General features: G+C 37.3%; 1 protein-coding gene across 1 annotated transcript; it reads right to left on the bottom strand.

The window, feature by feature from the left end:
- Positions 1-64504: 64504 nt before the first annotated feature.
- Positions 64505-117620, bottom strand: CAPZA2 (capping actin protein of muscle Z-line subunit alpha 2). Its single transcript, XM_039222059.1, has 10 exons — positions 117469-117620; positions 91590-91653; positions 87176-87227; positions 82289-82352; positions 77975-78181; positions 76097-76176; positions 72954-73032; positions 70838-70909; positions 66596-66658; positions 64505-65523 (listed from the first exon to the last, which is right to left on the bottom strand). Exons 1-10 carry the CDS (start codon positions 117505-117507, stop codon positions 65383-65385), a joined length of 861 nt encoding a protein of 286 aa, XP_039077990.1. The 5' UTR covers positions 117508-117620; the 3' UTR covers positions 64505-65382.
- Between the last annotated feature and the right edge of the window lie 26559 nt (positions 117621-144179).

Below are 144179 nucleotides of genomic sequence, written 5' to 3'. Positions count from 1 at the left end.
ACGGGTATGGAAATGGATTTACAATTTTCAAGGTCAAAGACGGCTGATCTGAGAACGTGACATTTGACTAGAAACCTGAAAAGTGAGGGTGTGAGCCATGAACTTTCTAGGAGACTGTGTATAGAACAGACAGTTCAACCTGTGCTTCTACACTGCAATTTATAAAACACAGAAAGAACTGTCCACCTATTTTCTACCTTCCTTTCTTTAGTGCAACTGTAAGACTCTAGATCATTATAATTTTTTAAAAAGGTTGTTCCCAGGGTGCCTGGGTGGCTCATGGTTCCAGCTCAGGTCATGATCTCACCATTTCGTGAGTTCAAGCCCTATGTCGGGCTCTGTGCTGACGGTGTAGAGCCTGCTTGGGATTCTCTCTCTCCTCTCTCTGACCCTCCTCTACCCCTCCCTCTCAAAAATAAACAAATAAACATAAAATATTTTTTAAAACATTTGTTTCCCCATGTATATACACAACAGAATAATACAAAACAAAACAAGAGGAAGGGGATGCTTAGGCACAGATAAAGCTGAACAAAAGTCAGAGATGAGTTTTCTCAGACTAGAAAGAAACTGATCCAAAATGGAGAAAGAACACTGAAAGAAATTATTCATTTTTGCTTCTTCACTCACAGTAAAAACAAAGGATAAACAATCACCAGACTCCCCATGCCTGAAGACCCCCCCCAACACACACACACACTTTCAGTTTTCTATCAGTCAAGAACCACCAGACACATGAGGAAAATTTCTAATAGAACAGTGGCAAAAACAACAAAGACTTTAACACAAAAGGCACTTGGAAGAAACAGAGACAATAAAAATAAAAAGGTATTTTAAAATCTAGATTCTCAGAGTGATGAGATGATTTTAGGTGCTTGGGCACAAACAGATGCTATTTTTTAAAAGGGGGTGACAGAACTGTACACTTACAATGGGTGAATTTCTCAGTCTATAAATGACACCTCAATATAGACAGTGCAGTCATGACCTAAATCCTCAGGATGCTGTCTGATAAGCATATTGAGGAGAGTCACAGAAAGCTAGCCACTAGCTACATGTGTTTACTGAGCACTTTAAATGCGGCCATTCCAAGTTGAGATATGCAAAGAGTATAAAATACACACTGAATTTCTTAGTACAAACAAATATACTGTGATTATCTCAGTAATAATTTTTTATATTCAGTACATGTTGAAATGACAGTATTTTAGATATTTGGGTTACATAAACATATTAACAAAATTTCAACTGTTTCTTTTTTACTTTTTTAATGTGGCTTCTAGAAAATTTTAAATTTCATATGTGGCTCAAGTGTGGTTGTGTACTATATTTCTATTGGATAGTATTACACTAGATTACACATTAATTGAAGACAAAGATTGTATCTAAATAATTTTTGTGTCCCAAGGGAGCCTAAAGCTAGTAGACCCTCAATAAGTATTTGATAAATAAATAAATAATGAATATTTTTACAGCACTAGTTTCCAACTTCATCATTTTGAGAGTGCATTTTGGAAGTGCATCTATCTTGAGGCAAGGTAGACAGTCCATTCAAGTAGCTTGAATTGCCTGTTCTTATTACCTTCTGTTGATTATTTAAAAGTATTTTTACTATACTTTATAGATCACTACTTATCCCTTTCATACATTATTTTAATACAATCATTTCAATCACTAGCTTCAATTATTTCAATAGCTGTAATTACAGAGATTTCTAAAACTATGAAACCTACTGCCTTATCTTTTAAAGCCTGCCCTCTAGTGCTCATATTATTAGAATACAGTTGTCCACGAAAATCAATTTGCTTTACGATAAAATTTAAGATAAATTTAATATTGAAATCTGCATTTAACAATGCAGATACAATGCAAAACAATGTAACACAAGACTTAGAAAACCATAGTAAAAACCAAATGTTGCAGGGATACCTGGGTGACTCAGCTGAGTCAATGTCCAGCTTCAGCTCAGGTCATGATCTCACAGTTCGGGGATTCAAGTTCTGCGTCAGGCTCTGTGCTGACAGCCCAGAGACTGGAGCCTGCTTCAGATTCTAGGTCTCCCTCTCTCTCTGCCCCTCCCCCTCTGTCTCTCTCTATCTCTCTGTCTCTGTCTCTCTTTCAAAAATAAATAAACATTAAAAATATATACATTCAAATAAAAACACCAAATGTTACAGATAGCTAAAATACTGGCCTCAAGTGAATCAGTTTGATGAAAGGAAGTTGAAGAGAAAATATCCTTCAATGTCATTTTTTAATATCAATAAATATTCCTTTTTATTAAAATAGACATAGACAAACTTGCAACCTGATTTCCCACCAATATCATTCCAAATATACCCAAATAAACACTCTACCAGATTGATCAAAGCAGCTCATAAAGCTGGAATAGGGACTGATTCAAGAAAGTAGTTATTGACTCCTTCTATAGAATTATAAAAGTATTTCAAGCACTTTGGATTTTTATAGGTCAGAACAGGGGTTAAATAGCCAGTACCAATGAACGAGCAAAGAAGGAAAATAACATATAGTATTCGGACTGGCTAGGAAATTTTTGGAAAAGAAGAAAAGAAGAATGTGGCCATGGTAGGTGATTCCTGGCACCAGACAGAGACGGACTCCTGAAGTGGGGAGAAGAGAAGACCCTGGTGACAGGCTTCCTGTGAATTCTGTTTGAGCAAGTAGTAATGAAACTGCAGAACTGCGTGCCAAGAGCAATCTTATAGGAAATAATATGTATGAAGTTCAAGGGGGTGTGCAGAGTGAAAAGAACCCAAAGCAGGGGCCAGTTTTCAGTGACAAGAACAGAACAGTCAAGGAAAGCAGTTTCTTTTGCTGCGGCCTTGAACAGCCAGGCCAGCGATGCCACAGCAAGCCCAAAGGCCTGAGGAGGCTTCATGACAGGATGCATGCTCCCAGTGAGGCACTCTTGCCAATGACCTCCTACCCCTCAACCAAATCTCAGCTTCATGGAGACTCCCCCAGAACTCAGTTAGATGCCTAGGGATGAAAAATATCCAAAAACACCAAACCCATTTAGATGGCTGTACATAGCATGCTACCACTTATTTACTAAGCTTATAGGCCTATAGCCCTTCATCGAGGTGACTATGAGGATAATGAAGGAGAATTCTTCAGGAGGGCTGAACACCAAATAATCTATTCACTTTTCAAGAAGAGAAGGCCTGGACTCAGAATCTATATAAATTCGTGGGCAGTTGGTAATGTCCTGCTGAATAATCAAGGACCTAAATAGAGTAATACTAAAGCATTGGTGGCTAGGAACTTGAAAGACTGGGAATGTGGATGGGCTGACTATTTGACAAGGCTCAGAGGATGAGAATGCACACACAAATTCTCAGGAAAAGGTCCAACTCCAGAAGAAGCTCTTAATCATCCTCAGTCTGCTCTGCTGGTTTCTCCTCTTCTTCCCAACCTCTTTGACTTTGAAAGCCCCAGAACTCAATCTAGAGTCTCTTCTCTTCTTTTAATCTTATCTAATCTTGTGGCTTTTAATATGACCTATAAACTCTGTCCAAAAGCTCTCTCTCTCTATCTACGGATTCAAATATCCAACTATCTACCTGACATCTCCATTTGAATGTCTGAATATCTTTTACTTAACATATCCAACACTAGTCCTCCCCCAAAACCTGCTCCTCCTTGCCCTCAAACTGGCCTTCCCCATCTCATTGTATGCCAACTGGGATGGATACATGGATTTTCTCATCAAAGAATCTGTTATTTAGCAGTAATTAAAAAAAAAAAAAAAACTGAAGTAGCTAGAATTCATTCATTCTGACAGTGGTATCTGAGAAAACTATCCATTAGTTCCTGCTACCTAGATCCCTGGAGATGCTCTATATGTTATCCTTTCTGTAATCTAATTCACCGTTTTATTAGATTATGAATTTTTCACTTTTCTTTAAATCCTTAACTAGGGTTAGTTTCTGTTGCTTACAAGTAACACCCTTTACTCTGTATAATCACTAGTTCTCAGCTCACTAACTCTATTTTATCACTACCAACTCCCAATTTGCCACCAAGCCCTGTCCTCTATGCTCTTCACTTAGGATGCAGAAGTAGCCCATTATAATAGACTCTAATCATACATGCCCAGAAATGTTCTGTATGTTATCTGAGAAATTCTAAAGATTAAATTATTTTTCACCAAAGAATCTGTTCCCAAATTGGCTATGTCCAGCCATTCACAGATAAAACAATGGATAGGAAATCTGTCCAAGGTTGTTCCCTGCAGCTCATCTAAAACAGTCTTATAAGACAAATTCTGATAATCCCTTCCTTTGATCCCACACAATCCCCATTATAGCAGCTAACCTCAGTCAAACACAATTAATTATTTGTGACTTCATAAAAGGAAGGACGATGTCTTCTCATCTCTGTACCTTACGTGAGGCAGGCTTGATAAATGTTTGTTGAATTTTATTAGAAAGTAGTACAGAAACGCTTCACATTTTTAAAATAATCACCATACTTCCAAAAGATATGCACTCTGAGTTGAACATGATGTTGATTTTCCACTACTAATATATCTGAGCATGAACTATCAGCTAAATCTTCCTAATCATATTAAAAAATAAAAAGGGAATTATACATAGGCTTACAATGTGCTTTATTACATTGATATTTCTAACTAATTCATTAATTATCTTAGGTCAAATTTTGCGTATATCTCAAAAATAAGAACACCATGTTTACTCACATTCCTCCCATCTCATTCTTTTTGTAATAAATGTCTTCTGTCAGGGCACCTGTGTAGCTCTGTCAATTATGCATCCCATACTTAATTTCAACTCAGGTCATGATCTTACAGTTCATGAGAACAAGCCCAACTTGGGATTCTTTCCCTCCCACACTATTTCAAAGTAAAATAAAAATAAACTTTAAAAAATAAATAAATAAATGTCTCATGTTTAAACTTGAGAATTACATAAATAAACAGAATATCTAAAAGAACTTCTCAATAATTTCTGCCCCTACCCTCCAGCTTAATCTTTTATCGAATCAGCAGTCAGGTTGAGCATAATATCAACACCACATATGTAAGTCTCAAAGTTAAGTCTCAAAGATAACAAGATGTGTTTTCCTCCAAAAACAATACCCTTATAAAAGAAAGCCTCACAAATGCGTAGACAAGCACCATCTAGTGGCAAAAAGAAGTACTCCAAATATATAGTTACCAAAATCTAAATCATGGACATTTGTTGTTCAGGATTCATTTTTGTTAAAATGTTTTAATAACCGTGTGGTGATTAAAATTAATGCCAGTTTTAAGATAAAGATTAATACTAAATGTCCTTAGGACAGTGTAGGCTCAGCTGTTTGTTAACATTCTTGAATGAACCTCCTCAACTTGAAGTGGAGAGAAGCGAACCTGTATTGATACCTACTGTGCCATGCATTGGGCACATTTTCATATGTTAATCTCATTTAACTCCCACAATAACTCAGTAAAAAAGTTATTAAAAGTTCCATCGTAGGGGCGCCTGGATGGCTCACTCCATCCAACTCTTGATTTCGGCTCAGATCATGATCTCATGGTTCACTGACAGTACAGAGCCTGTTTAGGATTTTTTCTCTCTACCTCTCTCTCTGTGCCCCTCCCCCACTCATACGTGTGTGTGTGCTCTCTCTCTCTCTCTCTCTCTCAAAATAAACTTTTAAAAAATCCCATTGTACAAATAAGGCAACTAAACCTCATATACTACGTAACTTAAATCATACGAACATCAAGTGATGGAGTCACCTCCCCATCTACTTTTCATCTATTGCTGGGCCCTTGAGGAAGAATAAAGCACTACAACAGGTGAAGTATACAAACTGAGCACTTTAGGACATATACAACTGACTCCAACATGGACAACAGATACGTGCTGTTAGGTTAACAGATGATCCTACTAGCTAAAAGGGGACAAAGCCCATCTTAGCCCTGAACATACTAAAGTGTATTAGAAAGATCACAGGCCTTGGTATCAAGCCTAAGTACAAACCAGTATTAGCAAACTAATATGAACTAAGTGCCTCCTATGCAGCAGCTGGGGCCAGGACTGGGGCTGGGACACAAAGGAGTCCAAGTGAGAAACAACTGGCTATGACAGAGTCTACAGTCCTGCTCCTGAATAACTCTCAGTCTAGTGGAAAAGACAGACAAATAGACCCTTTGGACACACTGGGAGAGACTACCTAATCCATGACCTGATGTGAGGCAAAAAGGAGGAGTTTCTTAGAAATTTTTTAACTGGGTAAAATAAGTCTTCTTGGCAGAGAGGCCTTTAGAAATTACTCCTCCCAACTTCCAAAATTTTCTTCTTTGTCTCTCTCTTTCTCTCTCTCTCTCTCTCTCTCTCACACACACACACACGCACACACGCACACACAAACACAGCTAAGATGAATATGTGCAAACTGGTATGTGTATTCAAACTTCTGCTTTCTAGAAGACATCCTTTTTTTCACAGGGTTCAATTCTTTAAGTCCTTAGATCTTCACGATGTAGAGCAATATCATTTTAAGAAATGAAGGATTTAACAAATAGATGATGGCACAGCTTAATGAAAGAGGATACGACTTTGAAGCCAGGTCTATTGAAATTCCAGGTCTGCAGTAACTGATTAACAGATTATTTGGGTTTGTTTGCTTTTTGTGTGTGTTTTGTTTTGTTTTGTTTTGTTTTGTTTTTAGTAAGAAGGGTAAGGAGGGGACAATCTTAAAGGTAAGCTCACCTTTCTCTTTCTCTTTCTCTTCCTAAATAATTCAGTTTTCAACTCACAGGGAGAGCCAAGCAAGGTAGGTTTCTGTGCTGGACGGTGAGACACACAGTGGGGCAGCAGCACAGAGCCCCAGCAGAAGGTAAAGGAGCATCTGTGCAAAAGAGCAGCCCCACCTGAAGTGTCAGAGCCCAAGCACGGTAAGAAGGGTATAAGAACAGGTAATGGTCCCATGCGCAGTGTCAGAGCTGAGTAGTGTGAGGAAGACATCTCCTTGGCAGAAGTGGAAAGGGATGTAGAGCTACTGGTGTTGGAGCCCAAGCAGGATGAGCAGGGCCTCTGCGGAGGACTGCTCAGAATGTGGTTTCAGAATCCAAGTGTGTCAAAGCCACAATGAGATTAGAAGGGATACTAAGAGACACTGGTTACACAAAGATATGTTGAGCAAAGAGTAAACATATTAAGAATAAACGGAAGCAGGTTTCTCACTGTCAGTGAAGCAAAGAATATGGAAAGGAGGAAAACTGAAATGAATCCTAGATTAGATTGCAATTCGAATTATCAAAGTGAACACATGATTTCAAGAGAGCTATATAAGGAATAAGTAGATATAAATAAATATACATGTATACAACAAATATACATATATATGTATATAAAGACATACATACACATACCCACAAACACACATACATATATTCCCTTGCTCTACCCTCTTGAGCAGACTGGAACAGCAACATTCTAATAAGCAAAAAGCACACCTTATGTCCAGATCTTGGCTTCTAAATATTTTTCTCCACTAAAAGAAAAGGATTCTTAGAGAAATCACTGATTCCAAGGCTGTAGCAGATAAAGCACAAGTTGTAACTGGACACCTTATAAAGTAATCAAGTCCTCAAAGAGTGACAGGGATATGTCCGAAGAATATAGAAGCACCACCTGAGAGGATGCAATAAGAAAAACACAGCATCATTACTGTGTTATTCCAGTCAAAGATGCATACATAGCCTGAACTTTGTCATGAAAAACCATTGGGCAAACCCAAATTGAAGGGCATTCTACAAAATAATTGGCATGTATTCATCAAAACTATCCAGGTTATGAAAATCAAGAAAAGACTGAAGAACTATTCTAAACTGAAGAAGCCTAGAGAGATACAGCAACTAAATCCAATGCATGGTTACAAACTGCATTCTTTTGCTATAAAGCATATTATAGGTACCACTGGCAAGATGTGAATAGGGTCTGATAACTACATAGTTATCGGTTATTGGTTCATTGGTACTGTAACAATTTCTAATTAAATGATTCATAATCAAAATCAATTAATTCTAATGGTTTTACTCTGGTTATGTAGGACACCTTTGTCTGCAGGAAATATTAAAGTAAAGCAAAAGGAATCACATCAGCAATGTACTTTCCAATGACTCTGGAAGAGGAGAGGAAGGAAGTAAGGAAGGGAAGCAGGCAGGCAGATAAGAGAGAAAAGAAAAAAAAAAGAAAAGAAAAAAGACAAGAGAAAGAGAGAAAGAGAGAGAGAGAGAAAGAGAGAAAGAGAAAGACAGACAGACAGACAGACAGACAGACAGACAGAAAGAAAGAAAGAAAGAAAGAAAGAAAGAAAGAAAGAAAGATAAAGAAAGAAAGAAAAAGAAATACTCCCTGGTGCTTGTAGAAGCATTATACTTTCAATTTCTCTGTAAGTTTGAGGATAGTTTTAAGTAAAAATTTAAGTTTAAAAAAAATGAATGAAGACTGGCAGAGGGGGCTCCATGTGGATTGTTCCTTGTGACCAACATCATCAAATAGAAGGGCTTGGCTTGAAGATGAACATGCACTGAACGGGATAAGACCTAGGACCCTGAGAGTCTAGAGGCTGGCAGGCCTGGATGCACCATAATGTAGGAGTAAAGCTCTGGCAGAAAAGGTCCAGCTCCTCAGAAAACATAGGAGCTGGTTATGTGAGGCACTTCAGAATTTGGGGTATTTGGAACCACTTGGATCAGGTAAACTAGAGGTATCCAACTTACAGATGAGTCATCTGGCCTCCACGATCAGAAAGGTGAGGAATTTTTAAGATTATTAAGAATATGAGTAAGGGCGCCTGGGTGGTTCAGTCAGTTGAGTGTCCAGCTCTTGACTTTGGCTCAGGTCATGATCTCATGGTTTGTGGGTTCAAGCCCCATGTCAGGCTCTGCGATGGCAGTTATAAGTTTAGAAACTTAATTAAAAAAAGAATATGAGCATGAAAATGATGCTGTTACTTGAAGTAAAGTACACTTTGAGTACAGCATAGAATATTAAGTATCAAACTAGAAAGGTTCATTGGAACTAATGGAAGGGGACCTAGAATATTAGTCTTAGATGTCTCTATTTTATTTGCTAGGCAACAGAAAAACATTAAAGGATTTAAAAGCAAAATTCCAGTATGCAGAATAGATTAGGAGAGATTAGAGGCAGGAAGATCAACTGGGAGATTACTGTAATAAGATTATAAAGGCTGAAATACAGGTAGAAGTAGAAATTGAAGAGAGATTCATGAGGCATTACAAATCTGACAGGATTTGCCAACTACCACACTTAAAGGAAAAGATAAAGACTATTATGTGTCTTGAAAGTGGTGAGATCCTTAAGAAAAATGGAGCTCTGTTAGCAAGAGAGGAGAGAGAGCCAGTGATCTATATTTCAATGAAAATATCTAACAGGCTGTTAAGAATGCAAACCCGGAAGGTGGGAAGGGTCAGAAAAGAAATACAACTAACTCTCATCTACATAAAATCACTAAAGGGTATAGCCTAAGCAAAGAAGATTGTTGAAAACAGAACCTTGAGATAGACCTTTAAAAAAATTGGTTCAAGGAGTCAGAGAAAAATGCCTTATGTTAAGTATTTTTCCTTTGCTCCCTCCCTGTCTACTTCCCACCTTTCCCACTTTGTCCTCTGGCTTCTGGTTGGATCAGCCAAAAAGAGACCTAACAAGGGATTAAGAGAGTAAAAGGTGAGTAGGGGTAGGCATTTTTCCTAGTTCCCAATGTTCATAGTTATCTTAGAGTCACAGACTAGCCCTGTCTCTCCACTAAAGGCCACAGTCCTTCTACAACTATCTCTCCAGGTTCCAGAAAGTGCTGTTTCCCCTTGTCTCTTCAGACCTACAGATGGTTATGGCTCCCTGCTACTTAGCACCAGTGTACTGCACTATTTTTTATTATTAATAAAATGTCCTTTATTATTATCCTGCCCACATCTTCATAAATAACCCCTTTATTAAATTCTTCTCAACTAACAATTTGAGTATATGATCTGATTCCTGCTAGGACCTTCACCGGCATAGTCCCCTTATCTCTGTCAGAAATAATTATCTCCGTAATTATATATCAAAGCATTTAAATTCCCCTATTCAAAAATCCTTACACAAAGTTTTAGTCAACAGCCTTTTCTAGGATCCACTGGTCCATTCTACCTTTGTTCTCCTCTGTTTCCTTTCAAGATGCTGGATTCTAAGACATCAGAAATAGGATTTATTCTCACTAATCCTGTGGAAGCTGGTGCCTCCAGGGAAAAGGAGATCTGAAGACATCAGAAAAGCTTACACTGCAGACCAGGAAGCAGCCTCTCCCTTCCCTGGCAAGTGACACATTGTTCCACATATACTGGCCCAGCCTTCATGACCTATTGTTTCTCTCTTTGAAGGCTGCCAATGGCCAGTAAGCCTACCTGTTTTACCAAAGGATGTGAGGCTGGCCATTAGGAGCTGAGGAATGACTCAGCTAAGCTCTTGGCACCTTTCCCTGCTTACCTGATGGGATAAAATTTACTGATGCTGAAGAATATAGCAAATTGCCAACCACTAGCCTATCAAGAGATTCCTGGAATTGCCCACCCATCTACTGAAACTGTGGCTTCAAGATTAAAGCCCCATTGCCAGGGGCTCCTGGGTGGCTTAGTCGGTTAAGCGTCCGACTTTCGCTTAGGTCATGATCTCGCTGTTCGTGGGTTCGAGCCCCGCGTCGGGCTCTGTGCGGACTGCCAGCTCAGAGCCTGGAGCCTGCTTCAGAGTCTGTATCTCCCTCTCTCTCTGACCCTCCCCTGCTCACGCTGTCTCTCTCTCTCTCTCTCTCTCCTAGAAATAAATAAAAATATTTAAAAAAATAAAAAAATAAAGCCCCATTACCATTCAGGGTTTGGTGTCCTACTCAGCTGCACTCCAGATTAGAATCACCTCTGTAGACCAAGTCAAGCAGGCATGCTGGGCCTGGCTTAGTAGCAGTGAAGACAATGGTGCAATCACACAGAAAAGACCTGAACTTCTGAGTATTAAGTCATATAAGAATATATTATTCCAGCAGGAAGAGATGTACCAAATCCTGATAAGAAGGTAGCTTTTCTCCCACCGCTAAAAGAAACCTATTCATATACTATTATAGAACAGGCCTGTCCTGGCAATACTATGTCCTATTCATCTCACAGAAACCAGCAATGTCTCAGTAGCTGCTTAACAGACATACACAGTTGGAAATGTAAATTAAAATAACAGTATATCACTTGGTACCCATCAAACTAGCAAAAATGTTGAAGTCTGATAACCTCAAGATTTGATGACAATACTGAAAACACAGAAGCTTGCACACAGGGCTGGTAGAGTGTATAATGGAATAACAATTGCGGTAAATTGAATCATTGATCATAATTCTTTATGTCCTCTTTGTTTTGGACTTATGATCTATGTCTTTGACAGATGACTTGGCAGTATCACCCACTAGAATTAGCAAAGTATATTTACCCTCCCCCAGAGATGTTGGGCTTGGCCATGTGCCTTGCTCTGGCCAACAGAAAATGAACAGAAGTGGCATTGAGCCAGTTCTAGGTATCGTCCACATGAGGTTTTACATACTTCTATTTGTCTTTCTTTTGCTTTTGCCACTTCCCATGAAAAGAATGGGTAGCTGTTTGTATAACAGACTGAGAAAAATGGAACAGACCTGAACTCAACCTTAACCCAACCTGCAGCCAACAGACCATAGCCCAGAGTCTGTAATCAGGAATTCGGTCTCATTCATAGAAGTTGCAACCAACTCACACACCAATGAGGGAAAAAATTACTATTCCAAGCCATTAAGTTTTTAAGTATTTGTTTGTTTCTATTTTGTTTTATGTAGCATTACATCAGCAATCTCTGACTGCTACAACTATCTGTAAGGTAATCTGGCAACATCCGATAAAGTTAAAGATGTTCATATGGCTAAGAAATAGATGCTTCTGAGTATATGCCCTAAAGCAGAGGTCCCCAGCCCAATTAGATTTAACCTCTCCTTTTTATAAACAAATAATTTTAAGCACCCTTTTTCTATCCCATAACAAATTTAGCAGATAATCTATGAATTCTCATGCATAAATTCCAAAAAGATCAGTATAATATCCTAACTATAATATAAAGAAGAAATAAATAGAACATAATGTGTAATTGGGGCCAGGACTAAGCTGACACAAGGGGCCCTGGGTGTGCAATTTAAAGAGACAAAAAAAATTTTTTTAATGAAAATTTAAAAAAATAAAAAGAATAAAGAGGCAAAGTCATGCAAGTGCTGAAGCTGTGCTTGCAGGACTCCGGGAGTGAATATCTCCTTAAATTCTGCACTAGGCACCTCATTTGCCTCATCCCAGGCCCAGCCCTGTTTAAAACAGTTCAGTTGTATTCAGAATGCAATGTTTTCATGACTTCAGTAGAAGACTTAATGAAGTAGACAGACACTTATACTCCTACAAAGCATCACCAAGGATGCAAAACCTATTGATACAGACTGATGCAAGTATGCTGTATTAGTAACTCAGACACTACAAACAGTATTGCTATTGGAGTCATGAGTTTCTGAAATGATGAACAATTCTTGGTGAAGCTCTGAACAAAGTAGTCTTCAGTCAATTTACATGGTAATTTGAATTCTTAAAAACAATAGCATATACTGTAACTATTAAAATCTTTTAGGGGCACCTGGGTGGCTCAGTCAGTTATGCGTCCGACTTCTGCTCAGGTCATGATCTCATGGTTCGTGGGTTCGAGCCCCACCTCAGGCTCTGTGCTGACAGCTCAGAGCCTGGAGCCTGCTTCAGATTCTATGTCTCCCTCTTTCTCTGCCTCCCCCCACTCATGCTCTGTCTCTCTCTGTCTCAAAAATAAATTTTAAAAAATTAAAAAAAAATATTTTAGGATGACATGCAGAATCAACAGATAATTATAAACATATTTTTTGCCTGTATGAATACCTGTGGGAGATATTTAAAAATTATGTGAGATATAGGAAAACACACACATTGTATGTCACCAAGAATCCTTGTCCTCATCCTTTCAATGCTAATCATTGTAATAACTAAAATTGTCCCCCACAAATTTCTAAACTTTCTCTATTGGGTTCTATTACCATTGATAATCCCTTCCCTGGGGAAATCAGACACAAGTGTAAAGATGTCTATGCAGCATTCACTGTCCATCTGTAATGAAAGGTAGATGCCATAGTACATTCACACAATGGAATACTATTCAATTAAAATCAATGAACTATGGCTACAACATGTAAAAATTTCACCAGCATATGTCAAATAACAGAAACAAGTTCTGAAAGGTATGTGCAAAACACTTATTATTACGTTATTACCACTTTGTTAATGTAAATATTTTAAACTCACAAAATATTACTACATATTGTTTATGAATACATTAAATAAAAGGAAAAAATACCAACTTTAGGAAAATGGTTACCAATAGAGAGGGAAGGGAGGGAAAGGGACATAAAGCAGCTTTACCTGGACAGATAAGAGTCGATTTTTCAAAAAAAAGAGAGAGATGGGGCAGGAAATATACAAGATGAGCCAGGAGCATCTTGTAGTATCATAAAGTAAGGAAGTACTTAAAAAGAGAAACCATAATGGGGGCGCCTGAGTGGCTCAGTTGGTTAAGTGTCCCACTTCAGCTCAGGCCATGATCTCGAAGTCTGTGAATCCCAGTCCTGCATCGGACTCTGTGCTGACAGCTCTGAGCCTAGAGCCTGGAGCCTGCTTCAGATTCTGTCTCCCTCTCTTTGCCCCTCCCCCACTCACCCTCTTATCTCTCTCAAAATGAAATACAGAGTAAATAAGTAAATTAATTAATTTAAAAAACATTTTTTAAACCATAATGATGGGAGTATGTCAAGGGGACCCAGGAGACATCTGAAAGAACTCCCAGGGCACCTGGGTGGCTTAGTCAGTTAAACATGTGACTCTTGGTTTCAGCTCAGGTCATGATTTTACAGTTTTGTGGGTTTGAGCCCTGTGTCAGGCTCTGTGCTGACCACCCAGAGTCTGCTTGGGATTCTCTGCTTCCCTCTCCCTCTGCCCCTCCCTCACTTGCACTGCCTCTGTCTCTCTCAAAATAGATTTTTAAAAAAACCTTTGAAAGAGCTCCCAGTGGCTCAAACTACAATAACATAAGCAACTAAATAAATTAAAAAGTATAACCTAAAATATAAAATAAATATCCATGAGCCCATATTGATGAAATAAATAAACAGGAACAGATAAATCTCCTATGAGAACAATTCCAACTCTGGGTATAGATGCTCTACCCTCAAGGTGGGTAAGAGATTGAATATACAAACAGGCAACGATCAATCCACATATAAAAATGGAACTCTGATCCAGAACTCACATCACCAGTCCTGAAAGCCAAACCACAACTTCCGTAGTAATCAACCCAAACAGTCAGAACTTGACCAATAAATGACAGTTTCTCTAATTTTTTGTCCCTACTTCTCATTTTGGATCAACCTGAAAAAATCTAAATATGCTCCCCTAAAACCAACAACGTAGGATGCTCTGCTTTTCGTTAGCCTCCATTACCTTCCCTGTGCCGTAAGCCTCCAATCAGGGCCTCCCTGAAGCCTTCCTTTTTCCTACTGCAAAGCTTCCTACATAGCTGCTTACCTTCAAGTCCCTGCCAAAAGCAAGTGAGGGTGGCTGTAGCAAGCTCTGAATAGTGTTTACTTGTTCTCATTTGGACAGTCCTTGTTTATTTCCACCAAACTTTCATCTTTAATTGTGGGCTGTGCAAAGTGACTTCCATTCTAAAAGGACAGTATTTGGGAATGGAGGGGGGCAGGAGGGAGAGTTACTTTGCAGTGTAGAACTTGACAAACACTACCTCAGCTAGATCAAGGTCAATGTCAACACTGATAAGTCAAACTGATAGTATGTGCCCTTGATAAAATGGCACTTTACTCCTGTTGTCTTCCTCCCCAAAACCCATAATCCCAGAAAAATTATGAGCGAAATATCAAATAAACTCCAACTAATGGACAGTCTACAAAACACCTAACCAGTACCGTCTTAAAACTGTCAGGGTCATCGAAAACAATAAAAGTATGAAAAACTGTCGCAGCTAAGAGGAGTCTAAAGAGACAGGACTGTCAAACGTAGTATGGTATTCTGGATGGGATCCTGGACCCTAAAAGGACATTCGGTAAAAACTAAGGAAATCTGAATAAACTCTGTGCTTCAGTTAATAAGGATATATCAATATTATTTATTATTACAAATGTAATATATTAATGTAAGATATTAATAACAGAAACTGGGTGTGAGGTATATAGGAAGTCTCTATACAAAGTAATTTTTCTTGTAAATCTAAAAGTGTTCCATAAAATACAGTTTATATAGTTTATACTAAAAAGAGAAAGTTAAAGCAATGGGAATACTTACGGCAAAATGTCCCTATCCTTCTCCGTACAGGTAAAACACATCATAATCAGAACTTTTTCAATTTTTTTAATTCTTCACAATGAACTCCAAATTAACCTCAACATATTCTCACTCTTACTTTCTCATCCTTCAGCCACACTTGCAGTGTTCTGAAGGCACTTTGTTAAAGCAGCTCCACTAGCCTTAGGGATTCCTAGAGCAAGGTCTAACTCAGTAACTCCCACAAAGAATTTAAAGCTTTCTCATCCTTTGGTGCTTAGTATTTGCTCCTTAGGGCTCTGCACATTTTACTTTGCATTAGAGCTGATTGTATGCCTGTCTCTCTTTTCCTCTCTGAACCAAGGACCTTGAAGACAGGAACCACGTCTTGGTCACATTGCTCTTCTCCACACCCACCCCACTCTTCAATCTTCTTGTTGGCTGGTCAATGACAAAAAGAGATTCCTATAAAGCTAAGTATTAATGGAATTCACATATCAGTAGCATATTTTTAATGAAATACAACATTTTATTGAGATAAATGACTGTGACAAAGTAATATAATCCACCAATAAGATACTGTCTTAATGTTCTAAATATTTTTATATCTCCTTTTGTTTTTGCAGGTATTCTAAACAGGAGAATATACATTAAAAAGGCCTTTATTTTCTACTTCTAAGTTATGTTTATTCCTAGAGAGTGAGCTAGACATGAAACACCGGGTGGTCATAATGTTCACGACACAGCAGGGAAAAGCCCATCCCTATGCCCTCACTCTTACATAACTCTATTTCACTGGTTAGTCCCAGCCTGCTAATCACTATACATACTAATATCATTTAAGTTTTTCCTTTAGACTGAACCATAGTCTGAGAAATAACTGTTCTCTCTTAACAGTCTTGATGCAAACTTTGAATTTAGATCCCCTCCCACTTAAACAGTAACATGTTGTTTATCTTGTATCTTTTAAGTATCTTACTTGTTTTCTCCATCACATATATTCCCATGGTTAAAACTAAAAGTGCTCATTTTTAAGAATTACAGCTACTTTAACTGTCTTTTAAAATCCAGCAGAAGTTGATACATTATTTTCTGTGGCTAAGCAAAAAAACAAAAAAACAAAAAAAAACCCTATAAAAACTGAACATTTTTAGGAATGCTTCTATAGCCAAAACTAATGTCTATATATCTTTGTTGAAACTTAATTGCCAATGCTTCTATAGTTCCCTCTAAGAATTTAATTGTTCAAATAATGTAAAGAAAGAAAAGGTTTATTTTTAGAATAATGACTTTCTCCAAAAGATTAGATTTGCTATAAAAGTTTGTATATTACATTTTCAGTTTTACTGATAATGATAATGCATCTACAGCTTCTGGTTTAGAGAAAAAATAATTGAGAAACAAGTTTCTAATATTTAAAAATTATAATTTAGCTTCTTGCACTTCATCTCCCAAATGTAAGAATGAAATTTAAAACATTCTCTTTGTTAACACAGCCAAACAAGCTAAGAAAAACTTGTCTCTCTAAACCATAATGTCAAGTACTCTAAGCCTAAACTGAGAAAAGTATAATTTCTTTTTATTTTATTTTTTCCTTTGTTTTATTTTATTTTTTTTATTAAAAACTTCTTGATGTTTTATTTTTGAGAGAGAGAGAGACAGAGTATGAGCAGGGTAGGGGCAGAGAGAGAGGGAGTTACAGAATCTGAAGCTGTCTGTGCTGACAGCTCAGAGCCTGACACGGGGCTCAAACTCACGAACCATAAGATCATGACCTGAGCTGAAGTCTGACACTTAACCGACTGAGCCACCCAGGCGCCCCTGTCTTGTTTTATTTTAAATAAAAGATACCCATGATACCAGATAGGAATTGCCCACCAGCACAAACCAGATCACATCAGTTCTTACTATGTGCCATTATAGAAATATAAATGTATATCCTGGAAAGGGAACCAATGGAGTCAAGTGAATGTAATAAACACCCCAAGAGCATCATTTTATTAGTTCTATTAGTAATGCTGAATACACAGTACCTAACGAATAAAGGAAAAAATCAATTTGGTACAAAAGTACATTTCATTCTCTCATTCCCCAGAGAAAGAGACTACGAACTGGAAAAGCTTAACAGAGAGAAGAACTGTACTATTGCCTATTGCTAAACAAATAACAATTTACAGTGGTATAACAATTGACTTCTTTTTCTATTTTTTTATAGTTTACTTATTTTTGAGACAGAGAGAGACAGTATGAGCGGGGAAGGGGCAGAGAGAGAGGGAGACACAGAATCTGAAATAGGCTTCAGGCTCTGAGCTAGTTGTCAGCACAGAGCCTGACACAGGGTTCAAACCCACGAACCGTGAGATCATGACCTGAGCTGAAGTCAGATGCTTAACCAACTGAGCCACCCAGGTGCTCCAACAATTGACTTAACAAAACAAAAAAATCCTCTAACTGTAGATCACACATAAATCCAGACTGAAACTACTTTCAGAGCCACTTCTTTTTAACACTTTTATGCCTCAGAGAGTTTCAACTGTTTGTGTTATTTTAAATAGTTAAGCCTTTTATAGAAACAAACAACAAATAGTGCTTGCTCACTGACCTAAGAGATTCCTTTAGAGCCCTCTACAGCTTGCTCAAATTTTCAAAAAAGCTGACCTTAACCAACATCCTTTGTTAGATGTGTTAAGTTAATTTAAGAAACAAAGCTAGGTTACTCCATAAAGTATGCCTATAGCTAGCACACTTTCAGTTTCCTAAAATTCAGAGAGAAAAAAATTCTTTCTCAGATAAATGTTGCCTTATTTTGCTCAGAGATTTAGTAGTGGGAATTAAATGGTGACTTCTTTGGCTACAGCCACAGGTAATGTGAAGTACTGCTGGGGCTAACTGAGCCTGTCAGTTTCTTATTTTAGCACAGTAGGTAGTGCAGGAATGCCTGCTATATTCGAATGACTGGTAACAGTAACACATGAGCCACTAAGCTATTCCACTGTAACACCGAAAATTAATTTCAATACATATTCTCTCTCTTCTGGGAAAGTAAAAACCTTTTAGAAATATCTTTACAATGATATCTCAAATACAGTAAGGATGCTAGAAGATATTGCTTTATATTTACAACAAACAGATGTTCAGCCCTGTGTAGTTAAAAACAACCCAATAAACCATTACCCTGCTTAGAGCAATTCTTAGATATTCTTTAGAAAGACTATCCAGGATAAATGAGATCCCATTGTATATTTTAACCTGCCATTTCCTTGTGAGAGACAAAGCCTACAGAATGCAAACTTCTAGAGAAACAACCTACTATAGTTCCTTGGATTTAAATTTTTTTTTTAATGTTTTATTTTTATTTCTAGGAGGGAGAGAGAGAGAGACAGACAGCATGAGCAGGGGAGGGTCAGAGAGAGAGGGAGTCACAGACTCTGAAATAGGCTCCAGGCTCTGAGCTGGCAGTCAGCACAGAGCCGGACGCGGGGCTCAAACCCACGAACCGCGAGATCATGACCTAAGCGAAAGTTGGACGCTTAACCGACTAAGCCACCCAGGAGCCCCTATAGTTCCTTGGATTTAAATAGTAGTTTAAAGTCTACAAAGTACTTTCTCCATTCAATTTACCATCTCATATGAAGTTGCACTCCAGTCAAGGAACCAATTCTATCATGAGGCTGGTAAACCAAAGGCAAGTGATTTCAGCCATAGAAATATTCATACAATCTCCAGGGTTGTGCCTACTAGAGTCTATTCAGCAAGTATAAACACTACTTAAGTTGTGCTACTTGTCCATTTCTACACTTGCTGTCAATCCCATTCCAGCCCCACGTCCAGACAATCACTGAGCATCCTGACCCATTTGACTAATCACACTTATACCAGACTACTTCTCCTTAGTGTTTTCCTGCTCTGAATTTGCCCATTAGTTTCACCTAGGGCAAACGCCTCCTCTGAATCACAAGAACACTCTTTTTCCTCCCTTGTCTTTGAGCTTTTGCCCCAGTTATCTCAGAAGAATCCCCTATCTCTCTGAGTTTCAGTTATGAGCTAAATAATAAGCCCAGCCTCGAATGGTGAGTATTGGCAACAGCCCTCTGAACCAAAGGAAAGAAAAGCCTTATGTGGTGAAGTGAAATAAGAAAAGTACCACTAGTGCCATTAATCTTGGGAAGCCTTACAAATACTCATGCATTCACCTTTAACATATGATCACTGAGTGATGATCATATGATGGAAACACAAAGATGAAAAAGTCATAACCCCTGCTCTCAGAAGAACCCATTAAAGGTTAATTCCTCATCCCTTCCTAGTTCACATTAACAGATTTATATTCAATCCTATTTTTAAGATGTGACTTTACCATTCATGGCCCTTGCTCACAGGGAACAAAATATACCTGGAAGCATTAGTGAATCTGGCAATATATTAGAGGAATGTAATTGTTCAGCACAGAAAACAAGTGCAGAAACTGGGAAGAATATAACTGACATGAGACTGTAGGTCCAAATAATAACTGACAGGAATAATACTTCAATCTACAGGCACCTGCCTCTCCTCTCCAAATGAGTGAAAAAACAAACCAGTGGATGAATGCATTAACTAATGAATGAACACATTTCAGAGTCAGCAAAATGGACTAACCACTAGGTATAAAATACATGGTTGGTAATATTATTTATGTGCAGTGCTCAAGGCTCAGCGCTAAAGGTTATCTCACTTAAAGTGCAAAATAAATCTAAGAAATAGAGATCATTCTCCTCATCTTATAAATGAGAAAAGAGTCTTCCAAAGTAATTTATCCAATGTTACCCAGCAGATCGCAAACGGGGATTTGAACTCAAATCTTCTAAACTCAGTGCTCCTTTCACCTCATCATAGCTGGTATTTCTTTCTTTCATCAGACAGACAGTACTTTACAAAGAAAAAATATTATAATGAAATTGGCAATAAAGCAAATTTCTTTAATGCTAAAACTATTTTCATCCTGGCTTCCCATATAAACTTAGAAATGCTTCTATAGTTAGTGGTAAGAATATGCAAACACATGAACTAAAAATTGTGATTAAGTATTTCTAATCACTTCAAATTATGCTTCTGTGTGTTAAGTTTCATAACATCTGACAATAGCGCTGTGAAAGCCTTCTCAACCAAATCTTTCTTCTTTTACCCTGCCCTTCCCTATATACAAGAACTTTTTCCATGTTAATAGAATCCCAAGCTCCTTCCTTACAGATAATATGCGGTACCTAACTCTGCAAATCTTATGTTTGAAGTTTCAGGTTATATTAGGCAAACTGGTTCCCAATGTGATCAATTTTTTTACTCTTAATATTCTTTATCATAAATTTACTTTATGATGTAGACCAAAAGGATAGCTTTCCTTATATTCTACCCCTAAAGAATGGATCAAAACATATAAATATTTTAGAAGATCAGTCAAAATTTCAGGATAACCTTTATCACTCAGAGTCAGTGAACACAATTCTCAATCTCATAAGAAATGACTACATGATAATCTTATGACTATTATTCTAAATTCTTGATCAGATATCTTGTTTATCTGTTTAGAGCAATTCTTTACCTGTCATTTCTTTCTAGAATTTCTTTTGAGGAGAATTCTTCCGTTTCGTCATTTTGGCTAGTTTTCTGTCCCTTATAAATTTTAATAGGTTGCTACGTGTCCTGCACCTGCAAGCACTACTATATTAAAGAGGGGTCATACGCTGTCCGGGGCCTGGCCCTTTAGGAGGTGTTTTTTAGAGTGTATTACATGCTCTCTGTTGTGACTCTGGTTGCTTTATCTCCCTATTTGTAGTGGTGGTTTGGACCTTCCATCAGGTATGATTTAATTTGTTCATTGAAATAACCCTGGAAAAATGAAAATAATATAAAATAAAATAGTAAAATAAAATAAGAAAGAATGAAATGACTACATGATATATTTGAAAACCGTTACCAAAAAAGTGTTACTTTTGAGTCACCACAACCAAATGACATAGTTTACCATTCAACAAAACATACTAAGCCCTAGACCCAAACACTCACTGTTCAAGATCCTGGGGATATACAATAAGACAAAACAAGACCCTTACACCCATGGTGTTTACAGTTACTTGGGGGACAACAATGAGAGGCATAAATAAAGAATACAAAGGACCAGAGAATATCACCAGAAACATCAACTCTACAGGAAACTCAAGGGCACTAAATTCATATCTTTCAATAATCACTCAGAATGTAAATGGACTAAATGCTCCAATCACAAGACACCGGGTACCAGAATGGATAAAAAACAAGATCCATCTATTTTTTGCCTTTAACAGATTAATTTTAAACCTAAAAACACCTGCAGATTGAAAGTGCTAATGGAGATCAAAGAAAGCTAGAGTAGGCATGCTTACATCAGACAAACTAGATTTTAAAATAAAGACTGTAAAAAGAGATGAAGAAGGGCATTATATCATAATTAAGGAGTCTATTCATCAAAAACATCTGACAATTGTGGGGCACCTGGGTGTCTCAGTCAGTAAGTGCCTGACTTCCGCTCAGGTAATGATCTAATGGGTTTGTGGGTTCAAGTCCCATGTCGGGCTCTGGGCTGACAGCTCAGAGTCTGAAGCCTGCTTTGAATTCTGTGTCTCCTTCTCTCTCTCTGCCCCTCCCCCACTTGTGTTCTGTCTCTCTGTCTCTCTCTCTCTCAAAACTAAATAAGCACTTAAAAAATTTTTTTAAAGATCTGACAATTATAAATATTTATGCCCTCAACTTGGAAACACACAAATATATAAATCAACTAATCATAAACATAAAGAAAATCATTGATAATAAATACCAAAATAGTAAGAGACTTTAATTCCCATCTGACAGCAATGGACAAATCACCTAAGCAGAAAATCATTAAGGAAAAAATGGCTTTGAATAACACACTGAACCAGATGGACTTAACAGATATATTCAGAACGTTTCATCCTAAATCGCAGAATACACATTCTTCTCAAGTGCATATAGAACATTCTCCAGAATAGATCACATATCGGGTCACAAATCAACAGCCTCAACAGCTACAAAAAGATCAAGATCATACCATGCATATTTTCAGTACATAACACTATGAAACTTGAAATCAACCAGAAGAAAAAATTTGGAAAGCCTTCAAATGCATAAAGGTTAAAGAACATTCTCCTAAGAATGAATGGGTTAACCAAGAAATTAAAGAAAACATTGTTAAAAATACATGGAAGCAAATGAAAATGAAAACACGACAGTCCAAACACCTTGGGATGCAGGAAAGGCAGTCTTAAGAGGAAAGTACATTGCAAATAAGGCCTATCTCAAGAAGCAGGAAAGGTCCTCAGTATACAACCTAACCTTACACCCAAAGGAGCTAGAAAAGGAGCAGGGGAAAAAAAAAAAAAAAANGCAGTCTTAAGAGGAAAGTACATTGCAAATAAGGCCTATCTCAAGAAGCAGGAAAGGTCCTCAGTATACAACCTAACCTTACACCCAAAGGAGCTAGAAAAAGAGAAGGGGAAAAAAAAAAAAAAAAAACCCAAAGCCAGCAGAAGAAGGGAAATAATAAAGATTAGAGCAGAAGTAAATGATACACATACAAACAAAACACAGTAGAACAGATGAATGAAACTGAAAGCTGATTTTTTGAAAAAATAAACAAAAGTGATAAACGCCTAGCCAGACTTCTCAAAAAGAAAAGAGAGATGACTCAAATGGATAAAGTCACAAATGAGAGGAGAGATCACAATCAACACCACCAAAACACAATTATAAGAGAATGCTATGAAAAGATATATGCTAACAAACTGGGCAATCTGGAAGAAATGGACAAATTACTAGAAACTCACATACTACCAAAACTCAAGCATGAAGAAGTAGAAAATTTGAATAGGCTCATATCCAGCAAAGAAATTCAATCTGTTACCAAAAATATCCCAACAAAGAAGAGTCCTGGGCTAGACAGCTTCCTATGGGAATTCTACCAGATATTTAAAGAAGAGTCAGTACTTTTTCCTCTCCAACTGTCCCCCCCTCCCAAAAAAAAAGAAATGGAAGGAAAGCTTCCAAACTCATTCTATGAGTTCACCATTACCTTGATCCCCAAATAAGACAAAGACCCCACTAAAATGGAGAATTATAGGCCAATATCCCTGATGAACCTGGATGCAAAAATTCACAAGATACTAGCAAATCGAATTCAACAGTACATTAAAAGAATTATTCACCATGATCAAGTGGGATTTATTCCTGGGCTGCAGGAATGGTTCAATATTTGCAAACCAATCAATGTGATACATTTATAAAAGAAAGGATAAGAACCATATGATCCTTTCAATAGATGCAGAAAAAGCATTTGACAAAATACAGCATCCTTTCTTGAAAAAAAACAAGTATGGATGGAAGGAATATACCTCAACATCATAAAAGCCATAAAAGGCCCACAGCTAATAGGATCCTCAATGGGGAAAAACTGAGAGCTTTCCCCCTAAGGTCAGGAACACGACAGGGATGTCTAGTCTCACCACTGTTGTTCAACATAGTACTAGGAAGTCTTAGCCTCAGCAATCAGATAACAACAAGAAATAAAAGGCATGCAAGTTGGCAAAGAAAAAGTCAAATTTTCATTCTTCTCAGATGGCATAATACTCTACATGTAAGACTCAACCAAAAAATCTTCTAGAACTGATAGGTGAATTCAGCAAAGTTGCAGGACATAAAATCAATGTACAGGAATCAGTTGCATTTTTATACACAAATAATGAAACAGAAGAAAGAGAAATCAAGGAATTGATCCCATTTACAATTGCACCAAAAACCATAATATACATAGGAATAAACCTAACCAAAAAGGTAAAAGATCTGTATGTTGACAACTATAGAAAGCTTATGAAAGAAATTAAAGAAGACACAAAGAAATGGAAAAATATTCTATGCTAACGAATTGGAAGAACAAATATTGTTAACATGTCTATATCACCCAAAGAATCTAAACATTCAATGCAATCCCTATCAAACTAACACCAAAGGGGCACCTGGGTGGCTCAGTCAATTTGGCGTCTGACATCAGCTCAGGTCAAGATCTCATGGTTCGTGAGTTCGAGCCGCACATCAGGCTCTGTGCTGACAGCTCTGAGCCTAGAGTCTGCTTTGGATTCTGTGTCTCCTTCTCACTCTCTGCCCCTCCCCCACTCACACTCTGTCTCTCTCTCTCTCAAAAATAAATATTAAAAATTTTTTTTAATAAAAAATAACACCAGCATTCTTCACAGAGCTAGAACAAACAGTCCTAAAATTTATATGGAACCAGAAAATACCCTGAATAGCCAAAGCAACATTGAACAAAAAAAAAAAAAAAAAACCTGGAGGCACCATAATTACAGACTTTAAACTGTATTACAGATGGAATCATCAAGACAATATGGTACTGGCACAAAAACAGATACATAGATCAATGAAACAGAATTCAGAACCCAGAAATGGACCACAAATATATGGTCAACTAGTCTTCAATAAAGCAGGAAAAGAGTATCCAGTGGAAAAAAGACAGTTTTTCCAGCAAATAGTGCTGGGAAAACTAGACAATGACATGCAAAAGAATGAACCTGGACCACTTTCTTACATCATATACAAAAATAAATTCAAAATGGATGAAAGACCTAAATGTGAGACAGGAAACCATCAAAATCCTACAGGAGAAAACAGCCAACAACCTCTTTGACCTTGGCCACAGCAACTTCTTATGAGACATGTCTCTGGAGACAAGAAAAATAAAAACAACACTTCATCAAGATAAAAAGTTTCTGCACAGTAAAGGAAACAACAAAACTAAAAGGCAACTAATGGAATGGCAGAAGACATTCGCAAATAACATATTAGATACAGGGTCAGTATCCAAAACCTATAAAGAACTTATCAAATTCAACACCCAAAAAAACAAATAATCCAGTGAAAAAATGGGCAAAATACATGAATAGATGCTTTTCCAAAGAAGACATCATATGGCTAACAGACACATAAAAAGATGCTCAACATCACTCATCATCATAGAAATACAAATCAAAATCACAATGAGATACCACCTCACACTTGTCAGAATGGCTAAAAATTAACAACTCAGGAAACAACAGATGTTGGCAAGGATGCAGAAAAAGGAGAACTCTTTTGCACTGTTGGTGGGAATGTAAACTGGTGCAGCCACTGTGGAAAAACAGTATGGAAGGGGCGCCTGAGTGGCTCAGTAGGTTAAGCATCGGATTTCAGCTCAAGTCATGATCTCACGGTTCGGTTCGTCGATTTGAGCCCCGCATCGGGCTCTGTGCTGACAGCCAGCTCAGAGCCTGGAGCCTGCTTCAGATTCTGCATCTCCCTCTCTCTCTGACCCTCCCCTACTCTCGCTATCTCTCTCTCTCTCAGAAATAAATAAAAACATTTTTTTAAAGAAAAAGAAAATCGTATGGAAGTTCCTCAAAAAGCTAAAAAGTAGAACTACCCTACAACCCAGCAATTGCACTGCTAGGTATTTATCCATAGGATACAAAAATGGTGATTTGAAGGGGCACATGTACCTCAATGTTTATAGCAAAGCTAATCAACAATAACCAAATTACAGAATGAGCTCAAATGTCCATCGACTGATGAATGGATAAAGAAGATGTGGTGTGTGTGTGTGTATATATATATATATATATATATATATATATATAATGGAATATTACCCAGCAATCAAAAAGAATGAAATCTTGCCATTTGCAACAACATGGATGGAACTAGAGTGTATTATGCTAAGCAAAATCAGTCAGTCAGAGAAAGACAAATATATGATTTCAGTTATGTGGAATTTAAGAAACAACAGATGAACTTAGGGGAAAGGAAGGAAAAATAAGATAAACACAGAGGAAGGCAAACCATAAGAGACTTAAATACAGAGAACAAACTGAGGGTTAATGGAGGGGAGGTGGTTGGGGGGATGACCATTAAAGAGGGCACGTATTGGGATGAGCACTGGGTGTTACATGTAAGTGATGAATCACTGGGTTCTACTCTTGAAACCAGTACTACATTGTATGTTAACTACTTGAATTTAAATAATTTTTTAAAAAGAATACATAAATAAATAAGAACTATATTAAACAGTGCTAAGTGTGATGCAGAGAATTCAAATCTGGTGATAGTACAGTACTGGATGGTCATTTTATATTGGGCCATCAGGGAAAACCTCTCAAAAGAAGTGAATTTAAGCAGAGATGTGAATAGTAAGAAGCCTATTCACTCTGTACTCAATGAAATTTATCCCAAGACACTGCAAAAGAATCCTAAAGCTAGAAAGAAATCTTAAAGAATATAAAACTATCACTGTATATGTAGAGAAACTGAGGACCTAAGAAAAAAGTATCACTGGGGCACCCGGGTAGCTCAGTTGCATAAGCATCTGAATCTTGATTTCAGCTCAGGTCATGATCTCACAATCTGTGAAATCAAGCCCTGAGTCAGGCTCTGCACTGACAGCATGGAGCCTACTTGGGATTTTCTCTCTCCCTGTCTCTACCCCTCCCCCACTCATTCTCTCTCTCTCTCTCTCTCTCTCTCTGAAAATAAACAAAAAACATTTTTAAAAATCTTTTTTAAAAAGTATCATTTACATTGCTTCATTAATGGCTGAGAGAAATGTCTCCAAAATAAGTAAGGGCAACTAAAATGTCTGGGATGTATCCTAAACTGAAAGCTGACACTAATTAGAAAATTATCCTATGTGTTAATGAACTGGACTACCATGAATTACATTCACATGACCCATCACAGAATTTAAGTGTTTGTGTCAGCTTCTGACCTGGATCTGAAGCTAAAAATTTAAGTAAGGCACAGACCCACTGATGTGTTTAATCAGTTTCACTGTTCCAATCCCAACCCAATGGGTACACAACTTGGAGATTCATTCATCCAATGAATGGTAAGAAATTACTCCTATGTGCAAGAAATTTTACTGGAAAACAAAGAAGTTGAGTCACAACAATAATTCATGCAAGGTAAAATTTGCCAGCATGCCTCTCAGATAACATCACTTCAGCTGGAAGGATCAGCTTGCAGCAGGCAAACTGGTCCTTGAAGGGTGGATAGGATTTACAGATGGGGAGAACATTTTAGACAACAGGCACAGCAGGGACAAAGGACCTACATTAACTGTAAGTAGCCCTTGAGACAAGAAATCCAGAATATTACATTCAGAGCAACTACTTCCAATATGAAAATACTCAAAACTGAGTTATACCTAAATGATACTTATGTGTCATTTCAGCTCAGTAAGAATAAGATCTGTATTTACCACCTTAATTAACACAGAAAAGAGTTATAATATAAACAAACCTAAGCCTAGGGTCAGACTATTACATTTGTTTTCTAAAAGGAATTAAATAGGATTTCAAAAGCCTTTGAAAATTTGCTTTTCAGGAAACAGAAAAAGAACTGGAAAATCACTTATGCTGCCTGGTCCAAAAATTGCAAAGGTGCCCTTTTTAAGAAAAGATGTTAAACACGCAAAGTGTTTTAAATTCGGCATTCAAAAATTTCAGAACATAGAGTACATAAGAGAGTGCTATCAACATTGCAGTATAAAGTTGTGCTATTTTTTAAAGACTAATCTACTCTACTGTTTTTCTTGAATAATATCTTGCATGACTGCTCCTATCAACAATTAATTTTCTGCCCTTTTGGAAAAACCATTATTTTAAGATACTAATTCACCTGAAAAATGACAAGCAATAACATAATTTGGGATTTTTAAAAATCATGTCAAAAGTTCATTCTATTTTCAGTAAATCATAGGAAACAATTTAACATTCTCCTATCCAACTCAAGAGCAGAGCGTCAAAAAAATCAATTATCAAAGCTAAGCAATGTGTGCTCTTTCTAATATGTCTGTATTCTCCCTTAACTTTTTTAAAATTCATTTTTCATTGCAAGATCTGGCTGCCAGTGTGACGTCTTCCCTGTGTGGAATTAGAACTTCATCCTTAAATGGTACAGATAGGCTCAATGCTGTAAAGGTCAAGTAAACTCAGATGGTAGTAGCAGAGAAGTAGAACAATGAAACTCGGGCACACCAACCTTAAAGGTATTTTTATTTGGAAAACTATACATGACAGAAGAGCAGCAAAGGTATCATTGTTCATTCAAGTGTTTTCCTTTCATTGTTTTAAATTCCACACGAGATTCACAGTTAGCTGAATCTGACCTGCACTTCCACACCTTTTTGACTTTGGGAGGACTACTCTCCGCATCCCTAACTCAGAACCACGGAATTCTCTTCATCCTCCAAAGTTCAGTTCAAGAAAAGCTCTCCCTGCCTTGCCCTGCTTCACTTTGCATTATGGAAAGTTGTTCCATGTGGTAAACTCATTTTGCCTGAGTTTTACAAGCTTGTATATCTTCCCTATCATAGCACCTTTCACAATGTTAACTATGCATAGGAGACATTCATGAAATACTTTTAAAAAAGCAAATCAGGGGCGCCCTGGTGGCTTTGTCGGTTAAGCGTCCGACTTTCGCTCAGGTCATGATCTCTCGGTTCGTGGGTTCGAGCCCCACGTCGGGCTCTGTGCTGACTGCCAGCTCAGAGCCTGGAGCCTGTTTCAGAGTCTGTGACTCCCTCTCTCTCTGACCCTCCCCTGCTCACGCTGTCTCTCTCTCTCTCTCTCTCTCTCTCTCTCTCTCTCCTAGAAATAAATAAACATTAAAAAATTTTTAGAAAAAAAAAAGCAAATCAGACAAAGCACATTTATCAGAAAATAGATCAAATGAGGTCAGAAGTATTAAAGTTGTCATTGGTAATCAAGCTTTTAAAAGGATGCCAAGCAGATATCCAAAACAACTCTGGAACATTTTCACCAGATTCCATGAAGTACAGAGTTGGGGGTGTGTCATGGAAGCCCCGGGCTCCTGGCTGCCTCACCAATCTGCCCCATTGTGACAGTGTCCTCACCTTCCCTGAGGAAAGAGGCCTGTGCTACCCACAGCTCCCGAAAAGCAGCTCTAGGCTCAGGGCCGCTCCAGGGATACTCGCCTTCATTGCCGCAGGAAAAGCAAGCACCACAGGACTTAGGAACAGAAAAATTAGTCCCATTAGAATCCACCAGCTCTCCCTGCAAAGACGATGTCCTCATTTTGCTCAGCTTCTCACAAAAATAGCAGAGAGGTAGTTGTCTCTCTATGCTTCTCCTTTTACCTTCCTTTATGACTAAAATGTGCATAAAACCACACTGAAAACAGAAGTCCAGCATCACCAGAGAAAACACCCTCAGGCTTCTTCCACCATATACCTGATGAGATCCAACCCTGAAGGCCTGTACATCTTCACATTTCCTCTCTCTTACAAGCCCAATAAGCAACAACCCTATACAAATTAACAAAGGTATTTGGTGTCAGGTTTACAGTTGCTGGGAGAAGATCTAACTACAGCATTTTCTGCCATAAAAGCTACATAGTTTCCCAATAGGTATTCTGCTTCTTGCCTATTCTGCACAGAACACCGATAAGTGGCACTTATAGGCACATGCATGAATATACACACATGGATGATTATTTAACCTACTTTTTAAAAAAAAATGTGGTATACAAATATGTGTTCCAAAATAAAAAATCTTAAATTTGTATTAAATGAGAAACATTCACATTTTTTAAAATTCTACAATAAATTTCTGGGGAGAAAAAAACAAATTTATCAATAAATACAGGATTTCCTTACCACATATATTCAAGTAACTTCTCAAAATCATAGGGCTTTGGGACTAGAAGGTATCTTGGAGATACATCTGCCTAAGCCAAGGAAGATAGTATTATGACAATCAGCCACTCTAAAAGAAAAATAGCCAGAGCCATGGTCTTTGAGATGACTAAATCTAAGGGCTGAGGAACAGTTATTAAAATGGCAGGATGATTCTAGGTCACAGAATTCTGTCTCCCAGGATCACTATGCAACAAATGTAAAGATGAACGTGAGTTCAAGTTACAGTTACCAAGATGCCTGAGGTTTAGAATTTAAAAGCACAAGTATCTAACAAAATGAGTACATTTTCTCAAAGTTTCTAAAAACTGTTTCAACGCAGTTATCACCACACAGGAAAATGCACTGCCAGACTTGGATTCCGAGAGCATGTAAATATATACATTACATACATAATCTGGGCTGTCAGGACTCTTCAAAGTACTGTGAAACTAACTAACTAACTAAATAAATCCTATCTAACTTGAGTCCCACAACTACTTCAAAAAGGACTGTAACCTTTCCTTCAGAACATATTTTGTGTTTCTGAACAGGCTCTGGAGTGTTTCTGTGGATGTGGATTTTCTTTGCGGCTGTTTTTAAAGGATTCAGTCGGCTGCCTGCCGGTTATATTAAGATCCTGTTCTGATCACCTTCTGCACTGACGACCGTGGGTATGAGACGTGCGGGACTCACTTCTTAGCATGTGGAGCTGGATCGAAGGTCCAGGACAAGACTAGTAACCAGAGTCTAAGGCAGGCGGGTAGTGGGTACAGAGAAGGGTAGAGAGCACTTCAAACCATCACGAATTCGACTTCCTCTCCTGTCCCTCTGACATTCCGTGGGGTAACCCGACACGTCATCCATACCCCTAACAAGATATCCCTCTCCCCTTCGAAATTAGAGCGACCCCACCCCACTTCACCCCCCAACGCCAGGGGCTCAAATTCGGACCCCCGAGGGAGCAGCCGGGACAGTCGAGCCCCCGGGTCCCGGCTCGTCTCCCGCTGAAGGCCCTCAGCGCTGGGCACCCCTGGGCAGCACCCCTACGGAGGCGCCCTCAGCCGGCCGAGTGCCGGCGGCTGGGGAGAGACGCCCGGCCCGACTACACTTCGGGAGTTCGGCACCCCAGGCAGAGAGGCAGTGAGGAAGAGCACGGTCTAACTCTGAAGAGAACCTCGGCGTCCGAGCGCAGACACCCGAGGAGGCGTCCCTGAGAACGCCCTCGCTCCCGACGCCCATCCTCTCTGTCGCCCGCCGACTAGCGCCAGGCAGGACGGCCGGATCGGGTCACGGTGCCGATGCCGCCGGCCTGGCCCGCCTCACGGCGTTTGCGCGGCGCGGCTCCACCTCCGCGGGGCCGCGGGGCGGCAAAGGCCGCCAGCCGCCCCCTCACGCTCCCCAGACCCCGGGCGCCTGGCCGGGCCACCTGAGGCGCCGCGTCCTCGCCGGGTGGCCGCGGGCGTCCGGAGCGCGGGCCCCGGCGCGTCCCCGAGCGCGCGCCCGGCCTCCCGCCCCCGCCAGCCGCGGCCCCGCGCGAGTTGCACTAACTTTCCGGGGCGGGGGAGGGGCGAGGGCCGCGGGCCCGACTGCCCCGGCCTTACCTGTGCTTAAGTTGTCGTTGATTTTCAAGGGCACTCGCAGGATATAGACCAGAAAGAGCACGATGAAGAACCACACGGTCCAGAGATAAGTCCAAGACCAAACTATGCAGGACTTGAGCTGCTCCAGAAAGCCCGTGCCCGCTTCAGCCATTTTTCCGCGCTGCTCTCTGCTGCCGCGGCTCTCGGTGTCTGCCGGGATGATTCACCGGCCCGGAGGCGCCGCTCGCGCCGCCGCCGCCGCCGCCGCCGCCGTGGCCCGGCGCCCCCGGAGCCCGCCTGCCGCCCGGGACGCGGGCGCGGCGGGAAATCGCGCGGGCCGCGGACGCGCCTACCTTTCCTTTTCCAGCCTTATTGCTAACTCTCTGAAGGCCCCTACATGTGGCTTTCGTGGAGGGATCACGTGGCCCCTACCCCCTCAAGTTCTGGTGCCATTTATATTTATTGTGCTAATATTTAGGAAGACAGGCCCACTGGGGCGCTGAGGGGAACTCTTGACATAATAATGATAACTCACATATGTTGAGGGTTTACTATATGCCAGGCACTGTTCCAAGCTCTGTAGGATCTCATTTAACCCCTTCAACGATCCCCATTCTGTAGACAGGGAAACCGAGGCACAAAGCGATCTAGTAGTTTACCCTCAACTCAAGCCAAAATTAAGTTGCGGTGTGTTGGATGTCACATATCCATCCATAGAGGTCTCAAACTCTACACTCCACTCCCTGTTCGCAGAATTCAGGCTCAGAGGGATGAATAAACTCAGGGCAATTGGGGAAAGATAGATGTCCTCCTGTCACTGGTTTGTAGTCTGGAAAATAAATCACTCTATTAAGCAAGATTTCGGTTGCACAAGCTATTTACCTTTGCTGTGTCTTCCGTGGAGTAGCACAGGGGGTTTCCAAAGAAATCTTAACAAGAAGAATGTTTATCCTCTAATTTTGGGGGGTGTTCACAGTTAAAACAACTCTCAGCCTGTTTTTAATATAAACAATTCTCTGGGATAATTATGGCTTATTCTAAATGGGCTAGTTTGAGCAAGATTATTATAAACGTTTTTGTCTGGGCTGAATAAAATGTCACCTTTACCAAATCAAAGTTGAAAGTCTGTTTCTGTCCGTAAATAATTTCACTTTCTGTGCATTAAATAGTAATAGAGTAATGGCAGTTTATCCGATCTACAGCCAAGACATTTTTAGAATTCTGAGTATCCAGCAGAATATTTATGATAAATTTTGCTTTGCCTACTTGTAGTTTCCTCTATAATAAAACAAGCTCCTTTAACTTCTTGCATGCAGGATGTATTTACGGCATACGTAGTAGAACTACTCTCACATTTTCCCTAATTCCAGTAGAAATAAACAACATGAGTACATGAACTATCTATTTTATGTTAAGTAACCGCCAGATTCTCTACAGTAGAATTCCCTACTTCAAATTAGCGTCTTGGGGCCTGGCTTTTTGCTGTGAGTGAAGCTCAGAGAAAGAACGTGAATACGACTCAGATGAGCCACAATTTTCTGATTATCTCCTAGGCGCTCCTGGAGGATCAGCCTGTCTTACTCATTATTGCCTCTCCATGGTGTGCAGCCAGGGATGGAGATTGGAGTTGGAGACATGTCTTTGTGCTTGGACACAGGAATAAGAGAACATGACCTCTTGGGAAGTGTGGCTGACGTGCAGGCTTCCGTGGAACAGTGTCGAGAGAGAAAGCTGAAGAAGATCTGATTTTGCAGAGCCTTGTAGAAACACAAAGGTGTTGCACACACGAATCCAAATGACCAATTCAGAGATGTATGTAAGTGGATATTAAAGAATATTTAAGAAGATAGTATTGACAGGCCTTGGTGACTAGTAGGATAGGCAGGATAACAATGAAAGGTAAAGGGTGGCTCTTTTGAGTGGAACCACTCATGAAATTGTAAAAACCCAGATGTGTCTACCTTCCTCTTGACCATCTCCCAGTGGAATGGCTCACAGTTACCCCAAGCTTATGGCATCCAAAACTCACCTCCAACTTCTCCTCCTTCTAGAATTTTGTCAGAGATCAAGCACCACCCTTCCAGCTCCCCAATTCAGAAATCTGAGGATCATCCCCACCCCCAGAAGGCATGAGAGTCCCTCTGTTCTCCTTTCATCTCCACATTCAATTGGGCATCAAGGTCCATCTCTGATCTATCACTTCTCTCTATTCCCTTGCAATAGCTTTCAGTCTCATAACCTGATCATCCCTCACAGAGAAAAATGCATGGGCTTCCTGCCGCTGGTTTCTCCACAAACAACAGTAGCACCCCCATCACAACCACCACCGCCGTGCCTCCTCCTGGCTCATGCTACCTTCTTCCACACTTCTCAGCCAGAGTTACCTTTAAAAGTACAAATCTGGTAACTCATTACCTTAAAATCCTTCAAGGCCCCATCTACTCCACTCCTACTCTACCCCAATGCCCACTTCAAGGGTAAAATCTAGATGGCACTCAAAGTTTTCAGGGCACTCCTCCCAACCTACACAGCCTCATCTCCCATCCTAGGCATGCACTCTTCATTCTACCAGTGTTTTGGTATACACGCTCTTCTCTCTCATGCCTTTCAACCTGCTCCACAGGATCTGCCTATAGTATAGTTTTCTATAATATTCTTCCCACCAACTTTCTTTCCCTGCCAAAACTATCTGACAGCTTATTTGGAGATGCACTTAAAATCTCACCTCCTTTGTGACACCAGCTCCCTCCTAACTCCTAGAGTTCACTGTTACTTTCCTGGGATGCAACACTAGGAAGCTTATGATAGGCTGTTAAAGCATAGGATTGGAATGGGCTCTATGGGCTCTATTCTTGGTCCTGCTATTCACTACCTGGGTGCTCTTTACAAGTTACTGAGTTTCCTGGGCCAGTTTCTTCACCTGTTCAGTAGGATACACTTGTACCTGTTACATGAGGCTGTTGGAAGGATTTGATGAGATGCCTACTAAAAATGCTTAGTGCAATGCCTAGTCAGTAGCTTTCCTCTCTGTTAATAAATTGAGGCCTTTAATATTAGGTAATGTTATTATTGTTTATTTTAGTCCTCTTTACCTCCTAGTACAAATAGTGCTAATGTTTGGCACATGGCATATGGTCAGTAAATACTTAACTGAGTGCTATATAAAGGAATGAAAATCAATCATATGAAAAGAAATTTCAAATGTTATATTTTATAAAGAATACTAATCTTAGGGGCACCTGGGTGGCTCAGTCGGTTGAGTGGCCAACTCTTAATGTCGGCTGGGTCCTGATGCTGGTGTTGTGGGATCAAGCCCCACCTCCCTCAGGCTCTGTGCCACAAATGGAGCCTGCTTGAGATCTCCCTCTGCCCCACTCCCCCCATTGCATGCGCGCGCGCGCTCTCTCTCTCTCTCTCTCATTAAAAAAAAGAAGTTTAGGAATGGTAAATTTTAAAAAAATACTAACCTTAGATTTAATTCAGGAATAAAACTTAAGATTTGGTCTTCCACCAGGTGTAGCTACCCATTGTTGTATAATAGGAATTAAATGACCATTAGTTTCTGGGGATTATGTAAAAACAATATACTCCTAAATCCTCATAAATTGGTTTATATGTTTGGTTAAAATGTATATCTTAGTCTGATAAAACATCTGAACTGAATAAGAAACCAATATATTAGGGAAGACCTTTAAAATTTCTTTAAAATTATTTCTCTCTTCTCTCTTGTTTCGTACGTGGTGTTTACGAGTGTATATGCATATATTGGCTATGATAGTCTTTAGTTTTATGCTTTTTTATATAAATTTAATAATGTGTTTTTGTAAGTGATTTTCAGAATTTATGTGGGACATTACAATGCAAGAAATAACTGTTCTTGATTCAGCAATCCCACTTCTGGGTATTTATTTGAAGAAAATGAAAACACCAATCCAAAGAAATACAAGCACCCCTATGTTAATTGCACTATTATTTACAATAGCCAAGATATGGAAGCAACCTAAGTGTCCATCAGTAGATGAATGGATCAAAAAGATGTATATGTGTGTATGTATATATATATTTATGTATATAAAATGAATATTATTCAGCCATAAAAAAAGAATGAATTTTCCCATTTGCAACAACATGGATGGACCTAGAAAATATTATGCTAAGTTAAATGTCAGCAAAGAAAGACAAATACCTAATGACTTCACTCATATGTGGAATCTAAAAAACAAAATTAATGAACAAACAAAACAAAACAGAAACAGACTCATAAATATAGAAAACGACCTGTTGGTTATCAGAATGGGGGAAGGGTTGGAGGTAGAGACAAACTTCCAGTTATAAAATAAATAAATCATTGGATGTAATGTACAGCATAGGGAATATAGTCAATAACAGCGTAATAACTTTGTACGGTGACAGAGGATAACTAGACTTATTATGGGATCATTTGATAATGTATAAAAATATTAAATCACTATGATGTACACTTGAAACTGCTAGGATATTGTATGTCAATAAGCCTCAGAAATAAACAAATAACAATAAAACAATTTAACTTTTAAAAAAAAGAAATAACTGTTCTGACTCTGGTTTCTGGTTAAAATAAACAAAAAACTCTCACCCATGGTCATTGGTTGAATTTACGAATTAGTCAATACCCTATGTTCATGAATAACATCCTAACTAACTGGTGACCCTTATTTATTGACTTCTTTGCAACTGAACAAGTGCAAGTGCAATCTACTTTAGTGTTGAAAACCAGTAGAGGTTTGAAAGGGAATTTGCCATTTCGAACTTCTTCAAGACAACATACTCTCTCACAGAGATATCGAAGGGATGGAATTTTAACTGTCCATAGATAGTTGAAAAGAGGAGTTAGATATCAAAAGACTTGGGGTGAATAACCCCAAGATGTAATATTGTATGTATAAAGAAGAATAAATGCACACACATTGTCATCTTACAATGAAAGATTGACAAATGACTAGGTTTAGAAATTATATGATGAAGTATAATCACATTTACTTTTGTTCCCCTATTCCTTAAAAAAGATATCTTAGTTTCTATATAAAGCCTTTATAGACATGTCAATACTTAGTGACACCCCTGATCCGTTTAAAAAATCAATATTATCTTAATAATACAAGGTTTCTTGATATACAGAAAAATCTTCATAGCAAGAAAGCAAAATAGAACAATCAGAGCCTCATAAAAAGAATCTGCTCACTCTCTCTCTCTCCATCTCTCTCCCTCACACACACACACAAATAAATAAATAAACTTTAAAAAAAAAGAATCTGAAGGCAACCTAACCCTATCTTCACCCTAAAATCCTGCTCTAGCCAGTGGAGACGATAATTCATTTTCAAAGGAAAAAATGAAATAAAATTCCTTTGGAAATTTTTACAGTCTTCCTTATACTACTGAAATACACTCCGGAGAGAAGACTCGAAGATAAGTGAGATTAAAAAGAAAAAAAATCTGAGAGATAGCAGAAAGATCATATGTATTCAAAAAAACAAGTCCAGAAATATGTATTTTAAGAAACCTTCTCAAGTTCTTTCTGATCCTTTGTTTCCTAGGCTAACCAATCATGTGAGGTAACAGTATTACTCTCTTTATTTATTCTATTTATTCCTTACTATTACACTCAATATCTTTACTCTTGGGAGGATACTCTAACATGGGCTAGTTTTTCAGTTACACGTTAAATAGTGTAGAAATGATAATAGTATACTTTTCTTTCTATTCTTGACACTCAAACTAAAATTTAAAAAACATATAGCACTTTTAATCAAACTAAAAATGCATGGTCTGAAATGTACTGTGTGTGTAAAACACCATCCGTTATTCCAATTTTATTATTTTATTTTAAAACTGCATATTTTTGGCCCATGACTGGCTAGAATTTCAGGATCTGGAGTTTCATCTAGATATCTCTTTGCTAAAAATTATAGGATTTCAAAAATATCCAGCACTAGTAATAACCATCATACAAAATAGTGCAAGTACAAAAACGTATGTTGTCTACTTACTTGCTATGTGCATAGCATGTTCTTCTGTGATTTTGGCTTCATATTTCAAGTTCATGCACACAAACCTCCAAAGCACCTGACAAATTTAGACATATCAATTAAAGAATCTGTTGCATTGAAAAAAAATCCAGAAATCAGGTTACACTCATGTTATAGAATTATTGGTAGAATTAAGAAAAATCTGATAGTCATGATATAAGCTTAATTTTTTTGATACAGAGCACTTATTCTCAAATGTCTGAGAATTTGACAATTGGAATGACTGAGAATTAATCAAGATGTATTCCCTTACATTTTACTGGTTACATTTCATTTTGTTCTCATTTCTAATGTGCAAGACTATACTTAGGCATGCAAATTAAAGTGGAAATTTCACTATCATCTGGTATATTTGGCCTGTGTAGAAACTTAATCTAAAAAATGGAAAGAAAGAAAAATCAGATTATTTTCATCTTAAAGTACATTTCAGGGTAGTGTTAAGTAATGTGTGTGCCCACTCCAGCCAAATTAATTGTATTCCTAATATCAATTCCAACTCTTTTATTTTGCGTTGCAAAAATCATTCCAAATTTCCCTTTTACTTTGCATTTCAATGCTATCGCACAGCTGCTAAATTTGGTGCCTTATGCACATTTAACTATAATGGGTCTTATCTCCTTGTTAATAATGGCAGCTAGTGAATATAGATTATAATCGAAGCTATGGCTTCCCTTGAGTCTTTCCTGGCTCTAAATTATCTTTATAGTACTATTTTTACAGTACATTTTTTTCCTTGATCAAAGTTTGTCATTGTACCTGAGAGCTGAAGATGTCTACATACTCAATCAAGCTGATTTGAATTAACTTGTCAAGTCTGATTGAATAAACTGTAGCAAATAACTTGCTATGGCCTGGATTTAATTATCTGCTCTTCTATTTCTTATATGCATCGCATATTTATACACACTTTTATTCCAAAAGAGGCACTTAACTTGGACTCCCACATTTCGACCCATTTGTCAATGTGTCTAATATATCACTTCATAGATTTGTTCATTGGTCCATGTCCTTTTATGAGATCCCCTCCTGGGCTTAGCACAGGCCTTATATGCTGAATAGAATTGAAATCGTTCTGTTAAACTGGGGAATAAGGGATTGATTGATTGATTGATTTTTTTACTTCTCAAACAAGTTGATTTTCTCAATTTAGAAAACTGAAGACCTATGTGATTTGCATTATAAGAAAGGACCAATGCATGTAAATGACAGGGGGAAATATTTCAGTTTGAGGCAGCCTCTAATAGACCCATTAACTAGCTTTCCATCACAGTATTCTGACAGAGACTTGGCTGCCCACCAGCCTCATCTGTAAACTGGAAACAGTAATAGCCTATGTTTATCATGTAGAAAGGGGCCTTACAGAAGCTGGGAGGTTGCATGAGGTTTTCTGGGACTTTCCCAGTTTTAAAACCGCAAGTCCCATATCCCAGGAACCCCCTCAGTCCCAGTTGCGCTAAATGACCTCTGAGTTTTCTTTCAATTCCTGAGACTCTAAGATGCAGTGCTTCTCCCAGGCAAAACTGGGAGGTGGGATGCAGTTTGTTTTCCACACTTCCTGTTGGGACTTCTCTCTTCCTCAGCTGTCTAGGATCTTCATTTCCTTCCCTTCTCTACTCTCAAAATCTGCTCTCGCAACTATCAATTTATTTGTGCATAAACAAAATTTATGTCAGGTCAAAAAGTCACTCTTCCCAGTGCTATTGACACAGACCAGGTATCAAAACCATAAAAGAAAATAATGCTTCTCATGTGTTTCAAGACATCAACAAATCCTCGGTGTCCAGGGGGCCCTTACTCAACCTTGCTATGCTAAGTGTAATTCAATAATATGAGTCAAGACTAGATAGATGAATATATTATACATCTGCAATAAAAAAATCATTGCTAAGAGCATGTAACCATTAAAAAAACACACAAGCTAAAAAATCTATAATGCTTCTTTTATAACTAATTTACTATTTATTCACCTATTTTATTGTTTATGAGGACTCTAGAAAACAAATGATGCCTAGGCAAAGGTTTAACAACGATGTATGGGAAAGAAACTCAACTGTGAGAAAACTGTTCTCTTTCCCAAAAATCAATGTTGTCATTAAAAAATTTTTTTAACGTTTATTTATTGTTCACAGAGAGAGAGACAGCACAGGAGGTGGAGGGCAGAGAGACAGAGACACAGAGTCTAAAGCAGGCTTCAGGCTCTGAGCTGTCACCATGAACTATGAGATCAAGACCTGAGCCTAAGTCGGACACTTAGCCAACTGGGCCACCCAGGTGCCCCAAGATTGTCATTTTGATCTAGTTCACATAATGTTCTGAGTTCCAAGAAATTATAGATGGAGAAAATGGAGGTAAGCAAATGAAACTGCAAATTCAGATACTGACCAGCTACAGTGAGATTTGAATTATGAGGTAGTAGAAGCAATCTGGAATTTAGTAAATGAATATGTAGGCTTAGAGAAATGGTCTTCTTACTTAGGCTGGCAGAAAAAAAAGAAAAAGAAAGAAAGAAAGAAAACAAAACAAAACAAAAAACCCTTAAACTCATTCCCAAAGTGTGTATATCTATTTATACATAAATATGTTCCACAGTACCAATATACTATGTACACAATAAAAATAAATATTTAAACATATCAATGGTGAGTTGAATATAAAAGTTTTAGCATTTCCTGCCTAAAACCTAAATGATTATCTTTGTATTTCTGGACTGACCGCACCCCCTTTATTTTTTTATGTTTATTTATTTTTTGTGTTTACTTATTTTTTTATGTTCATTTCTTTTTAGAGAGAGAAACAAAATGTGAGCAGGGAGGGGCAGAGAGAGTGGAAGACACAGAATCGGAAGCAGGCTCCAGGCTCTGAGCTGTCAGCACAGAGCCCGACGTGGGGCTCAATCTCAACAACAGTGAGATCATGACCTGAGCTGAAGTCAAGACGCTCAACTGACCGAACCACCCAGGAGCCCCCCGTACACCCCTTTAAAGATCAGTGGTTTGGATATCTATACTGACTTCAATTTCATTTTTGCCAAGTTCCCTTAAATCACAAGGTTGCTGTTTATTGCAGCTAATTCTAAAATAAGTTTGAATGGGGACCTCATTTTGCTGGCTTGGCTGAGCCCCCTGAGTAGTACTACTGGCACCCAAGTCTCCTCCTACCAGAGTACCGCGCTTTCAGGGGCTTCAGTCAGCAATATATGACTTCTTATGTCCAAACCTCCACAGTGGCTGCAAGTTTCCAGAGTCTCCTTGGTCAACAAATGGTTGACTATCTCAGGAATCGGGGAGATTGTATCCTAGCTCCACAAAAGTGTTATCTTCTTTATCTCCGCTCACATTCAGCAGAAATATATATTTTTTTAATACAACACTGTTACGATAATGGTAATTGACTTTGGTTTTAAAAGTTTTATTTTATTTTTTTGGTTTAGATTACAATTCTTTGAAAGTATAAGGAATTCTCCTTTTTTAAAAAAAATCTCTACTTTTTTCTCAATTTTCTTGAACATATTAATCATAGTTATTTTAAAGCCTACATCTGTTAACTTTAATATTTGGATCCCCTATGGATCTATTGCTGTTGTTTATTTGTGGGTTTTTTCCTTCCTTTCTTGGCTTTATGTCTAAGAATGTTTTAATGAATGTTCAACCTTGATTATAAAAAGAATTTTAGAGGCTGCCCGTGATGGCATCTTCTACTAGAGAGGGTTTACCTTTTCCTCTGCTAGAGAGAATGGATGTGTTAACAAGGAGTTTTTGTTTATGGAATTAGTGGCCATCAGGATATGAAATTGGCTAAAATATTTTGAAGATACCCTACCCAGAATGTCCAAAAAAAGGTGAAAAGAAGTGCAAAAAACCTGATTCCTAAACAGTTCTGGGACCAGTTAATAACTGGAAGTTTTCTGGTTACTTCATGCCAACTACATACTTCAATAACTATATGGTTAACGGAATCCTGTTTCTTTTGTGCAGATTTTTCATATAAAGGTGGTAGAGCATCTAACATTTCAGAAAGTAAGGATTTCATCCAACTTACAGAACAAATCATATACTCTTTTAATATCTGTTTCTAATAAATGTTTGAATGCATGTCAGAATTTGGTCTGACACTTGCTTCATTTTAAGATACTACCTGGTAGCTATGATGTTGAGGTTGTGAGGAAGAAGAGAGGAGGATGCTTATAGCTACATATAAACATTCATAGCTATTGATATTAACCCCCCAGAAGAAAAGCAGTGCTTGCACATGACCAAATTGGCTTTGTTCAGTTTGCAACTTGAGCCAAAATAATCCTAATATTTAAAAAATGAAGAAAATTGTATAAAAATAATGAAGAACTATGACCTACACACCTTCTGTTAGTTGGCTTTTTAGTGTATTTGCCCCTAAATGGTTTTTCCACACACAATTTTTACATTGTTTTAATCATTCTCTAAGCTCATTTTTTCAAGTTGTTCTTACATGTTATTTTAAAAGACTTGTCCAGGTTAGTATACAGTCTTCAAAAGCACCATATCTAGTGGCACCTGGGTGACTCAGTTGGTTGAGCATCCAACTTTGGCTCAGGTCATGATCTCACAGTTCGTGACTTTGAGCCCCGCATTGGGATCTGTGCTGACGGCTCAGAGCCTGGAGCCTGCTTTGGATTCTGTGTCTCTGTTGGTTTTTGCCCCTCCCTGGTTCACGTTCTGTCTCTCTCTGTCTCTGTCTCTGTCTCTCTCTCTGTCTCAAAGTTAAACATTAAAAAAATCTTTTTTAAAAAAAGAGGGGCACCTGGGTGGCTCAGTCAGTTAAGCATCTGACTTCAAATGAGGTCATGATCTCACAGAAGGTGAGTTTGAGCCCCGCCTTGGGCTCTGTGCTGACAGCTTGGACCCTGGAGCCTATTTCAGATTCTGTGTCTCCCTCTCACTCTGCCCCTCCCCCACTTGCAGTCTCTGTCTCTCTCTTTAAAAATAAATAAGCATTAAAAAAAAACCTTAAAAACAAACAAAAAACCCCACAAAAGCACCATATCTAATGATTGCATGATATTCCAAACAACATAGAATTTTTAAACCATTCCACAATTACAGTTAGTAAGTTTTTGCTAGTTTAAGTAATCCCATGATGAATATCATTCCATTCACAACTTTTTATTTTAATTTAGGGTTATTTTATTGGGATAGATATGCAGGAGTGGACTCGGTGGTCAAAGTCAAGAGCATTTTCAAGTTCCTTAACATATGCTCCCTCTTGGTTCTTCAAAAGCAATTCTTGAAAACACAACTCATCCTGACTATATAGCATCCTAAAATCCACAACTTTAAGTTATATCATAGTTGAATATTATTGCACGACATGCATTGTGAGTTTACCCTGTGATTATGCTAAATCAGCTCTGTGGCACGTGTAGTCCTGCTGGTCAGATAGATACTTGCCTTCTTTTCATTGTAACTAAATTTCTTTTTCCATTCATTTACTCAAAGCTTCGTAATAGGTGTTTTGGGCAAAATATGGGGGAAATCTGTACACTTGATAAGAGGAAAGTTTCCAACCTCGAAATGCCTGGGTGGTTCAGTGGGTTGAGCGTCTGATTTCAGCTCAGGTCATGATCTTGTGGTTTGTGAGTTCGAGCCCGTGTCGGGCTCTGTGCTGACAGCTCGAAGCCTGGAGCCTGCTTCAGATTCTGTCTCCCTCTCCCTCTGCCCCTCCACCACTCATGCTCTGTATCTCTCTGTCTCTCAAGAATGAATAAACGTTAAAAAACTTAAAAGAAAAAAAGAGGAAAGTTTCCATCCTAAGTTTCTCATAAACCATAATAGAAAATAATTTAATCCCCAGGGAACAACAGCCATCATCTATCAATCTATTAGAAAAATTCCAGAATTTGCAAACTTAAATCACTCTACACCTCAGGCAACAATCAACTCTGTATCATCAAAATGACACATCCTCCACCTGAGAAATTATATTTTACTGTCAAGAGTTTTCATCTATTGTTTGGCTCAGAAAGATTCTGTGAAAATTCACTCTGAGGAGCCACCCTGCACAGAAACAAGTTTTTCTGGTTAAACTGCACCCTATCTGTATTAATTTTCGAGGGCTGCCGTCACAAATGACTGCGATCTTGGTGGATTACAACAGCACAAACTTAGTCTCTCAGAGTTCTGGAAGCCAGAGTGTGAAATCAAGATGTCATAGGGATGTGCTCCCTCGGGAGGCTCTAGGGGAGAATCCGTCCTCACCTCTTCCAGTCTGGTGCCTCATCCTGGATTTGTGGTGGCTCACCTCCACTCTCTGCTTCTCTGCTGTGTCCCTTCCTCATTTGTCTAACAAATCGCCCCTCTGCCTTTCTCTTATAAGGATACTTGTCATTGGATTGAGGGCCTGCTCTGATAATCCGGGATGATCTTCTCATTTCAAGATCCTTAGCCTAATTACCTCTGCAAAGACTTTTTCCAAATAAATTAATATTCATAGGTCCCAGGGATTGAATGTGGACATGGAGGGGGCATCATTCTACCCACTATTCCATCCAACCTCCATTTAATGAGCAATACGTCACATTTGCCCTGCAGACTCTTGTTCTCTCTTTCTGAGCCATGAACAACTTCAAAATGTAGAATCTGTTTATAATAAAGAGCTATTATCCTTGGTTCAGCCTATGGCTACTAGAGAAATTAGGTTATTATAAACAAAAAAGTAGTTTAGATTTTCACTTCAGTTCTTTAAAAACATCTTCAGATCTTCAGCAACCATACATAGTGCGTTTCAAATTAACAAAGAAATATGATGCAATACCATTTACTGTTTAATTATTTTCATTCTATTAGTTCTAAGACATCTCCTTTGAGATTTCTTTTTAAGTATTACTGAGAATTTAAGACTTCAAAAACCTTTTTTTCTTTTCTTGAATATATTTTCTTGTGGTATTATTTACTTAAGTTAGGGTAACTTTCTTTGTGATAGTACTTAAGTTGCAAAGAAATATGTATGTGTTGGTATGTGCCTAAAATTTGAGAATTTTTAAACATCTTATACATATTTTCATTTTTTCTTTAAAACAATTTTTTAATGTTTATTTTTGAGAGGCAGAGAGAGAGAGAGAGAGCACAGATGGGGGTGAGGCAGAGAGTGAGACACAGAATCCAAAGCAGGTTCCAGGCTCTGAACTGTCAACACAGAGCTCTACATGGTGCTCGAACTCACAAACTATGAGAGCATGACCTGAGCCAAAGTTGAACACTCAACCGACTGAGCCATCCAAGTGCCTCCTCATTTTTTTCTTTATAGATGAACAAAATAAAACACATTTGAGGTAATCACTCTTGGTCGACTTTTAAATAAAATTGAGAATATCTCACTTTAAAATGCTGCCTTTGGTTTTTATCTTATGTGAAAGGTTCAGGAATTATTTAAATAGAACTCTGAGGTAATACACTGTGTGATCTTGGATATGATACTTGACTCTTCCAAAATTTCTTCATCTGTCCAGTTTGAATAAAGCAACACTCACAGGATTAAGTGAGTTTCTCTATGTAAAGCTTGTAGCAGTGGGTGAATGTTCCTTTTCTCTTCCTTTCTGAAGAGCTGGTTAAGTTGGTCATTCTTAGTTGACTAATGCCCTTTTTTTAATGGCTTCTTCCTGTTGTTTTTCATATTTTCACAGTTTCAAATTGTGGTTTTGCCAAGGACATCAGTAATGCTAAGGATATACAGCAGAGGGATGCCTGGGTGGCTCAGTCAGTTGGGTGTCTGACTTTTGATTTCAGTCATGATACCACAGTGGTGGGATTGAGCTCCACGTCCAGCTCTGCACTGAGTGTGGAGCCTACTTAGGATTCTCCTCTCTCTCTCTCTCTCTCTCTCTCTCTCTCCCTCTGGCCCCTCCCCTGCTTGTGCTCTCTCTAAAACAAAAAAATTAAAAAAATAAAAAGGATAAATAGGCAACCCAGATAAGCAGATAGGTGTGTCCACTGGCTCAAAGCAGATGCTTGCTGGAAAACAGCTTTTCCAGTGATTCATCTCATCCATGCAAAGCCATCTCTCAGCAAGCCAACTCTTCCCTCCAATCACTTGTCGGGAAGACAATGAATTGGCCAGTTCTGCAAAGGCCAGTTCATTGCATATTAGACAATAATACATCACATAATCTTAAAAGATTAAAATTAGGATACTATCACAAAGGGATTATATTCTAAGACTAATAGGAAAGATAACACAGGTATAAAAATAGCTGTAAAAGTATAAGAATCTTAGAATAGTATACTTACATTTTTTTCCTCCCAGTCTTCGTGCTATTGATGTCATATATTTTACTTTATACATGCTATAAATCTGCTATAACACCTTATATTACATGGTTATTAGTTTTGTTTACACAGTCAATCATCTTTTAAAGAGATTTAAATAATAAGACAGAACACATTGATCAGTATAGCTACCCTTCCCAGGACCCTTTGTACCTTTGTGTAGATCTGTATTTTCAACTGCTATCATTTTCCTTCTGCCTGAAAAAAGTCCTTTGACATTTCTTGTAGGGCAGGCTGGCTGGTAATGAATTCCTTCAGCCTTTTTACACCTGAAAAAGTTATTTTTTTTACTTTCTATAATTTATTTCTTTTTTATAATTTACATCCAAGTTAGTTAGCATACGACGCGACAATGATTTCAGGAGTAGATTCCTTAATGCCCCTTCCCCATTTAGCACCCCCCCCACAACCCCTCCAGCAACCCTGTTTGTTGTCTACACTTAAGAGTCTCTTTTGTTTTGTCCCCCTGTTTTTATATTCTTTTTGCTTCCCTTCCCTTATGTTCATCTGTTTTGTATCTTCAAGTCTTCATATGAGTGAAGTCATATGATATTTGTCTTTCTCTGACTGACAAATTTTGCTTAGCATAATACCCTCTAGTTCCATCCACGTAGTTGAAAATGGCAAGATTTCATTTTTTTGATCACCAAGTAATACTCCATTGTATATGTATGTATTGTACATACATATTGTATATGTATATATACATTGTGTGTGTGTATATATATATATATATATACACACACTCACTCACACACACTTTTTCTTCTTTTTTTTTTTTTTTTTTTGTTTATTTTTTTTTTTTCTTTTCTTTTTCTTTTGTTTTTTTTGTTTTTTTTTTTATTTTTTTTTTTGTGCTTTTTCTTTTTTTTATTTTTTTATCTTTTTTTTTTTTATTTATTTTTTTTATTGCTTTTTCTTTGTTTTTTTTTATTTTTATTTTTTTTTTTTTTTTTTTTTTTTTTTTTTTTTTGTTTCTGTTTTTTTTTTTATTTTTATTTTTTATTTTTTTTTCATTTTTTTTTTTTTTTTTTTTTTGTTTTTGATTTTTATTTTTTTTTTTTTTTTTTTTTTTTTTTTTTTTTTTTTTTTTTTTTTTTTTTTTTTTTTTTTTTCATTTTTAATTTTTATTTTTTTTTTATCTTTTTTTTTTTTTTTTTTTTTTTATTTTTAATTTTTAACATTTATTTTTTTTTCTTTTTCTTTTTCTTTTTTTTTTTTTTTTTTTTCTCTTTTTTTTTGTTTTTTTTTTTTTTTTTTTTTTTTTGTTTTTTTTTTTTTTTTTTTTTTTTTCTTGGGTTTTTTTTTTTTTTTTTTTTTTTTTTTTTTTTTTTTTTTGTTTTCTCCAAATTTGGAAAATACCTGGTCATTATATCCTCAGAAATTGTTTCTGTTCCCCTCTCTCTTCCTTTCTTCTGCTGTTTGAAGTTGTCCCATAGTCTAATGAGGAGGCACTGTTAAATTTTTTCCACTTGAGTTTCAAGTGGAAACATTTGGATATTTTCTATTGCTATATCTTCAAAACTTCCCATCCTATCCAGTGTATTTTTCACTTTAGACATTGTAATTTTCATCTCTAGAAGTTTCATTTGGCTCTTTATCAAATCTTAATGCTGAAATTATTCTTTTCAGCATATGGAGTACAATTAGAACAATTGTTTTAACGTCCTTCTTTGCTCTTCTAACATATGGGTCAACTTCAGGTCTTCTTTATTGATTTTAATCTTCATTACGGGGTCACATTTTTCTGTTTCTCTGCATGCCTCATAAGTTTTTATAGGATGTTAGACACTGTGGATTTTACCTTATTAAGTGCTGGATATTTCTGTATGCTTGAGCTTTGTTCTTGGATACAGTTACATTCTCCAAAAACAGTTTGATCCTTTTCCGTCTTGCTTTTAAGATTTGTTAAAAGCGATCAGAGCAGGGTTTAGTTAAGGGCTAATTATCCCCTGCTACTGGGGAAAGGCTCTTCTGAATAATCTACCCAATGCTCTGTGAACTGTGAGGTCTTCTAGTTTGGCTGAGGGGAACAGGTAATATTCTAGCCCCTGTGTCAGCACCATGTACTCATTTCTGTAAACCTTAGTTTAAAGTGGTCATCTGTCCAGCACTGAGTAGTTTACTGGTCAGTCCTCTGCTGAATATTGATGGGGGGCTTCTCTGCACGTCTCCAGGATTCTGTCTGTATAGCTCTGTCTTTCCCTGTACTCTGTCCCGTGAACTTGAGCTGTCTTGGTCTCCTCAGACTGTCAGCAATGTCTCATCAGTTCAGGGTGACTGTCAGGCTCTGTCTCAGTCTCCCCTCCATGTACTGTGGCCTGAAAACTCTCTGAAGACAGTAAGCTTGGAAAATAGCAGGGTTCGTTTCATTTGTTTCTCAGCCCTTAGGGGTCACTATCCTTCCCTACCTGATGGCCTGTGTCTTGAAAATTGTCCCATATGTTCTGTCCATTTTCTTGCTTCAAGTGTGAGAGTGAATAGATTCACAGTCTATTAAAAGTCCCAAATTCATACCTGGGAGGGGGGCTAACGGCTTGCATCTGTGTCTGCATCTGCATTTGCCTGTGCCCCGGCCCCTGGGAGCATTGCATCCAAGGACATCTCGATCTCCTCAACCTCTTTGACCTCCACAGTGGGGTCAGCTAGGTCATCAGGCCTGCGTCTGAAAAGCTAGGCCTGAGCCATAGTGGCGTCTGAGTGCCTGGCGTCTGAGTGCCTGGCGGCCACCCTCCTGTGCCACCCATGGTTCTGGAGGCACTGCAGGCAGGAGAACAATGCCAGGGCACCTGGGTGGTGGCCATCAAGGTAATTAAAAAATAATAAATCAGTAACTAACTAAATAAATACAATCCCTAAAATAACTATAATAAGATTTATAATAGGATGGCCCTTTTAAGAGAAATACAAATCAAGCATTATAAGTATTCAAAAAAAGAGAGGCGGCCTTTTTGGAAAGGATAGCCCTAGATTGTGGGAGGGGCCAAGATGGCGGAGCAGCAGGGAAGTTTTTTGCGTCTCTTCTCTTTGAAAGGCAGCTAGATCAACACCAAACCATCTTGCACACCCAGAAAATTGACCTGAGGATTAACTCAACAATCTGCATAACCTGAATCACAAAACTCAGCAGGTGTGCGGCACGGAGAGGTGAACTGGTGGAGAAAAAAAGCCGAGGAGGGTAGGGAGCTGTTTCTGCTTGTGGAAGGGATAACCCTGGGGCCAGGCTTCAAAGTATGGGTAGAATTTGTGCAGAGAGGGCATACTGGTAGAAGGAAGAGAAATGAAAAGAGGCAATTCAGCAAAGGGGTAAGTATGGGTTAAAGTGAGTCTTACAGTGTAGATAGTTTTGTGAAAATGTTTCGAGGAAAAATTTTATGTATTTCATAACTTAGAAAGTATTCTTGTTTTATGGATGAAATAACCTATTCTTACACTTTAAACAACAATCCTTTACAGATTGCTGGCTCTACACCATGCAATCAAGCTGCCTGGGGTTCTAGTTTATTCCCTCATTATGAAAGGTTTATTGAGTGCTGGTCAATGTTCTAGGTGTAGGGGCTACAATAGCAAACAAAACAAAGACCTCAGGCCTCACGGAGCTTACATTTAGGAGAGGTGGGCTTCAGAAGGCTGAAAGCAAAGGTAGACAATAATCATGAGGGGTGCCTGCGTGGCTCAGTCAGTTAAGTGTCCCACTTCGGATCAGGTCATGATCTCAGAGCTCGTTGAGTTGGAACCCCTCATCAGGCTCTGTGCTGACAGCTCAGAGCCTGGAGCCTGCTTCAGATTTTATGTCCCTCTCTCGTTCTGCCCCTCCCCTGCTCGCGCTCTGCCTCTGTCTCTCTCTGTCTCTCTCTCTCGTCTCCTTCTCTCAAGAATAAATAAACATTAACAAAAATTAAAAGAAAAACAATAATCATGATACAGAGTCTTTCCACACACCTTAGTCATTTTTAAAGAAAATCTCCCCCCCCTCCCAATATCTTTCATTCAACTCTGTAAGGTAAATGGTTTAACTTGCTGAATGACTTGTATACCAGCCTGCTTCTTGAATATATTTATAGGTGCCCTGAGGGGGTGGAGAGACTTGCTTTTAAAAAGTACCTAATAAAAATAAACTACACTTGTAGGCCAAGTTTTGAATTCAAAAGTGTTTTATGTTATACTGTTGATGAATAGGTCTTTATGAGTGAAAAAAAAATAGGTTGTGCTAATTGGGAGGCACGCTATGGCTGAAAGAAGAGTGTAATTCCATCCTGTATCCTACACTGTGCTGGCTTCTGACTTGGAAGTTGCTGAACATTTAAGAAGGAGAGACACATGTAGGCATTTTTTTTTTCTTTATGAGCTAATGGAGGTGAATGTGGTGTATAGACTGTTGAGCACCATATCCAATTATAGTTTGATATGTTACAGTAAGGACTTGTTCATGGTCATACAGAGAAGAAGCAGAAAAGCTGTATATTTGTTCACTCATTCATTCCCTCATTCATCCAATAAAAATTATCAACCCTATCCGGTGTCCCAGAACAAGACGTTCATAGTCTAAAATAAAAATATAATATGCACAGTCAACTATAAGAGAAGTCAGATTACTCTAAGTAGCTTAAGAGGAATGTGTGATTGGACCACACCAATCTCTGGTGGTTCAGTTAGCCAGTGTCTGGTTCTCTTTTGTCCTCTCCATTCTGATCCATTCCATTCCATCTCTTCTATCCCATACTGTGCCCGGATTTATGCCACTTATCTAATTAAGAGCTTTCTTTTTAAAAAAATTTTTAAATGTTTTTATTTATTTCTGAGAGAGAGAGAGAGAGAGAGATAGCATGAGCAGGGGAGGGTCAGAGAGAGAGGGAGACACAGAATCCAAAACAGGCTCCAGACTGAGCGAGGTGTCAGCACAGAGCCCGATGTGGGGCTCGAACCCACGAACCGTGAGATAATGACTTGAGCTAAAGTTAGATGCTTAACTGACTGAGCCACCCAGGCGCCCCTAATTAAGAGCTTTCTATGGAGCCTAAGTGTCCATCAACAGATGAATGGATCAAGAAGATGTGGTTTATCTATACCATGGAATACTACATGGCAATGAGAAACAATGAAATCTGGCCATGTGTAGCAACATGGATGGACCTTTAGGGTGTTATGCTGAGCGAAATAAGTCAGGCAGAGAAGGACAAATATCATATGTTTGCACGTATAGGAGGCTTAGGAGGAACCTGACGGAGGAACAAGGGGGAGAAGAAGGGCGGAAATGGTGGGGGAAAAGGAGAGAGGCAAACCATGAGAGACTCTTGAATGCTGACAAAAACTGAGGACTGATGGATGTTGGGGGGGAGGGGGGATGGGCATGGAGGAGGGCACTTTGGGGATGAGCACTGAGTGTTATGTGGAAAATAATTTGACAATAAACTATTTGTTAAAAAAAAAAAAAAAAGAGCTTTCTATGGATCCCCACTGCTACCCCATTTGGGGTAGCAAATATTTGGCTACATGCATAGCCATTCTCTTGAATCCTCATGGTCAGACATTGTTAATTGATCACTTCTTTCCACTGAATCTGGATTCAATCTCAGAATCCTTCTCAACATAATGCTTCAGAAAGCAATTGTCAATTGTTCAGATTGGCCCCCAAAGCTATGTCCCCTAGAATGGGATTCTAGGCCAGTGGGAACTGGGCTCTTTATGATATTTTTTCCCTTAGGTATGAAGAGAGTCATGAAATTTTTGAGCTCTTTCTAAACCAAGAGGTGTTAGTATTTTATGTTTAGAAAATTAAGGCTCACAAAGGTTAAGAGGCTTGCTTGCTCAAAGTCACACATTTAGTTAAGTTCAGGAACTAGGATTCAAATATCAATATTTTTATTCCAAATTCAGTTTTCTTACTGATACATCAAAAAGCTTCTTAATTTTTTGGGCCCTGGAATGTAGATTAGTCTTTTACTTTCTCTTGAAGTCACACAGCTGGTTGATAGCAAATAAAGCCCATTGGCTATGAATAAAATGTGCTAAAAGGAGGCCTCTACCTTTTAAGGGTTATGTGGCCACCTCCTCGTGACTGAAAATCTCAGGGCCACATTGCTGATTTGGACATTATATCTCAGAATAGATCTATAAGTTTTTAAATAACTTTTGTAAGGAATTTTGAATTGTTTTTTCACTTAGTGAAAATCATGAAACTGATGTACATGCAACTGGGATGATCTGAATAGGGTCCCACATTGCGTGACTCCCAGGGCAGCATCTACAAGGTGCTGATTTGTGCTCCAGGAGAGCTGTTCACAAGGACTGTGATGTGAAAGGGCCTCTGGAGCCTGGAGTTCTGTAGTTCTGCACTCATCACCAGCTCCAAACTACCCACTGCTGCAAGATTTGGGAACTGCATGTGTGTTTGATTCACTTATCCTACAAATGGTTATTGAGAACCCTCTACAGTGGCCCCACTTTAGGAGCTGGGGATTCAGGTTTGTTTTCATTGTGTTCAGCTGATATAATTGCCAATCTAAGTAACCAAACAAGGGGTTTCTTTTTCTCACATAAAAAGTGTGATCACAAAATGTCAGCATCTACTCCACACCTGCTGACATGTCTCTTGATTTCTAAAGGCACAGCCTTTCTCCTTTCCAGCTGCGAAGCTTGGAACTGAAGCAGCCATTTTTTGACCATGAGAAGACTAAACAAACAATAAAAATGCCACATGCTACAAACAGTGGAGGGGAAAAAATGAGAAAAGAAAAGAAAGATGGAGCCCTTGATGACATCACTGAGTTGCTCAACTAACCCTGGACTCACCTACACCTGGACTTCTTAGTTAACAATAAGTGTCTTTATGTATAAACCAGGGTTCTTCAAACATTTTTTGAAACAAATAGTAAATATTATAGGCTTTGCAAGAAAAGACATAAACCAGAAGATAGTTTACAAGTACTTATATATAAAGAAAGAAAACAAATTTCCACAATTTTTTTACTGACAAAATACAAAATATAATAAATGGAATAATAATAAATGAAATTCACTTGGGGGAGGTAGATTACATTTACTTAATTAGTTAGGATTAAAGTTAGTTTTCACTAGCATCCTGATAGACACATCATCTCACTGACGTACAAAGCCTTCCCTTGCTTCTCTGAAACATAGTGAACTTCCTTCCCTAGAACTCATCAGAATGTGTTGTACACATTTTTGCCACTTATATACTCCTTTCATTGTGTTGGATCTTTTCATATGGGGAAGCAAGTTAAGAACATAGGCTCTGGGTTAAGACTGCCTGGATTTGAATTCCAGCTGAATTATAAATAGCTGTATGATCTTTTACTACTTCCTTAAACCATACAGAAGCTTTAATTTCTTCATTTATAAGATGAATAATAATACCTACTTCATAGGTGCGTTTTAACTAAATGAATTGTTTAGAGCAGTGCATGGCATACTTTAAAGCATTTGATATGTTTTATTTACCTTTTGACTTCTCCCAACCATTTAATAATGTCAAAACTCTTCTTAGCTGTCCTGCTGTACAAGATCAGGTGATAGTCTGAATTTGGCCCATGGGCCAGTTTGTGGAGCCCTCTTTTGAGCCACTGTCAGGTAACTTGAGGCTGACAGCATAACTGACCATACAAGAGTAAGTGATAGGGTGCAGGACCCTCCATATAGCATTTAACTCTTATTTTATTTGCAGTTCTCTACACTGTGCCCTCAAACATATTCCCCTTTGCACACGTGCGTGCGCACGCACACACACACACGGTTTACAGGTCTTATTTAGTATCAAGGGTAGAAATAAAATCTGGTTCAGTCAATATTCTTTCAGTACATTTGTTGTTGTCTTACAAATCTCAGATCCAGAGGCACCTGGATGGCTGTCAATTGAGCATCTGACTTCAGCTCAAGTCATGATCTTGTGGTTTGTGGGTTAGAGCCCTGCATTGGACTCTGTGCTGGTAGCTCAGAGCCTGGACCCTGCTTTGGATTCTGTGTCTCCCTCTCTCTACCCTCTCTCATTCATGCTCTGTCTCTCTCTCAAAAATGAATAAACTTTAAAAAAGAAAAAAAACTCTGAGTTCCAGGCCTTAAACTTAAAAACAGAGGCAGCATCAGTCGGGGAGAGGCAGAGAGAGGGAAAGAGAGAATCCCAAGCAAGTTTCAAGCCGCCAGTGCAGAGTCTGACAAGGGCTCGAACTAACAAAACTGTGAGATCTTGAGGTGCCTGGGTGGCTTAGTCGGTTAAGTGTCCGACTTTCGCTTAGGTCATGATCTCACGGTTCGTGGGTTCGAGCCCCGCGTCGGGCTCTGTGCTGACAGCTAGCTCAGAGACTGGAGCCTGCTTCAGATTCTGTGTCTCCCTCTCTCTCTGACCCTCCCCTGCTCGCCCTGTCTCTCTCTCTCCTAGAGATAAATAAAACATTAAAAAAAAATTTAAAAAAAAAAACAAAAAAACAAAAACAACAACAAAAAAACCCCTGTGAGATCTTGACCTGGACCAAAACCAAGAGTCAGATGCTCAACACACTGAGCCACTCAGGCACCCGCAGGCTTTGGATATAAAATTTAAGACTTTATACACCCTTGTTCCCATTTTCCTTTCTCTTTCCCCTTAAGGAGTTGTAGTTTTGTGTCTTCTGGTCTAACAAGATTTGGGGAAGGAAGGGTGAAGGAACAAAGTTATCAATAATTCAAGTAATCAATACTCCCCACCATGAAATAAACAAGTTAGTGAGAGATTGTCATGGGAGTATAAACGGAACAAGCTCGTTGGCTAGGAAATAAGTTGGTGGGGATGGGCAGGGAAGATACTTTACAAAGGTCATTTGGTAAAGACCTCTCTGAGGAAGAGCTATTTGACTTGAGACCTGAAAAACAGAAAATGCAAGCCATATAAAGGGGGAAACAGGGGAAATGGGGGTGAGAGGAGCATAGAGGAGAAGCAGCAGCATGTAAAATGGCCCAGAGATAGAGAGAGCACCTAACGCCTAACACACTACAGAAACAGAAAGGAAGCCAATGCAGCGGGGCCAGGAAGGGAGGAAGAGTGTGGGACAATGTGTGATTGAGGAGGCAGGCAGGGGCCTTGAGAACAGGGCATGTTGAAGACTTTCAAGCAGGGAGGGGAAATGACAAGGTTTGCATGATAAACGTGGATTGGAGAGAAATAATTGTAGAAGCACTTACACTATCTGGCATTTTCTTGTCTACTTGCTTTGTGCCTGTCTCTCCACTGAGTGAGGACTTGTACAGTCGACTTTGCTGCTGCATGGCCAAGTACCTACAACAGTGTCTGGCACGGGGAAGAGGTGGAGAAATGTTTGTTGAATAAATGAGTTATGATTTTAAAAAGTAATTTAACCCCAACAGTGAGTTCCGCAAAACTGGGTTTTTCCTAGAAAAGATGTAGGAACATTATCCAGATCAGGAAACACTAGATTATAGAGGCCATGAACTCCCTTAAATTATGTGAAGTATGCATGTGTTGACAGAGAGAAAGAGATGAATGGGCAGATACACATGCATTTTTCTGAGAAGGATCATAGTTTTCTTCAGATTTTCAAATGAGTCCTTGACTTCAAAAAGCAGTTAAGAAGTGCTGTACTCAGCTTGAAGTTTTGAGTAACTTTGCTAGAAGCATTAGTGGCCAATACCCTAATTTACTGCTCAATAATTCCACATCATAAGGGTCCTTTCCTCAAATGCTAACTGAAAAGTCTCTTCCCCAGAACCAGCAGTGTCCTTCCACTGAGGAAGAGCCAGCTCACGACAAGTCCACGTGGTTAGAAACAGCAGCAAAAGGTGGCCTCATTTCTGCCTTTCCCATCTTCTGGAACTACCATTGGCCTAAAATGAGAACAGTGACACCCACTGTTTCTTTCAGGAACTGCCACTTTACTGGTGAAAATTCCAGAAACATTCAAAACATATGCTTAGAACCAAAAACTGCTTTCCCTTTCAAACAGAAATTTGAAATGCTCAGTGAGACACATGGTGATAGTATTTCTGACCACAAAAGATGCAACATGAAATTTAAGTGGTCAAAAATGTTAAATGTTTTGGAAGGAGAAATCTATCAGTCTTCTTTATGACTTCTTAGTTTCGTCTGTTTTTTGTTTTTGCTTTTTTTTTTTGTTTTTTGTTTTTTGTTTGTTTGAGAAAAGCTTTCTCTAATTTAAGGTTATTAGTTTCAAAACATTCATCATGGTTTGGATAAATCTTTAACCCATCTGGAATTACATTATTATTATTATTATTATCATTATTTAATATCAGATGGGATGGGGAGGAGCTCCATTTTTTAGGGTTAGGTGTTGCAGGAGACAAGAAACAAATTAGCAGTGGCTTAAAAAAGATAGAGATTTATTTCCCCAGGTAAAAATCCATATAGATGGTCCAAGCTCATATAGTGCTCATATATCATGTGTGTCTGAACCTGATGGCCCAAGATGATGGCATCCAAGTTTCAGGCACCAGGAAGAGGAAAACAAGGAGGCAGCATATAGGTTCAAATCCGTAGGGAGGTTCCCAGAAGTTGCCCTACAACAATTTTGCTTATTCAATGAGCCATAATTTAGTTACACAGATCTAAGGGAAGCTGGGAAATGTCTTTATTCTGTATGAGCAGAGGAACAGCTAAAAACGGATACCGGGGGCAGCTAGATATTCTATCGGATTATCCCTTTGACCTGTATAAATGCACCCTTCCTAGCACACAAGATAGTTTCCCACTCCTCCCTAAAGAGATACCCCCAAATACCTACCCTCTGACTGCAGTCAGCTCAAAGTCCAAGACCTCTGGGTATGTAGTTTTCCTCATCAGGAACAAATGCATCTCCTCATTGTCCAGCAACCATAAATTAAAAGATTTTATCCACCCAAAACACCCACTATAAAATGGAGTTGTAGGAACAGAAAAATCACAATTCAAAAATGAAACAAAGTAGAAATTACCTATCATTGTTGCTAATCAAATAGCACTCTGCAGTTATTTCAAGGTCCCCCTACTCAGGCAATAAAATGAGTTCCTTGGTTAGCTCATGGGGCACCCCTGAATCTGCTCTTTGGGAAAAACTCCTTGTCCATTCTTCCCAGGAAGTTTTCTCATTATCTTTTCAAAAATTTTAAAAAATCTTTTGTTGTTGAGAGAGAGAGCGAGCATGAGCAGGGGAGAAAGAGAGAGAGAGAGAGAGAGAGAGAGAGAGAGAGAGGGAAACACAGAAGCAGGCTCCAGGCTCTGAGCTGTCAGTACAGAGCCAGACGTGGGTCTCAAACCCATGAGCTGTGAGATCATGACCTGGGCTGAAGTTGGACACTTCACCTACTAAGCTACCGTGGTTGCCGTGGTTTCTCATTTTCCATTACCATTCCCGGTTACAACTGGGACTGTTTGATGAGGGTGACCACACATAGCAGTTTGCCTAGAATCGTACCTGTTTACACCTACTGTCCACGCAGTTATTAAAGCTCCCCTTTCTCTCTCAAAATTACTCAGGTTTGGGTAATATATTACATAATCATCCCATTCCTACATTCAATTCACAAGGAACTGAATTCTGCCAACCACATGAGCTTGGAAGAAACCCCCAAGTCTCAGGTGAGATTATAGTCTTAAGACATCACTTTGATTACAGCTAGGTGAGACCCTGAACAGGATCCAGCTAAGAGGTGACTGGACTCCTGACCCATGGAAACTGTAATATTATGAATTTGCCTTGTTTTTAGATGTTACCTTTGTTATAATCTGGTACACAGCAATAATAAAAACCAACTAACACACCTTCTGAAACAATAGGTTTAAGTAGAAAGGTAATACCCTTATTCTCATTCCTGTCTTCAATGTTGTCCAGCTGATGTTATCATTCTGGAACTGCAGTCTAAGCATTACAGGTGAGACAGTGATCGATCCTGGCAGTTTCAGGAAATCAATAATTAGTACCTGGCAATCCTTGAAAGATCCAATGTTGCAAGAAACCCAACTGGGTTCCTCTCCTCAAGCATCCCAGACACAGGAAGGATTAAATTCAGCTGTTAGCCCTTTCCCTCCATCTCAGTTTGGAGATTATCTTTAGCCTGAGGGCACAGTGGGTCACCATTCCGAATCTTCTGCCATCTTTCCTATTATTAAATCCATGTCATTCTACTTTCCAAGGTATTTGAAGCAAGTATTTGTTTTGTCAGGGACTTAACAAAGATCACCAGCTTCCTAGCACGTAGTATCTGTGCCCTACTGAATCCTCCTAGCCAATATCCTTTCCTCTAGGGGATTACTCTTGATTGCCACAAGGATTAGGTGTCATTGGCCTTTGGGGCAGAGGTGATAACTGCATCAGAATGCAGGGTTTGCACTTTGCACTGTATTCAAATGTCAGTAGAACCTAATGATGGACACTGTCTTTAGGCAATGCCACCTTTTAGGTTTTGTTACCTGTAGGACCCCACTTTGGGTGCCAAACTGCATGCAGAATGATTCTGAGGCAGAAGTAATTTTTTAAAAACACCCAAAACAGCAGTGATTAAGTAAAGTACAAATTTATTTACTTTTCAAAGTCCCATCAGGCAGTGCAAGATTGGTAAGGCTTTCTATAATGTCATGGGACTCCAGCTTCATAAGATCTGGTTTTCGATTACCTATTGGACTCTTATTGTTTTGTGGGTGCTTATTAGACATTAGCAAAATTAACCATTTTTCAAAAAAGTGGCAAACAAGTCTTCTCCTGTGGGTGGTTTATCTTTCAACTTTGCTTAGAGTTTTCTAAGCCATACACAAAATCTTGAATTTAATGGCCAAATCTATTAATTTTTATTATATGGATTGTGAGCTTTGTCTTACAAAGGTCTTCTAATATTCTTCTGAAATTACCTGAAAGTTGTTAGCATGATTTCTTCAAGACCTTTTATCATGTATACCATTAGATCTTTGATCCAATTTCAGCTTGGTATGAAGTGTGAGGTATGGATCCAGATTTAGTTTTTCCAGCTGGCTACTCTATTGTTCCAAGGCTACTCTATTGTTCCAACACCACTTATGGAGTCATTCATCTTTATCCCACTGATCTTAGATGCTGCCTTTAAAACCAGTACTAGGTATAAAATGTTATAAAATATTTCACTGAGGGGATTGTGTGTTTCTTTACTATGCTAATACAATGAAGTACACTACTAGATTTGTTTACAAGGAATAATCATTGCATTCCAGTAATAAATCCTATTCAGTCATAATGTAATATGCTTTGATTATCAGTACAGATTATAGTAGGTTTGTACATTAGTTCCTTTAACTTTACAGGGAAGTTTCATCAATAGGATTTTTTGGTGCTTTTCTTATTTAAGGTTATGTATGCCAGGTTCATTAAATGTATGCCTCTTTCTGACATCCAGAGTGTCTAGAGCACAGAAATGATCTGCATATGGAAAGTCTGATAAAGTTCACTATAAAACAATACGGGTCTAATGACTTTTTAAAGAGGTATTAGTAAATTTCTTCCCCAATTTATTCTATGGTGATGATCTTCGCCATTCCTACTACTTTCATTTGAGTCAATTTTGTATATATATATTTCCTCACAGGGTTCTAAATGTGTTGGCCTAAGTTGTATATTGTTACAAAACATCAGACAAAAATTGAGATTATTGTAACAAACATGTGTCCCCATCACCTAGTTAAAAAATTCCTAGATATACAATTGAATCCCTCCATACTGTTCCCCAATTCCATTCCCATATGTTCCTCTCCACAATACACTATCCTGTTTTACTCCACTCCATGTCTTATACATATGCTGTACATAAAACAGTCTCAGAAGTTTTAAAATTTACACTCAGAACTGTACTTACCTTTCTGCAACTTGTTTTTTTTCTCTCAACATTTATACTATGTTGCTATATGAAACTCTAGCTCATGAGTTTTTAAAAGCTGTATGCTATAAAGTGTTAAAACCACACTATCTGTATTCATCTCTGTTGCTGGATATTTAGACTGGCTTAAAGTTTCCCCAATTTTCCCTTTTTCTTTTTTTCTCCTTTGTAAAGCCTCAAAATAAGGGCAAAATGACTGCACATAAGAATTCTTTTTTAATTTAGCTTTTTCTACATTTGAGACATTTTCAGTATCCTGGACCACCAATCTCCTGTATTTTCCTGGGCATTCTGAAAGAAGTAAAGTCTCCCCTAAGGGTCTAATTCATACCTAAGCAATCTGTGGCTCTTTGGTATTTCTCTTTAGCATTCCTTTGGGAAACAAGAAACAACCCCTCATTTTCAGGTATAAGTCTGGAAGGGCTCTGCATCAGTGTTCATTCAGATTCTGCTAACTTAGCAGAACAAAACTTGAAGCCAATGAGGAAGACAGTGACTTTTACTGCTTAGTCATGACTTCTGGAGGCATCCTTTTAAGAGAACTCCTTTGATATTTATTTGGTTTAAAAGCTGGGCATTTCACAAATTTCCCCAAGAAATTATCTTCTAAGATATACCAACCAACTTTGTTTCCTTAATGGTCTTCTATTAATCAGAGAGCTTTAACTGCATATTAGTGAAGGTTTGTTATGAGAATGAGTGGCTGATTTGACATCCCAGTTTACATTTTAAAAAATAGTTACAGTCCTACTTACACAAGAATAAAAATTGAGTTTTTAACACAATATATTAAAACTGACTTTATTAAACTAAGCAGTTTCCTTATATTATACCAAAACTGGGCATAAAAATGTTCTAGTAACTTATGAGCTATACTCTCTACTTGTATAAGAACATTTATTTTCATTTTACCCTTTCTGTTGACTTTATTTTATACTGATATGCGTAAAAACAAAGTCAGATTTATTTTTTTAATGTTTATTTATTTTTGAGTGGGGAAGGGGGGTGGGGGGAGACAGAATCCGAAGCAGACTCCAGGCTCCGAGCTGCACAGAGCCTGACGTGGGGCCTGAACACAGATAATGACCTGAGCCAAAGTCAGATGCTCAACTGAACCACCCAGGTGACCCCAGATTTAGTTTTCAAATGGATAATGTTGCGTGACCCATGACCTACCAGTGAACTAGCTGTATTAGAAACTGGTTAGCTGTATACTGATACTCCAGTAAGGTACAAGAGGATGTCCTAAGTCACAGACATGCTTACAAAATGTATGAGTGTGCTGAAGTAGAGTTTGCACTCATCCCTTTCCAGAAAAACGTCCTTAGCTGGCAATTTCTTTAAACACTACGTTAGGGGATGCTTGGGTGGCTCAGTTGGTTAAGCATCTGACTCTGGATTTCAGCTCAAGTCATGATCTCAAGGGTCCTGAGATCAAGTCCTGAGCTAGAACTTGACAGCCTGGAGCCTGCTTGGGATTTTCTCTCTCCATCTTTCTTGCCCCTCTCCCACTGTCAAAATAAATAAATAAACTTTTAAAAAAAGCAGCTACCTTAGGTTAAGTTAGGATTGAAGTTTATCTTGTAAATACTTTTATTTCATTTGTTACCCATAGCACACCTTCCAAAATAGAAACAGTCAAGTATACTAAGATGAGTCCCCTCAAGCCTTAGAGCAGGTGGCAAGCAGCCTAATCCATTTTTCCCAGATATGTCTTAAAAATATCATCACTTCCTTTTAAAAAATGTTTATTTTGAGAGAGAGGGGGAGAGAGAGGGAGAGAAATAGCATGCACAGCCGGGGAGGAACAGAGAGAGGAGAGAATCTCAAGCAGGCTCCAGCACTGTCAGTACATAGCTGGATGTGGGGCTAGAACCCACAAACTGAGATTGTGACCCAAGTCTAGATCAAGACCCGGACACTCACCCGACTGAGCCACCCAGGCGTCCCCATCGCTTTCTATAGATGTTGTGATGTGAAAAAGTTTAAAGAACACTGCCACAGACCCATGACCACTTTATAGATTACTTCAGGAAACAATTTTATATTTTCTTGAGTCTACAATGCCTAGAATGGTTGGTTCTCTGAACACAGTGTGGTTAATTTTAAATGATCTGACATTAATTTCCAATATCAATGAGGCCTTAAAAGTCTTACTAGTTCTTTTAATTTTAATTGAGTATTTTGAATATTCTCCAATAGCTAGCTAGCGTTATTGGCCAATCCTACAATAAAGCTTTTGCGTAATACTCAGAATATCAAATGTGAAGGTGTCTATACAAAGTAATGCCTTGAAAAATTTTCAGTTTCAAGGACAAAAATACTACAACTTAGGGATACCAAGTACACTGTGATGTTGCTTTTGAATAATCTATCCTAGAAAAGTGAACAGAAGTACACATCCTTCTCAGGATGTTTCACAACACACATGTAATTACAAAACACCTGTGTTAACTGCTGGCAAAATGCGCCTGTATATTTTATACCCCATGAGCAAAGGAACAAACTGATTATCAGTATGGAAGATCTTTTCAAAGGATCTGACACATTCCAAGGTTTTTGGTGTGATTAAGTAAAAAAATGATTTTAACTACAGAAAGGGCAATCCAGATGCTAAGGCATCATCTATAGCTGTCTTTAATTACTCAGAATTCTAAGAATTTCACTTTTCAAGAACATTGTTTAATGAGCCAGAACTTCCAGAACACCTTTTTTTAAATGCTCCTGTTCCCATTTTAGTTTCCAAAATCCCAAATGAAGAAAGCTTCATGAAGATCTGTACCATATATTTACTTAACTCATACAAATGTATTATAAATGTGTATTTAGGAATAGTCCTGAAAAACATCACTGACGTCAGAATACTTACTTATACCCACAGCAACCCCAGGCTTCACATCTGCTTGAACTCCTGTCCCCTCCTATTTTAGCCAGTAACTCCCTTGATCATATTGTTATGACTAGTAAGTGTTAACTCCTCAGAATCTCAATTTTTAAATACATCACCCTAACCACTGCTTCCTGCATTTCCAGGTCATTCCCTTCTAGTACCTCAACTCTAACCATATATAATCCACTGATTGTACCCTATTCTCACTCTCCCTCCTCTCCCTTCTTGGCCTCATTTCCCCTGCTTACCTAGCTTAAGTTCCATAGGCAATCATTTCAACTCTGCCCCCTCTCCCTGTGGTCAGTCGGCTTCTGTTGGCAAAACCACAACTTTGGTTAAATTCAATTCATCTATTCTATGCCTGCACCCGTGCAGCTTTATGTGTTTAAAAGAGCCATACTCACTGGTCTCACTTTAAATCACTAACCTCGAGTCAGCCTTCACTTCGCCGGGTTACCAAACCCTGTCGACCAGGTCCATTCACTCCCCCATTCTTCCAACCAAGAGGACCCCTGTCTCCAGTATCTAACTGCTACATGGTATTTCCCCTTGAAATCTAAAACCAAACTCCTGACCAGCCCTTCCCCTAACCTCGAACCTCCCCCAATTTCTCAACCCCAAAATGTCTCTGACATTTCTCTTTATCTCATATTCTGCAACTAAACTTTTGGTAAATCTTCTTGATTTTATCTTTAACATATAACCGGAACTCACCACCTCTGAAGTCTATAGCTACCATCTAAGACCAAGCTAGCAATCGTTCTCAACTAGATTACTGGTTAGCCTCCTAAGTGTTCCCCTAATTTTGCCCTAGCCTCCATACTTCAGCCTTAAGGTATCATCAACAAGACAACTGCATGTATTTTCAAGATAGCACTTTAGACCATAAAATAGCCAAAGTAATTGACCTTCAGGGGATACAAACACATGATAGTCTAACTGATATGACTGAGCTAGCCAATTAAAGATTCATCTAGTACTTAGTTCAGAATTATAAGACTTTTGAAAATGTCTTTTTAAAAAGGCAAGAGATAATTAACATTGCTAATTCATTTTCTTCAGAAATCCCAATATGGCAAAACTTATGTTTTTAAAATTAGAGAAAACAATTTAACCAAAACCATCAAATTTCATGTTAAATTCTCAATGTTTTCAATGCCCAACACTGATTTTTAAAAAGAAATTAAATAACATGCTTTCACTGAAAAATTTTTAAATTCTATACAATTCAAGCTAATGAAATATTTTATTGTACATAGTAAAAGTGGTGTTTTTTAAAAAAAACACTTCCAGGCCCAGACATCTGCAGGAGTATGTGAGGAAGGGATTCCACTGGAGTATAATAAGCAATACTCGATTGAATGAAACCATAAATCCACCCCACTCTCTATAGTAAATGCTAACATTCAGCAGTGTTGAAACCCTGTAGCATCAGTAAATGTATATTTTAAAATATTACAAACATGCTTATGATGCATAGGAAGACGGAAAAATTTAGACTGTAATGCACACCATATGTACTCCCAGCTTTTCTGATTTACAACCAGTTAAGAATCACAATATCCAAAGAAAGTATTTTAAAATAATATGTGACTCACTGATAAGTGATATTCTACTCAAATAAATAGGAAAATTTTCATTTTAATGTCACATTGAATTTCAGTACTTTTCAATCCAAGAAAAGAAATAAACTGAGACATGGTCATGAGTTCAGGATTATATATATTACAATTTGCCTTGTTATAATACATTTGTGGCTTTATGATAAAAATAACTCAAGGACATATGGAATTCAAGCTAATCTGCGTAACTGTCACAAGAAAAGAAGCATTAAATGCATTTCTGAAATAAGTATTTTCATTTAATTTCAGAATCTCAAAACAGCATTAGACCTTGGCCTTGTTTAAAAAAAGTTTAGTTAAACACTAAGCTAGCTAAATAACCTTCTTGAAAGGTTCAAACACAATTGATATAGAAAATGCTTTCCCTCTAATCTCAATCTTACATAAATGGAAGAGGTGAGGGGGAAAAGGTAGACAATTTCTTTAGCAGCATATATGGCTAAATCCATCAACCACCTTAAACTAGAATGTCCATTATTGACCCCATTAAAAAGAACTGGGCAAATACCAAAAGTTACCCACTTCATAAACCAAAAGACAACAATTTTAGGGTTACGATAAGTAAAATATTTTTGAAAACTTCAAAAACTTTTAACATTAAACTAGAGGAATCATCTCTTAATTGTAAGAAAGATAGGTATAACAGAAAGTAAAAGACATTTTAAACTTAACTGATTTTCAACCCTCTTTGAACAAAAGAAATGAAAAATAATGGTTGATTAGCTAAGCTTTGTGCTTTAACCAAACTAATTAATTACAGTGATTTTAAATGGCAACAGCCCATTTGACTGGGTGGCTTGACAGTTCTGAATACTTTTGCAATGATTTTTTTTAAAACGCAAAGACACTAAAATGACCCGGTCATGCAATGTTCATCTTATGCATTCTGCATCTCTTTGCCAATCTTGTAGCTAAGGATCTTGTTCCAATCAATCTTAGTGCGTGTAACTGGCAACTGTCGACGTAAGGCTTTGAAAGTAGTATCCGACATTGTCTGATAATTCTCACTGATGGCGGTCTATGAAAAATAGTAGTTAAAAGTTTAAAGAAATAAAAGGAACAGAACAATTTATAAAACATACATGTTTTAGGAAAAATCTTTATTTAAGCAGCCTCTTTCACTGTTTTTAAAAAGTAGAAAAAAAAGGAAAATAAAAACTCCAATGTGGTTTTAAATGTTATTTAAAAGCAGCTAACAGAAAAAGCTTACTACTGCTATTATTATTATATTTTTAAGTAAGCTCCAAACCCAACATGGAGCTTGAACTCACAACTCTTTAGATCAAGAGTCATATGCTCTACTAATTAGACAGCCTGGTGCACCTAAAAAGTCTGTAATCTTTTTTGAATAATTAAATTTAATGAAATGAACTTGCAAATTATTTAATATTTGTGTGTCTTCATTTTGGATCTATTTTACTATTTCCCTCAGAACAATTTTATAAATTACTGTTTGCAAGGAGTAGAAATGTGGCCAATCCACAAATTAAATGCGTAAGTTCAAGAGCGCAGTTTAGAAACTGATAAATAATGTAAAAGGTAGAGTATAAAATGAAATATGATCTAAGTAAGTCACATATAATCCAAGTGCTTTGGGAAATACTTCATAAATTAAAATTTTCAATCAGAAATCCACTTAAAATCTTGACATATTGTGGGGCGCCTGGGTGGCTCAGTCGGTTAAGCGTCCGACTTTGGCTCAGGTCATGATCTCATGATTCATGGGTTCGTGCCCCATGTCAGGCTCTGTGCTGACAGCTAGCTCAGAGGCTGGAGCCTGCTTCAGATTCTGTGTCTCCCTCTCTCTCTGACCCTCTCCAGCTCACACTCTCTCTCTCTCAGAAATAAAAAAAACAAAAAAAACCCCTTGACATATTGTGACCAATACTCAGGAATTACAGCTGGTTAAAATAGTTTTGGCTATATTAAGTTTGCCACTGAAATAAAAGAAAAAAACAAACAAAAAGCCCCCAAAACTACATTTTATTATAGTGAAACAATGAAAAGGTCAGGCTTATGACTGAAATTAAAATTTCAGTGCCATAATTTATAAGCAAATATGTATCATGTAATATTTTTGAAAATCATACCTGGTATTCATTTTCTGCAGCTTCTACAATCTTTATAAATTCTTTTGCTGTCTGCACTTCATTCTGAATGAAAAACAAAACCAAAATAAATAGTAACTTAAAACTACATTATTTAAGTTTTCCAATTTTTTTGAGTATAGCTGACACACAATGTTACAGTAGTTTCAGCTGTACAACATAGTGATTCGACAAGTTTATATATTATGCTGTGCTCACAAGTGTAGTTACCATCTGTCACCATACAATGCTATTATAGTATTATCGACTACATTTTGTGCCTTTTATTCCCATGACTTCTTTCTATAAGTAGAAGCCTGTATTTCCCACTCCTCTTCACCATTTTGCCCATCTCCTCACCTCCACTCTCTCTGGCAACCATCAGTTTGTTCTCTGTATTTATATTTGCTTTTCGTTTATTCATTTGGTTTTTTTGTTTTTAGATTCCACATGAATGAAATCCTATGGTATTTGACTCTCTCAATCTGACTTATTTCACTTATTTTAATATCCCGCAGGCCATCCATGTTATTGCAAACAGCACGATCTCCTTTTTAATGGCTGCGTAATATTCCTGCGTGTGTGTGTGTGTGTGTGTGTGTGTGTGTGTGTGTGTAATTGTGTATACACACATCTCCCACATCTTCCTTATCCATTAGTCTATTGATGGATACTTAGGTTGCTTCTGTATCTTGTAATTATTCATTAGTGGCATTACTGAATCATATGGTATTTCTATCTTTAATTTTTTGAGGAACCTCCACACTGTTTTCCACAGTGGCTAACTAGTTTGCATTCCCACAAATAGTACATGAGGGTTCTTTTCCTCCATATGCTTATCAACACTTATTATTTCTTGACTTTTTGATTTTAGCCATTCTGATAGGTATAAGGTGATATCTCATTGTGGTTTTGATTTCCATTTCCTGATGATTAATGATGTTGAGCATCTCTATGTGTCTACTGGCCACCTGTATGTCTTCTTTAGAAAATATCTATTCAGGTCCTCTGCCCATTTCCTCGCCCATTTTTAATCAGACTGTTTCCCATAATTTTGTTTCCCATGCCTGAGGATACATACTTTGAAAAATTATCCGAATGGCAAGGTCAAAAATACTACTGCCTATGTTCTCTTTTAGGATTTTAATGGTCTCAGGTTTCACATTTAGGTCTTTAATCCATTTTGAGTTTATTTTGTGTATTATTTTTAAATAAGTATGTCAATATATGTATGGTTAAAGATTTACTATAATTTAATAACACAGGTGGAAATTATGGCAAAGGGGAAAGACTGTATTATCAGTTATCCTAAGTCTAAGGGGAACACGTCAAAAATATTTTAACAGTCTACAGAATGAGCCTGGTTTCACTGTTTAAGAAAAGTGAAGTCTTAATAATACATATTGAAAGTGCCTGGGTGGCTAATTTGGTTAAGCGTCCTATTTGGCCCTAGTCATGAAATTGCAGTTTGTGAGTCTGAGCCCCATGCTGGGCTCTGTGCTGACAGCTCAGAGCCTGTAGCCTACTTTGGATTCTGTGTCTCCCTCTCTCTCTACCCCTACCCCTCTTGTGCTCTGTCTTTCTCTCTCTCTCAAAAATAAAAATAAACATTAAAAAAATTTTTTAAACACATATTAATGAAAACTTTAATTATAACACTTAACATGAATTTGACAATCTTTATAGGTAAGTAGTCATATATTTCTAAGTAATGACTGAATATTATTAAATATGCACTGAACAATATTTACCATCATAATAATACATTTTTAAAACATTAGGAAAAGTCTATTTTAAAGTTTAAGGTGAGAGGCACATGGATGGCTCTGTCAGTTGGGAGTCTGACTTCAGCTCAGGTCATGATCTTGTGGTTCACGGGTTCAGACCAGCACTGGGCTTCATGCTAGCAGCACAGGGCTTGCTTGGAATTATCTCCCTCACCCCCTCTCTAAGCCCCTCCCCCACTTCCTCTCAAAATTTTAGAAATATAGTTTAATGTGAATTTACTGTAGTGTTTAAATATGTTCTGGAATATATGGGTTTCTTTGCTTTTCCTAACAGTAAAAAAGTTACTAGAAATTTAAACTATTTCATATATCAGTGCTAATGTAAAATTCTCTACTATCTTACTTTATGTATTATACATATTTACATATATATTTCCAGAACATGTGCATTTTTTCTGTCCAAAAACAGTAAAAAAATAAAATCCTGTGTAAGGTAAAGTGAAAACTGCATTTCTAAAAAGCAGCACAAAATGCGTATAAGTCAAGTTTAATTACTATGAACATCTCTCACAACTCCACAGTCTATACTTTTGTAGACAGCTGTCTCTTAGGAAGATATCTTTGCTCAGTGTCAAACTCCCTAAAGAAGAGAGCACCAAGTACCCTGTCAAGCAAATAATGTTACATGTATGCACATGATACAGAACAATACCAAATACAGTGTCTCACGGAACACCAGACATTAGTTTCTTTAACTGGCAAATTTTGCAAGTAGAGTACCATTTAGCAAAAAGGCAGAAATCATCTAAGTGCTAATGAAACATTTTTTTAAATACCAGCTCTCTTCCCTTCTCAGGTAGCATCTGGCCTGATACATTCACACATTTCTTAATGTTAAATCAAACACTTTCTTAAATTAAAAATTAACTCTTTATATCTTAGGTTAATTTTGTATATTAGTAGTTGATGTTTATAATATATTGGTACTTTGAGATGTAAAACACAAGTGTTTATGGGAAGATGTAAAATGTGACTACAAGTATTATATTATTAATATCACTGGGGCAAAAAGAATCCACAGATAAATAGCTGCATATGTAATGGAAAGAATGTATGAGAAAACTATGTGGAGAAATAAAACCAAGTTCAAAGTTTCTTGAATTTGAAAGCTGAACTTGAGAAAAACTTCATTAAATCATAATCCAGATACGGGGGAAAAAATAGAATTTAAAGTTAAGTACAGAATCACAGACCTAAATTTAAGAGGTAAAACTATAAAATTCTTAGAAAAAAATACTGGAGTAAATCTTCATGACCTTAGGCAATGGTTTCTATTAATATTCCAAAAGTACAAGTAACAAGAACATAAAATAAATTTGACTACATCCAAACTAAAATCCTTTGTTCTGCAAATGATATGATCAAGATACATGGAACAGGAAAAAATATTGGCAAATCCTATTATCTGATACAGGACTCATATCCAGAATATATAAGCAACAATCACAACTCACCAATAAAACCACAAGTAAACAATTAAGAACTAGACAAAGGATCTGAATAGACATTTTCCCAAAAAAGGCATATAAGTTACCAATAATACATGAAAAGATGCTCAGTATCATTTTCTATTAGGGAAATGTAAATAAAAACCACAAGATTCATCATTCATTCATCATCTGAATTCAAGATTCATTCATATCAACTAGGATTATTATAATCAAAATGGCAGCCATAAGTTTTGGTGAAGATGTGGAGAAACTGGAGCCCTCAACTGATGTAAATGTAAAATGGTGAAGCCACTTTGGAAAAACTCTGGCCAAAGTTTTTCAAAACGTTAAACTTAGAACTACCATGAATCAGCAATTCCATTACCACCAAAGAAAAATTAAAACAAGGAAGAGTACACAAAGGTTCAAAACAGCAAAAAGTAAAAAACCATACAAATATCCATCCAACTGATAAAGTGATAAATGCAACGTGGTATATGGAATATTATTTGGGAATAAAAAACAATTTACTACTGATGCATGCTCCAACATGGATAAAACATTAAAAACGTCATGTTAAGTGAAAAAAGTCACAAAAGATCACATGCTGTAGGATCCCATTTAAATGAAATGTCCAGAATAAGCAAACCCATGGCGTTAAAAAATAAATTCACAGTTGTCTAGGACTGAGAGGGGTAGGGGAGAGGACTCGTTGGGGGATGGGCAGTGCCTGCTAATGGGTAGAGGATTTTTGGAAGACAAAATAGTTCTAAATTAGATTGTGGTGATTATTGTACAATCTTGTTAAATACTAAAAAACAAGGAATTTTGCACTTTAAATGGGTGAACTGAATGGTATGTGAATTATATATCAATAAGGCTGCTAAAAAAGTCAGGTACAGACATCTTTAATCTACCTAAAAACACTTAAATCAGAGGCAGAAATATTACTTAAAATATTAATTCCAGAACTATTCTGGTTTTACAGAAGCATTAGGTTGTTGAAATTTTATTTTGGAATTACTTACAGACACTGTTAGGGAATCTTGTATATCTTTATGACTCACTAACTGAACATTACCATCTTCATAATAATGAACCTATTAGAAAAAGAAATTATAGAGACCACATTATAAGAATCATCAAGATCTTCATAGTTTCAACAATCACATCAGTGCATATGACCATCAATTTCCACTCTAAACCTAGACTTCTCTGCTGAGCTCCCGACCTTTCAAACTCCAGTGAAACTTTCTGCTCTCATAAAGGGAGGAGACAAATTTGCAGTTCTTGTATTTACTCAGACAAGCCCTCCACTGACCTGACTGCTGGACATTTTTACCTCATAGATATTCTACTGATATCTAAACCCCAGATGTCCAAAATTGAGCTCACAATATTCCCTCCCAAATGTCACTCCTCTTTTGTGCATTTCCACCAACCATTTAATTCCTCGAATTCGGACATGAATTTATTCAATAAACGCTGGGTGATTACTATATATGCCTGTTACTACAGAAGGTTCCAGGGATGCACAGCTTTTAAAAAAGAGTCCCTGGCCTTATATTTCAACACAATACAGAAAGAGTTATGTTCAACGTCTTGAGACTCTCTAGGAGATTTAAAGAAGGATTTCAGAAAAGAGGTAATAAATAGTTGCATTTAAAAATAGGAGTATGACAACAATTAAACCAGGGAAGATAAAGCAACTGAACTTTGAGAACAGCATTCTTTAGAAATGGAGGTACTTATAGCTGGAATGTGTGTGAGACTACGGAGGGAGAAGAGTGGCTGAAGAAATAAATAGGTAAAGACGAGTCAACTTTGGGCCTTGTATGCCATGCAAACATGTCTGGACTATCTCGTAGGTAACCGTGGTCTTACCTAAGAAAGTAATATATCTAGATTTAAATTTTTAAAAATCATCTTTGCGATGATAGCAATGTGAAAAATAGATTAGGGGATGGCAAAGGGTCCAGTAATTCAACAAATTAACAATTTTATGCTAGGCATCGTGCTAACTGATGAAGACAGAACTGTGAACCAGACAATTCCAGCTCTCAACAAGCTTTGGCTCAACAGAGGCTTCATTTTAGAAAAAATTCAGGTGAAAGCTACTGAGGCCTAACTGAAGCCTCACTGGTCACCATTCATCAAGCACTTCACATCTGGCTCTGTTCTAACCATTTTGCCCATATCAACTAATCTTCAGACAATCATTTGAGCTTTCTATTACTGTTTTCATTTTTTGACTCATGAGGAAACAAGCAAAAACAGCTAAATTAAATAACTTCCTGTCGTAATATAACTAAGCAGACAGAACTGGGATTCAAACTCAAGCAGTCTGCTTTCAAATTCCACACTCTTAATCTGTATTCTCTAGCCCCTAATGGACAGTTATACTGAGACACAAAAGACTAGACATGTATAGTGGAGTCAGGTGATATAACAGCAGTATCTGATTCATCTTTATTCCTTTATAGCTTTTAGCACAATACCTTTCATGATAGTTAACAAATGTATTGAATAAATAAGTGAACCAAGATAGAAAAAGACTGTTCAGTCTTTTCCTTTGACTTGTTTAGTAATATTTATATTCAAATACTTGGTTTTATTTATTAAATGTTCTTCTATATAAACATTTAAGCTTACATTAAGAGTCAAAGAATTCAATTATGGTAGATTTCTTATAAGAAACCAAATAAGAATATAGAAGATACTTGAAGGATATATGTCATATGTACACATATTAATATATACATATAATAAAAGGTATTTATAATCTAACATACATACATATACTAATATTAAACTTCACCCAATTCCACCTAATTCAGAAAATAGAACAGCACAACTCAAACTCAGAGGATGCCTGGATGAAAAAACTGTATGAAGAGCAGACCAAATGGTAGTATCTAATTTTAGCTGTGTTTTTAGAATCTGTAAGCTATCCTTGCAGATTTTTATGACTGCAAGGTTATTTGAAAGATGAAATCAGCACTACCTGTTTTTCCCATTACCTCAAAACAAATATCTGGGAAAGAAATGGTGATTGTATACTAAGAAAACGTAAACTTATGAGTTAGTTGTTTCTCTGTTCAGAGTCATCTAGAGATCAGTAAACAAATACTTTTTACTTCATACCTGAATTTTCAAGATGCCAACCACTTGAGTGGTTGAAGGAGTGATTGTAAACTTCCATTCTGACCTCCAACGACCATTCCTTAAAAATAAAAACAGCAGCTGTAAATAAGGCAGGGAAAATAATTTGAATAAATTTTAAGTTCTGGATTTAAATTTAGTGCTACAGTATGCGAGTACGTGGGAAGGATGCTGGATATTCATTTTTTAATCACTGAAATACTTCAAAGAATCAAAGGGTTAAGTTCAGTTATGAGCTACATTTGGTCTTCATCCTATTGATTAAAAAGAACCTATATAATGGACTCAACTAATGAATTCTAAAGCTAAGTCTTAAAATACAGTTTAAAAACTAAATTAAATAAGCTACTTTTGGAGAAAATTTTAAGCTACTTCTTTACAACTGACACATTTGTGCTTTAAGAATGAACTGAGTAAATAGATGAAGGAGAGCTGGAGATATAGGCTTCCAGTTATGAAATTAAGAAGTCAAGAGGATAAAAAGAAACAGGGAATATACTCAAAAACACTGTAATAAGGTATGGTGACAGATAGCAGTTTTACTTGGGGTGAGCACAGCGTAACTATAAACTTGTCCAATCATTACACTTTATACCTTAAACTAATATAACCTTGTGTGTCAAGTATACTTCAATTAAAAAAAAAAAACCTGAGTCAATGTTCAGATCATCAGGGGCTTTCAAAGTACAGTCAACCCAGTTTGACAGTCACTGAATGATACAAAGTACCAAATAATTTTAAAAACAAGGGATAGAAATACATTTTATATCCAGAAGAGAAGGTCTTTATATAAGGAGTTGTAAGAGTCCATTATTTTTTCTCTTTTCCAGTTTAAGGATTCAATTTCCACATAAAAGGTACAACCTCTTCTCACTTCTCAAAAATGACTTTTAGGGGGCACCTTGTAGCTCAGTTGATTGAGCATCTGACTTTGGCTCAAATCATGATCTCTCAGTTCATGAGTCTGAGCCCTGAGTTGGGCTCTGCTGTCAGTCTGTCAGCTGGGAGCCTGCTTTGGATGCTGTCTCACTCTCTATGCCCTTCCCCTGCCTGTGCTCCCCCCAAAATAAATAAATATTAAAAAAAAAAAAAAAACTTTTGGCATACAAATTAACATATATTAATGGTAGGAAATTGTGACATTACAAACAAGCAACCAGTATATTGTTAACTCATTTTTGTCTCCTTGTCCATATATCAACACTGACTGCAAAAAGTAAAAAGGAATTCCAAATCAGGTAATGGTAACTGACAATTTAAGAACTATTTCAAAAGATCCTTCCAAAGGCATTACTACCATATAGTAATGATAAATGATGCTGAGTAGATAGTACAGACCCCTTTTATCAGTGGAGAACATACTTGAGATGTCCTAGATTTTATTTATATTCTTCCCTCTCTTCTATTAACACTGTAACTAACAAATGTTAATTTGTTATTCAACAAATATTTATTAGGCCTCCAAAACTGCTAAACATTAGGGAAACAGGAGAGACCAAGAAGAAAATGTCCTAGTAAAATCTGAGAAACATCCATGACTAATACCTTTTGAGTTTTATTCCATCTGTATTTTAGGTGAACTGAAGTATATTTCTTTGTAACAAACTATTTAGATTTTACTGAGATTATTGTGGTATGTCATGTTTAATACTTTGGAATGTCATTTAAAATTTATCTTTTCTAAAAAGTGGAAGTAAGTTTTAACTTCAATGATACAATGTTCATAGTGATAGTTTGGGAGAAAAATTCACATTTTTGTGAAGCAGATTAGTGAGAATAGAAAACTCAAGCATCTTCATTTTACATAAAGCTCAAATAAATTCTGTTTTTGAAAACTGATTAATAAATTCACTAAACATCTCCAATACATTTTAAAGTAAAACTTAAATAAGAATTTTCCTTTAATAGTTCAATCTTTAGAAGACTGATTTTAGGATATTTATCTTGGCACAAATAGCATAAATTACTAGCAATTTTGTGAAGATTTATTTCTTTAGGATATTGGTAGGTTACTGCTACAAGTTTTTATGCCTAAAATGGAGGAACTACAATTATATTAAGTCCATAAAAGTAACTTTGTACATCAGAATCTTTAGGGAATTACAGCTTGTCATCAAGGCTTATGTTTACAGATGGAATTGATTTTCCTTCAGTGATCATGGATCTGCATGCCTCCAAATGTTCTTGGTTAACCATGTAACCTTGCATTTATTTCCAAGATGGTTAAACAGTGGAGCAATCTTGGGCCATGGACCAAATCAGTCCACAGGGGTTACTGATACCTCTTACTCTACCCTCAAGAGCACAACCAACCAACTCAGCTAACAAGTCAAATATTATGACTATACTTACTCTGATGATATTAGTATGTATTAACAAAAAAGGAGGATAAAGGTAAACATTTCATTCAAGTCTGAATTTATGAAGTCTTGCAGAGCCTCAAAATTTTATTAAAAGAGGTATCTCAGAAATAGTCTTGTCCAAAGAATAAAAAAGCCCAACATGTCAAAGGTCCAAGACTAATAGTGAAAGTCAGTGCTTTAGGGGACTGGACTTTTATAAGGAATAATCAAATAATTTCTTTGATCATAAAATTATAACCCAAATAAAATTATGATGATAATATGCCTCACTGTATAAAACATGTCATTACTTCCTTACATTTGCCAATCAAGCATTAAGCAATCTACATGAAAATATCTACTTCTGAGCCCCCAAAGTTCACCAGAAAAATCACTATTCTTTCCTTTATGATCACCTCAGTCCTCTTCTCCCATATAAGTCTCACTCAGGAACAATCCCTTTTCAGAATGAGCATACGGGCTTGCCAACTGGTCTGCTCACAGGCACAAATGTTCCCTTAGGATGCTGCGTGCAAGTCTCTAAAAACACTCAATGCCATCCCACGCTCTTTTCACAGAGTGTCAATGGATTTACTGCTACCTTTAAATAAGTGTGCTGATTATGGAGCAGATACCTTTCTTATATCAAAAGGCTGAAGCTTTACGTTTAGACTGCACTTAGTCAATTATAAACAAATAAGGGATAGGTCCAACCAATAAAGCAAGGATTATAGAGGATATAAGCAATGTCAAAATTCCCCAAAATACAAAACTGTCACTTACCAAAAGTTTTTTGCTTGGAACTGATGGCTTTCTATGCATGCAATAATGGTTTGCTGTCCATCTATTTTTTTACCATATACCTTAATGGCAAAAAAAAAAAAAAAAAAAGAGAAGAGTAAATGCAGAGCCACAGAATGTTCAATTTTAAACATTTATAAAAAACTGTGTATCACTTTGATAGGAACATATAAAAGAATACCAAGTAGGTCATCATTTCAATATAGTAGCTAGAAAAACAAATACTCTAACATGTACACTTATAATCACAAATTTTAGTGAATCATGATGAGCTCAATATTATTTATTTATTTATTTATTTATTTATTTATTTATTTTAAATGTTTATTCTGAGAGAGAGTGCAAGTGAGGGAGGGGAAGACAGAAGGGGACAGAGGATCTGAAGTGGGCTGTGCATCAACAGCAGCGAGCTTGATGTGGGGCTTGAACTATGAATCACGAGATCATGACCTGAGCTGAAGTCGGATGCTTAACTGAGCCACTGAGGTGTTCCAAGAGCTCAAAATTTAAGAAACAAAACCCATCATTATACTCTAAAATATTCATAAACATCCTAGACATACCAAACTCTTCATTCCAAAAACAGGTATCACAAGGGAAGTTTATTTTAAACATAGATACCAATTTGGCTGTTTATACACAAACAAATATTGGACCTACATTGTAATTATTACCTTTGTTTCCTTTATGATCTTGGGGGTTCCATTTCTTTAGTCATTTTACAAAGTATTAGGATAGAGCTGAGAAAGTTAATTTACTTATAGATGAGAAAGGTCATTAATAGAATGCCTGTGATAATATGATGATGTTATTTTACCTCTTGCTTACTGCTTTAAAAGTAATGGATATTTTGTGTCTCTCAATCCTCCTGGAACAAATAAGACTCTCATACTCAACCTAACTACCTATTCTTGAGTTATTCTTCCAAAATAATCCTAATCAACAAGGTTATAGTTCAAAGAATTTGTGAAGTATTTTTGGTTATGTTGCAATTTTTCCTCAAATAATTACTGAGAACTAAATTCTTAAGGAAGGGGACCATATGAATTTCTGTCCTACCCAGAAAACTTCTGAGACTGAACTAGGATACTACTGGTAATATTAATAATTATGTTGGGAAAGCAAGTAAAAAAAGGATGTATGGTAACCTTAGGTTCCAGAGGTAGGCAGGGGCCAGGTCCATAGTGCCACAAAAGCTTGGACTCTGTTCAGAAGCCTGGATTCTATCCTAAGTGTAATGGAAAAACCTTTGAATGATTTCAAGCATGGGATTTCCATGATCTGATCTGAACTGCAAAAGATCACTTATGCTATGGAAAGGATCAAAGAAAACACAAACTGTGGGGACATAAAGACTATTTGGATACAATCTTATTAAAAAAAAAAAAAGAAAAAGCATTACTAGATACTATCATAGTTTATCCTGCAAATATACAAATATGTTAAACCTATGAAAGAAAACATTAAAAAAAAAAAACTTGATTATAAAACATGCAAGGATAGGATTCCATTTTCAAATAATTTAATTTGTTCTAAAGGCTTATAACTTAATGAAAAAAAGTTTGATCTAAACTTAATGAGATGAGTTGTGAACATGAGATTAAAGAATCTTATCAAGCTCTAATCAATGCAGGACAATTCTTATGTAGATTTAATTCAAAGTACATTTTCCCATTTTAGGCAATCATAATATATTTACTATTTAGAGTTTCTTGAAAAAAATATTCTTAGAAATGTTTACTTGAAAAAATGGCAACTTATAAAATATCAGTTCTGTAAATTATTATAGATCAGGAGATCATAAAAACACTGTCATATTTACATAAGACAGAAGAAAAAATATGCCTATTGATGACTTACAGTGCAGACCCCATTTGGATAATGTTCTTTTACATAAGCTCGCAGAGCAGTTTCTACTGAAGTTCTCCATGATTCAACTGCATTTTCTGCTTCATATGGTCTTGGATCAGTTGCTTCCTTTCTTAAGTGATCAAATTTGAAACAGATTCTGTTTTTGGGATCCAAAAACTTTCCATTTCCCAAGTCGCCATGTTCTGTTATCAATACCTTCAAGGATGCAATGAATTTTGAAAAAAAAAGTATTTAAAATAGCATTTAAGTACTGATATACATTAATATACATTCACTTAAACTTTGTCCTTAACATGGTAAAATAAATTCTACTCCAAGCAACTGGTTTAACTATATGGCACAACTATAGTAATTCAAATAAGGCTATTCTCATTCAGCTTAGATCAGTGGATCTTTCTCCCAGTATAACTTCTGGCTATCTGTTGAAAATAATGCATCTTTTAATATACTGCTGGAGACTTTTTTTTTTTTTTTCTTGAGAACTATACACAGTTTACTATTTCTGTAATCAGTTTCTACTCCTCAAAACCAAGAAATATGGTAATAACCTCCAATGAGACTGGTTACAAGAATGGCTTTAACACAGACAGAATACTCTTCAGAGTGTCCTATATTGCTCCTGGGCCCCAAATCTCATCTACTGTGAAGTGCCTGATTATTTTCATAATCTATTCATTGACAGCTGTTTTCAACTAACTTCCTAATTTTTTAAACGTGTAATTTATTCATTTATGTACATTTAAATTGTACGTGCATAAATCTGATATTCTGTGCTTTGTTTGAAAAGTTTCCCTCTTTTTCTTCCGTCCCAACTCTCCCAATCTTTGATGGCTTACCTATATCAGGACTTCTCCTTCCCTTTGATACAAATCACGTAAACATAGAATGTATCCTTCTAAATTTTTTTCAATCATATAATCCTACATAGATAAGTAAATACACATCTATTTATACATACACACACCGGGTTTTTTGGGGTCACTGTTTCACAAGAATGGAATGAAAATGCATGCACGCACACACACATTTGTCTGAATCTGACTTTTTTCAATATCAACATTATACTTATAGAAATCCTTCAAAGTCAACTGGTAAACTTCTCATCATTCTTTTTAATGTCTGAATAAATGTCCCATGATGTAAATATAACATAATTTATTCTGCCATTCCTTTATTGATGGACCATCTCTTTATTTTCTGTTTTTCTTTTTCGGGGGAGGAATACGTACATTAAAAATGTTAAAGTATTTTTGTACATAAATTTTAACATACTAATGTTTTTATTTCCACTAAATGCTTCCACATCTCTTAAATATATTCCTGGCAGTGGGGACAGTAGGTAAAAGAGCTATATGTTTTTAATTCTTAATACACTTCCAAAAAATGGCTCTGACAATTCACATTTTTATGAACAGTATATAAGCTATACTTCCTTTCACATTACCACCATCACTAAGCATACAATTCTTTCTTCAGTCTAACACGTATAAAATATCTCATTACTTTAGTTATATTTCTCTGACTACTGACATATCTAAATTCCTTTCACGTGTGGGCCATTTGCTCTTCTGTAAGCAAATATTCTTTAATTTTTTTCATCTGAGTTGTTTTTTTGTTTCATAGATTTATCAGTCCTTTAAGGTATCTGTTTCACTTTATGGTTAAAATAATTACTAAGTAGCAAAATGTCCACCTTTTCTTCTATAGTTTCTGGGTTCCCAGACTTAAATTTAAGAGTATTCCCTGCCTTAATATTGTACAAGTAAAACTCGTTTCTCTTAAAACTTTAATTTTTACAAATTTTTAATCTACCTGAAATTTATTTCTGTATATTGTATGAGACAGTGGTTCAACATAACTTTTTTCTTGACAGAAATCAGTTGTGTCAATTTTTTTACTTATGTCTAAGTTATGATCTTGTCATGCAAAAAAATTTTCATATATTCTGGGACTAAATTCTGGTTCCGTATGCTGCTGTATTGATCTGTTCATCTACTTTATACAATACCATTCTGATTTGACTCTACAATGGTTATAAAGCATCTTCTGCTCTCTAGTAAAAGAATTCTCTCCTTCCAATTCTTCTGTTCTTACATTATTCTTGTTTTTTTCCCCAAGCATGTATTTTTTTCGCATAAATCATGAACATTTTGACCTTAATTAAGAAAACTATTAGGATTCTAATAAATTGCATTAAATTAGTATTTTAACTTTTAAGTACTTTCACTTTCTATTTCAAAATGGAATGTGGTGCTGCCTTCCCACTGTTCACATCCTGTTTTGTGTTTCAAGAAGATAACTATGGTTGTCTTTACAATCTTTTGCCTTTCATGTTAAAATTACACCTAGGTTAATGCATAGTTTAATCATTTAAAATGGAATTCCTCCCCCTCCAACCATTTCTACTGTAAAGAACTAATTTGGCACAATAGAGAACAACTAATGAGTTTAGTATACTTACCTTAAATTCAGCCATCTCACAAAATTTTTTTAGGTCTAGTAGTTTCTTTTGATTGGGAGGTTAATCATGTCACCTAAGAGTTTTCTTTTCCTTCCTAAAGCTTTAAAAGTTCTCATTCTCCTGTCTTATTTGCTATATTTACATTTATGTTAGATAACAGTGATAAGCAGACAAATCTGGCAAATTGTCTATTTTAACTATAATTATTTTAGTGTTTGTAGTTTATGATATTTACTGTGATTTTTGCTAAATAGTCTACTCTATTTAAGAGGTTTCCTTAGGGTTTTTGTAACGAGAACTACCTGCTGGATTTTTCAAATTCTTTTTCACTGTCTAGTGATACATCATAAAGTTTTCCTTTTTGATTTAACAGAGAAGACATATTGTCTTACATGAAACCACTCATGCATTTTTGTAAGAAATTCTATTAGACTTCATATGTCATTCTTTTTGATATATTTCTGAAGTCTATTTGTTAGTATCTATTTAAAGTTTTTAAATCTATGATCATATGTGAGATTAGTGTAGTTTGCTTTCTTTGTTTTACCTTTATTAGGTTTAAGTATTAATGTTATGCTAAGTTCATAAATGAGTTTGGGAGCTATGCAACATTTTAAAAAGATGGATTCCGGGGTGCCTGGGTGGCTTAGTTGGTTAAGCTTCTGACTTTCGCTTAGGTCATGATCTCACGGTTCGTGGGTTTGAGCCCCGCGTCGGGCTCTGTGCTGACTGCCAGCTCGGAGCCTGGAGCCTGTTTCAGAGTCTGTGACTCCCTCTCTCTCTGACCCTCCCCTACTCATGCTGTCTCTCTCCTAGAAATAAATAAAACATTTAAAAAAAAAATAAAAATAAAAAATAAAAAGATGGATTCCCTGGACCCAGCAAATATTCTTCTAGGGATTTATCTTAAGAAAATAACAGTCAATGTGCCCAGAGGTACAAAGATGTACAATAACTTTGTTTACAGTTAAGGAAAAAAGAAGGAAAAAAAAAATCTCCCAACGGAAAGAAAATAAATTTAGGAGATTCATAAAATGAAACACTAAATAACTTCATATATATGCATACATGTGGATACACACATGCATGTCTATGTCTACATATGTATGTTTTCTCTGCAGTTACAAGTCATCTTCTGTCTACACTTTGCCCTCTATAAATACACGACTACATACTACATATTGAATGCCAAATGCAAGCTTTGACATAATGAGCCACTTAGAACTGTTACAACTCTCATGTTCTACCTACCAGTTCCTTCTTCATACTGTTTTACATAAATTGTGCTTCACAAAAGCACAATGTGAATTAATACAATCATTGTTCAGTTATTTGTAACTCTAAACCAAAAAAACCCCCAAAAACAAAAAACAAAACTAGTCGTGACCTTTGGTGGCTTTTCTTAGCTTAGCAATACTAGCTTTCACTTTGAAAGAAAATATTTAATAATTACTAAATGCTAAGTTACTCACATGAAGAACTGTAGAATTCCAGAGCAACCAAAATATGATATAAATCTTACTAATATATATTCTAGTTTTTGGATTAATATAGGATTGATTTTTTTTTCCTATAAAAAACAAGAAAGTAGATTTAAAGCAATTATTTTCTAAAATCTTAAAAGATTTACATTTGAATACTTTTAAAGGGTCTCTCTGCTAATAGTATTATTGGTCTCAACAAAAGAAACCCAATTTTCAATTATTTTGCCCATAAGTGGCTATGATTAAAATGAACACTTTTTAATTTTTAAACATATCACTTCACAATTCTTGCAGAATACATTAACCGTTATAAATGAAACAAAGAATAGTCAGATCCTGTGTTCATACGAAACATACCTGATCTTCATAACCTTCAATTTTTACTGGAGTAAACTGGTCCAAGTTATACTGTGCAAATGCACTAAAAAAGAAAAAGGCCAATTATTCAAAGTTACATACTTAACACTCTTAAGTATGAACAATTCACTTGTCAATAAATCTCCTGCATTGCATATGGCAAATTAAATAAAACTGTAATTCTCCATTATTGATTTTATATTAACCATAATTATTATACAGATATGGGTATTTTTTAAAACTGATGAATAATATCCAGCCTCCAATGTTTAAAAAAAAAAATCAGTAAATATAATTTGACTTTTCATTCAACACCTTGAATGTAAAGATCAGCCATCTACATATTTAATTATTTGAGTATATATTTAGTACACTATATACCAGGAAACAGAGTAGGTACTATGAGAGATGCAGAGTAATCAGGCAGATCCTATGATCAAAGGACTTACAGTTGAATAAGAGAGATAATAGATAAACATAAACATAACACAAAGTAGAAAGTACTATAAGACAATGACCAATATAAAAAGCATCAAGGAGAATTATTTTATTTTATTTATGAGAGAGAGAATGAGGGAGAGAGAGTGCAAGTGAGCAAGGGGCAGAGAGAATCCCAGACAGGCTCCGCACTGAGAACAGGGCTGGAGCTCACCCACTGCAGGGCTCCAACTAACCAATGGTGAAATCATGACCTGAGCTGAAGTCAGATTCTTAACCAACTGAACCACCCAGGTACCTCAAAGAGAATACATATTTCTAAAGACTATATTCCATGAAGACAAAAATAAGAAGAGAAGTAGGGGTAATTTCATTAGAAATCTGACAAAGAGAAATGGCCTTGAAATAATGGGTAGAGTATTCCATTTAGAGGGACCAGGATAAACAAAACACATGAGAAGATAGGTTAGGTCCACAACATAGGAACCACCAAGCTCAAGGCCTGACACATAGCATGTTTTCAATTATACTTACTGAATTGAACTGAAAGGCCCTGGTTAATAGAATAATTACTTCATTTGGGAGACAAAGCAGAATCACAGAAACTTTTTGAGAAAGAAGAACCTAACTACCTCTAAAGATTCATCAGGCAGCAGTGGGTATGACAACTAGACAGTGGAGCAACTAGAGCCCCTCCCCAACCCCCCAAAAAGCAGTTAGGTTATTATTAGGCAAATGTCCACGTTAGAACTGTTGAAGAGTCTAGAGTAGGAAATGGTGATAAGATGGATTTGAGAATAAAACCTCTCTACTCTATTAGTAATGCTAAATTACATATTGTAAAATATTTATAGAAAAGCTTTTCATAGTACAAAACATTATCTAAAAAATATGTAAGGATCATATATAACCTGGGAATTTTTTTCTCCACTTAACAGAAAAGATATGATTTTAAAATTTGGAAATACATCTCTAATCTACCTGGAAGATTTTCTAGATGTCAAGACATCCACTGAATTTTCAGGTATTAGCTACTGAGTCTCATCTAGAAAGAAATGTTTGGTTGAGCAAAGCACTACTGATAAAATAGCAGACATTTAAATCATTTAAATTCAGCTCAAAGCTACTTCTAAATAGAAATTAAAAGTTCCTCCCTTTGGGCTCCAAAAGCGTTTGATATGCCTCTAATATGATACTACTTTGTTTCATTTGGCCTGATACTAAACATCTCTGACTGCCCATTAGAAAATCCCTAAGAGGCTTATTGATCTCATTATCACAGTGAAGTCTGGCATTCATAGGTCAGTTGAATAAAAGGCTCTTTCTGGACATTTAAAAGTTAGACTTGAGAGTACCAACTCTTTGCTATGTCTACTTTTCCATCTTAAGAAACAAACTGAATTTGTGCTCCTAGTAAAAATATCCCATTAAAACCACTTAAGAATAACAGCCATATTTTCCCCCTTACAAAAAGATAGGAAGAGAGGGAAAAAAAGGATTAAAAGAGTTAAAGCAGCAGGGAAAAGACAAGACAGAAAGACAGACGGAAAGAAGGAAAGAAGGAAAGAAGGAGAGAAAGAAAGAATGAAAGAAAGAAAGAGGAGAAAGAGAAAGAAAGAAAGAAAGAAAGAAAGAAAGAAAGAAAGAAAGAAAGAAAGAAAGAAAGAAAGAAAGAAAGAAAGAAAGAAAGAAAAGAAAAAAAGAGAAAGAAAGAGAAAAGAAGTATGTATATGTACGAAACAGAAGTACTTGAACAAAAGAAATTCAGTATCAAAGATCAGAAGTGATGAGAAATGCGATTATAGCTCTGGTGAGACCACCACTAGGACATGTTCTAAATGATTTTATTGTGCCTTGCAAATTTTGGTTACGTAGTTCTGGACAGCCTCAATGATTAGTGATAAAGTTTCTTTAAAGGGTGAAACCAAGTTTGGAGATATTTTAAAAGTAATTCAGAACAAAATTTAGTGAATAATGAGGATAATACTATTTCTGCTTGAAAATTACTTCCTATAGAAGACACCGTGACCAGTTAACCAATGATTTAAGGCGTATTTCTCACTTCACAGATACCCTCAGATGTCTACCAGATGAATTCAAATAGTTTTGAGAAATTTAGTATGAAGACTACTACTGAAGTCAACAAAAAGAATATTTTCTCTAAGTGTTCATCTAGTTAGCAATCATTTAATAGTATATACAAGTACATACAAGACAGTTTGAACTTTCTCCTTAAGGTTTTGATGCTTTTTCTTGGTAAATATCTTGTTTTATCATTACTTACTGATTTCTTCACACTCATTTCCTTAGAATATCAGGTATTTCCATGTATACAAAATGTGGACTACAGCTGTCCCAAAATGTGTTTCATAATAAAAGAGATATGTAGCTCACATTCTAATTTCTTTTTAGAACAAATATAACTTATTTAACTTTAATGTAAAAACCATCATCAGATAAATACTTCTTTGGACAAACAAAATTTCAATACTTTCATCAATGAGTCAAATGTGGCAGTTTCATACCACTTATATAATTATGAATATTTCTTTGACCTTCATTAAACTTTATTCTCTGGGAAAAAAACTCTTGTTCTTTCAACAAATCAAGTTTCTCATTTTCTTAACTAAAAACAAAACAAAACAAAAACCACTAATTCTTGACCCTACATGAAACAACTGACACGTTTATTTACCACAGAGAATTCAGAGGAATAGTTTACTTTGAAAGTACTGATGTTAGAAGTTATAAATGCTGTAATTTTCTTTACTTCCTTAAGATTTTTGTCAACATGGCATATGCTACTATAAAGAAAATTCATTTTATATGAATATACAAATAATTTAAATATGGTTTAAAAAAACTTAGGAATAAGTAGCCATTCTCTCAGAAGCTAATAATTAAAGTCAAAGATACAGAGTAAATTGATTTCTATGAAGCACTTTAACTATAATAATTAAGAGAAGTGGAAGCAATCCAAATGTCCATTGGCAGATGAATAGATAAACAAAATGTGGTTTATAAACACAGTATTAACAAGATAACAAATTTTGACATGTACTACAGCATGGAAGAACCCTGAAAACATTATACTTTATAGACTAAACCCACCACTAAATGACTAATAATATAAGTTTCCACTTAAGTGGGGTACCTAGTGAGGTCAAATTCATAGAGATAGAAAACAAACTGATGGTTGCCAGGGGCTGAGGGGAGGGGAGAATGAGAAATTATTGTTTAATGGGTATGGACTTTTAGTTTGGGAAAATTTTAAAAGTTCTGGAGATGGACAGTGGTGACAGTTACACAATGTTAATGCAATCAGTGCCAAAGACCCATATTCCTAAAAGTCACTAAAATGGTAAATTTTATATTATGTACATTTTCTCAGAATAAAAAGTAATAAATATGGTGAGATAGGCGAAGAGGATTAACAATACACTTACTGTGATGAGCACTAAGTTATTTACGGAATTGATAAATCACTATATTGGACATCTGAAACTAATACAACACTGTTATGTTAATTATATTGGGATTAAACAGATAAAGATTGCTATTGAAAAAAAACGAGGAAATTAAATCAGAAGCAAAATCAGATATGCCTAGAAGTCTGTTGAACTTCTACCTTCATTAGGGTTAACTATAAAGGACAGGTTATTGATAAAATAATTATTGATTATTTGAAACATTACAAAAATAGAGTAGCAGCAAATTTCCCCCCGGTAAGGATTTCAAATATTGGGTAGAATACTAGTATGAAAAAAGGTGTCTGGATGGACACTAAACACTCATTGTACGGCACCTAAAAATCTGTTTAATTTTATTATTTTCCAACGAACTATGGAGTTAGTGAGCCTCACATAGGAGATGGAGATGGGAACAGAGAAGAAAATCAATTATTTCTCTGAAATTCTAAGACAGTTGTGGAAAGTCATGATTGTGGTCACTGGTCTAAAGATGATGTACTAGGATTTAAACTGCTTAGTTATTCGAATCACTCACAAATCTAGTAAATATTTACTCAATATGTGTCACATACCGTTAGGTATTTGTGGATGTATAAAATTAATTCCTATTTCTCAAAAATCTATTAGGGTCCAACACATAACAAAAAGTAAAAACTGAATAAAAAAGCAATCACAATGTCAAAAATCAAAGTTTCTAAAATAACTTTATCCATTCCTGCAAATGCCAAAATGTAGTATATATAGAGAGAAGTATTTAAGCCACTGCTAAACACTCAATGAATAGAAATTTCAGGTTATAATTGTGTCCCTATGTCCCTCTGTGATCAAAAAGATTTCTTTTTTAGCTGAGTACACACATATAATACACGTAAATATTTAAACTTGATGTGCAAATATCTATTTCAGGAATTAGTGCTTAAAAACAACCTTTACAACATTTTTCTCATGTCAGTTAGTTATGTTAACATGTAATACTTACTGAGCTGCTCCTTCCCTGAGAAGATTATCATTATTAAGCAGTAACCGAACATCTGCAAAACAAGTATTATGTTTTCTGTATTAAAATCGGTTTGAAATTTCTATATAATGAATGCAGATTAATTTAGTCATGTATCAACACTCCCCACTCTCCTTTTACCCCTAACATGTAAGCAATATCAAAACTTGACTCTGATGACCAAAATAACCATAAAAACATACCATATTATTTTTAGAAGATACTGGTTAGGAATAAGAATTAAATAAAATACAGATTTCTAGGGATGCCTGAGTGGCTCAGCTGGTTGTGTCCAACTCCTGATCTTAGCTCAGGTACTGATCTGTTTTGAGTTCAAACCCTGTGTTGGGTTCTACACTGGGCATGAAGCCTACTTAAAAAAAAAACAACAAAAAAACAGGTTTTCCCAGCTATCTGCAAGTTCACTTTGAGCCACCTGGCTTTTACCTGTTTTTGCTAACTGAATGGATTATAAGGAGGATTTTCACTTTTACCAAATTGTAATTGTTTTTCCACTTTATGCCATTGCAGTTTATGAAAGATTTCACAGAATGCTCTATTTGTGGACAGCAGGAGAAATCTATACATGTTATTTTATACTTTTCATAGCCAATGTAGGCAGATTGTAACGTATTTCCAAAGAAAGTGGAGATAAGCTCCACCAAAAAGATGGTCTGGTAATGGGGCACCTGGGTAGCTCAGTCGGTTAAGACTCCAACTCAGTGTCTGGTCATGATTTCGCAGTTTGTGGGTTCGAGCCCTGCACTGGGCTCTGTACTGACAGCTTGGAGCCTGGAGCCTGCTTCAATTCTGTGTCTCCATCTCTCTCTATCCTTTCCCTGCTCATGCGCTGTCTCTCTCTCAAAAATAAACAAACATTTTTAAAAAATTAAAGAAAAAAAAAAGATGCTCTGGTAAGATCTGCAGAAGATGCATGCCTCCTAGTTTGAAAACACTATCATGAGTTTCAGATGAATCTGCTCCATAGAAAAAGGAATTAAGCAAGAAACAGCTTGTGAACAGAACACAGATGTAGACATTTCTGTCCTCAGACAACTCATGTTCAAACAACAGATGAATGTAGTTAGTTCAATATGGATAACTGCTTTATTTGACTTAGCAATCTCTTTGGTTATTGATTCTTAATTCTGTTCTAATTTTAGAATCATTATTATTATGTAGACATTTGCCCATTCATCGTTAAAACATAACTTTAAAAATAATACTTTTATTGGAAAATCCAAGCACTTTGTAAAACATTAAGGAAAAAAAATCATATAATCTCACCAAAAAAAAAAAAAACCCCAAAAATATTCTATTCTAATCTTGTTATATTTTATTTCCCTATACACTCGGCTATTTCACACAGTTGCTATCATAAAGTTCATATCACAATGTACCCTAATCTTTTCATTAAATGAAAATAACACAACTAACCTAAGGATCTTCCACTAAGTAACTGGTTAAATACAATATAAGCACAGTGTATAGTTCTTATAAACAGTGTAAAATTAAGTAGCCATTAAAATAATCTAGATGTGAAAAAAATGTAGACATGTATTTATCAACATGAAATGCATCCGTAACATGATAAACAGGAAGGGGAAAATTCAGCATGTATAGTATTATCTTATTTATGTAATGTTATGTATCTGTATCTAAACTAAGTAATATTAGAAGTATTTCATTCAAATGCTGGAGAATGAGAAGGTAGAATTCTGGATGATTTTTAGGTTCATTTTTGTATTTTGGACATTTTAGAATGCCTATGAATCATTTTTACATAAATCATAAAGCTACTCCAAAAGAAAAAAGTATTAACTATTCACATGCCTCCTTTCAGTAGGCGGCTCTGATTTAAAAAAAAAAAAAAAATCTCTTTCATTAACCACTAAAATAATACTGATTTGATTCCTAAGCTAACTGATTTTAAACAATGGAAGTTACTGCCTAAAAATTATTGTAAAATATACACATATTTAAAATTATAGTTATTTCTGTATCACAAAGCAAACTGCGGAGTTCTACTTGATAAATATGATGCTTTCATGTTCAATACTGAAAACATAATCATTAACAGTGGTACTGCATGGTAGTCATCTTTTCCAGTTCTAAATGTGAAAAAAATTTAAAAGCAACATCTATTTGATCCAGTTAGCTTTATGCTGGAAAAAAAAAAAAAAAAAAAGTCCTGCTTTTATCATAAGGAAAGTACAGAAGAAAAAATATAAGAATTTGAATAAAATCTACTCTTACAAAAAATAGTCAGGATGTGGTTCCAAGCCAGGCTACACACTGGACCCATAAAGTGGAGAGTACAAGGCTTAAAAAAAAAAAAAAGAAATTAAAAGAAACAAATAAATAAATACGTGAACTCCAGCCCAGATCTACCAAATCAGTATCTGAGAATGAAGATCAGAAATTTATGTTTCAATGATTTTAGCACCACCAGCCTAAAAAATAGTATTTGGGAACCACTAAACTAACAAGATTTTATGACTTGGAAATTCTAAAATTTGTGATTTCTCTTGGAATTGTCATACTGGTGTTATCAACAAAAACAGCAACAAAAATAATAAAATTTGTGACATTTTCCCCTCAAATACTTAATTCCCTTTTAATTTTAAAATATTCCTTATTTAAAACTTCTATAATATACTGTGTCTTACTTTTATTCCATACCTCTCTCTCCACCCTAAGCCTACTAAATGGTTTATCCTAAATGCCTAAAATACGGTACCTCAACACAAAACTTACCAACATTAATTTCCAATGAGACTTAAGAAAGCAATTTCTAGGACTCATACATTCCTTTAGGGCCTTTTTGATTAACAAATCTGTAGGGCATTTATTCAAGGTAGTAACATTAAGTGAAAAACTTTCTATGAATTGTAGAAGAGTATGGGGGCCACTGACTTTAGTGTAGTTTCACCATTATCAATTTAAGTGGTATGCCAACTTTTGGACCTAAGGAAAGTAGAGGCTGACATATTAAAACAGAAGTTAAACCCTACAGGAAGCAAAAATATTTCTGAATTCTCTCCCAACTTCCCAATTCACTACTTGAGATTTTACAGTTATCTTAAAAGAATACAGAATACAGTATAGACTTGCCATTCTTTCTCTAAGAGTAGCTCAGTAGTTAAATTTTTAAATGCATAAAAATTACCATATGTAATTATATGTACTAAATCATGTATTATTATAGTTTGTGGATGATTTAAGGGATTTTCAATTTTTGCCTCATTTTTTGACTTTAAAACCTGATCTTTTTTAAGGTGAGATTTTATTATATCTTACACTATGAATGAAAATTAGTAATTAATTTCTTTAAAAACATGTTTAAATAGTTTGCTTTGGAATAGAATGTTTTAAAAATAAAACTAAAGAGTCCTGGGTAAATTAGTTTAAGACAGTGAAGCCCAAATATATTTATGTACAAATAACACATTTACAGTACCTACAGTAACTTATTTTTTAGAAAGTTTTTTTAACGTTTTTATTTATTTCTGAGAGAGAGAGAGAGAGGGACAGCATGAGCAGGGGAGGGTCAGAGAGAGAGGGAGACACAGAATCTGAAGCAGGCTCCAGGCTCTGAGCTGTCAGCACAGAGCCCGACGCAGGGCTCGAACCCACAAACTGTGAGATCATGACCTGAGTCGAAGTGGGACGCTTAATCGACTGAGCCACCCAGGCGCCCCTACAGTAACTTATTCTAAAACTGCTTAAGAACAGTTTTGTAAGATCACTATGGGCCATTTTCCTGGTGATTGTTTCAACCATGTCATTCTTATTGTTAAAAAAGGCGCCATTGTTAAGTTTTTATAGTAACCAGGACTGTATAACGGTTCAAACTTTTGCTTTGGGTGTATAATCATAAAAACGTTTGTCACTGTGGTTTAAAGAAGGACATGCTGTGAACTAATTTACCATATATAAATTAAATAGTTTTTACATGTGCTCTCATCTTCTGAACATGGTGAAACACTGTTTTTTCCTCTTTGTTTTTGGCTGTTCATATTATTCTAATAAGTTTTTCTTTCTTTCTTTTTTTTTTTTTGATGTTATTTATTTTTGAGAGAAAGAGACACAGAGCACTAGCAGGGGAGGGGCAGACAGAGAGGGAGACACAGAATATGAAGCAAGCTCCCAGCTCTGGGCTGTCAGCACAGAGCCTGAAGTAGGGCCTGAACCCACGAACTGTGAGATCATGACCTGAGCAGAAGTCAAAGGCTCAACCAACTGAGACACCCAGGCACCCCAGTTTTTCTTTAAAAGAAATACAAAAATACATTTCACGATTCCAAAAAATAGTTCAAATTTTGTCCTTTTTATTCTTTTAAAAAAAAGGATTGCTTGATATATCAAACCTTAGTGTTATGAATTAAACACTCACCATTAAACACCTCATTAAATTCTCCAGGAGGGGCATGAATAATGAATTTTGCTGCTATACGCACCTAAAATAGAAATGAAGATATAAATGTTCCATGGCATAGGCCTCCACTAAAATAACCAAAAAAACATGCAAAATTATACTACTTCAAAGTTCTACTGAAAATGGCTTAACAATTTTTTTAAAGATAGTGACACTTCTACAAACTGTATTACTGTTTCAATTATTTAATATAATTACAATGTATAGGCTAAATACAGATAAAATACATATTTAATACATTTAAGGATTCAAAGCTACCTAACATATAAACATTTTCTTATAAGCAAATTCTTCTTTTAAAATAAAATGGAAAAAAGTATCAATCAAGAAAAGCTGTATGTGTGAAGAAATAAGATGCATTTAGGTACAATAAAGAAAATAGATATACTATATTTATATTTCTATAAAATCACTAATTAGTGAAAAATATATAAAAGAAGAGGGGAAGAAAGGTCTAAATTCAAAATGTTTTTAAAAGGAGACCTGACTGAAGACATTTCATAAATAAAGTAAAACTTTCTACTTGCAGACAACATGATTATTTACAATGAAAAATCCCAAAGAATCTAAAACAATAATAATTTACATGTAAATGTAACAAAACATCTGCAGGACTAGTGTGCCGAACACTACAGAAAATACTAATGCAAGAAATCAAAGAAAAGCTAAAAAATTGACAGATATGTACTGGAAGACTAAATAATGTGAAGATGACAATTTTTCCAAACTAGTCTATACAATCATTGGAGGTCCAATGAAAAGCAAATCAGGATTTTTCTTTTCTTTTTGTTTTAATTTTTTTTTAATGTTTCTTTTTGAGAGAGAGAAACAGAGTGAGAGTGAGAGAGGGGCAGAGAGAGGGAGACACAGAATCTGACGCAGGCTCCAGGCTCCCAGCTGTCAGCACAGAGTCTGATGCAGGTCTCGAATTCACAAAATCCAAGATTATGACCTTAGCTGAAGTTGGATGTTTAAACGAATGAGTCACCCAAAAGCCCCAAAACAGGATTTTTCTGATACATATCAACAAGCTGATTCTAACACTGATATGTTTTATATATAACTTTTCTATGCATAAAGAATGTAATGAGTGCCAATTTTGGCCATGTATTAAGATACCCCCTCCCCAAATTCAAGCAAGATTTTAAAAAGTCACTATGATGATTAAAATAATCATAAACACATACACATGGTATTAAATATAGATTTTGGTTAAGAAATTAGAGGATAGGGGCACCTAGGTGGCTCAGCCGGTTAAGCATCTAACTTCGGCTCAGTTCATGATATCTCAGTTCATGGGTTTGAGCCCCATGTTGGGCTCTGTGCTGACAGCTCAGAGCCTGGAGCCTACTTCAGATTCTGTGTCTCCCTCTCTCTCTATCCCTCCCCAGCTTGTGCTCTGTTTTTCTTTCTCAAAAATACATAAACATTTAAATATTTTTTTAAAAAATTAAAAAGAATTGAAAGGATAAATTGTTCTCTCACACCCTTAATAGTAAATGCAAAGTAGTAAAGACAAATGAACTAGAACAGACAAAATAATTTTGAAATAGAACAAAGTTGGAAAATTCACACTACCTGATTTCAAAACTTACCAATGGATCTGAACTAAGAGTCCCAAAACATACCCATATATATATGGCTAAACAACTTTGATAACGGTACAAAGACAATTCAATGGAGAAAGAATTGGTTTTCAACAAATGATATTTAAATAATTAGATACCCGTGAGCAAAAACATGAACATCAACCTAAACCTCACACCTTATAAAAAAAATTACATCAAAATGGATCATAGCTCTAAATGTAAAACATGGAATTTAAAAATAAATAAATAAAAGAAATAGAAGAAAATCTTCATGATCTAGGCAAAAAATTCATAGACACGATACTTAAACCGTGATCCATTAAAAAAAAGGATTGATAAACTGGACTCCACTGAAATTCAACCTCTTGCTCAGTTAAGACACTGTTAAGAGAATGAAAAGACAAGCTACAAACTGGAGAAAATATTAGCAAATCACATATCTGACAAAGGACTTGTATCCAGAATATAAACTCTCAAAACTCAACAGTAAGAAAATAGTAAGGAAAGGACTTGGGCGCTTCACTGGATAGGATATACAGAGGACAAATAAATGCACAAAAGGATGTGCAATGTCGTAAGTCATAAGGGAAATGAATATTGAAATCATGAAACACTACTACATACCTAATATAATGGCTAAAATAAAAAAGACTGATAATACCAAGTATTGGTGAGGATGCAGAGCTAGAATAAATGGTTACAGCAACGCAAAATGGTACCAAGCAGTCTGGAAATCAGTTTGGCAATTTCTCATACAGTTAAGCAAACACCACAAAACAATCTCCCTTCCAGATATCTACTCTAGAGAAATGCAAACCTATGTCCATACAAAAATCTATTCACCAATGCTCAAAACTGGAAACAACTCAAAACTCAAATGTCCACAAATGAGTGAATGTATAAATAAAAGATGGTGTTTCTACACAATGGAATACTACTATATGCTTTGTGTTCTCAAAATTATTTTCTTCTAAATGTTTAAGATTACTATTGAAATCAAAAGCCAAAATATAAAAAATAATTTTAAAACACGCAAGGGTGGAGTAGGGTATAGAAGCAGCGCATGCTAAACATACATTGAAATCTATTATGTTTATGTAAAATGTCTTAACTTCTTAATTGTACCACTCACTGCTCTGTACCCCTGCCCCCAATGAGATAAGGAGCTGTTAGCATTAAGAACAAAGTCTTAATCATTACTACAGGCAACAAATAAAAGTTGTTGTAACTTGCTGATGAATTTATCAATATCAATTTCTTTCAAAAACATTTAGTATTTTGAAGTAACTGTTTCTAAAAGCCCTAATGACTTATAAAACTGGCAAAATTAAAGTACTAATAGCAAGTAGTATATATATAGCATATTTACTAATTGCTAGGTTGTTGAGCTTTAAAATTTTAAGTTGTTCCAAAAAAAGGCATATACCACTCAGTTTTAATCAGTTCTACTTGGAGTTTTCAGCAAGATAGCAAAAATGCTCTAAACTTTTTTTCCTACACACTTATTTGCCTTTGTTACTGCATTAAATGTATGCACTTAGTACATAGTGATCAAAGTTAAGGATTGGGGAGCGCCTGGGTAGCTCAGTTGGTTGAGCATCCAACTTCGGCTCAGGTCATGATCTCACGGTCTGTGGGTTCGAGCCCTGCATTGGGCTCTGTGCTGACAGCTCAGAGCCTGGAGCCTGCTTCGGATTCTGTGTCACCCTCTCTCTCTGCTCCTTCCCTGTTCATGCTGTTTCTGTCTCTCAAAAATAAACGTTAAAAAAGTAAACAAACAAACAAACAAACAGTAACAACAACAACAACAACAAGTTAAGGATTGCTCACAATACCCATAGTGAATGGTGGGTCAAAAGAAGCACCATTAAGGGCTATGAGGTCACAGGAGCTGTCTGAGAACCCAAAACACAACTTGGATTATACCAGCTACACTTAGAGAGTTTAGTAAACTGTTCTCTGTGAATTTAACCAACTAAGAAGGATGTGATTTTTGGATTTCTCAGATGCTAAAGGAAAGGAAGTATATAGGCCACAGTAAATGCTTAATTGTCTTCTAAGAAACTGTTCCATTATCAGTATCTTCTAAGTACGGTTATAAACTCAATGTGTTCCTACATCCATCTTTCTTAGCTGACTTTTAAAAAAAAATGTTTTAAACTAATTATTCTAGCCAACTTCTAAATCCAAGAAAAAAAGAAAGGTCATACAAGGGTTCCTAAGAGTAGAATGATTTTCTGAAAATAATAAAAAAAAATTTCTTCAAAGGTTTTCTAATACATATAGAGCTTGACTCTATTTACCCCTCGGAATACTGTAGCTTTTCCAGAAAAGCCCAGTAAATTATTAGATACATTCCCAGCCCTCAGCTAAATCTTCTGCATTACCTACCATCTTCTTCCATGTTTATTCAAAATAAAGTCCTTCTAAATTGGAGTCGGATGCAGGAAAGAGTTATTTTATTGTATTTCTAAACTGCAATTCTAGATTGGTGGGGTGGGGGACTTGGGAGGCTTTTGGGGGGGAAGGTAGGGCTAGACGGGAGACTAACTCTTATCTACATTAGTCACTGGCAGCTGACAGGCACACTTTGTAACAACTGTACCAAGAAGGATAGTTTTAAAAAGTTAACCTACTAATGTAGAGCTTAATGTACTGACCTGAGCTAAAAGCTGAAAGAGCTATATTCTTCCTTTTCTTTCTCTTGGATACAAATAATATTTTGTATAAAACATATACAGAAAGATAAACATAACAGAAAGCATATTCCATTCCTTTGTGCTTCTGGTAAAAGAGCAGATACCAATTAAGTCTATAAAGTTACTTACATAAAAGATAAAGTAGTGTATTCAAAATAATATCCAAAATGTCAGTATACATTAGTCCTGCACCCAAAAAAAAAAAACTTCTGCCCATCATCTATGTGAGATAATACAAAAGTTATTACTCACTGTCAAACATTTTTTTGTACACTGTTTTTCTTATGAGCTTTCTTTCTTCTTTTAAAAGAAATCCCACAATTCAAACAACACATTAAGTAATGACAGTAACGGGTAGTAACTCACAGAATAAAATAGGAATATATGAGTCTATACTGACACAAAGAAATGACTGAACAAGGGAAAGTTCTTCATTACAACAGAATTTCAACTAATGAATGTAGAAGGAATGACTGATTATAAAAATCAGCTTGGGTGTGCACTGCAATAATTGTTGCATACAAAAATCACCAATGGATGCTAAAATTTGTGGGTAAAAGTATGATAACAAGACAACAGGACATTTACGTGGTCTGAAAAGTATCTTTCCAAATACTTAATTATATACTTGCATTGAGGAAACGTGCCACACACCACCTTTACCAAACAATCAAAGTTATAAATAAGAGTAAAAACTAATACCATGTGCCCCCTAAAAGGATACACCGAGGATATAGTATCTCTTACAGACAAAAATTCATAGGCTGAATTTAATCATGAGGAAATAAACCAAAAAGAACGTGCAGTCTACAAAACAGTCTGTACTCTTCAAAAGTGTTAAGGTCATAGAAGAGAGACAATGCTGAGAAATTGTTCCAGATTAAAAACTAAAGAGACATTACAATAAAATTCAATGTGATACTAGACTGGATCCTGTATCAGCAACTGGTGAAATATAAATAGGGTCTGTAGATTGGAAAACAGTATTGTATCAATATTTCTTGATTTTGATAACTGCACTGGAGTCATGTAAGAGAAGGCCCTGAACAGTGAAGTACTTAGAGAGTGGGAAAAAAATTTCTCCTCTACTCTGAGGTTATGGGGATTTCCTCCCATATTTTTTTTTTTAACTTAAAATTTTGCTTTTTGAATTTAGGTCTTTACTCCACTGCGGACTGATTTTTGTGTATGATATGAGACAGAGATCCATTTTTTTATTACACTGTCATATGGATAAATAAAACAACCTAATTCTTATGTTAAAATGTACATCTTTTCCCCAGTGAAGCAACACAAAAGACAAATAAAGTATTTTACATACACGTTTTAAAAATATGAGTTACTTCCTTATTTCAGTCACAGATGTGAAAAACATGTCTCACACTTTAATAAATTTGAAGTACTTCTAAAATGTGTCTCATGAATTTAGGAGTCATTCAGGTAGTAATTGCAGACATGTAATTTCCTCAAGGAACTACTGAATATTCAATAATATCAGAAGGAAATAGGAAGAGATGCTGTCTCGTTATTATGGAGACACTGGCTAACAGTAAGAAAATATCATGTTAAGTAATGTAAGGTAAATTAAAATCCCATTTCTTCTCACAAAGAACTTGTTTTAAAGAGTTCCAGTGGTTGTCTCTGGAAGTAAAGAATAACTCATTTTTACACATAAAAATTCTAGTATGGTTATTTAAGCATTGCTGTAATTCACAATGAGCCATTGTGTCCTTAAAATTAAGTTAAACAATTTTGGGTTAAATAGAGGATTCTAATTACCTGAGTTCTAATTAAGATATGACCCTATCTACCATTTTTGTTTGTTTACAATAGTTTGAAACAACTCATGATTCTGGAGACTCAAAAATAATTTGTTACAGCTTAGACCTTACAAAAACAAAGTGAATGGGGATGTTTTTGATGATTCCCCTATGGATAAACATATTTAATTTCACTTCATATTTTCATTAACCATCTACACAAACTGTGTTTGAGGAGGGCTAGAATTGTTTAATACAGATTTTCAAATGGCAAAAAACTTGTCTTTGTATAACCCATCAAAATGACTTACCTTCAAGAGTTCTCTCTTGTGACCCAGCAATCTCATAAGGTATTTACATAAAAGAAATGAATGCATATGTCCACAGAAAGACAAGAATGTTCATAGCAGCCTTATTCATAATAATCCCAAATGCCCACCAAGAGGAAAATGGATAAATATCTGGGACACTGATGCAAGCAACACCATAAATAAATCTCAAAATCAAGTTAAGTGGAAAGAAGCCAGATACAGAAAAAATACACACTGTGTGATTCCATTTATATGACATCCAAAATCAGGGAAAACTACTCTTTGGTGATAAAACTTAACGCATTGTTGGGCAAAAGGTGCAAGGATCGATCAGAAAGAAGCATGAGAGAACTTTTTGGTGATGGAAAATGTTCTTTAAGTGAATGGTGGCTGCATATTAATTGTGAAAATTTGGGGTGCCTAGGTGGCTCAGTTGGTTAAGCATCTCATTCTTGATTTTGGCTCAGGTCATGATCTCACAGTTTATGAGATCCAACACTTGTCAGGCTCTGAGCTGACAGTGTGAAGTCTCCTTGTTATTCTCTCTCTCCCTCTCTGCCCCACCCATGTGCATGTGTGCGCTCCCTCTCAAAAACATATAAACTTTAAAAAAAACCTGAAAATTCACTGAACTGAACATTTAAGACTTACACATTTTATGGCAGGTAAATTATATCTCAACTAAAAAAATTTTAAATCTCTCATATAAATGATAGCATTATCTTTTTATTATGTATAAAATGTTAACTTTAAAACTTAGTAACCATAGACATAAAGATGGCCAAAAAACACATGAAAAGATGCTCATCATCACTTGTCCTCAGGGAATGCAAATCAAAACTACAATGAGATATTACCTCACACCTGTTAGAATAGCTAAACTTAACAAGACAAGAAACAACAGGTGTTGAGGATGATATGGAGAAAAAGGAACCCTCCTGCAGTGTTGGTGGGAATGAAAACTGGTACAGCCACTGTGGAAAGAAAGCAGTACAGAGGTTCCTCAAAAAGTTAAAAACAGAACTACCCTATGAACCAGCAATTGCACTACTGGGTATTTACCCAAGGAATCCAAACCACTAATTCAAAGGGATACGTGCACCCCTACGTTTATAGCAGCATTATTTACAATAGCCAAGATATGAAAGCAGCCCATTCAACTGACGAATGGATAAAGAAGATGTGGCATATAATGAAATATAAAGAAGAATGAAATCCTACCATTTGCAACAACATGGATGGAGCTAGAGAGTATAAGTGAAACAAGTCAGAGAAAGACAAATACCATGACTGCATTCATATGTGGAATTTACGAAACAAAATAAATGAGCAAAGGGATAAAAAAAAGCACAAGACAAACCAAAAAACAGATTCTTAACTCAAGAGAACAAACTGATGGTTACCAGTGAGGAGTGGGGTGGAGAGGTGGGTAAAACAGGTGATGGAGATTAGAATGCACATGTCATGACCTACAACGGGTTAAAATAAAAACTTTGGAGGCACCTGGGTGGCTCAGTTGGCTAAGCATTCGACTTTGGCTCAGGTCATGAGCTAACTGTCCATGAGTTCGAGCCCCACGTCAGGCTCTGTGCTGATAGCTCAGAGCCTGGAGCTGCTTCTGATTCTGTCTCCCACTGTCTCTCCCCCTCCCCCACTTACACTCTGTCCCTCTCATTCTCAAAAATGAATGTTAAAAAAATTTTTAAATAAAAACTTTGGGGCAACTGGCTTGCTCAGCTGATTGTGGAGCGTGTGACTCTTCATCTTGGAGTTGTGGGTTCAGTCCCACATGGGTATTTTTTAAGATTACTTAAAAAATAAATAACATAAATAAGATCTAAAAAACCCACATTAAAAAACTGTTAGTAACCATGATAATTAATATTATTTGCTTATTTTCTAATTAAGAGTCACATTTAACACTATTATTGCTAACGTACAAAAAAAAATCCAACATTTTGCTTGCTTTATTTAAAGTAGGCTCCACACCTAACATGAGGTTTGAGTTCAAGTCCCCAAGACCATGAGTTGTATGCTCAACAGACTAAGCCAGCCAGGTGCCCCTAACATTTTCCTTTTTTAATAGAAAATACAGTTCAAAAATTTTGAAGATAAAATTTTAAAGAAACAAAAATTAAGAACCTTAGGCTTTCATTCTGAATTACAGAGAGTAAGTAATATGTTGGCATAAAGCTATACTACTTAGGGCATCTGTCTCAATATCCTTAAAAAATACTGGGACATTCTTGCTTAAATTGATGGTCAGATATGTCTTTACCCATTTCCTTTATCAGTGCACAATTTATAAGAAGGAAATCTCAATGCTAACACTGAATAAACTGAAGTCATCTTTCTAAGAAATCCCACAGTAATGAAATGTCTCATTCGAACTCTACATAGATTTCATCAACTAGCTTCTCTTTGCAGGAAAGACTCAACTGATAAGGATTGCTGAAGTATGACAACCTAGGGAAGAGGGTAGACCAACTAGACAATACAGGGTAAAATAAGGAAAAATCCTTAACATTTCAGTTCTGAGTCACTGAACCAAACTATACAAATGTTATACTGACATCTCATAGACAAATGTTAGAATTCATTCTCAAAAAATTATACTAAAATCTCCTACTGAACTTATTTAAAAAAACACACATACACAGCTAACTTTCCACCTCCTATGCTTCCAAAACCCTCATTGTTTAGCACTGATTTAGTTTGAAAGAAAAAGAAACTCAGAGGGAAAAGAAAGAAAATCAGAGACGGCATACTGTATCTGAGTGCTTAGAAAGGTGCCTGGCAGATAAGAGGCTCTCAATTATTTGCTGAATGACCAAACATTCAATCACCTTTCAAGGTAGGATTCCTGCTGCCTCTGCCCTATGCTCTGAACTCTGTAGATAGTTATTATCTGTTGAACAAATGTATAAGCAAGGATAAACTCTCATTTATTTAGAACAGTCAAGGAATACAGTATTTCAATGAAATGAACATTTTAAGAGTTATCACTAGTACAATTCTACATAGATTTCATTTTCAAATAAACTACAATCAAAACCACAAAAACTTATGCTAATATAAAGAAGCAGTATCGTGCATCTTTCTGGAGCCAGACTGACTGGGTTGGATTTTCATCTCCACTACTCATTAGCTATGTAAACTTGGGTAAATAAATAATATTAGCTATTATTAGCAGTAACAGTAGTAGACACTAAATATACTTGCATTAGTATAACTAGGTTTTTTTTAATTTTTTTTTTTTTTGAGAGAGAGAGAGAGAGAGAGATAAAGAGAGAGTGTGTGTGTGGGCGCGCAAACAAGGAGAGGGAAAAGAGGGGGACAGAGGATCCAAAGCAGGGTCTGCACTGACAGCAGAAAGGCCAATGCTGGGCCTAAACTCATGAACCAGGATATCATGACCTGAGTTGAAGTCAGACACTTAACTGAGCCATTCAGGTGCCCTGATATAGCTCTAGGTTTCTTAAAAATAGCCCTGGAACACAGACATTTTCAAGTTACATGTTAGTTTCTTTGTGCCCTACAGTAATACAAGGGTGGCATATGCCCAGCCATTTCTGTGTTCTTTGTAATGCATTCATTTCCACACACTGACATCCTTTCTCCTCACTTGGAAATCATTCTTTCCCTCTCTATTTGACTCTGCTCATCTCAAAAACCAGTGATTTGGTTTCCTAGCTGCATGGTGGAAATGTGCAAGATCTAGACTTTTATCTAAGATGAATGATCTGTACCCCAAATTTTTTTTAACTTCTATAAACTCCCACTTCAAAAAAAATTTTTTTAATGTTTATTTTTTTTCTGAGAAAGAGACAGACCACAAGCAGGAGAGGGGCAAAGAGAGACACATAGATTCCAAAGTAGGCTCCAGGCTCCGAGCTGTCAGCACAGACCCTGATGTGGGGCTCAAACTCACGGACCATGAGATCATGACCTGAGCTGAAGTCGGACGCTTAATGTAGTGAGCCACCCAGGAGTCCCGAACTCCCACTTTTTTAAAGTTTATTTATTTTAAGGGGAGGAGGGGCCGAGAGACAGAGAGAGAGAAAAATCCCAAGCAGGCTCCCTGCTGTCAACACAGAGCTGACACCAACACAGGGGCTTGATGCAGGGCTCAATCTAATGAACCTTGAGATCATGACCTGGGCCAAAACCAAGAGTCAGACTAACCAACTAAGCCACCCAGGCGTCCTTCTAAACTTCCATTTTTTACAGGGAAATTATTGGGAGGAAATATACCATTATTTCTTAACCTGTTAAAACTCCTACCTCTCTCAGATAAAATAAAATGGTATCTACAATTACTCTCTGAGATTGCTGTTAATCCTTTTAATTTATGAAAGAAAACAGGGGTCCAGAATTGGGATGTGAATGAAGTTTTGAAATGAACTCCAAGGCTTTTCACAGAACTACCTCCCACTACAACATCACCTTTCTATGATGGTTCTGAAGATAGGCTGGGAACAAAAGAAAACTCTGGGCAATCTCACCTACGTCGAACAAAACAGTTCCATGATTACCACACAACAATAGCTCTCAGATCTATACATCCAACTCGTTTGTCAAGATCAAGATGCATTTTTCTAAGTATAATTTATTTACTAGAAATCTCCATCAAAATGTCTCAAAGATACTTCAAATCATCTAACCCTAGCCTACTCTCTTCTGTTCTTTTAAAATTACTGGCACCACCTAGAAATCATTCCACATCCCCCCCACCTCAGTCACATGATCAGTGTGTCTATCTCTCTTGCTCAAATCTAATCCTTTTCTTTGATTCCATTCCATTTAGACTCACTTTGTTCAGCATTGTTACAACAGCAGTCCTGTCTCTAATCTCATATTCTTCTTCAAGATTCATTTCCCATTCTACCACCAGACTGCTATTTGTTTTGTATTTAATATTTATTTATTTTGAGAGACAGAGAGGAGGGAAAGGACAGAGACAGAGGGAAAGAGAGAATCCCAAGCAGGCCCTGCACCGTCAACACTGTCAGAGCAGGCCTGATGTGGGGCAAGATCTCATAATGTGGGAGACCATGATCTCATGGTGGTGGGTTTGAGTCCCACTTTTGGCTTTGCACTGACAGGGTGGAACCTGCATGATACTCTCTCTGCCCCTCCCCCGCAGGCACTCACCAGCTCTTTATCTCTCTCTCTCTCAAAAATAAATAAACTTAAAAAAAAGAAAGAGAGAATTCTCCAAATTCTTTCCCTAAATAAGATAGGAAAGAATACCAACTTCTCCACTGACTAAAACTACGATTCATTTTGATAAACTCATAGAAACCTATCTCTTGCTTTCTACCAGGCACCACTTTCTCTTTGTGAATGTTGGCAGGTACTCATTGAGAATCAAAGCTATCTCAGATTGCAGGCAATTAAAGAAGTATTTTGTTAATGCTGGGATGCTGCCTGTCACAAACTGTTCCTCTTGTGCTGCAGGTAAGAGAGGAGCTGATGCCCTTTATACTGTGTAAAGCATGTCTACACTCTGAGCCTACAGACAGAAATCAGCTTCTCCACACACTTTTCAATTTGATCAAGAGGCCAGATCATAAGCAAACAATGCTGATAAGTTGTGTGGCACCTGCACACCATATTGGACCAATAAGTGTAGCAGACAAGCATCACCACAGGGATGGAAAGAGATCTGTCACAATATCCAAAAAGATGACTATTTGTGGCTCAATCCTATGGAGCAGTGGTGCCTTGCCATCCTATGCTTCCTGGACTACAGAATATGGAAGTGTGCAATCTCATCTTCTATCTACACTAAATAGGCCTGAAAACCTTCTCCAGGAAGAACAAAGCAGGGGAGGGCTAGCTGTACATAAACTCCATGTGTCCTCACCAAAGTATCTGTAAGAGTAAGCTGACAATAAATTTAAATTTTTGAAAAAGACTTGAGCAACAGGAGGAAGGAGATGAAAGCATAAAAAGCAGACAATGCAAGTGCATGGAAGCACATATACACACACACCACACAAATAGTTATCTGGAACGATTAGAGGCAAACAGCACTGCATACCATAGTAGCTGCATGGGAACAATCTACACTAAAAATTATTTGTTGTTTATCGTAAACTAGAATTTAACGAGGCATCTTGTTTATCTGAGAACCCTGCCAACATCCCCTTTAATTCCCATATGTTGGACATAATGCCACACAGTTATCTCTTCCATGATCAAATCAGGAGACATTAGAGTTAAGATTTCCCAAATTTAGATGCCTGTTAAATTTGCTTGGAAAGCTTTTGGACAAAAAAACAGAGATTTACATGTCCTATTCCAGATCTACTGAATCCATCTCTAGAGCACTGAGACCTGGAGGCCTGTATTTCACAAAATCTTTGTAGGTGATTCTGATGGGTGGCCAGTTATCATACCCACTGCCCTAGTAGGGGGACTGTATATGCAAAACTTGAGGTATCTTCTGAAAAACAGCATCAAAGGAATGAGGTTTTGCCTGATTCTCAAGGAATGTGATACCAAAAAGGTTCACTGCCTTAGAGATTCATAGAAAAGTTAAAAAACTAATACACATTTTTCCATTTCAACTACAAAATTACTTGACACTGTTTCCTATAACTGTAAAAACTTCCCATGTCTTTTTGAAAGTTACAAGTAAAATGAGCCTTTTTTTTTAAACTCAGTCATATTTAAATAGTTTACGATGAAGTGATCATTATAGGCTGTGTTACAGCCAATCTTTTTTGAATATACTTAAAAGTAATAATTTGTCTTGAAAAGTTTTCCTCAAGAATTTTTTCCTTTATAGCTATCAGTTTGAGTAAGTCCCTATCAATCTAAAACTAGATCATCTACTGAGTTAAAAGCAATTTTTCTTTAAATATGTTTACCATTTATTTACAAAATTGGGGTACCTGGGTGGCTCAGTTAAGCATCTGACTCTTGGTTTTGGCTCAGGTCATAATCTCATGGTTCATGAATGAGTTCAAGCCCCACATCAGGCTCTGCGCAGACAGTGTGGAACTTGCTTGGGATTCTCTCTCCCTCTCTCAAAATTAATAAATATATAATACACTAATAGATAAACTTTAAAATAAAATATTAAAAAATCCATGAATCCAAAGAAGGCATTATCATTAAATGAAAAAGAAGTTATGTATAAACTATTACTTATCTTAAATTTTCAATTTCTTTCTTTCCTCTGAATCATTCTTATTCCATGAACATTCTGAAATTTTTTCCTATCTTTAAAAAAAAAGTATTCCTAAATTAAATAGTAGGAAAAAATTAAGTAGTAATGCCTATCCTTTCTCTTTCATTTCGCTATCGTATTTTTTCAAGAGTAATCTATACTTATTGTTGCCACTTCTTATCTTTCTTTAGTCAACATTTATGGAGCATCTAATATAGCGACATGCAACCCCACAGTACATTCAAATAATCTGGGAAGCTTTTTTGTTTGTTTGTTTGTTTTACAAGGGTACAAAGGCTCACCTGTAAGTAAAGCCTGTGAATCCAAGTTTATTTATAAACTCTCCAGTTGATTCTAATGTGTAGCTAGAGCTGAAAACCACTGATCTAATGTATGTCTGGCACTCTACTGGAATTACAAAGATTAGTAAGACACAAGGTCGCCCCTGAAGAACAAAGGAATTAGGAAAATTAGGTAAACCTATTTAAAAAATTGGTAAGTGTTGTAACAAAGATATATACAAACTGCTAAGGGAGCACAGAAAGGCCAGGATATAAAAGTGATGAGGGAAGTTTTTGGTCTGGTTACTGAAGGATGAGCACTTTATAAGACATGAACGAAAGGCCATATCTGGAAGAAGGAAAGCATATACACAACTTTTCGACTTGGGTAATCTAGCTCTTCTCTACCTGCTCCCTGCCTGCAGGTTCTAATAAAACTGCTCTCTTAAAGGCAACCAGTAGAAGGAAATAATAAAGATTAGAGCAGAAATAACTGATACAGAAAACTAAAATAAAATAAATAAAATAAAATAAAATAAAATAAATATAAAAGAGCAATGAAACCAGGAGCTGGTTCTTTGAAAAAGTAAAATTGACAAACCTCCAGCCAAACTTATCAAAAAGAGAAAGGACCCGAATCAGTAAAATCACAAATGAGACAGGAGAAATAACCAATATCACAGAAACATAAACACTTATATGATTTTATGCCAACAAGCTGGACAGAATGTTCCTACAAACATATACCAACTGTGTGTGTGTGTGTGTGTGTGTGTGTGTGTATATACACATACAATTACCAATTGTATGTATACAAATACAATATACACACACACACACATATATACACATACAATTACCAAAATTGAAACAGGAAGAAATAGAAAACTTAAGCAGACTGATAACCAACAAAGAAATTGAGTAAGTAATCAAAAAACTCCCAGCAAACAAGAGTCTAGAACCAAATGGCTTCACAGGTGAATTCTACCAAACATTTAAAGGGGAGCTAATACCTATTCTTTTCAAACTATTCTATATAAAATAGAAAAGGATGGAAAACTTCCAAATTCATCCTATGAGGCCAGCATTACCCTGATACCAAAACTAGATGAAGACACCACAAAAAGAAGAGAACTACAGACCAATATCTTCGGTGAACATACGTGCACAATTCCTCAACAATATACTAGCAAACCAAATCCAACAATGCATTAAAAAAAAAAAACCATTCACCACAATCAAGTGGGATTTATTCATGGGTTGAAAGGGTGGTTCAATATTTGCAAACCAATTAACGTGATATATCATAATAAAAGAAAGGATAAGAACCATATGATCATTTCAATAGCCACAGAAAAATCATCTGACAAAGTACAAATACCATTCATAAAAAAATCCTGAACAAAGTAGGTTTAAAGAAACCTCAACATAATGAAGGCCATCTATGAAAAACCCACAGCTAATATCATCCTCAAAGGGGACAAACTGAGAGCTTTTCTTCTACGGTCATAAACAAGGTAGGGATGTCCACTGTCACCACTTTTATTCAACATAGTACTGAAAGTCCTAGCCACAGCAATCAGACAAAAAGAAATAAAAAGCACCCAAATCAGTAAGGAAGAAGTAAAACTTTCACTATTTGCAAGCAACATGATACACTCTAGATAGAAAACCCAAAAGACTCCACCAAAAAACTGCTAGAACTATTAAATGAATTCAGTAAAGTCGCAGGATACAAAATCAAAGTAAAGAAATTTTGGCATTTGTATATGTTAATAATGAAGCACCAGAGAGAAATCAAGAAATCAATTCCATATAGAACTGTACCCAAAACAATTAAGATACATAGTAATAAATCTAACCAAAGAGGTAAAAGACCTGTGAAAACTATAAAACACTGATGAAAGAAAGTGCAAAAAATGGAAAGGCATTCCATGCTCATGGATTGGAAGAACAAATGCTATTAAAATGTCTATAATACCCAAAGCAATCTACACATTTAATGCAATCCCTATCAAAATGCTAACAGCATTTTTCACAGAGGTAGAACAAACAATTCTAAAATTTGTATGGAACTACAAATGACCCTGAATAGTCAAAGCAATCTTAAAAAGAAAACAAAGCTGGAGGCATCACAATTCTGGACTTGAAGTTATATTGCAAGGCTGCAGTAATCAAAACAGTATGGTACTGGAACAAAAAAAGACACACAGATCAATAGGACAGAACCCAAAACTCAGAAATGAACCCACACTTACGGTCAATTAATCTTAGACAAAGCAGGAAAGAATATCTAAAGGGTATCTCTTCAACAAATGGTGTTAGGAAAACTGGACAGCAACATGCAAAAGAATGAAACTGAACTGCTTTCTTTTACCATACACAAAAATAAACTCAATATAGATGAAAAACCTAAATATGAGACAGGAAACCATAAAAATCCTACAAGAGAACATCAGCAGTAACTTCTTTGACATTGGCTGTAGCAACTTCTTTCTAGATACAACTCTTGAGGAAAGGGAAACAAAAGCAAAAGTAAACTTTTGGGACTACTTCAACATAAAAAGCCTCTACACAGCATAGGAAATAATCAACAAAACTAAAAGGCAACCTGCAAGAGGCACCTGGTGTCTCAGTTTGGTTAAATTTCCAACTGTTGATCTCAGCTGAGGTCTTGATTTCAGAGTTGTGAGTTCAGCCCCACACTGGGCTCTACACTGGGTATGAAACCCACTTAAAAATAAATAAATAAAAGACAACCTGTGAAACAGGAGAAGATATTTACAAATAACATATCTGATAAAAGGCTAGTATCCAAAATATATAAAGAACTTTGAAAACTAACACCTCAAAAATGAATAATCCAATTAAAAAATAGTCAGAAGACGTGACTAGACATTTTTCCAAAGAAGACATAGAGACAGCCAACAGATGCATGAAAAGATGCTCAACATCGCTCATCATTAGGGAAATGCAAATAAAAACTACAATGAGATATCACCTCACACCTGTCAGAATGGCTAAAATCAAGAATACAAGAAGTGACAGGTGTTGGCAAAGATGTGGAGGAAGGGGAACCTTCTTGCATTGTGGGAATGCAAAATAAAGATGTGGCAAATATATAAATGGAATATTATCCAATCATAAAAAAGAATGAAATACTGCCACTGCAAGGACAAGGTTGGAGGTAGAAAGTATTATGCTAAGCAAAGTCAGCCAGACAAAGCCAAATATCACATGATTTCATTCATATGTGGAACATAAGAAACAAAACAAATGAACAAAGGGAAACAAAAGAGGGTGGGGGGGGGACAAACCAAGAAACAGATTCTTAACTATAGAGAACTAACTTATGGTTACCAGAAGGGAGGTGGGCGGGAGGATTGGTGAAATAGATGATGGGGATTAAGGAGTAGCATGTGTTGTGATGAGCACTGGGTAATGTATGGGAGTACTGAACCACTATACTATACACCTGAAACTAATATTATGCTGTACATTAATTAACTGGAATTTAAATAAAAACTTTTTTAAAAAGGCCACCAGTGATCTACAGTTCACTTAAATAGCCTTATCTGCACTAGTTTCCCCCCTATAAAATGGGAATAATAACAGAATTACTCTGACAACTGAGAGATTAATGTAGTGTAGATAGTGGCATTCCATAGGTAAAATGTTTCTCATCCCTTTATCTTAAATACGAAGGCTTTTTCTCAAACCTATATTCCTTTTTAATCTCCCTGGATTGCTGGTATTCCTCCTTCTGGAAATTCTCTTCAAATTCTATGACATTAGCACCTACCATTCTGTGCTACAATACAGACTTCTACTTCATCCCTCACCTTTTTGTTTCTCTCCTTATATTTTCTAAATAAGCATATATCCGAAAGTATATGCTCTCTGACTTCTCTTTGCTATGTCTAAGCTTGTTCTTCTAAAAGTTTTATCCCATCTTGTGGCTTTAAACCACAAAGGAGGATTTCCAAATCTATATAAAATCCTCGGGACTGTGTTTTCCAAGCTCCATTTCTGTTTCCCTATCTTCTAGGCATGCTGAAACAGACATTCAGCTACCACTTCAGTATAACCCAAATCAAAATCACCATTATTACTCCCAGCTGTCCATCCTCTTCCTGGGTTCCCTAGTTATTAATGCTGGTACCACCTCCCAGATACCCAGATTTTAACGTTCATAGTTATCCCTGAGTCTCCCACTTCCACTACATTTACTCACCAAGTCCTGCTGATTCTAACTCTGAAATCTGTTAGCGCTGGTTTTTTTCTTAATATCTTGTTAAACTACTGTAAGTCACGTCTTACCACTTAACCCAGGTACCCCAAGTTCTTACCAGCTCCTATAATGTCTAGACCCAAGGTTCTCAACCAGTGACAATTCTGTCCTACAGGAAACAATCTGATTATTATGCTTGGGGGAGGGGAGGGAAGTGTTACTGGCACCATGTGGCCCAAGGATGCTACTGAACATCCTACAATGCATAGGACAGCCCTCACAATGTTTTCTGGCCCCAAATGTCAATAATGCTGAGGTTGAGAAACCCTGTGCTATTCAGTAGCACTGTTCATCTTTGCATTTCTTATCTTGCAAAGTACATGATATAACTCATACTCTCTGTTTGTTCCCAGTTTCCTATTTTTACTTTCTTGGTTGTGTACGATTGCATGAGCTTGCACCCCAACTGATGTCTACAATCCTCCTAGGCAGAAGTAAGTTTTCTGTCTTCTGAATTTCCATGAACTTACTACTCTCTGATGCTATATGACATATATATACGCACATATACATGTATGTGTATGTGTGTGTGTATGTGTGTGTGTGTGTGTGTATACAATTTATCTTTGAACCTATAATCTTGCATCTACCAAACAGGTGATCAAATCACCAAACTTCAGTGAGTCTAAAACCTAATCCATGGTGTCATTACTGCTATTCACAAAGACTGCAATTCTCTTTTACTCCTGACTCCTCCGAAATTAGGTTTACAGATATAACTTGTTTTAGTTAACTAAAACCTGGGCAGTAGTATAGTGATCTCTAAGTGCATGTGTGGTGAGGGAGAGACAACTTTAAAAATCAGTGTGCTATTCACATTTCCTTCCCACTGCTGCCAGAACCAGGACTGTGGGAAAAAAGTCCAAGATTTATGGGGGGGTTTAGTATATATTTTTTAATAAACATGACATGCTACATTTGGTAAACTTAAAGTGTACAGCATGACAGGGCGCCTGGGTGGCACAGATGGTTAAGCGCCCAACTCTTGATTTCAGTTCAGGTCATGATCTCACAGTTGTGAGATTGAGCCCCAGTGCAGAGCCTGCCTAGGATTCTCTCTCCCTCTCTCTCTGCCTTTACCACCTCTCATGCTCTCCCTTTATCTCAAAATAAATAAAAATAAACTTAAAAAAAATGTACAGCATATTACTTTGATACATTTATATATTGTAATGACTGCCATTGAAGCAATATTTATCATTACTATTTTATATTATATACATTATATATTATTGTCTATATTCACTAGACTGTATATTACATCTCAGTGACTTATGTATTATTCATTACAAATTTGTACTCTTAAACACTGTCAATCTTAACCCCCCAAACTCCATCCCCTGGTAACCACCATTTTGCTCTGGGGTTTTGTTTTTTGCTGTTTTTTTAAAAACAGGTTTGACAGTACTTGTCTTTCTTTGACTTATCTCACTTAGCATAATGTGCTCAAAGTCCTTCTATGTTGTCATAAATGGCAAGATATTATTCTTGCTCATGGATGAATAATATTCCATTGTATATGCCTACCACATCAAAAAGCCCAAGTTTACACTAAAATCCTCCTCCAACAGCCTGAAACTCTACATGCCTTCACTGAGCAGTGCTGCTGATCCACACTAGGCATATTAAATAGAATGAGTGAGGAGATGCCAAACAAAGCTCCCTTCCTCAAACCCCTCATGCCAAGATTTTAGGCTGTTAGTTGTCGCATTATATCCTCGCCTACCTTGATTCACAATCAATGTAAGAGGCATAATTTAATGTACCACTAAAAAAGAAAACTGCTACTGATTAAATTATAAGCCATTGATTGTACAATACAACCTGATTCCAGAGATCTTTTTTTTCTTTTTCTTTTTCTTTTTTTTTTCTGAGAGAAAGAGAGAGAAAGCGAGTGAGCACACATGTGAATGGGAGGGGCAAAGGAAGACAGAGAGGATCTTAAGTAGTCTCCACACTCAGTGTGACACAGGGCTCAATCCCATGACTGCAAGATCACGATCTAAGCTGAAATCAAGAGTTGGACGCTCAACTGAGCCACCCAGGCATATTTAAAATATGGAAAAACAGGAGTACTGAAATCAACGAAGTACGGTATATTTGGTAAATGAATAAATGTGGAGATAGTTTTCAAAAATTATTTCCATTCACGGTCAATACAAACATTATGAACTACAATGTATAAAGAAAAGTTCTCAGACATTAGGTTCAAAGTGAAACATGTAAATAAATAACGTAAGAGAAAGAATGTGAACAGAGTACATCTAACCTTCAGAATTTATGAAATTCTCCTTTTTTGACAACTATAGATGGTTTTATGGAACCTGTAGTTTCTTCTGACATGCACAAATCTTTTGCAATAAGTTGCTGTTTAGGCAACCAGGCTTTTAGGTCAGAGCACAGACAACAGGTCAAGTTTTCCTGTTATGCTTTTCAACTTTAAACATACTTTGCACTCTCTGCTCTGTTTTTATATCCCATGTTTTTGCACTGAAATGCAATATTCTTTGTATCTACTTTTATTTTATGTAGAAATGGTCCCCAAAAGCACTGAAAAAAGTACTACCAACTTGCTATAATGTGCTAAGTCTAAAAAACTCCACAAATGATACAGCAGCTATCAAGTTTCTGCTTGCTGTAGGAAGTTTTACATTCTGTTGGTGCAGTGACAGAATCATTCATCTACAGAATGAAATCAGGAATGAATATTTTCGACATTAATAGCTTACTGGTTTAGTTTAGTTTTTGGTTAATAAGAACACTGTAAATTTTACATTAATTATGATGGCAACTTACACTGCTTTCAAATACAAACAAAACTTTTGAAACCAAACTATGATTGTGTAGTGAGGGAGAACTGTATAAACCACTTCTAAAGAATATTTAGCATGCGTGAATGATTTGAACCACAGCCAATATCACCACCAGTACCTTAAGGAGCACCAAGAATTTCATTTGATTATCTAAATCTTAAAGTCTATAGCATTATTTAGAAATAAAAAAATTAGGTACCCTAAATTCTCCCTCAAAAGCTTTACTTCATACGCTACATCTACTTTTCATAAAACTGTTTTAATTTTGTGAATTCACAATTCCTTTGTTCATTCACTCACTGAACCCTTCTACTCACCACATGCAGCATAATGACAGACGCTAAAGATATTATTTTTGCACTTAGGAATTCTAATAGAACTAGAGGAAAGAGACAGTTAAGCACATAACTGTTCTGCAAAACTGAATTTAATACTAATTGATATAGAGTTCAGAAAAGTGATTAAATGAGCCATGTGATCTGAGATAAATCTTGAGGAATGAGTAAGATTTTCATCTTTCAAAAAAAAAAGATCAGGGAGCAATACCAACACTCAAAGTGGATAAGAAGTCATTAGCAGATAAAAATAACTACAATATATTGTGTGTTTACTGCCATTTACACTTATCCTCACATTTCAGAGGAAACTGAGGCTGAGAGGTTAAATAGCACCCAAGGTGCTAGACATGGGCTAGCATGTAGGTCTCTGAATTCACCGTATGATTAACTAATAGTACATATACTGGAGTCAGACCTATTTAGGTTAGAATGGAACACAAGGCCATGAATATCATTTTCAAGAGTTGGGATTCCTTGTAAAGGCAATGGAGGAATCAGCAACTAAAAGTCTGTAAGTACATAAACATTAAAACATGGCTTAGATACAAGAAGTTGGACGTATTAGTCTAGAAAGTTTATACTAAAAGCTTATCAGTGGCAAATACAGCAGAAGGTAAAGACCAGCTACAAGACATTCTTCTAGTCCCACTTTTCTTCCCCTGCCTTTATTCCTTCCTTAACTGTGTAGTCACTGACCAGCTACAATCAATTTGCATTCTGTTCATACAGTAAAATTTTATTCCTAAAAAAGAGTAGTTAATAACATAAGTAACAACAGTTAATTTAATCGTCTGGTCAAATGAGAAGTAACAGAGTAAATATTAATACCATTGAATTACCTTTTCAAGTGAAAAATAAATTATTTGCATAAGAAACATTTTGATGATGGAAGTGACAAGATTCAGAATCAGATTGTAAGGACGGAGCTCAAGGAGACAAAAGTTAAAGCTGAAGTCAAAAACCTGGATGACCAGAATAATGGAAATGGAGAAAGAGAAAAATGAGTAAGATGAGATAGATTTCTGCCCCACTTTGTGTGGGGGAAACGGGGAAAGGGCTTTATGTATTTACTTTTAGGAAGGTTCATTTGAACACATTTTTTAAACTGTCTCCTGTAAAAAGGGCCAGTCAATAAAAATGTGTGACCAGTGCTCAGAAGAGAAGTTAGAGCTGAGCTATATACTCAAGACATATTTACAAAGATAGAAAAGTTGAAGCTATGGAAGTGGACCACTCCTATCACTGGGGAAAAGGGGGAGGGGTTACGGGAGGGGGGGGGAAGCCCAATCCTTTCCAACCAATAACTGTCTTCCTTCTGGAGCTTGGGAGTGACTTTCCTCTGTATGGAGGGGTGTGAGGCAAATAATTCTCCTGCTTTAAGCCTTATACCATAATTTCATATAATTTCCAATTCACAAAAATGCTTTGCTGTACAATGCAGCTGACCCCAGGAATGCAAAACATGAATTATTTTTGGCTTAGAGTTTCTAAACTATGTAAAAAGATCTGTGGGATATGCTACAACAAATGAATAACTTTAAAGAACTTTACTGTGCTTCTTCAGAATTTTATTCCCTATTAATCTAAGCCAAAGGTGAAAAGGCTATTAGATTTCATAGTGGTATCCTCACAAAGCAATTGTACATGATTTTAAAAAGCAAAGATGTTATTCTGGATTAATTTCTAAAATTCCTACCATAGAGCATATATGAAACTGTACTAGTAATGTAAAATTTTTAAATGTGTTAAATAATAAACTTTGTTCTAAAATGATCAAGTACAACTTAAATTTAGAGCCCAACACTATTTAATGTTTGGTACTTAAATTTTTTATTACAAACAAAAAGAACTGTTTCTGTTTTTTCAATATTAGCCATCAACAAATTAAAAACAAAAATAAACCCAGAAGAGGGTCCTATCATCATTTGCGAAGGAAATATAATGTCACAAGAGCACCAACTCTGGACTCAGACAAACAGGTTTAAATACCAACTCTGCCACTTTAAAAAATTTTTTTCTTTTAATTTTTTTTTTTTTTTTTTTGAGAGAGAGAGAGAGAGCAAGCGAGCAAGCTGGGGAAGGGCAGAGAGAGAGAGAGGGAGAAACGATCTGAAGCAGGCTTCAGGCTCTGAGATGTCAGCACAGAGCCCAAGGAGGGCTTGAACTCAGGAACCATGAAGTCATGACCTGAGCTGAAGCTGGATGCTTAACCAACTGAGCCACCCAGGTGCCCACAACCTCTGCCACTTTTTACTTAGGTGTCCTTGGGTGAATTAAATTTTCTGATATATCTGTAAAATGGTACTATGTGAAATGGTAATAATAAAACCTACCTCAAACTTAAAACAAATTAATGAATGTAGTATCTAACTGAGCCATGCGTATACAAAGTATGGGTACTACGTAAGTTCACAGCTTCCCTTCTTCAGATCTGCTATCTATAATGGAAATTCCAACAACCTGAAAATATTAAAAGCTTATTTTTGAAAATTACAAATAAGGTGGCAGAAAGAGTAACAGGATCTAAATATTAGTTTAAAAATACCACCTTCTCAAATTCTACTTCTGCTTCTATACCCAACTGTCCTACTCCCCAAAGATTAAACGAACATTTAGATAACTGAAGTGACAAGGGTGTTAGTTAGAATTTCACTTAACTAGTTACTTGAATTTAACCCAGAAGTTCGGTGAGCTGTCTTAATTACTAAATATAGCAATGATATCTATATGAAAATATCTACAGAATAATCTTACAAAACTTGAAATACAAACACCAAATTCCTTCAAATTAGAATTTTCATTCATTTACTCTTAAACCATTGTGTTGGGCAAGCCTGGAGAACAAGACACCCTACCCCTCCGCCTTTATGGCACTTAGTGCCCTGAGAATGCCAGATAATGAGGAACCCTGTCATCTCATTTTGAAAAAACTTTTGCTATTTTAGGCCTCTACAACACACGACATAACTATATTAACTCCCACACTGCGTACTCTCTCCTCAGCCAGATTCTAGCCACTTGAACTAATCAGTACTTAAGAACGGTAGAATAAAAACATGACAATCCCTTTAAAAACTTTTTAGCACTTTAATGTGTGTGTGCCTAATCGCATAAATTTTCAGATGACAACTCATGGTTATTTACCAATATAACACATGTGAATATTGCACAGCAACTTTTGTGTATACAGGGATCTGCCTAGCTCTTCCCATCTTGCCCTTTTATTATTACTTTCACCAAAGAGCACAAGAGAAAGGAAAAGATTTCCGAAATTGAAAATGAGGCCGACTTCTGCACATTCACATCGGGAAGGAGACAGAACATTACATTTCGGTGCAAGCTTATACTACAAGATATAAAAACAGTTGGAGCAGAGAGTTCCAAGTGAAAATATCCTTAGGCTTACATTAGGATTTTCTTAAAACACCATGAGGTGTGTGTGTTTCATACACCGCGGTTCTGCCTCGGAAGTTGGAAAAAAAAAATGAACACTGTGAAATTAAGAGTGGACACTTGGAAAACTGTATTCACAGGTTATGTCGGTCACTTCTGAGTTTGAGAAACGTCCAAGTCCTTCCCGGAAAATACTCAAAATTAGTAGAGCCCCCTTCTTCCCCAGGGAATGGGCCTTCACAGTAACCAAAGGAAACGGCGAACAAGAGAGAACTAGTTCAATGATCAGATTTCTTATTTTAAAAGCCTGAGAATTTAGAGTAAGCCGTTCATCTGGTTCCAATGCTGTCATAACATCTAAGATAGAGCAAAAGGAGTCGCACACATCCACCCTCTTCCGAAGTCCTAGCAGGACGGTGGAGCGCCACCAAACCGCCCCCCCAGAAAGGCCAGTGCCAACCGGGGCAGAAAACAATTATGGGGAGGGGGTCTTTGGTGAACAACTCCGCTGCCTCTCAGCGAACACCGAAGCTGCAAGCCCAATGCTAAAGCCAAGAAAAGAAAAGGGGGAAAAAAAGAGAGGGGGAGGGAGGGAGACTTCCACAGGGAAAGGAAAAAAGCGTAGAGAACCAGAAAAGGAAGCATTTTGTTTCTGGGAGGAGGGAGTAGAAGGGAGAAGTGAAGATATTCTTCCTAAGCGATTTTTTTTCCCCCTTTACCCCTCACCCGTGCTACAGTCTCCGGCCAGGCCGTCGGGCAGAGCACCGCCCTTGGGCCGCTCCCAGGCCGGGACCGGGACCGGGACCCTCTGCAGCCCCAGAACCCGCGCAGGGCCCCGCGGCCGAGAAGGAACGAAAGGGTCTCCCGCGGCCGCCGCCCTCTGAGCCCCCCGCGCCCCCCGCCTCCGCGCCAAGGCGCCGCCGCCCGGCTCCTACTTCCTATTTTCGGAGCACACACCCTACAAGGAGCGGAGCGGAGCGACCAGGCCTGCCAGAGACCTGCCCCCGCGCGGGGCCTCGGGTGACTGACAGGGGCAGGCACTAGGGTGCAGCGAGGAGAGGAGGAGGAAGGGCAGCCGAGGGCACAGACCAATGCCCTTCCCTGGCGGCCAGAATCCGGGCTGATATGCCAGGGCTCTACTGGCTCCCCGACACCGGGCTCCGCCGCCTCCGCGGCACTTACCTTCTCCTCATCAGACAACTGCTCCTCCAGATCCGCCATTTTCCTTCTGGCGACAAACCGCGGCGGCGGCGGCGGCGGCGGCGGCGGCGGCAGCGGCCACCTGACTTCCCCCTTTCCGTGCGGTCCTCCGCGCCGCGCGCCCCCGCCAAGGGAGGGGCCCGCAGCCCAGGCCGCCGCGCACGCGCCCCGGGAGCCCCGCCTCTCTCCAGTCGGCCGGCTGGGTCTGCACAAGGCTGTGCGCATGCGCAGGAGAATGGAAGGCCTGGGAGGGGGGAGGAGTCGCCTACCGCCGCCTGCTGCAGGCTTGTCAGCATCTTGGGGATAGGATTCTTTCTCCACTAGTGACCATATGGACCCAGTCTGCAACGAGTACATTCTGAGCCCTTGATTATGTTCCCATCAAGCCCTTAATTGTGCTAGCTAAAATGTGAAAAAGTGTACGAAGAGAAGCTTTTAAACAATCTGTTTTTAAAAATTACTAGAAAAATATTGTTTTTATTAAAATATGTACATATAACCCAGCCCATAATTGGAAGATTGTTCTTGATATACTCGTGTACTCATTTAAGAAATATTTATTGTTTTTATTTATTGTGTGGCAGGTACTATATTAGCCCCTGGGAATATCCAACATTAAATAGTACCAGAGAAACCTCTGTTCTCAAGAGGCTCAGTGTCTATTCCTTAAACAAACATTGAGCAGTTAGGGAAGGCATTGTACCACTGCGGGGGAATACAAAGTTATGTTAGACATAGATCCTACTCTTCTGAATTTAATTGCTGGATTAAATACAGAGAACCCAGTAAAATTTAAATTTCAGATAAACAATAAATATATATTTTAAGCATAAGTATGTCCCATGAAGCGTTTGAGATTTACCAAGAAAGTATTCATTGTTTTCAAATTGTATTTGGAACCTATTATTTTTACGTGCAAAATCTGGGAACCTCATTTGTGATACTTCCAAGTTTAGCAAGAGAGTAAAGTTATAGTAAAAGCTGTATATATGAATTGGCTAGGAATTTTGTTAAAACCCAGTTACTGATTCAGCAGGTCTGTGATGGGGCTGGAGAATGCATTTCCAACAAGCTGCCAGGTGATGCCAATGCTACTGGTTTGGTGATCACATTTTTAGCAAGGTTTTAGGATTTAGATAGGAGTTAGGACTGTAATCACTCTGTTGTACACCTAAAACTAAATCAATGTTACATGTCAATTATATCTCAATGTTAAAAATACTTTTTAAAACTTCATTCAGTAGAAAATGAGAAGTTGTTGACAACTTTTGAACAGTGACATGACATCAGAAACGTATCTAGCAAGATGAATCTGACAACTGCATGTAAATGACATGTCTGAAAGTACCTTAAGTTCAAATCATGATACATAATAAAATACTGTTATCAAGTAATATACTTCATGTTCACAGTATGCAAATCATTGTTTCTTGTGGATGGAAAGCAAACAGAAACTGTGCTATTGAAAAGCTCATAGTCCATTCAGAGAAAGCACAGGAAGGGGATGCTTGCTCACACATGCAGGAAAAAGCAGGTGTGCTGTTGAGGATAAATGGTGCAGAGGATAAATGGTGCAGAGATTAAATTACACCATTTGTCCAGGGACCTCACTGGATATAAATAAATAACATGTTCACTCTTTTATGGTGTACAGGTCATTGTTTCACATATTTCTCACTACAATCTCACTGAAGTAAGGTATTTATCAGCATTACTACACCCATTTTACAGGAGAAAAAACTGAGGCTAAATAATTTTTCAAGTTTGCACCTCAGTGATTAAATTGATATTAGAACCCAGGCATCTTATTCTGTGTCCAACGTTGTTTCCACTTTGAAATCTTTGTTTCTTCCTCTCTAAAGCCTAGGCACTCTCTACCAAATAAAACTTAATAAAAGTGATTATTCTCCCATTCCTTCAGGTTTAGTCACTACCACTTGCTGCATGAACTCTGCTTCTGGCTTTTTCCCCCTTCTTCTGTTCTGTTTTTGTTTTTTTTTTTTTTTGGTTTCTGTTTACTTAGCAACACCTATATTAATGTGTACACAGTGGGTACTCAGTAGATGATTGCTTCACTAATCGGCTGCTCCCTTCCTCTAGAAACCTCACCCAAATTTGGTAATGCTCTGCAGTAATTTGAGTCAGACTGTCTTTATAACCCTGGTGATACTTTATATGTGGCTTCCCATAGTGACACAACCAGCAGTTATGTATAATTTCTTTTTTTTTTTAAGATTTTTATTTATTTCTAGGAGAGAGAGAGAAAGACAGCGTGAGCAGGCGAGGGTCAGAGAGAGAGGGAGTCACAGACTGAAACAGGCTCCAGGCTCTGAGCTGGCAGTCAGCACAGAGCCCGACGCGGGGCTCGAACCCATGAACCGCGAGATCATGACCTAAGCGAAAGTCGGACGCTTAACCGACTAAGCCACCCAGGCGCCCCAGTTATGTATAATTTCTAATAACCCTTTCAAAAACCTCCCAATTCCATCCTCTTGATACAGTTAAAAGGAATTATAGAATTCATGTTCCCTAGGAATTTTGGGAAGACATCAAACTGTCACACACAATAGGTATAAATATGGAATAACCACTATATGATTGCAAGTAGAAATATATTAGTATTCTTGATCATCAGTTATTTTATGATGAAGAGAAAAGAAACAAAAAATTCCTTCCCCACACAATTCTACCTACTAAGTGAGAATTTCTATCCTTTTCTTGCTTAATTTTTAACCTCACCTTTGTTTTACTATTTTATACAATATTTTTAAAATATTTATGTATTTTTGAGAAAGAGACAGAGACAGAGACAGAGAGCGAGCAAGTGGGGGAGGGGCAGAGAGAGAGGAGGACAGAGGATCTGAAGCAGGCTCCACACTGACAGCAGAGAGCCCAATGAGGTGCTTGAACTCATGAACTATGAGATCATGGCCTAAGCTGAAGTTCAATGGCTAACCAACTAAGCCACCAGTCACCCCCAGAACATGCTTAAAAAAAAAATTCTTCCTTTTGTAGTTTGTTGTTAAGTTCCTTGTGTGCTTCTTAAGCTTTTTTCCTGTGGATGTGCTCTGTGTCCTGAACTAATTTTAAACTTACCAAGGTCAGAAGTTACCTAATTTCATAGAATCACAATCTTAAACTGCGCAGGCCTCTCATTTTACAGGTTAAGTTGAGCCTGAGATAAATTAAATGACTTGATAAAATTTGCACATCTAGCGATATTGTTTTAATTTTTTTGAGAGAGAGCACACACATGAGCATACATGCAGGGAAGGGGCAAAGAGAAAGGAAGAGAGAGAATCTTTTTTTTTGTTGTTTATCTGTTTATTTTTGAGACAGAGATAGAGAAAGTGAGCAGGGGAGGGGCAAAGAGAGAGAGGGAAAGAGAGAATCCCAAGCAGGCTCTGCACTGTCAGCATGAAGCCAGATGTAGGTCTTGAACTTAGAACTGTGAGACCATGAGATCATGACCCAAGCTAAAACTGAGAGTTGGACGCTTAACTGACTGAGCCACCTAGGTGCCCCATGGAAGAAAGAGAATTTTAAGCAGGCTTCACACTCAGCACAGAGCCCAATGTGGGGCGTGACCTCACAACCCTGAGGTTATGACCTGAGGTGAAATCAAGAGTCAGGCACTTAACCCACTGAGCCACTCATGTATCTCTCTAACTGATATCATTTTAGACACTATTTAGCTTATAGTCAGTCCTTAAAGTCAGACTCATGTTCTTAATACTATTATATATACATATGTATACACACATTATATATACATACCTATCTATATATAAAATATATATAAATATTGCTTAATCATACAATGCATAATAAGATGATAAATATTACTGAGTGTTAAAAGATTGCACTGGATATAGATGTCCATAACACCATATTATTTAATCTTTGTACTGGAAAACTAATATCTGTAGTTTAAAAGTATGGCTTAAAAAAAAATAATAAATAAATAAAAGTATGGCTTACCTCACTTCTGAGAAAAACTACCAGTGTTCAACAACTAACGTTTGGCTGTTACTTTCATGATCAATGAACACAACTGATCTCAAATAATGTCCTTTAAGGCAGTAGAAAAGTGTCAAAAATCATGTATATTTTAAAAGTAATTGTCTTGGGGCACCTGAGTGGCTCAGTCAGTTAAGTGTCTGACTTGATTTCAGCTCAGATCCTGATCTCACAGTCGTGAGGTTAAACCGCACGTTGGGCTTTGCATTGGGAATGGGGCCTGCTTGAGAATCTCTCTCTCTCCCTCTGCCCCTCTCTCCCACACATGCTTGCTCTCTCTCTCTCTAAAAAAAAAAAAGTAATTGTCTTTCTAAGTCAAGTAATTGCTTAAACTGTTGATTACTTGCTGTTGAGTGTGTCCTATAATCCATTTCCTCAGTTATATTTGAAAAGGCCCACAAGTAGCACACTTGGAGAAGCTTGACATGGATCATTGTAGGGATATCAAGGAATTATTGAAGCAGCTCATTTTCAAACTCCTCCAATCTTCTGACTATGCCATCCTTCATAATTTGGCTCCTCCCAACTTCAATAAACCCACCTCTGCCACTGCTCCAATGCATATGTCATTGAATCACAGAAAGGTATTCACTTAGGCGTCACATTCTCTCTGGCTTTTGTTAAAGCACTTTCTGGAATGTTCTTTGCTACCTATCCTTTAAAATTCAGTTATCTCTTTTTCCCACAAAATTCACATTGAATCTACTAGCTAAAGCTAATAATTTCTTACTTGAGATTCCCACAAAGTTTTCCATGAATTTTTGTCATGTATTCAAGTGATAACTCACTCTGGAAGATTTGATTTCTCCGTCTATGCATTAAAGATAGTAATGGTGCCTCTCTCAGATGGCTGTTGTGAAGATTTACTGAGAGAGTCAGGCCAAAGTGCTTAGCACTCGAAACAGGCATTAGCAAAGTTTTCAATAAAACATTAGCTATAATTATCTTATTATAATACAAATCTCTTCTTGAGAATATAGCCCATTTCTTTTTTTTTTTTTTTTGTCTTTTTTAAAGTATTTATTATTTATTTTTAGAGGGAGAGAGAGCGTGAGCTGGTAAGGGGCAGAGAGAGAGAGAGAGGAGAGAGAGAATCCCGAGCAAGTTCCGTGCCATCAGCACAGAACCTGATGCCAACTGTGAGATCATGACCCGAACTGAAATCAAGAGTTGAATGCTTACCCGACTGAGCCACTCAGGCATCCCAATAGACTATTTCTTAATTAGCTGTCTGACAAACACAGGGTCTGGTACAGAAGTGGTTAAAAAATCTTTGTTAGAATGCGTGTTGATTGAATTGCTCTTTCATTTCACATCTTTAAATGGGAGCTGAAAAACTGACCTAGCCACCCTTATGAGGTTTAGAGGTTCCCCTAAAATGTGGCCCTACAACTCCAGAACAGGAAAGCAAACATTTTCTCCAGTAATCCTCAAAACATACAAATATTCCTGTTTTTCACCAGTAAATATTCAGTCACCAGTGAAATATCTAATTAATTTTTTGCTCTTTAATTTCTCTGTCACTGTAAGTTTAAGCCTTCAGCATCTTTACTCAATGTCCAAAAGGAGGTTCAGGGCATGGGGAGTGCTCAAGGTAATCCTTTAGGGTGAGACAAGGAAATACTACAGCTTGGAATTATTCCCATTTAGTTATTTGAATCATTATTACAAAATATGTCAGATATACAAAAACTTAAAACAAATAAACATGATCTACCCCTTCTAGATCCCATTCCTTTTCCTTCCCATGGGTAACCACTAAGCTGAATCTGATGTTCATCATTCCACGTATGTTGGTTCTTTTTCAATACAAGACTGTTTCTTTTTCATCTTTTTTATCCACTAAATCTGATACCTAATTCAGAAAATATTTATGGAACAAATGAATGAGTTTGATTCCTTTGCATACTCTTAAACACAGCATAGAAAAATATTAAACTAATTTATCACTTAAAAAAATCTCCCTATAGGGGTGCCTGGGCTCAGTTGGAGGAGCATGCCACTCTTGATCTTGGGGTCATGAATTCAAGCCCCGCGTTGGGTGTAGAGATTACTGAAAAAATTAAGCTTTTAAAAAATAACAAGAAAAACATTAAAAATCTCCCTATATGGCAAACATAAATTGCAGGACATGAGTGAAAAATTAAGTCAGACTCGACTTGGAAAGGTGAAGCAAAAGAATGAACAGATTTGCTGGTAGTAAGTAGAAGATAGGTCTAATATCTTCAATTTTTTACCCTTAATATCTGATAAAGTTGATAAAGGTAATACTTTTAACTCCTATTTGGATTCAATGATAGCAGAATAGCAGTATTGCAGAAAGATAAGTTTGTCATTAGTGTTTCCCCTACATTACCATACCCGCCTACAAAAAAATCGTATTTCTCTACCTCAGGTAAAGCCAAAGAATTGCAGGAGTGCCTGCTAAAATTTCATCCTCTTGGGGCGCCTGGGTGGCTTAGTCGGTTAAGCGTCCGACTTTCACTTAGGTCATGATCTCGCGGTTCGTGGGTTCGAGCCCCGCGTCGGGCTCTGTGCTGACTGCCAGCTCAGAGCCTGGAGCCTGTTTCAGTCTGTGACTCCCTCTCTCTCTGACCCTCCCCTGCTCACGCTGTCTCTCTCTCTCTCTCCTAGAAATAAATAAAAAACATTAAAAAGAATTTTTAAAATTTCATCCTCTTGGTTCTTTGAAAGTGCCACAGTGATTCATGTACATTTAGAAATGCTTACACCGCCATCTTCCTCTGCCTATATCATCTCTGCTGCTTCCTATCTCATCAGACCTCTCCCAATGTTGTAGCTCTGGAGTCTTTCCTCTGCATATGGTGCACCCCTTGTGGGACATACGGCTTAGTGTTCATGTCACCTCCTCTTCTAGCGACTTTAGCTGTGTCTGTTATAATAGCAGGTAGGTGCTGGCTAATCTCCAGCCACTGTCCCAGGCTGTGTGGTGGGGCACTCACTTCTTCAGTCTCCTCCTGTGAGCCTCTTCTGATGGATAGAGCTGTAGCAGACACCGTAAGTGCTCTGACCAGATCCCCTTGGATCACTGTGACTATTTCTATGCTTCAGTGCTTTTTGCCTTTGCTTCACAGAAGCTGCAGTTATTCTTTGGAAGACTGCTCCTGCGCTACTGTGGCCATCCTGCCAGCAAGCACAGAGCCAAGAGTTTAGGTCCAATGAAACAGCTCTTAACCAATGGCTGTCAAATGGTGAGTACAAAACCCCAGCTCCCTAGCCTCACATCAGAAGAACTCTGAGGTGTAATTTATATTCCAGATTTCCCCTGAGGGAGAGAGCCAATCTCAACTTGCCTTTCCCCTCTCTTTGGAGTGACTAAAGTATTCTGAAAAAGTAATCAGATTAGGAACACAAAAACAGCAATAGAATAGAAAGTAGGTTTTGCACATGAGGGCACTTGGGGCTCCAGATTGGAGCAGGGAGGCCAGTTATCAAGCATGCAACACCTCACCAAAGTTAGAATAGCCTTGAGGATGAGCCCCAAAGTACTGATTTGAATAGACTTTAATCTACTCTTGCCTCTGTAAGATTAGCCCTGGGAATAGAGTAGGGCAAATTTTTCAGGTGATTTGAAATGTGGAGAGAAATAGAACAAAGCCAGAAACTCATCTGAATAGGGTTTGACATTGTGCAAAGCAGAGAGGCGGAGGAGAGAGAATGTTAAACCACAGGATATGACCCATGTCCTAAAGTAACTTATATTCTGGTTGTAAAAGGCTAGAATTCAATACATAAAAAGATAAGCCTACAAGGCAATATGTGATAAGTGCAAAATAAATGGCACAAATGAAGCATATTTTCATTATATGTATGATATTTAGATGTAAAACATATTGAAACAGTGGATGGAAGGAGGAGATATAGGCTTTTAAATTCTACTCTTAATGCATTTCCTAATCTGCTACACTCCCTATTCCATAACTGAAATGTGAATTTAAGGTATATTACAATGTTAAATTTTCAAACCTAAATCTTAATACTTTTAGAGAAAAATCTAGATTCCAAAGATAAGGGTACATGTGCTTACTTCTATGGATTTATATACCAAGTGCTTCTTTGATTAATTAGCTCCTTTTAGAAAAACAGTTTCATAATTTCATGACATTTGACATAGTAAATCAAAGTAAGAGATTGATGTATAGAAGAACATAATAGAATAGACCGTTTTAAGTGGTATTAAAGAAAGGCATGTCTACATCTTGGGAAAACAATTTCCTTTTGTAAGAAAGCATCATATTTCAGTCAAACATTCCTATGTTTTAAGTTATGGGAGAAATAGCTGTATGATTTCTGCCAATTAGTGGGATCATCCTGGGCCTCAATTTCATCATCCATTAAAAGAGAAACAAAAGTAACATCACTACATCATTGTGTTTTGTGAGGATAAAGAAATATATAAATGTTGCCTACTTTATAAATATGTAAAGCATTACTGTTTGTAACTCAGAATCTGAGGAAAATGGAATTCCATTTATTCATCTTCACTGTAATAACCATAATGGATATACAAAATATTTCCACCAATGTTTAACTTTTCATTTAAATGAAACCTTAAAAAGATGTTTCTCCTCATTTGTTTTGATATTGTCTTATCTTGTAGTTGTCATGGATAAAAAAAAAAAAAAAACTTATGGAATATAGGAAAGAGTATTGACTTAGGATATGCAGATTTCAGCTCTGTTTTTGTCACTTAAAAAGTCCAATGAGGGTGAAAATAGATGAAGGGGATTAAGAGTACACTCATCATGATGAGCACTAAGCAATGTATGGAATTGTTGAATCAGGGGCGCCTGGGTGGCTTAGTCGGTTAAGCGTCCAACTTCGGCTCAGGTCATGATCTCGCGGTTCATGGGTTCGAGCCCCGAATCAGGCTCTGTGCTGACAGCCCAGAGCCTCGTGCCTGCTTCAGGTTCAGTATCTCTCTTTCTGCTTGCTCTGTTTTTCTCTGTCTCTCAAAAATGAATTAAAAGAAAAAAAGAATTAATGAATCACTATATTGTGCACCTGAAACTAATATAAAACCATATAAAAAGTCTAATGGTCTTGTATAAGTCTCTTAATGTGTTGATTCAATTCAAAGACTTACTGTGAAGCTTGGATGAAATAATGTATGAAAGGGGCTTTGTAAAAGAGAAAGTACTGGATGAATGTAAAGAATTTATCATTAAGGGGCGCCTGGGTGGCTCCATCAGTTGAGCAACCAACTTCTGCTCAGGTCATGTTCTCAAGGCTCATGGCTTTGAGCCCCGCATCAGGCTTTGTGCTGGCAGCTCAGAGCCTGCAGCCTGCTTTGGATTCTGTGTCTCCCTCTCTCTCTCTCTCTGTCCCTCCCCCACCTGTGTCTCCCTCAAAATAAATAAATAAATATTTTTAACGATAATTTAAGAATTTATATTAAAGTACATTATGCCTTGTGACATCAGTAAACTGTCATTCATCTTTCTTTTGGTTAGGTGTGTAGTGTACTCGAGTCTACTAATGCATGAGCATATGTTCATTTGTTGTGCTTCTATTACATGTCAGCACTCTACTAGCTGGAGATGCAGCAATGAACAAAGCAGACATGGCCCCTGCCTAGCTAATTATTTAGAGGGGAGACAGATAGTAAACAAATAATCACTCAAATAACTATGGAATTACAATTGTGATAAGTGCAATGAGGGAAACCTACAGAGTGACTTGTGCGTATAGGTTGGGAGGTAGTTCTCTATGGGTCTTTGTGTTTTGGCACATTTTGCAAGCAGACTGACTACTCTTTGTTCTGGACTATCTTTCTAAACAAAGTTTGCATAGCAAACAATCTTGGAAGATAATATCTTGCTCCAGAGCAAAACATAGGCATGCTTACTTCCTACTCTAAGAGGTGTGGGTTCCCTAAGCTCAAGGTTCTTCTCCCCATTACACATGCAGGCTTCCATCTGGACCCATCTCTGTTGCCAGATGACACTTGGTATATGTGCTGCCAAAGCGAGCACAAGCCAGATGAGACTTGGGCATCAGAGAAACTAATGTAAATATGCTGATGTTCGTGGTGCTTGGTGTGCCATGTGTAATAAGACCCTTTGCCTCTGAGCAGGGTCTTGTATTTTCTGCCAGCATCTATGAACCTGTAGCAGGCTAATATGTTGCTTGAAAGCAGGGTAGGATCACAGACCCATTATAAAAAAGGATTGACATGTAACCCTTTAGTCTAACCTCCCTCCAATTCATTTTAATGAATTTAAGAATATAGATTAGTATACTAAACATCTGCATATTCACAGCCCAGCTTTTTCAAATGCTAACTAGCATGGTTTCATATTTGCTTCAGCTCTGATGTTTAAGAATAAAGCATTACTTACATAGTTGAGGTTCCCTCTGTCTTCCTCCCTCATTTGATTCTCCTCTATCCCTCCCCCACTATCATGAATTCAATGTGGATCATTGTGTGCTGCTTCTCTTTATAATATCTATTATTTTAACAACAGTTTGTATGTAAATGAATGTATCACAAGGTGATGAGGAACTTTGATGTTTAAACACATATTTCACTGTGGAAGGACAGAGCAGTATTGTCAATGATCAATGAAGGCTTCCTGGAGAAGATCATCTGAACCATCTCGGGATTATAATCTGGCTTCAGCATTTCTGTGAGTTTACAATGCTCTGTCTGGGGAAGGCAGGGGGCAAGGGCATGAGGGAGTCCCAGGAGACACTGAGCCACCACAGTTGGCACTGGAATGTGGACCAGGTTTGAGACATCCGAGGAATAGGTAAGAGGGGTGGGTAGGCTTCTTTGTGTGTTCAGGTCCTGAGCTCACAATGGCCAATCTCCTGCTCTCAGAATTAGGCGGATGCAGTGTACTTCTGTGGGATGAGATGGATGTCCTCAGATGGTCCAAGCAGATGGTCTTTGGCCTGGGCATGGAGGAGACAGCAGGAACTTCTGCACATGGTCAAAGCAAGCCAAGTATAGACACAGGCTTACGTCGGCATTCAGCCCTCAGATTACAGCAGGCATTTTTATCCTGAAGGCATTTAACCTGTCCTATTTCTTGAGGCACATAGTTCTCCAATCTGGACATGCCCCCCTTCTTTGCCAAGTGCATAGGTATCATCTTGGTGTCTTCTTTTCTCATTCTCTTGGAGATTCCTTTAATACTCTGCGTTGAATCTGTTTGAGATCTACTTTGTGTCAGATCTCCTATTTTCTGTATCCAATGACTTCCTCTTTTTTCATTTACTCTTATGTTTAGAAAACTTATAGTCCAGAAGCTTCCTGAGAAAAGGTATCTAAGAGGTAAATTTTTGCAACTGTACATATCTAAAAACATCATTATTTGACTTTTAAGTTTGATTGATAGTTTGGATGTATCTAGAATTCTATAGTTTTTTTGTTTGTTTGTTTTTGTTTTTTAATTTCTGAAAGAGAGAGAGACAGTGTGAGCAGGGGAGGGTCAGAGAGAGAGGGAGACACAGAATCCAAAACAGCCTCCAGGCTCTGAGCTGGCTGTCAGCACAAAGCCCGACGCGGGACCTGAACCCACGAACCGTGAGATCATGACCTGAGCCGAAGTCGGACGCTTAACCGATTGAGCCACACAGGCGCCCCTCTAGAATTCTAAATTGGAATTCATTTTCATTTAGAATTTTGAAGGCATTTTTCCGTTGTCTCTAGATTTGTGTGTGTATGTCTGTGTATGTGACCTTCTCTTTGTCCTCAGTGTTCTGAAATGACACAAATGAATTTGTGGGTCTATTTTTATCCATTTTAGTGGGCCCTGTGGATTCTTCCAATCTGGAAAATCATGTCCTTCAGTTACAAGAAATTACTTAAATTATTTCATTGATAATTTTCATTTTCCACCTTCCCTGTACTTTCTTGCTGCAACTCCAGTTATTTGTACATTCTACGTCCTAGGTTGGTGCTCAATTTTTTAAAAATGTTTTCTTTCCTATATTTACATATCTTTTCATTTTTGTCCTATTTTTCAAATAACAGCCCTGACTTACCTGACTCCTGAGTTTTTCATTTTGTTTGTTATCTGCTCATGTTTATGAGTATTTGGCTAACTAGTTGAATTTTATTTTAGGAATATCTGACTGAGCCATTTTATGATTCTCATTCGGGCTTTGGTCAGAATCCCCATAGCCGAAGAGATAGGCCTAGCTAATAGCATTTGAGAAGTCAAGTCAAAGAAGGCTGGATGTCTCAGCATTCACCATCCAGAAACAGTTCCTTTAATTCCTGGATGATACTGTCATCCCCAGCTATGCTTGGTATCCCCCACTCCAGAATCCCTTTATTTTACTCTTACCAGAGAATAAAATTCCAGACATCTGGTAAGGTGGCGGTGGCTCAGCAGCACAGAGTAGGGGAGAGCATCTAAGGATCTAGCTGCCTCTCAAACAGCCTTCATCTGGTCTCTATGATTTGGGGCCTCATTTCACCTCATTTCCAAAGGTATTTGGTTCTATCAAGTCATGGACCCTTGAGTATTCTGTGGGTACAAATGAAATTGATTCTTGGGTTTTGCCACTACAAGTTTAGCTTCTTGAGGTCCTCAAGGCTGCTGCAATCCTCCATCTGCTTTCAAGCCTCAAAATTTCTGGCATTGTTGTATCCTTTCTTTTTCTTCCACATGGTTGTGTGTTCATTAACTTAAAAAAAATCCTTTTATTGGGATTTTGTGAGGGGGGAAAAGTATGTGTTCACTTTACCAACTCTATGTAGAAACTCCAATCCATCTACTATCATACTGTAGCTGGGAGGAGCATCCTGCATTGGTTTTGTGGGTGCAATCTTATCATGTGAGGATGTTATTCATAGTTTGGCTTTGTTTTCTTTTTTAGTTTTCCCAAACACTGTATTTTTCAAAATACAAACCTGTTTGCGTTGCTTTCTCCATGTGACTTCTATTTCAGCAGCTTCCTACACAGCTATTAGATCAAGACAAAATTCTTAAGCATGATTGTCAAGAGCATGTTAGTGGGGACAAATTTACAGCAATATATATATATATATATATATATATATATATATATATATTGAACTCACAGTGTTCTTTTGTTTCAAACTCAGATGGAATGTGAATGCCTGGAGACAAGATCTAGATCTCTGTTTTACCATAGGTCTTGCCTCTCCCTCTTGTCATTTAACACATTGTCTGCCCAGTCCCTGAGGTATTAGTCACTTACCCATGCTTTTCATGTTTTGGCTTCTCTAGCTCATGCTCTCACCACATGCCTCTCATTTTCTCAGGTTTACCACACTGGCTTCTTTTGGTTCTTTGTAAGCCCTGTGATCCCTCTTCTGGGCCTCTGAATATGCAATTTACTCCACTTGTGACCCCTTTTTTTCTTTTTAATACTGTCCTCCTTCAGATAGATATCTTGTTTCTTGGGTCATCTGGCTTTCCTGATCAGGCCAAATCCCTCATCATAGGCCTTCCCGGCACCATGGAGCTATTTTACATTTCTCTGTATATTATTTGGTTTTTGTCTACTTCCCTCAACTAAATTATAAGCTTCATGGGATAGGATCTAGGTCTGTTTTGCCTTCTGTTGCATTCACAATGCCTAGCACAGAATTTGGCTCAGGGTAGGTGCTTAATAACTATTTATTAAATGAAGGAATAAAGCTGATATCTTAAGGATAACTAGGAATTATAAGATGAGGACTGAGGAAAGAATATCTAGGCCAAGAAAACATATAAGAATAAGTTTGGTGAATTTGAGGAACTGAAGATAAGGGCTGTGACGGGAGCCACGTGAACCAGGGGAAGAGGTGCTGAGTGAAGCTGGAGGGACCAGCAGGGGCCAGATCACAGGGGGCCTTTTAAGCAATGATAAAACTTGTCAACTTTTCTAAGGGCAATGAGAATTTTAGTAGGGGAGTTACAGACCCCAGATGCTATGACAAGAAGGGGTTAGAAATGGCAAAAGTGGATGAGGAGAGGCTAGTTAAAAAGTTTTGGTGGTAATAAAGCAAAACCTGCTGGTTTAGACAGGAAAAAGCATAGAAAATATGGACAGAAGTACCAAAGAATATTTTATTTTAAATATAATTTATTGTCAAATTGGTTTCCGTACAATACCCTGTGCTCGTCCCAACAAGTGCCCTCCTCCATGCCCATCTTTCCCTTCTCCCTCACCTCCCATTAACCTTCAGTTTGTTCTCAATATTTAAGAGTCTCTCATGGTTTGCCTCCCTCCCTCTCCTTAACTATTTTTCTCCCTTTCCCTCCCCTCATGGTCCTCTGTTAAGTTTCTCCTGTTCCACATATGAATGAAAACATATGGTAACTGTCTTTCTCTGTCTGACTTATTTCACTTAGCATAATACCCTCCAGTTCCATCCACGTTACTACAAATGGCCAGATTTTATTCTTTCTCATTGCCATGTAGTATTCCATTGTATAGATAAACAATATCTTTTCGATCTGTTCGTCAGTTGATGGACATTTAGGCTCTTTCCATGATTTGGTTATTGTTGAAAGTGCTGCTATGAACATTGGGGTACATGCCCCTATGCATCAGCACTCTTGTACCCCTTGGGTAAATTCCTAGCAGTGCTATTGCTGGGTCATAGGGGAGTTCTATTGTTACTTTTTTGAGGAACCTTCACATGTTTCCCAGAGGGGCTGTACCAGTTTGCATTCCCACCAACAGTGTAGGAGGGTGCTCATTTCTCCACATCCTCGCCAGCATCTATAGTCTCCTGATTTGTTCATTTTAGCCACTCAGATTGGCGTGAGATGGTAATCAGTGTGGATTTGATTTGTATTTCCTTGATGATGAGTGACATTGAGCATCATTTCATGTGTCTGTTGGCCATCTGGATGTCCTCTTTGGAGAAGTGTCTGTTCATGTCCTCTGCCCATCTCTTCACTGGATTATTATTTTTTTCTCAGGTGTGGAGTTTGGTGAGCTCCTTATAGATTTTGGATACTAGCTCTTTATCCGATATGTCATTTGCAAATATCTTTTCCCATTCCGTTGGTTGCCTATTAGTTTGTTTGATTCTTTTCTTTGCCGTGCAGAAGCTTTTTATCTTGATGAGGTCCTAGTAGTTCATTTTTGCTTTTGATTCCCTGGCCTTTGGAGATGTATTGAGCAAGAAATTGTTGTGGCTGAGGTCAAGGAGGTTGTTTCTTGCTTTCACCTCTAGGGTTTTGATGGTTTCCTGTCTCATATTCAGGTCCTTCATCCATTTTGAGTTTATTTTTGTATATGGTGTGAGAAAGTGGTCTAGTTTTATTCTTCTGCATGTTGCTGTCCAGTTCTCCCAGCATTGTCTTTTAAAGAGGCTGTTTTTTTCTATTGGACACTCTTCCCTGCTTTGTCAAAGATTATTTGGCCATACATTTGTGAGTCCAATTCTGGGTTCTCTATTCTATTATATTGGTCTATGTGTCTGTTTTTGTGCCAATACCATATTGTCTTGATGATTACAGCTTTGTAGTAGAAGCTAAGTCTGGGATTGTGATGCCTCCCATTTTGCTTTTTTTCTTCAATATTACTTTGGCTATTTGGGGTCTTTTGTGGTTCCATAGAAATTTTAGGATTGTTTGTTCTAGCTTTGAGAAGAATGCTGGTGCAATTTTGATTGGGATTGCATTGAATGTGTAGATTGCTTTGGGTAGTATTGACATTTTAACAATATTTATTCTTCCAATCCATGAGCATAGAGTTTTCCATTTCCAAAGAATATTTTGAATTCACATAATTTGATGATGGATTCAAGATGGGAAGTGAAAAAAAAAGAATTGTCAAAAAGTGACACTCCAGTTTCTGGTCTGACCAACTGGGTGAACATGGGGACTGTTTACTAAGCTGGGGAGCAGAGTTTGGGTGAAAGAAAAGAACATTACTTTTTAATGCTTTGTTTGAGATGCATATGAGGTATCTGAGAAGACATGTTGAGAACACAGTTGAACCTATGAGTCTGGAGGACAGAAAAGAAGTCCAGATTGGAGGTATATATTTTGGGGGGTGTTGGCATATAGTTGTATTTAAGCCATGGTGGTAGATGAGCTTGTCCAGATAGTGAGTGGAATGGGAAGATAAGGGGCCTGAATATAAGCAACCTAAAGAAGAAGCTTAACTAGTAAGAATATTGTGGTCCCACCCTGATGCCTACATTAGTGAGTTTGATGTGGGAGCAGAAGTAGACAAAATTTAAGGTAGGTGTGCTTTAATGAGCTAGATTGGAGAAGATCACTTGGGGTCAGGTTAATTAGGTAAGAGGCCAGGATACTGAATGTTTGTTTTGTAGGTTAGGTTAACGATAAGAGTTGGGGGGTGAAGAGGGGAGAGAGACCTGAGAGGCACAGATACTCAGACTTCAGGAAATGAAAAGGAATGACCAATTCAGTCGATAAGGGTAATTAGGATGGGGAGGGACATATGACTGAGTAAGCCAGGTTAAAGTACTTGTTGCTTTTCCGGCAGCAATAAAGTATTTTCATTATTTGAGTGTTACAAGTAAAACCTAAAACTAACAACCATGAAACTAAGAAAACAAACTAAACTAAAAAGAAAATGAAGCTTATTGCAATTATTTGCCTGGTTCCTTTGTTTAAGCATTCAGCCTTTTTATTAGAGTATAGTAACAACAAGCAAACATTAAATGCTCCAAAAAAGCCATACGGTAAAACACAGTAATATAAGAATGTGAAAATACTTTCTCCTCAAACACTTTGCCATTTAGACCTAGTACACCTGAAAACCTGAAAAATAAAAACAGAAAGTAGAAATGTTGGGGGCATATATAAATGGAAGTTGTATTTGGGATGATGAGGTAGCTTCTCTTTGGTGATAAATATTTAAGATTTTGCAAATTGTAATTAAGTATTATAGTGTCCTTAATAGATTTGATACCCTAAATTTATAGATCACCTATTCAATTGCCAAACATGAAAGTAAAATTCATTTGTTTTTATATTCTTGTAGTCACCCTCAACAAGATAAAGTCACTAAATTATAGGTAAGTCACATTACATTATTAGTATTAGTATTATAATTCTATCATATTTCACAAACCTAAGATATATGAGAACTTTGATTCATAGAATGATTCTCCTTGAAACAATTCATATGCGCGTGCGCACACACACACACACACACACACACACAGGATTATCACACACCTATTAGTACAAGTAAGAAATTTAGCTACATGAAAGTAGTCTCTGTAACCAGTTACATAAAATTTTATGCACTACAAACATTTGGAAATTTAACAGGTCACATTTAAAAAGGGAGATTCCTAAGAAGGTCTTATCTATAGCTAACTATATCCCACTAAGAAAGAGTACACTTACTGTACTGGTGACTAGGAGAGAAAATAGGTCTTCTTTACTTTACGTTTATCATGTAAAACAGAGTGGTTTTCTTTAAAGAAAAAAAAAGAGCATGAAAAATGATCTAGAATGCTAAGTGCTTTTTGCTTGTTTTCATGGTCGATAAATATTCACCATGACAAAAACTCAGTTTAGCTTCTGTGTTCATTCTAATTTTTACTTATAAATAGGGATGGAACAACTGGGTGGTTCACTTGGTTGAATGTCTGACTCTTGATTTTGGCTCAGGTCATGATCTCATGGTTCATGGGATTGAGCCCCCTGGCTCCACACTGACAGCAGGGGGACTGCTTGGGTTTCTCTCTCTCCCTCTCTCTCTGCCCCTCCCCTGCTCATACTCTCTGAACAAACAAACAAACATTAAAAAGAAAAGAATAGGGACAAACTGGAGTTACCTTGAGTGTAAGGAACTTATTATAAGGAAGTGGGGGAATTAAAAAAGACAGGTATCTCAACCAGGTTGTGAGGCTTCAAGAATGTGATCTTCCAGTTCTAACCAGAAAAATCAGAACCTATATGCATTTCAGCCTCTGGAAACCAGACTGCTGCAGGAACTGGAAGATCATTCCAGACGGGGGCAAGGCAGCTCTGGCATCCATCTCTCCTCTGTGCTCAGCCATTAATGTGATTCAACTCCTTTCTGCTCCTGCTGTTACCACATCCAAAGTTATAAATAAATCAATTCACTCCTACTCTTCCCCATTCCTATTCTCTGTTGACCGAAAAAGCAAAAGTAAACTAAAAAGATAAGCCAGAAGGAATGTGGTTAGGGGAAGGTAAATGTCATTCGATTGGTCTCTTCCACCTTCCTGAGGGATTTCTGGTTACTCAAGGACTTTGTTTCCTCAAGATCCTACTGGTTAATGACTCATTGTGTCTCCAGTTCAAGTAAGAAGGAGAATGTGATTGGTAGTACTTCTTTTTTTTTTTTTTTTTTTTTAAGATTTCTTTTTTTTTGGTAGTACTTCTTATCTCTGTTGGGAAAAGATCTCATTTCATAATGGCCTCATTGTCTACTCCCAGGTGCCTTTCTCTGACAGATAGTTGGTAAAACTTTATTTCTGGATGTGACTATGAAGTGTATCTGAAAGAGGCCAGCATATGAATCAGTAGACTGAGTAAAGATCTCCCTTGCCAATGCAGGTGGAATAAAGATCTTCCTTGCCAATCCATTGAGCGCCTGAATAGAACAAAAAGGCAGAGGAAGGGCAAAGATACTCTCTCTGACTGAATAGAGGCATTCCTCTACTTCTGCCCTTGGACATTGGTGTTCTTGATTCTTGGGTGTTCAGACTCAGAGACTTACACCACTGCTCCTCTCCTCTTTTCCAGGGGTTTAGACTTATGTCACCAGCTTTCCTGTTAGCTAGCTTGCAAGTGGCAGATCAGCAGATTGTGGGACTGCTCAGCCTCTATAACTACATGAGCCAAGTCATATACTAAATTGCCTCATATATATATCTTACCTAATACAGAACTCTAACAGTGATTTCACCTTGGGTAATAATCAATTATACACAACCTTTGTTTTTGTCATTTATTTATTTATTTATTTATTTATATCATAGACAAGGCCTATACTTCAAAATTTAAGTCTAGTAATTCTTTCATGTTCTAGCATAATTCTGTTAAGTAATTCAGAGGATGATGAGCCTTCTGATTAAATCCAGTGCTCATGGGTGGTAAAGATAGCCCAAAGAAATGTATGAAATTGCAAAGCACATTTTAATCAAGCTTAATCTTATCTTGCTCCTAGCTCATCCTTTCTTAGAGCCACAGAAAACTCTTAAGAAAAAAAATAAAATAAAGAGAACTCTTGATTTTTACTTTTACTCCTCTTGAAGAAGTGGTAATGAGTGCAAAAGAAAGAAAAAACTACTTGAATACTTATGTAATTTAAGATGTGCCAACCCTGGAATGTTCCAATCTTAAGCAAAATATAAAATTTATTTTTGTTAATTTTAGTAAAAAAAGTAAGAAAGAATATATTTAAAAGTTATGTAACTCACACTGCAGCTAGACTAAACACTGTAAATCAAGGCGATGGCTCTACTGAGGTGAAGTGTGCTGCAGTTTGGGTGTGTCATAGGGACTGATCTGGGTACCAAGGCCATGGTTAGCCTGGAGCAGCTCAGAAGAATTTATTGTAACTCAAGTTTGTACGCAAATCAAGATGGATCTGAGATGGGAACAAAAGATTGTGTTTCTACCCTTACAAATCACAGAAGAGTTTCCAGATTATAAGAATTATCCCCTATTTTACTGTGCTTATCTTCACATATAAAATCTTATTAGGAGATAAACAGAGCATTTAGAGAAAGGTAAGATTCTGTATACCTAGGAAACTGTCCCATATATATATTTTTAAGGTTTATTTATTTTTGAGAGACAGAGGGTGAGCAGGGAAGGGGCATAGAGAGATAGGGAGACACAATCTAAAGCAGGCTCCAGGCTCTGAGCTGTCAGCATGGAGCCAGTCGTGAGGCTCAAACCCACGAACTGTGAGATTGTGACTTGAGCTGAAGTTGGACACCCAACTGACTGAACCACTCAGGTACCCCCATTTTCCCATATTTTTTGACTGCAACTTTGCAGCTGTATTCACCAGAGTCCAGAGCCTACTAGAGGACAAGAGGCTTTCCTTAGCTGGGGAAGTATGGGTGGAGTGGGGTAGAGGCTGGAGTGGAGTGGGTTACTAGGGGAGTAAAGGGAAAAGAAGAGTGAGCAGAAAGAGGAAATGGCAGAGATTTCTCCCTCCTTCTGTGGTTCACATAAAAAAGGGAGTGAAACTGCAGGGCAATCAGAGTGTCCATGGTTAGGGCAAGCACGGTGGCAGCAGAAGACCCTGAAGAGGTCTTTAACCCCAGAATCCTAGAGACCTGGAATCCCAGGACATGAATCCTGGAGACCTGGAATCCCAGGACATGAATCCTAGGGACCTGGCATCCCACGACATGAACCCTGGAGACCTGGCATCCCATGCCTAAACTCTGGGAGAGGCGTCTGTACACAAATCCAAGATGCACTGGGTGGGGCACTGGAAGCAAGAGAATGACTAAAATGAAGAGCTAGTCAAACATTGGAGAGAATGCCCCGTTGTTTTTATCTTTAAAAAGAGTTATTATGTTATCTTTAATATATCCTTATCTTTAATTTAATTTAAATTTAATATATCTTTTAATTTATCTTTGAGAAGAGAGCCTGGGTGGCTCAGTCAGTTAAGTGTCAGACTCTTGATTTCAGCTCGGTTTGTGAGCCTGCATTAGCCTCTGTGCTGACAATACAGAGCCTACTAAGGATTCTTGCTCTCCCTCCCTCTCTGTCCCTCTTTCCCCCCCTCTCAAACTAAATAAACATTTAAAAATAAAAGTGCTATGAAAGGAAATAAACAGGAGAATGAGATGATACATAGGGGAGACTACTCAGGATGGCCAGTGAAGGCTTCTCTGAGGAATGAGCATTGGAACTGAAGCCTGATGTGTGAAAGTGAGGCAGCCCAGGGATGGGGCTGAGGGGCAGGAAGCAGGAAAGAAATGCAAAGGGAGGAGATGGGTCAGGTTCCAGTGTACTCCGTGAGAGCTGAGGTACTGTCCCTCACAGCTTACTATACAAGTGGAAGGAAAAACAACTAGAAGAGTTATGTTTTGAAGAAGTAGGTGGAATCCGTTTTCATGGACGAAAACATGCAAAAAAGTTGACATTCAGTGATGTTTTCTTATGCCTCATCTTGCTGGATTCTCCTAAACCCGTTGCTGAAAACTTTCTTTCTTCTTCCACATTCTCCTTTCCCAAACACTTTTGCTTTCTCTTATAAGGGGCCTTAGAAATGGTCTAGACTAGCTGTTTTCCAAACCTGACTGCGATACAGAATTACTTCGGTGATCTTGTCAAAAACAGATTTTTTCAGGTCTTGGGTGGGGTGCAGACATCTGCACTTTGAAACTTGCCAATTGATTCTGATGCAGCAGGTTTACTACCCTAGTCTTTCTTGATCAGTAATTCCCAAATTATTCAGCAAAACATTGGTTCCAGGAAATGTTATCAGTGCTCCAAGTATAAAAGAATCTCTTATCAAATGAGCTGGAGCAACAGATTCTCCTCTTAGCATTTCACAAAGCACCCTAGGATAAAGGCTCTGAGATATACCATGTCTAACAGCTAAACAAACAATAGAATCATATTAGATATTTTTTCTTAACTTCACCTAGAATACTTTTTCCTAAACAACAGTATGGCAAACAGTAATCTAAAAAAACAGTCTATTTTAATTTTCACAAATATGCATCTGTATTTTTAAATTCTTATATTATAAATTCTATAGGTGTAACTGGGCAAGATACTCCTTCAGTTAAGAAAGCAGTCCTGGGTCGCTGGGGTGGCTCAGTTAAGCTTCTGACTTTGGCTCAGGTCATGATCTCACAGCTCATGAGTTCTAGCCTCATGTCAGGTTGTGTGTTGACAGCTCAGAGCCTGGAGCCTGCTTCCAGTTCTGTGTCTCCTGCTCTCTCTGCCCCTCACCCCCCCTCTCAAAAATAAACATTAAAAAAATTAAAAGGAAGGAAGGAAGGAAGGAAGGAAGGAAGGAAGGAAGGAAGGAAGGAGGCAGTCCCAAAGAAGGCATCTAGTCCTAGTTGCTAGTAAAGCTCTGACCAGCCCCACAGTTGGTTCTGAAGGAGAACCTCCCCATGACTCTGCTCTTGTCCTTTCTCTAGGTTCTAAAACCTCTATGCTGTCTCTCAAATTTACAACTTTAGGACCAGCCTGTCCCACATTTCCACCTGTTTATAAAACATCTCCACCTGGATGTCCCAGGGTTACTCTCCATAATTCTGACACCAGTTCCAATGTATAGGCTATTTTCCCCACAGCACTAAGCAATTCCCTGGCACCAGATGGGCATCCCAAAATCTAACTCAATTCTGACACAATCTACCCAGAGAAGGCATCAGATTCCACAGTAAAGACTCAGTCCTACAAGACTGCCACTCCATGCTAACTCAGAGGCCAGTTACAAGTCCAGGTTGTCATCTGGGCTTTGGATCCACTGCCTATAAATCAGAGGTTCCCATGACTTCTCTGCTTAGATTAATTTTCTAGAGCAGCTCATGGAGTTCAGGAAATCAATTTACTCACTGGAGTACTAGTTTATTACAAAGGATATTAAAAGATACAAATCAACAGCCAGATGGGTATATAGGGTGAGGCCCTGAATGAAGAAATTTCTGTCTCTGTGGAGTTTAGAGCTCTGGCACAGTACCAGTGATTGTGTTCCAGTTCACCAATCTTTAAGCTCTTTGAACTTTGTCCTTTTGGGTTTTTATGGAGGCTTCAATACTTAGGCATGGTTGGTTAAATCATCAACAGCTGGTGATTGTGCTCAATCTCCAGCCCCTCTCCCCTCCTTAGGGATGGGGTTGAAAGTTCCAACCCTCTGGTCACAAGGTTGTTTGCCCTGGCAATAAGTCCCAGTCCTATGGTTACCTAGGGGCTTTCCAAAAGTCACCTCAGTAATGGAACAGAAAACACCTTTTGTGAGGAAGAAGCTTAGGAATGCCCTGAGCTTGCACCGATGGGTTAACAACGCCTAAGGAATTAGAAAGCCACAGGATGTGTGAATTATTATTCACCAAGTTTGGGTGAATAAGATTAGGTAAACAGGGCAAAGGTCCCCCAGTATAGGACAAAGATATAGGAATAGAAAAGCCTCAGGATGAAAGCATCCAAGAAGGGGTAAACAAAATTAGGTGTTCAGAGTGGAAGTCCCTCCCAACTTAGTACAATAGCAGAAAGCTGCTTCCACAGGAAGGAAGGACCAAAATAGGTAAACAGGTAAACAGGGCTCTTGGCTGCAGCAGGGTGAAGTTGCCAGAAGCAGAGCTAATTAGCAAAAGAAAGGAGCCTTGTTGACCCTGAGGTAGCATGCTCTGTCTTTCTTGTCCCGCTAGGCCAGTTTCGGTAAACAGAGGTGGTGCCTCATGTCTGCTGTAAACAACTTCCACCCAGCACCAGAATTTTGTATTGTATTGACCCAAACCCTTAACACCGCATATCATCAAAACCCCCTTCCCCCACATCCATGAGTTAATGTTCACTGTTTCATTGTCTCTTTGTGCATGCCCATCAAGCTTGTAAGCCTTCTGATACTGATAAAAACGGAACAAGGACCCTTACTTGGACTTTTGTCTCCTCAGGGACATTAGCCTCTCTCGCATTTCAATCCCGCATCCGCTCTCTTGCTGGACAAGAGAGAACTCCAGACCCAGAGTCTACTACAACCTTTATTGCTCTTTTAGGAAATTCCAAGGGTGTTAGGAGCTCTGTGTCTTGAACAGGGATGAAGACCAAATATAAATCACAATATCACACTCTCCAAAACAGAAAACGAAATTCATGTCCCCTTCCGCTTTCTCTTCTGATTTCCCCATTTGTGTCAATGATTGGTTCTGTCCTAGTGATGCAAATCTCAAAACCTTGTAGTAACCTTTGCTTCCTCATTCCTTTGGAAATTCAAATTCTGTTGCCAATCATCCTTGAGTCCCTCAGTGTCATCCCTTCCTTCCCATTTTTTACTGTTAGTGACTGCACTTTTTGTCCTCCTTACTTTATGCATAGATGATTTCAATTGCCTCTTGTTGAACTTTCACTGCACGTTGTCTTTCTTCACCCCATTTTACCTTGCTCCTCTGCCAGGTTACTAGGCATCTACAATGTTTCCTTATGATCAATTGTATTAAAAGAAACATTTTAAATAAAATCCTCTAATAACTAGTCCCACTTGCTAAACAAGTTTCTTATCACCTTTCTCCAAGCTTCACTCTGTTCATGTTACACTTGACTTGCTTTGTGACATTGTTATGTTTTCTTCCATTTCTCGGAAAGCCCTTCTCCACTGTCAAGTAAAACTGCTTAGACCAGTCATTCTCACATTTTAGTGCTTCTCAGAATCATCTGGAAGTCTTGTTAAAACACAGATCGCTATCCCCACAATTTCTGCTTCAGAAGTCACTAATTTACAGTTCTCACAAATACACAGGTGATGCTGATGCTGCCAATCAGGGACCATGCTTTGAGAATCACTGACTTAGACCAATAGCTCTCAGACCTGGGCCCACATTAGAATCACCTGGTGTAGTGAGATGCTGTGATGCTTTGCCCAAATCTCCCTCCCAGAATTAAGACCCTTATTTCCCCCCCCCCCCCAAAGCTGGGTATGTTAGTTGCTGATGGCTCACAACTATATTCCTCTTTGAGAATTGCCCTTGTACATACTCTGTGTAACTGTCAACCCAGATCAGGATTAAAACACACCCCCACCCACCCACACACACACACACACACACACACACCTCTAAGTCCCTAGAATGTCCTGCTGTGTTCCTTGTCAGTCAAGTCACCAAAAGGTAACTTAATTGCCATGATAAGATTTTCCTGTTGAAATTTTAACAATTATTCAATATATACTCTTTTATCTCTGGCTTCATTCATTCAGCAAAACTTGAGAGATTCACCCATTTCGTTCCATGTGTCAGTAGTCTCTTTTTAATTGCGTGAAGTATTGCACTGATATGTGTACCACAATTTATTTACTCATTCTCCTCTTGAGGGACATCTGTATGTTTCCAGTTGTTGGATATATTCATGCTAATATATAACTTCACCCAGTCTGTGGTTTGTATTTTAGCTCTTTAATGATTGTAAAGTCTTGACTTTAAAGAAGTCTAAATTTTAATGGTTATCTTTTTTGTCCTCTTTATGAACTTTTTGCCTATACCTGAGGTTTTAAAAGATAATGATACCCAGAATGGTGACTTACTTATCTTTGTTTATAGAGCCCAGCACCCACTGCCTTACATGATGGTGCTTAATAAACATCCATGTTTGATGAACTTACTCCGTCTTTCCCAGGTCATCTCAAATTCTATCTTCTCTATGAAATTCTCCCAATGACATTGTCTTTCTCAGACTATTTTGCCCTATTAGTGTTTCTCAATTGCTTTAAGTATTTGTATCTTCTGTCCTTAAACAGTTTGCAAAGCTGTTAGTAAAGAGAACATTTAGGAGGAGCCCTGTTCTTGCCTCCTCCTGTTTCTCTGGGGAGATTAGCCTCCAAACTCCGGAAGGAACAGTTTTGAGCATTATCCCCACCTCCTTTCTCCATCCTTTCATTTCTGCTCTCTCCTGTGTTTTCTCCCAAAAGAAATAACTAATGTGCTTGGTGAAATGGAGAGAGTCCAATAGACATCCCAATCCATGGACAGTTGGACATTGAAACCCAGGATTTTTCCATTATTTTTTCTTCCCTTAGCTGCCACAAACATTAGTAAGAATGCCAGCGCTCTCTCATGACCTCTTTCTCTACATAGTCAACTAAACTTCCCCATGTGCAACTGATTAAGGAAGTTATATTCATACAGAATCCTGGGTTCAGGCTGTCAAAGGATGATGTGACCCTCACTCCATATATGAACTAAAGCAACAAAACTGAACTGGTTGCTAATCATAGTAAAGGAAGCACATAGTAAAGGAAGTACTAGAGAGTACTTTTGGTTTAGATTTTTCCAATATTTAAAAACAATGTAACCACCTCTTTAATATGAAGAAAACTTAGGTTACTGTAACCTAAGAGAGCTAGCACCCCCAACCCCCTTTTGTCTAGGACACAGTGGGAGAGCAAGTGTTACATCCCAATTAAGATGGTTAAGTGGAAGTTGCTCTTTGCTGTCACTCATCTCCTGCATTGATTCTGGCAACGCCTTGCACCACAGTTCCATTTGCCGCTGGTCATCTTGTCACAGCTCAGGGCACAGGCCCTGGTGGGATGCGGTGCCCTCGCCTGGGCCCAGGTCAGGGAGGAGAATGGGTGCTGGTAAGTGTTTATTCCACCGCACTCTCCCTTTAGCTTCTGGAGCACCAGCATGCTGGTGGTCACGTGTTCAGGCTTTGAACAGACAGGAGAAGTTAACCTTTTCCAGAATCCAAAGGGAAGAGCACAGTAAAGGCCAAACCTCTCCGCTAGAATCCCTTGAATTCTATTTTAGGTTCCTTTCTGGCTCCCCTGCCCTCACAATACTTCTGGTTACCTGTGCTTCCACTGTCTTTTTAAGGAGCCCCCCCCCCCACCCCCCCCCCCCCCCCCCCCCCCCCCCCCCCCCCCCCCCCCCCCCCCCCCCCCCCCCCGTTAACCTCAGGCATTAACCTGGTGCCCGGGTCAGGCTTCTCTCCTTGTAGTCCTCAGTTCCCCACATCTGAATCAGCCAGTCTGGTCCCGAACGCACAAATTTCAATGTGCTTATAACTCACTCAGAATCT

This window comes from Hyaena hyaena, unplaced genomic scaffold (assembly GCF_003009895.1).
Source record: "Hyaena hyaena isolate Hyena2069 unplaced genomic scaffold, ASM300989v1 scaffold_1044, whole genome shotgun sequence".
NCBI lineage: Eukaryota > Metazoa > Chordata > Mammalia > Carnivora > Hyaenidae > Hyaena > Hyaena hyaena.
The sequence above is the reverse complement of the archived record's forward strand: the minus strand, read 5'-3'. Positions and strand labels throughout refer to the sequence as shown.

Coding starts and splice junctions, on each gene's coding strand:
- CAPZA2 (XM_039222059.1), bottom strand. CDS start 117,507: ATGGCGGATCTGGAGGAGCAGTTGTCTGATGAGGAGAAG. Junction 82,353..87,175: donor CTCAGGGAAGGAGCAGCTCA/GTAAGTATTACA, acceptor TTTCTTTTTTAG/TGCATTTGCACAGTATAACT. Junction 65,524..66,595: donor CTGCAGAAAATGAATACCAG/GTATGATTTTCA, acceptor TATTTTTCATAG/ACCGCCATCAGTGAGAATTA.